This window comes from Pseudopipra pipra, chromosome 2 (genome assembly GCF_036250125.1).
Source record: "Pseudopipra pipra isolate bDixPip1 chromosome 2, bDixPip1.hap1, whole genome shotgun sequence".
In the NCBI taxonomy this organism is placed as follows: domain Eukaryota; kingdom Metazoa; phylum Chordata; class Aves; order Passeriformes; family Pipridae; genus Pseudopipra; species Pseudopipra pipra.
The window spans coordinates 111,419,585-111,559,957 of record NC_087550.1 but is presented as its reverse complement, the minus strand read 5'-3'; the positions used below and the strand labels follow the sequence as shown (position 1 = coordinate 111,559,957).

The window sequence follows — 140,373 nt, the reverse complement described above, 5'->3', positions numbered from 1 at the left end:
AAAGGAAAGGTGAAAAAAGCAAATAAGACTATTTCCTTCCAGGGGAAGGAAAAAAAAATGCATGCCAAAAAAAACCCCCTGCATGTGTGGGTCTGCCAGCACTATTCGTAAATATTCTCCAAGCCTGAAGCTTTTTCCTTCCTTCTTTTCAATAAGAAAAAATGTGGGGAGGGATTTTGCCTTGTTCACTTGAAGAACTGAGCTGCTCCATTGCAGATGGGGGGGGGAGCATTGCCCTGCTAACCCACCTTCTGGCACAAAAAAAAACAAGTGACAAAATAATGACCCTAAACTGAAATGTTGAGATGGCACAGTTTCCAAAGGTTTGGATGTATGTAAAACGAAAGAAACATTGATTAGGGTGATGTATTTCTTTTCTGTTGCCAATATCAGCAGAAATGTGAGGAAGCAGGGGTGCAAAGAGCATCTGTGGGGTGCTGCTCTCTGTCCTGCCTTGTGCAGTCTGCCTGGTCTGAAGAGCTTCAGGTCTGAGAGCTGTACATGGGGAAGAACTATAGACATGCCTGTGGCCAAAATAACATTGCCCTAGAGCCTTAACTCTTGCATTTCCTGGCTTAAAGTTTGCAAGTTAATAGTGTAAGCTAAGGACTCCATGGACATCCTGTTTTAGCTGGGCAGGGTAAGACAAGGAAGGGGAGGGGAGGGGAGGGAAAGGAAAAAGAGGAGGAGGAGGACAGAGGAGGAAAAAGGCTTTAATGAATGGTGAGAGCAACCAGACTTTATTGCAAAAGGATATGAAAGCCCCCTTCTACACAGAAAGCCAAGGTATGGAGTGCTTTTGAAACCAGTCTTGCCCTAAAACTCCCAAAACCCTGGGAATGTGGCAGCACAGCCAGGAAGGCAGGACTCCTCTGATGTGTGGCCATGGCACACTGGCAGCACTGTGGGGCTGGTGTCCTTAGCAGTGACCACTGCAGTGGAGAGGCTACCAGTGAGATTGCAGTGAGGTTGGCTACCAGTGAGTTCTCTCATTTACGACAAATCTGACCTTTGTATTCTGCACCAGTGCCTGACCCTCATCCTCCATTTGCCACAACACCCCGCTCCTGTAGCCTAAAGCCAAGTATGCCAAGACAATACCTGTAAGGCAGGAGATGCTGAGCCAAAATTTGCTGAGGCTGAGCAAATATTTCCAAGTGTGGGATCGCTGCATGCGTGTCCTGCACCTGTAATCCTCCCTGTGCAGATGTGCCCAGCTGCTGATGGAGACAAGACAGTGGGTTAGAATGGAACAGAATAGAACAGTATATTTCAGTTGGAAGGGACCTGCAATGATCATCTAGTCCAACTGCCTGACCAATTCAGATGGATCTCTGATAAGACCTGACACAATGGGTTTCATTTTCTAATATGTTATCTGTCAAACCTAGTTCCTCACTGCTTAGGTATATTACAGTATACAAGCTGTGCCTGCCCAGTGCTCTTTAAATGCATTGGAAAGCTGTGAAATTTCCTAAATTCCTATCTGGGAAAAGCACAGTGATGGTACTGCTGCTGCCCCATATGCCAGGTGCCTGCCTGCGTGGCTGTGCCAGTGGTTGGTATCAGGAACTTGGTCTTCACACCAGGCTGCAGATCCTGGAAGCAAGGCTGGGGAAGAGGAGGTCTGGAGCCTTTGAAGGCAGCATGATATCAGTGTAGAAGATGTGTGAGAGCTGAGGGTGGATCAATAGTGAATTCGGGCTTTGCTGGTGATTGCAAAATGTTGAAGGATTGCCGTGATAAGAAAGGTGTTTCTGTAAGCAGGAACAGATTGGATTTTTTTTCTTTAAATAATTGGGCTTTCCTGGCTTGAGCATATACGTCAATCTTTCTGTGGTGTCAATTAGTCTTAGCTGGTGATTTAGACCCACCAAAGGCCCTGTGCCAAAACAGTGCAGCCAAGGTGCAGAGATTGCACAGTTTGGCATGGGTGGATGGGATGGAACGGCTGACTGGTCCTGGCACTGGGCTGGGCTGGAACATCAGAGAGGAGGGCTAGCACCAGTCCCATCAGGGCTTCTGCCTCACCTGTGATGCTGCATGATGCAGTGGTGAAACCCTAAATTTAGAAGTGTCTGCCCCAAAACCTGGCATCACCTAGTTGTCTCTGGCATAAGAGCAGCATCATCAAGGAGGGTGCAAGTCCCTTTTTGCCACTTGGCTACCAAACCGCGGCCCTCTTGTTAAAGAGTGTTCCCTTCCCACAAGGGCTGTGGGTGGTCGATTAGCCCAGCCAGCCTGGGCAGCACACACTGGCAGCTGCCCAGGGCCAACAGCCACCGGGGATGGAGCAGGGAGAGCTGAGGGCTGAGGCAACAAAACAACACCTCCTGGATTTCGTCATGCCAGCAGCACTCCCCCTCCCTGGCTGTGGGATTTGGGACTGCCCAGCAGCTTGTCTCACATGCCCCCGTGCTGGCCACGTACGTAATCCCAGGGCAGGAGCCGTGCTTGAACTGCATGTGAACCGTAAATCCCCGCGCCTAAAGCTGAGGGCAGTTCCCGCTGGCACGCCTGCTGTGGCGGCTCAGCCTGGTCCCCGGCACTGCCGCCCAGAGCAGCCGTCTCATTTAAATTGCTTTATAAATGGGCCAAAGAACTCTGGCTCCAGCCTTCATCTGAGTAATAAATACACAATAAAGCAGCCTCGGTGGCTGAGGGAGGCCAAGCAATCAACACTTCCAAAACAGGGAGGATGATCTTACTGAAAAGAGGCCGGCTTTTGTAATGTTTTAGCCCTTTTCTGCCCCTTTTAGGGATTCCTCCTGGAGGAGATGGAGTAGAGGCTATGTTTAGCCAGCTGTATGCCCAGATGGTCACGACACTCATGAACACCATCCCCTAGGAATAATTGCATTAAGTCTTCTTTGAATTTTATACTCTTGGCGTTCAAAAAAAAAAAAAAAAGATTCTCTAGAATTAGTGTTTTGGCACTTCTGCATTTGATTACTGCATTAAGAAAGCAGCCAGCGCCCAGCAGGTTTTTGTAGCCACCTCCAAACATGAGACATCACACAGGACTGTGACTTCTTAATGAAAAGCTGGAAAGTCTATAATTGAGGCTGAAGTGGGATGTGCTGACGTGTCAGAAAGGACAGTTGAACCCTGTTATACCAGTATGCCCACATGGGTTAAACTCCATACTCACACGAAGAGCTCTTCTTGCACAGACAAGAGGAGCCAGAGAACAGTTTTCAGCCTCCTGTTAAGCGGCACACATGGCAATGAATGTGTGCTCTATTTGGCTTGCAAATTTTACATCACCTATTGCGTTTCCACTCACTCCTTTCTTTGGGGAGAAAGAAAAGAAAGCAACCAGAGAAAAGAAAGCAATAAACAAGGGAAATCAATGAACCATGGCAGAGCACTCTGCTGCACACACACTTCACACCCGCCTTGGGAGAAGGCAGGGAAGGGTGGGGGGACAAGGGGATGAATGAAGGCAACACCACACAGTTCAGTTAAGGAATGTGCTGAGAGATGAGAGTGATGAAGGCGACATAAAAACTTTTCAGGGAGACCGTTTGGAAGGGTATGTAAGTCTTAAAAGCTAACATGCACTTCCCTGGTACATCCCAGTGGATCGTGAAGTGCTTGGCGAGCAACAGCACTGCCCTCGTTACCAAACTCCGACCTGATGACATACCCATTTTACAGGCAGGAACACTGAGGCACAGAGAAGTTATCCAGTTTCTGCAAGGAGAAATCAATTTACATTAGGGAAAGACAGATAAGACCTGTGTTTGCAGAGATCTAACCATGACGGCCAGGAGGTTCTTGCCCAAAGACTTACATTTCTACTTGTTATTGTAGTGTTGGAAAAGCCATGAATAGAGGTATAAAAAGGATCTGCAACACATCCACCCCACACACCAGGGTCACCAACACTTCCCTGCAACCCATCACAAGCTGCAGCCAGAAGTGCTATATTCCATGAAAAACAGCTGGAGGAGGCATGACTGGTGGTCTGGGTCCTTGTGATAGCAGGGAATGTACAAAATGACTGAACCAGAAATGAAGACTGACTATTGCTGCTGGTCCAGTGAGCTCTGAGTGTTTCAAGTAAATCTTACCAGAGGTGTCCTGCATGGAGAGCATGTAAAATTAAATCTGTGCTTCCAAAAAGCCATAGCAGCCCACAACACATCACACTACAGGAAAAACCAGCTGTTACTGGCCCAGGACACCCTAGCAGAACCCAGCTGTCTAGTGTCAGAGGAAAGGGAGCATTGCTCTTCACCTCATGTTTAGCAGCTGGCTTCTGAAAAGTGGCTGCTGCAGGACTGCTTGGGTTTGGATGCCACTGTCCCTTGGCCCTGAAAGGCTGCGCTGGAGGCTGGGAGTAACAAGACTGCAGCAGTGTCCTGGATATGGCCCATTAGTCCCTGCCATGGCCCTTGTTCCAGTGCTGTGGGGGAGTTTGGCAGATGTGATTTCTGCTCAGCTGATCCATTCCTCAAGACCCTGGTGAAATAGCTTTACCGCCCCTTCTCTATTCCTGCACCACTGCAGGGAGCTACAGCAAACCCAATAACTGGGGCTTCTGGCATTATCCTCCTACTACACACAGGATTCCTGTCTCTAAAACAGAGCAGGGATGAGATTAGCATCTTCTCCCTCTTTTGCTATGCCAGGTTTTGACAGACAGGGAGATGGGGGAGTAGAAAATGATGTAAAGATAGAGCTGTGAGTTTTGATAGAAATTGTCATCACCCTGATAGCAGTAAGGTCATGTGGGGACAAGGTGGTTCTGACCTGCTCCAAGCTACTGGCTGGAGGAAAGGGTGGCAGAGGAGCACAACACGGTGTGAAGAGGCTTTGCCTCAGCACAGACCACGGATTGAATGGGGGTAACAAACCTCTGCCTGTGCTGAAACCATAACCATGTAATGCACAAAACCCTGCAGACTCAAGTCACACGATTCATCCTACTGAAATCACTGCCAGCCCCCAGGATCAGGGATGTACCTTAAGCCTTTTTAATGTACCATTTCGGAATAAACCAGGTGGCTTTTACTTGTCTCTTAGAAGACACATTTTTTCATTATATATGCTCCAAGTCGAGGCTAAAGATCCAGAAACTACGGCTGTGGAGTTTTGGCGTTCCCTCTCATCAGTTTGGTTAATTACTCGTTTCATTTACTAGCTAGATTTTAACTTTCCTACGGATCACTTGGCTCTTGAAATTCCATAAGTACTGAAAGTCAGCAAATTTTGGAAAGTGTTCTCTGGAGGAAAGTCCTGGAACTCTTACAACAGGCATAATTTTCATTTGTGCAGGTTTAGTGCTCTCACAGAATAAATAAGCATTAACTATCCCACAACTGTGCCAAAATGCAGTCAGTTTGTAGCCTGTCGTGTGCTGCACTAGAAGCCTGAGCATTTTACCTTGCAGACTAAATGCCTCTGTGAACAGAAATTGCGATCATTACTCAGGAGATACCTTCCAGATGAAACCTCACTCAAAAATAGCTACGTCTGGATTTGATACATGTAATACCAAGACAGTGGTATTTGCATTTAAATGCTGACTTCGGTGCAAAAGGGAAATCATGAGGGAGAAAGGTACATTTTTGACTAACCCTTCTAGCCACTGGGTGCCACTAGTGACTTTGGGTTGAGGGAATAGCAGCTACCCTGCAACTTTAGGGGAACAACCCACCCCTAACCCCTCACAATACATTGTTAATACACAGGAAGTTCACCTTTAACCTATTCAATTTCCTTAAAAAGCATCCACTCTGCCTGTCTCTGATTTCCCTCTATTCTAATTCTCAGTGGCTGTATTTCAGTCCCAGGGTATTGTTTAAGGTGATGGTTTAGAAGCTGCATAACCAGCTCTTGGAAAGCTTGATGGAGCAAGCAAAGCACTCAAGCTTCTGCTTACATTTATGTCAACTGAGCAGTGCCTTTGCAATCAGTGAAACTGCTCATATGCTTACAGACAAGCACATGTTTGACTGGATTAGTGCATAAAAAGTGACTGAAACCAAAGGCACGGTCAGCAAAGAAACCTTTCAAGCTATTGCTTTTGCTGCTGGTTATCCTCCCCAAATTCATCCATTGCAATGCAGACACAACTCTATATCCTCACGTAAGGTACGTGTAACAGCTGCTATTAATTCCTAGCAGGGGACAGGATCACACTCCTGGGTTTAGTGGTCTGCTTTTCATCTCTGTAATCCCCATCCCATCTCTCATTCTGCTTTTGACTTCAAAATATCTTTGCCTGCCTCCCCCTCTTCCATTCCTATTGTTCTGATGTTCCCTACTATGATTTCTCCAAAGGCTGGGTGGTGAGGTGGTTCAGCCAGAACAGTCCATTTCCACAAATAGGCACATAGAGGTTGAAACATGTATATGAATTTATTCTACACCTGAAAACACACAGGGCAAAATAACCCCCTGGAACCTACTTGAACACTTTATCTACAGAGAGGTCTCCACTGTTTTCTTATCTGATTTAAACTAAAGTGATACAAATTCTCTGTGGGGACAAAACTTAACTAGCCAGTAATTAGCAGATGCACGTTCAACCCCTACAAACCAGGTCTCAGTTGAAATTGGGCCCTTGAATGAGAAATCCAAGAGAGGAACAGGTTTCTGAAGGGCAATCAGCTGCTGTATGTCAGCTACACTGGGGTAACTGGCTGGTTGCAAATGCCCTAACCAGTGGTACCTGCAGTGAATGGGACGCTCCTCGTGTCTGTGCCAGTCCTGCTCCACACATCTCCAGAGTGAGAGCAGGCACATGAGCATTGTATTAGACTGGCTGAAGTGTGATCCACACGTTGGTGAAGTGCTACAGACCCCAGTTAACCTTCTTCTTCCTTTCCTCCAGCGCCCAGGCATACCCAAAGCCAACCAATGGCTCCACTCGCCCTTCCTGTGGTCCCCCTCCCCTCCCTGCTGCTGCTCCAGCCGTAGGGGCTGGCTGCTCCCACGCTCCCATTTGTATGTCACTCACGCATCTCTCCCCACTTAGAGCTGTCTTCTGTTTCCTGCTGCCAAGAACCGTCTCTATTTGAGACTCCCTTTCAAAACCCATGATTACCAGAAGCCTTCCTCTCCTCTCCTCTCATCTCATCTCATCTCTCTTCAGCACTTCCTTACTATTCACTTCTTGGTCTGCATTTTATTTTGGTCTGTGAGTGCGTGCTCTGAGGCAGGGAAGCCCCACGTGTACTCACTGCCCAGCAGAAATGACGTGATGGAATGTTGTGCAGAAGTGCCCTGGGGAAAAGGCACCTTGTCGTCTGAACGCAGACAGGACAGTGTTGTGACGAATTTTTATCTATTATCCCTGATTCCACGGTCAGGAATACTCCTATGCCTTCTTCCTGCTGGTGAGGCAGCCTTTTGCATCAAGAGTGAGGGAGAAGAGGAGCAGAGGTGTCACACAGCTGCCCATGAGCCTCAGCTGCTCCACTCTCCTCTGGACCATCTTCTAGCACGGGTTGGAGACCATGCTCGGAGCAGTTTGGCGTGTCAGGCTACAGAGGAGCAGATTGATGGGAAGCTGTGCATGCAGACAGGCTGCACGACAGAGGAAAAAGGGTTAAACCAGAGTTTTGTTTTTCAATAGCTGTACTGGGTAAATAGGGCAAGGACACACGTAATGGGCATAGCTAAGGCCAAGTCCATGCACCATGTTCAACTGCTTGTACTCGCTAGGACTCCCTTTTTAATTAATAAAGATTTTTCTCCTTCAGACATTTTAAAAATTACTTAAATGTTTCCTTCGAGCTGCAGGTTTCATGTGAGACAAGGGTTGCAAGAAATCACCATTTAATTAAATAAACATATCTTTGAACAATGACTCTTCTCCAAACTTGGAACCTCCTTGCCACCGTTAGAGCCCCACATAAACTGTAGCAGCTAGCAGTCTGCTTCGGGATTACAGTGTTCCTAGCAAGAGAAATTGCTCCTGAGATCATTTAACCTCCCTGGGGAGATGACAGGAAGGAATTAATCTTCCGCTGCTAATCCGCCCTGTGCTGCTGGATCAAAAATTGGCATCGATGGGGGTGCCTGTGTAGGGGAGCCTGCGGTGGCATTTACCATCCATGCACGCTCCCTCCCACCTCCTCCTCGAGCGCAGCTGAGGAAACAGGGGGCAGCTATTTCAGGAAGTCTACGTAACATACTATTAAACCATTTGTGCTGGCTGGGAAGGAGGTTTGGTTTCCAGTGTAACCCTCCAGTCCTTGCTATGTCAGCAAGGTGAATGCTACAGAAGGGCTTTCATTTCAGTCCCAGGAATCAGTCTCTCCTCATTAGTTTTGCTGCTAGTTCCCATCTCTTTTATTTTATATTTATTTATTTTATATCATTATTGTTATCATATTTGTTACTCATTTATATGGATTAATCACCAGTGCCCAAGTACATCAGTTTTTTTATCTCCCAGAGTGCTTGTAGGAAATGAACTGTGCTGGCATGACCTGTGCCCGTGAGACCCTTTGCACTGAAAGCAACTCTGCATGGAAAGGAAACCTCCATTTTTTCTTGTTTTTTTTCTCTTCTTGGCGACTGAAATGGATCCAAGGAACAATTTGATATGTTTGTGGATAACCTGTGAGCAGAGAGAGGGTTCCAGTTTACAGTGCTAGAGGTGGGGCCGCTCCTGGAATAGGGACTATTCCTTGGGATAGATCACCCAACCATACAGCGAGAATAGCAAGCAGCAAATGTCCTTAGCAACTGGCTTGCAGAAAAAAATTAATTTGCTAAAGAGCATCGGTACTAAGTCTCCTTGAAGAGTTGTAAATCACAAGCCTGTACAAAGGGAAACTTGCTCCTGCCTAGTCTGTGAGCAGAGACCGACTATTACAATGGATCATAACTAATATGAACTTAATAGAAAGAGTTCAGAAAATACTAGGCTCATCCAAATTGAAGGCAAATCATCCTGCTGATGGTGAAAGATGCAGTGTGGGACCTGATGGGCAGTATTTCCATGGTAAGGGACAGCTGCCTGTTTCCTACTCCACAGCATTCAGGTTTTCAGCCTATGTCCAGCTGCCCCTGCCGAGACCTTGCGCTCCCACAGCTCCCACCTCAGCAGGAAGCAGGACCGAGGGATGGGAGCAGGGTGCCCAGCACAGGCTCTGTTCCTGGCACAGAAAGTGCTGTGGATAGGAAAGCCAAGCCCAGGGCAGGACAAAGGCTCTCACCAGCAGGAGGAAGGGACTGCGCAGTCTGGGAGCAAAATCAGCCCCTTCTGTTGCTAAAACCAGCCTTTTCTCCCCTGACTGATCCAAATACTTGCAAAAGACAGGTTTTCTTTTCAGTAGCAGCACACCACCAAATGGGATTTGCAACAAGGAGGTGTGAGGGATAACAGCCCATCCCTCAAACCTGACAGAGCCTGCAGGCTTCTTTTGCTGCTTTCAAGTTTCCCCTGCATTAATCCCCACAATAACACACGATCAACAGAAAAACCTTGGGAAATAGGGGGCAGGGGGATATGGGCACTTTTCAGAGAGAAAGGTATAAAAGGAAGAAAAGAACATTCACAATGGTAAAACGTAGGTCGTTTGCTCTTCCATTTTTCTGTCAAATGGTGATTAGAAGAGAAAATGTTCTTTCTGTACCAGTCAGGAATGGAAGAAACATGTTCCACTTCTCTCTCTCTCTCTAAAAAAAAAAAAAAAAAAAAAAAAAAAAAAAAAAAAAATCCAATGAGTGATACTGTTTCTCTAACTCAGAGAAGCAAAGCAGACTTGAGAGGTCTGTGAAGGTGTGTGAAGGTGCCCTTGCAGTTCTTGTGTTAAATACTGAAGAAAGCTTGTTTCTCAAATGTGTAGGGTGGCACCCAAACCTGCCTCCGGTGTCTCTCACCTGTGGTTTTGGGAAGTTTTCTGAAGGTGTCCTTCTGATTGCACCTCTCTGAAGCTGCTCCCCATCTCTCTGAAGATGTCATTAAGCCTCCTGGTGTGTCTTGCTCTCACTGTACCCTCCAGATGCTGACACTGGAGGAAAGCAAGGTTCCCTCTGAACAGATCTTTTGTCTTCTGTGTTCCACAATAGGAAGCTACAGGTAGGAGCTGGGATATGCAGAAATACACTTGTGGAGTACACAGACTTTTATGTTCTTTATTTCTGGTCTGGGATCATGGGTTATTGTATTCTAAAACAAATATTAGTTCAGATGACATAAACACATATTTCCGCTCAGCTAACAGGTACATTTCTAGTTCATCTCTTTCCCTCAGCATTTCTGCATTGTGATGCTTCTCTTTTTTGTACAATGAGCGTTTTCATTTAAGCCAAAAATAATCTTTGGGTGTGTTTAGGAAAATCCTATTCTGCGTTTTGTTTCAAGGAGAGCACATCTACATCTTGCCAAAGCAAGTCCAAAGAGCCTACTAATGCATGAGCTGGGGTAAAATGAGCACCATAAAACTTAAGCTTGTCACTGCACTCAAATGGCAGCAGGCAGGCAAAGACTGGACCTGCTTGGTCCATGTGCAGCAATGAATGGGGTCAGGATTCCTGATGGCCATGTCACCCTTGCAGGCTCTGGCACCACACTTCAGCAAGTCCCAGTGCCCAGGTTTTGTGGGTGCTTTATTTTTGTGGGTGCTGTTGCCGTGCACCAAGCACAGTATGGTCTGATCTAATACCACTTCACACCACGAGTCATTCAGTGTAGCAGCTGTAAAAGACTTACATTCAACGTGGCCCTTTGACAGTCAATTCCTGTTCCCCATCTAACACAATATGGTTAAAAACAAACAACCAACTCAGTATAAAACATAAATAGCTGCAGTAGAATATATATTTCATTTTTACATTAAAAACTACTTACGGTGATAGATGATAGCGCAGTACAATCCTGAAACCAGCTGCCTATATTATGCATTATATCAATATTTATTTTAATCCTAAAGAACGGTAGTTTGGGGACTTTTACTAAAATAGATACTGCAAATGGTATCGTGATGGATTATGCTTCGCTCCAAAGTAACTCTACTTGGACATCTCTGAATTCTGTTTGTCACTTGCTCTTCTCTCAGTTTTCCAGCATGCTGAAAAAGGAAATGATAGAACAAAAATAGAGCTGTGTATCTGAGGTGAGAATTATCTTCCCTGGCAATGGAGCGCAATTGGTCTCCAGTTGTAATTACTGCCTTCCTTACGCTCTAACAATAGACCTGAAATTGTGTTTTGGGGATAGAGGGCTTTCCCTCACCGAGCCGTTGCCGTGCGATTCTCTGTGTTAAGTGGCCGTGCTTTTTCCCCTCCCCCACTTAAACCTTTCCCAGCGCTAGTAACATACTGCCTGAGCAAATACCACGCACACGCGGCATATTGCTGCATGCAGAACGTATCGCCTCAGCACACAACCCGAGCTGAGGCTCTGCCAGCGCTGCTGACGGTGCGAACTCCGCTGGGAGCAAAGGGAGCCCGGGCAGCGGCGAGCACGGCCGGCAGCAGCCAGAGCCCTGTGAGAGCAGGAGCTTGTGCTGCCTCAGAGTGACACGGTGGCAGCAGTTCTCTGAGACTCCCTCAAGAGTCAGGGGCTCAACATTCGCAAGCCTCAAAGACCATAAACAGGGGCACTTTGCTATAGCACTAATCCGAGAGATTTTTTCTACTGCTCTTCCCTTGCAGAACCAGAGGTGAGGTACTGTAGAAAACACAATTTGGGAGTTATTAAAAAAGGGAACAAGGACAATTTTCATTACTTGAAAATGTGTTTCTATTTTTGTGCCACCTTCAATACATAGTTGCCCTTTTCGGTGGGCACCATGGCTAAAATTTAGCATTTGTGTCTATTAGAAGTTGGAAATAGTGAGCTATTTCTTTTGTCCAGCCCTGTTTATTTGCAAATGATTGATACTTAGAATGCAGGAGGGATCAAATGAGATGAAACAATTTCTTTTCCTCCAGCTTCAACTGTTTTTCTGGAAGCACTTTAACCCCAGAGCACTTTCTCTCAGCACTTTTTCAGTCCTATTACAGGTGGTGCTGTGCTTACTGGTTGTTTGCTGACTTTCCTGAAGGTGTCCATGTGGTTTCTCTTACTTATCATACATAAAAGCATCCTCTTCTACCTATTTCCATAGCTACCCATTTCAGTTTAATCAATCTCTTAAATGAAAGATGGTGGTTACACATTTCATTTTCCATATAACTGAATCAGCCACGTTAATGATAATATTTAAGACACAGCACTGTGTTGGGGATATTCAAATCAGTGATCATGGCTTTGTAATTCCTGTTACCACAGTGATCCAGAATCACAGGATCACAAAATCACAGAATGTGTCAGGTTGGAAGGGACCACAGCGGGTCATCTGGTCCAACCTCCCTGCTCAAGCAGGATCATCCCAGAGCACATGGCACAGGATTGTGTCCAGATGGTTCTGAAATATCTCCAGTGAGGAAGACTCCACACCCTCTCTGGCCAATCTGTTCCAGTGAACGGTAAAGAAGTTCTTTGTCATGTTCAGGTAGAACTTCCTGGGCATCAGTTTCTGCTCATTGCCTCTTGTCCTGTTGCTTGGCACCACCAAGCAGAGCCTGGTCCATCCTCTGACATCCTCCCTTCAAATACTTGTATACATTGATAAGGTCCCCTCTCAGCTGTCTCTTCTTGAGACTGAAGAGGCCCAGCTCTCTGAGCCTTTCCTCATAAGAGAGATGCTCCAGTCCTTCAATCATCTTTGTCACCCTCCACTATACCTACTCCACGAGCTCCATGTCTCTCTTGTCCTGAGTAGCCCAGAACTGGACACAGCACTCCAGATGATCCTCACTAGGGCTGAGCAGAGGGGCAGGATCACCTCCCTCAACCTGCTGGCAATGCTCTTCCTAATGCACCCAAATCATTCAGCCCAAATCCTTTTGGGACACTGCTTCAGAGGGAAGCAGCCACTGCCATATGCTTTACCCAGTCTATGCCCCTCTCTCTTCTCCAGATGGCTCCCATACACAGTATAGTACCAACATCCTGTTCCTTGCTGAAGTCTGAGCCCTTAGGCTGTCTCTCCATGGGGAGCTAGGGCAGGACTGGAATGTCATCTCTCTCCCCAGCTCCAGAGAAGGAAGAGCCCACCATGACAATGGCTGCATTACCAGGAGATCCCAAGTGCCTCTGTTGCAGGGATTAACTCTGAGGCAGATGCCTGTGGTGGGACACAATTTTATCTTGGTTAGTTTGCAGCAGGCCCAGAACAAGCTCAGCCCCAGAACAAAAGCTTTCATCACCTTCAGACTGCGGGCTCCAATGATGAGTGTTTCTAAAACTCAGGGGTTGAAAAGGTGTCTGATCTCCCAGCAAATCTAAGCAAATCAATCCCACCTCAAAAGCAAGTTTACAAAATGTTATGCTGCTTTTATTCACATTAAGCTGCAGCAAATTCTACTAGGAGATGCTCAGTAGTGACAAGGCTTTTTCCGCACTTGCATTATTTAAAGGTTAAAAGTAGAAGGATATATTACTTAAGATATAGGACAACACATATATGTAAGGTTAATGATTCTTCAAACAGTGAGCCCTGAAAAGGGCTGTGTAGGTGTAGCCTAAGGAACAACATAAACATCAACCAATTATTTTTACATTTTTTCTTTCTTAGTGTAAGCTTCAGCAGCTGGGTCCCATATGAATATGTCATGACAGATGACAGTGATATGAGCAGATGAACCCCAAGGCAACCCGCTATCCTGTCAAGGAGAGGGCAGAGCTAGGTCCCCTAAATATGCATAGGCTGTGTCACTGACAGCAATTTACCATTGTGGTCAGGCGCCTGGAGTCTATATTCTTCCTCAAGAAACAAGTTTTAAAATATTTTTAGACTTGAATAACATTAAAGTTTCTCTTCAGTAAGAATCACTGACAAAGGAGAGGCCAATCTTCCACAACCTGGCAAAATTTCACTTTTTTTTTTCAATCTGGCATTTAAAACGATGCTTAAATAAGCCCTGCCAGCTGCCTTACCTGCCTTACCTAGCAATATTAAGCTGTAGGAAGAGGAAAAGAGGTTACTGGAATGATTTGTCATAAATGTTTACATTTTTATAAATAGGCTTACACCTGTGTTTTGTCTGGCTCTGACCATGTGGTTCAAAACATTGAAGATGAGGGCAAAGGCACAGTTTCTTCTTTTAAGGTGAAGCATTAGCATCAGTAGGGTGCGAAAAGAGCGGCCAATGCATTACCTCGATTAGGAGTTGTATAAACAAAGCAGGCACCCTGTGATGGTGATAACATACAGCTTGTGGCTCAAAAGCTTGGATCAGTTCCTCTTCTGGCTTGCACCACCAAAAAAAAGCACAGTTACTATTTTGCAGAATGTGTGTGACAATGCAAAGCAAGGGCTGAATCTTGCTCCTGGTGCCTCTGTAATGGGAGGAATTCAGGGCCTTGTTTAGATATTACATCTTTCCTTTTCCATGCCCCATTTTCAGATGTGATCTCTCTTCTCTCTGCTCTCGAGCAGCGACCAAAAGCTTTTCATGGCATTTTGAAGGGATGTTAGTGATTTCTTATGGCAGGGATTCGTATTAAGGGAAGCTGGTGTGCATACTGATAAAATAAACTGCTCAATCAAATAAAAGGGAGGATGTCAGTGTTGAGGTCACAGTTAAAGCTAGTTTTGAATTTGAAGCAAAAGGAGGAATCAAATCCCTTTGTATCAAACTTTCCTGATCAAGTTTAATCTCCAGATTTTAAAGACTAGCTCTTACATAAAGCAGGGAGGGGTTAACAATGTTTTCTGGCATATCTACTCATTTCTAAATGATGTTCATTTTCTTTTTCATTTAATTTAAATAATCGTAAATACCAGACTTTACAGATGGAAGATCTGATGGCACCTTAAGGTTTCTGTTGCTTTGTACCTTGGGAATTTCAGGCACCACAAATCATTCCTCCTGCTCCAGGTGGCAGATCCGAATTATGCTGAGTTTAGCCAACGGGACAGATTGGGTTTGCCAGCAACGTGAGTTTAAAAGCCTTCCACCTCTTGCATTGCTCACTTGATAATAGAAATTACGGAGGTGGATTTTCAAGGTAACAGGGGAGTGAGATGTGTGGGATACGTGTGAGTGTGCAAATGATGTGACGAGCAAGCGACAGCACTGGATGTAAGTGGTTAAGCCCCACTAAGCCCCAAGTGCTTCAGTGTCTCTGCAGTAGAGGAGGAATGGACTAAGTCCCAGGCCCTGAGGTGCTGCAGCAGATCAGCAGTGCTTGGGCAGCTCTCCTTGCAGAAGTCTCACCCCTCTCACCTTCTACTCTTCTATGCTCAGCTCGTGCCTCCGTGCTGATGCGCACCAGCACTGACTGCACCACAGAGGTGAGGCAAGAGCGAGGGTCTCCTTCTGAGGGCTGACCCCATGGGGGTACAGACTGCTGGGCTTTTACCCCCCCAGGAACCCAGCCCTGCTTTTCCTCCCTCAGGCCCTCCCCCTGGCATATTGTTTAGCTGCACCAGGGGCAGCTCAGCTGGCAGGGGCAGAGGGGATGCAGGCAGCTGCAGCAGTAGGATGGTGTGGGACAGCATGGAAGGGGAGGGAGAGGTTACATGAGAGATGTTCAGGGTAGAGGGGCTGCACAGGCTTTGTCAGCTTACAATTCCTCTGTTTCTCCCTGCTTGGGTCCAGATTGGCTATAGAGCCAATTTTCTCACATCTCCCTCCTCCTTGGAGCTTGTCAGTCCTGCAAACCCACAGAGCTCATTACAAACAAGCCCCCACCTACACTTCAATATCTTTACCACCTCTTCTCATGCTGCCCTCCTTACTGTCCCACACATATCCCCTTTCTCCTACTCTTCTCCCTTGCCATCTTAATTTTTTTCTCTGTACCTGTAATATATCTACTCATATGGCTATCTCTACTAATTCTGTATAAATGAGCAGTGAAAGAGCTGACTGAGGACTCAGAAAACGGGAGAAAAAGGTTAATCTGGGCTCTAGGAACAGCTGAATACAGAATTAATCCAGGACATGGTTCAGAAAAGGTGACAGAAAAGTGGAGTCAAGTAAAGAGGTCATACAGAAAGTGAGGTGATATGTGAAGATTCAGGGCTTTGCAAGACACTATGGGAGGAATAGAGATGAAAATACATGAGCTACCCATGCCATCTGTCAATGTTTGCATAGAAATCCCACCAAACCAAAAATATTGTTTAAAATCCGTTAAAGTTGTTCATGGCACATCCCACCAACAAAAACATCAGAAAGCCATGAAGTCCCTAGCCAAACCTTCACTCGGGTTTTGAAACCCTTAACCGCAGTTTCGCCTTCGGCACATCACCCCACCAACTTCTAGAACTCACGGGCTTTCTCCCTCCCTTCCCACTTGAAACCTTTAACCTGAATCCTGCACACAAACCCCTCCTGCAGAGAATACAAAATGCAATCTCGTACTTCCTCAGTGCACCACCTAACTCACACACCAGCACAGGGAGTAGGTGAGAACTTCTCAAAACCATGGACTCTCCCACAATAGACTCCCACTTACAGGCAAACAAAACACTTGCATCATCTTACAAAGCTCCCTTCCACCAGCTGCTGAGACCATATACCCTGAACTCCCACTGCTTCCCAGGGTACCTCTGATCCATAGAATTGCTCCTCTTGCAAACTATGCTGCGCAGTTTGAGCTTACAGTTCTGCAGCCTCTGTGGGGACAGAGGGAGGAGGTGTGTGGGTTGTGGGTGGTGGATGTGGCTGATGTAACGTGGAAAAGGTGAAATTGTGCTCGCAGATTGCAAGGGCTGGCAGAAGGCTACACTGGCAAGTTCACTGTTTATTTCTATGGCTCTGGAAGTGCATGGTATAGGTAAGACACTCCTCTTTTTTTTTTCTCTTTTCAGTAAATTTTGAGATAGGATGATAGTGGCAGTAAGGAGTAACCACTAAAACATAACAAAATAATAAGTTGTCATTCTTTCAAATTTGTTGTTTTGTTTACACATTGAGGTCACAACTATTGGCTTCACTCTCAACTTCTCTCCCCATGTTGGTGTGAATACATGAGTGCTTTTCTGTGTTGGCTTGGACATGGCCCTTGCGCCTCATGGAGCTCCAGGCTGCTGCAGGATTGGGTAGGAGGAGCAGATGGCCTGAGATGGCAGTCATTGGTTAAAAAAAAGAAATCAACTGTACTTAGCAAAGGCAGTAAAGTCAATTATTCTAAAATGGATAATCTCATGGTACAGAAACAGTAGAAAATATCTTAAAGCTCACCGTCTGCTCACAGTTTTCACCATCCTCCAACATTACTGCACCTGCATGTCTTAGCATTTTTACCCACTTTTGGCCAAATAGAATTAAGCTAGAATTTTTTTTTTAATAGTTGCTGATTGCGAGCATGCCCACTTTTGCATATGGGCTACAGCTGAGTGCCCAGAAATTAAGGTCTTTGTAATCAGTGGCGGTTTCTGAAAGTGCCTCCCATGAAATACCTATCCAGTGCACTGGACTCTGTCTTCAGAGTACTTACAACACAGGGAGGGAGCAAGAGCATCTTTTTTCTCCTGATTCAGTATCTATAATGAGCATTGAAACTTGTTTTAAACTAAACAATGGGAGGTTATAACATAGCATTCTATGACTGGGGAGATCTGGATCCTCTTTGCACTACTATAAAAGACTCAAATACGACATATCACTATTTAGTAGGGTACAGTCTTAAATTGTTGGCAGCAACTAGAGTGGGAAAGAGGAGAGTTTGTTTAGACAGAAAGAGCAAAAGCCCCTGCTGAAACCTGGCAGCTCTGCTCTTTGCAGGACGGGCTGGCCAGGAGCTCTCCTCTGGCAGCCAGATCGATGCTTCCAGCCAGACCCTGTGTTCAGAGGAGCACTTCCCAGCAGCGCAAAAGGCTCATGAAATGCTTGGGGATTTCTGCCAAGGTTTCCCCAAAAGATACCAGCTGTGATTACACTCAGTCCCCAGTTCAACTTAGCTCATTTAACAGAAACCACAAGTTTAAAAAAACTTTAACTTAACCATGGATATGAACTTAGCAGTGTACAGGTTAGAAATTGCCCTGTGTAAGAGCTGATTTGATGACCTCTGAGAGCTGATATAAATCTTTCCATCAACCGAGACAGATTTCTGGGAGACTTTGGATCAAGCCAAGAAATCCTACATCTGCTAAAAGGTTACTCACAATGTGCCAAATACTGCGTTGGTGTTACCTGGGCTGGATCATTACCCACAGCACAGGAAGGGTCCACTGTTTTGAAGCTGGTGTTTGACCCAGCCTCCCAGTTGCACCAGTGGCCAGACATGATGGTGATAGAGAAGAGCATTAGAACCAAGTGACTGGTATGGTTGTTAGTGCAGAGACCACTGACAATTAAAATAAAATAAAATAAAATAAAATAAAATAAAATAAAATAAAATAAAATAAAATAAAATAAAATAAAATAAAATAAAATAAAATAAAATAAAATAAAATAAAATAAAATAAAATAAAATAAAATAAAATAAAATAAAATAAAATAAAATAAAACTATGACATAGTATAGCATAAAGCCATGTAACACAAAATAAAATAATAGAATGAAATCTCTCGCAGGCTGTGAGGGTTTCCCATCCGGCAGGAAATCATTTCTCCAATAGGAGGAGCTCTTTGCTTTGGTGAGACGATATCAAAGGCGTGGCCACAGTTTTACTCCAGACCCCCTCCTCCTCCTTCCCCTCCCGCCCCCGTTTTATACGAGAGCGGCAGCTTAATTGATTTGATAACAAAATAAACAGCAGCCGAGGGCTGCCCGCGGGAGATGGCAGAGGAAGGTGATGGATGCCCGTCGTACGACTTTCCCCGGCCGCCACTCTCCGGCCCCGCCGGGGAGAAGGGTGCGAGATGTCCCTGTACATCCCAATACCCGCTTCCCCACGCCTGGCACGTCGCAGGGGCTCAACTTGCTCCTGGCTCCGCTCGATTCGCAGCCCTCCCGGCGGGCTGTAGCTGTGCGGAGCGAGTAACAAGGCTTTCCCTGCCGTTTCCCCGAAGGAGGAGCAGGGGAACGCCGCGCAAAGGGGATGGAAGACGCGGGATCAAGTCGTGCCCTGGGGCTCCTGAGCGGAGCGAAGGGTCAGCGCCTGGGCTTTCTCCCGGCGCCACGTACGGGTGATGTTTCAGTGCGCTGGCGTCCTCTTGCTGGGGGGAAACTTCGGGGATAATAACAGGCAGCACGTCTTATTAGTCTGGGAGCGGGTGTCCAACCTGAGTTTGCAGGGTAACTCCTGCCTTCAGGGCGGACGCTGCCGTCGCCTTAAACCACCCAAACTCGCCGCGGGGAGAAGGTGCCTCCTGCCCGCGGTTCGCCTCGCTAAGCCTCGACCCCCCTAACCATGAGCACTGTGGGGATCGCAGCCGGCCTCGCACCTCTCACCTCGTTTCCCACTCGTGAACCACCCCCTTCACTCCCCAGCCTCCTCAAAAGACAGCGGTTAACTTTGCAGCACAAATGAATGTGCTGGATCTGCTTGCCGTCAAGGCACTTCACTATATTTCTGGGAACTAACGCGCCGAGAGCCCGCATAAAGGTTGCCACGAAGGGAAACCGCCGTAGGGGCTGAGCTTGCCCGCGGGGCATGTTGTGACGGGGAAAAGTGGTTCCCGAGCAGCCGCAGCAGCAGAAGGAAAAGCCGCCGAAAGAGCTGCGCTAAGCGGCGCTCAGCCACAGCCGTGGCCTCCCGCGGGGGCTGCCCGCGACCCTCGCCTTCCGCGGGCACCCGTGGGCTGCGCTCGCCCTCCCGGGAAAGATGCCCACTCTGGCCCTCGGGACCCTGTCCCTCCTGCAGAAGGGTCACTGCGCCTGTCCCTTCCACACCCTCTGCTGTCCCTTGGGCAACAGCAGAGCTTCTCGGAGCCCCGACCTCGGCCGGGGGCTGGCAGGATCCCCCGCGGCTTCCCACGCGTGTGCGGGCGGCCGGGCGCGGACTCAGAGGGCAGAGCGGTGGGCAAGGCATCCATCCACTCTCGCCTTCTGGGACTAGCGCAGCCACGAGCAGCAGCAGCGTGGAGTTTCCAGCGCCTTGTCCGCAGTTTCAGCTTGTTTTTCTTCCTAATTATTTTTGAAAGACTCGATGACTTCTCTGTGTGGGTTGTGCTTTTTTGGTTGGTTGGGGTTTTTTGTTGATTTTTTTTTTAGTTGGTTGGTTGCCGGTTTTTTTTTCCCTCTGGTTTTGTCTGCTTTGCACTGCAATGGGGATTTTGAGCTGTAGAACCCGAAACCAGGAACCGTGACTAATTTAGGGGTGTATTTCTTCAGTGCATTCATTTTAAGACAGTAAAACTTAAAAGATGGAGTGGAGGGGCTATGAAAGGGGGAGAGGCGGGGGAGCACTGCTGGGGCTCTGCGTGAAGTTTAATACACCGAGACATGCACAGTGCAGTCGTGTGGGGCTGGGGGCGCGGGGGGGGGGGGACACTCAGCCGGTAACGAGCAGATTGCCGTATGATTTAGAGCGATGATGAGGTTTATCATTTGAACACTGATGAATTCAGGGAACGTGAGAGCTGCAATTGACATTCCTAAAAACAATTAAATCGGTGGGGAGTACTGCTGGAAAATCGATACGGCCCAATGTAATACGGTTTGACTATAAACAGATTCCTCCCGTAGCAATAAACCACGAAGTGAGTGTGAAGTACCGCGATTCCCTGGCTGAAAAGAAGTCTTTTCCCTTCAGCGTCCCAGAACACATCCCCTCTCACCATCGGCAATGGTCCCCGGCTCCCGCGGTGCGTCCTGGGGAGACGGGGAGACGGTACTGAATACCTTTGTGAAATTCTCCAGCAGCAAACTTTCATAACCCCGAGGGGAGGTCGGGGGAGGTATTTAAATAGCTTCCCGAATAAGTAGCGAGCGCCTTTGGTCTAGGACGAAAATAAACTGGGAGTTAAGCTTTAAATATCCAAGCTTGATTTAAGAGCAAGATGCACTCGGCTGAGCGCGCTCTCGGGTTGGCACCCGAGGGGGGGCCGGGGAAAGGAAGGGGAAAGGGAACTGTGAAGGGAAAGGAGGAAAAGGGGGAAGGATGAGAAATGGAAGGGAAAGGAGGGACCCGGGCCTTGCTCGGGCTGTGCTGTCCACGCTGCTCGGAGCTGAGTGCGGAGGCGACGTTTCCTGCCTTCCTTTGGTCGAAATGGTGGGATGTGGGGGATCCCGCTGCTGCCGCGGCCCCGCACCGCGCGAAGCTTTCCAACAGAGGGCGAGGGAAGCCCGGCTGGGGCTCCGCGGCGGCGCAGGGGTCACCACGGGGGCCCGGGGGGGGCAGCTCGTTCCCTCGGGGGCCCCCCCCCGCACCACTGGCTGCTCCCACCGGAGAGAGGGCCACCCTTCCCCGGTGGCCGCGGGAAGAGGAAAAGGGGAAACCGACGACAGGCAAACCCCGGGGGGCGTTCGCAGAGCTGGCTTTCATTCCGACTTTGGCTGGCGAGCGGAGCGCTCGGGGCCGCAGAGCCCCGCTGTGCCCGCGGCTTGGCACGGGCGGGCAGCGCCGGCTGCCAGCGCCGCCCTCCGCGGGCCGCGATCGTGCGGTTTGCAAAGCAGCGGCTGCACGCTGGGGGCCCCCGCCCGCGGGTGGCGGCCAAGCCCCGCCGGGGACGCCTGGCAGGGCCCGGGGGCCGCCGCCGTGCGCCGGGCGGGGGCGGAAAGCTCCCGCTTCCCCCGGGGCCGCAGCTCCGCGCCGGCTGCTCGGGAAACAGGATCCCGCTGCCGCGCGCTGCACGGGAGCCTGTTCCTGGCAGCCGCCGGCTTCCCGGTGCCTCCAAGGAAGAGGATACAAGTTGAATATTGTTTGTGCGGTCGCGACAAAATATCCAAGGCTGGCGCGGAGGGGGAGGGGGGGAAGGATTGTGTTCGTCCGCCCGTGATGAATAATCCAGGCCGGCCTCCCGGCTGCGGCGGCCAAATCGCTCTTGGATCTGCCAAGAGATCAGCCGCTACCTCTGCCCGCGCCTCGGGCGCCGTTGGCCTTTCCCCGGCTGGTTCTGGCAGCCTGCACATCGCAGCAGCCGAGCGCACGGCGCTGCCTCCGCCGGGGCCACCCGCTCGGGGCAGGGCCGCAGCTTCAGCCTCAGCCTGGGACGGGGGATGGGGGTCAGGAGAGGGATATAAAGGGTGGCAGCGAAGTTTGGAGCGGAGTGGGTGTTTCCCCGGGTCGGGAATACCCGGCGGCAGGTGGAGGCTCGCCGCTGCCCTCCGCAGCCCGGGGCGGGGGGCACGGCACGGGGGGGCGCGGAGCCCCCGGGCTGCGCGGTGCGGGACCTGCTGACCCTTCCTCCCCCCCCCCCCGCCCGCTCGGCCGTCTGGTGGGAACAAACACAAGCTGTTCCGGACTGGAGCCGCGCATCTGGCCCGGCGGTGGCGGCGGAGCGCTGCCAAAGGGGCCGCAGGGAAGGTCTTCGGGTTTCCCGCAAGCGCACACACGCGGCCGCCCGGGCGCGGCGCTGGGACCGCTCCCAGCGGGGGCCCTGCGTGTGTGTGCGCGGGTGTGTGTGTGGGTGAGTGGGTGGTGACGTGCCCGGAGAGCAGCCGGGGACGGCAGCAGGCTCCGTGTGTAGAAATCCGCGGCGGCGAGTGCCTGCGAGACGATGCGCGTGGGGGGATCGGGAGCAGGATGCGGGGGAGGCGGCGCGCGTGTCCCTGCGTGGGAAACCCTGAGCGTGTGCGATCGCGTGTGCGGGTCAGCGTGAGTGTGTGTGGCTGTGACAGAGCCCGAGTGTGAGAAAGGGAGTGTGTCTGGCTGCGTGCGAGCTCCTCGGCGTGTGTCCCGGCTGAGAGAGGCGGCGAACGCGTGAGAGGCTGCTGTGCTTCCCCGCAGGATGCAGTGCCCGTGCGAGAGGGGCAGCCGATTGTGCGTGGGAATCAATGTGTGTGTGACACAGAACGTGTGCGTGACACGGCCCGATCGAGAAGAGGCAGTGTGTGTGTGCCACACGCAGCGTCTGCGTGACACGGTGTGCGAGAGGCAGCGCGCCCGTGTGACTCAGCCCGCGACCGTGTGAGTGCACGCGTGGGCGAGCGCCTCCGAGCCGCGCGGGGGGCGGATGCGCTGCGGGGACGAGGACGCCGGGCAGAAACTCTGCACCGCCGCCATGCCGGCGCCCTGCCCGGGCGGCCCCCGCTCCCGGGACTGCCTGCGGTGGCTCCTTCCCGCCGGCGGTCGCATCCCCTTCTCCGGACGGAGCCCCCCGGGCCCCTCCGCCTCCGCGCAGCGCAGCGCGGCCGGCGCCCGCCGGAGGAGGGAGCTCCCGGGGCAAGAGCCGTGGCTGGGCGGGCAGCGGGCCATGGAGGAGGGACCCCACGCCCTTCCCCTCCCGCGCAGCGCCGAGGGCTGCTCTGCCCGTCCCCACCTTGTTTATGTGCAGCAGGAACTGGGATTTTCCATCTGCCTGCTCCGCTGGTCGTGACCTCCGAGCAGAGCTCGTAGGCACCGGGCCGTGAGATGGGCCGGGCTGCGGGGGCAGCGGGAGCTGCTGCTGCCTCCCCGGCGGAGGACGTTGATCCTCACATAGGCTCCCAGTGTGAAAAGGGGACGATGGCAACGGCGGGGGGAAGGGATGGAGCTGGCGGTGGGAGGCCCTGGAGATCTGCCTTACCCGGGGAACCCTGCCAATCTTGTCCTGCCTCTGCACGTCCAACCACTTCGGCACAAGTTTGCGCTTTCCCTGCCCCGGCCCTATCCCTCCTGCCAGGGACAGCATAGGCCCTTAAAGGGGTTTCGGGGGGAGGGAATCCCCAGCTTGCTTACACCACAGGGAGTAGGTGACCCCGCTGTGGCTGTTAAAGCGCTGCCGGGAGCAAAGACCTCGCTTCGGCACGATCCCAGAAACATCAGCAACCGCATGGGAAAGCTGCTCTGCCAGCACGGGCGCCCGTTCCCACTTGCGGCTGTGTGACCCTCGTTCGAAGGGGACGGGGGGGGGGTGTGAGGGGGTGGGACACGGGCACCGGTCCCACTTGCTCTGGCAGGGGGGGAGCTGGGGCGCCAAGGAGCCACTCAGCCCCAGCAGTGTCCAAATCTGGGATCCGCGGGTCCTCTCCCACGCCCGGATACGGGCGAGCGGGCACTGCCCCGCCGCTGGGCTCACCCCTGGAGGGGTGGGGGGTGCCCGCGGACTCCACATGGAGGTGGCATGGAAACAGCGCTGCGAGGGAGCCATGGTTCTCCTCCTCCTGCGCTATAGAGCAAAGCCTGGCTTTCTCTGAGCAGCCAGCAGTGATAAGAGCTGATTTACAGGTAGGGGTGAAACGTGCTCTGAAAACCTCGTGACACTTTCCTCCGGTGGATTCAAATAATATATAAAGACCGTGAGGTGGCGATCTCCCGGGTAGCTCCTAGGATGCGTGGCGTTGTTGTTAACACATGTTTCAATTTTGGATTGAGACTGTCAATTACCCGCTGAGCTGCGAGTCTTAGCCTGAGGCGGGCTGGGGAGAGGGGACGGGTGTATTTATTAACCTCTCAAGCCTGGTGAAGCTGCGCTTCCAGCCTCTCGCTCGGGCTTTCTCGCACCTTCCCTCCGTCCCAGCAGGTTCCACCCGGGCTGCCCCGGCGGCCTCTGCTGCCCTTGGCAGCCGTACTTTGCCTTCTCCGGCACCCGCAGAGGAGGCTCTCGGTCTCCTCGTCAGCACAGCACCGCGCTGAGCCCCACAGCTGCGGGGAGGACGGGAGGGACGAGGAGGCAGCTTGCCCCGGGCGAGCCCGGAGGTGGCTGTTTTGGCCAAAACGGCCCCGGACAGAGTAGGGAAATGAACGGGGAGTGTTTCACCTCACTTCCCAAACGCGCTCTCTCTCTCGGTCGGAAAAACAGGCCAGTTCTCCTTGGCATAGTCTTATGGGTTTAGGGTTTTGTTCCCCGAGCGGAAGAGACCCCCTGGTCCCCAGGAGCATAAGCAAACAGCATCGAGAGCCCGCTCCAGAGGCAGAAGCGGAAAGGCTGACAATTAACATTTCCTCTGGCAGCAGAGATCTGCAGGCAGATCGCTCGGGAAGCGCATCGCCCCCTCCCGCGGCGTGCCCTCGCCGCATCGCACGGTGCCTGCTAAGCACTGAGTGCCGTTCGCAGAGGTTTCTGTCTGGAAGAGCCCGCCCGCTGCCCCCGACCCTGCCTCGCACCGCCCCGGGGACGCTCCGCCAGAGCAGCCCTGGGAGGCCCCCAGCACCGCGGTCTGCCCTATTTGCTTCTCCGCCGCTTCCCTTGCAGTCCCCTGAAAACAAGCCATCCTAACTCGCTCAACGCGGCGCCTCTGCTGCTTGCTTTTCTTTTCCCTTTCCCTGTGTCTCGCCGCCCTGACCTCCCAAACTTCGCTGGTCGGGGCCGAGCCGAGCCCGGCGACCCCCGCACGGCCCCATACGCCTCTCTGTGCCGGGAGCCGCGAGTGCGCCTCTCCGCACCAAGCCTCCGTGACGAGAAAGGCATCGTAGGCAGCCTATAAATAATTTCCATTATGTTCAGCTGACAGCGCGAGGCGATTAATTTTAATAGCTGTATATTTGCCTGTTTCTCCTAATGCTCTGTAATGAGATGAGAAGCCATCCAACCCCAGATGGCTCCAGCCGCCTCGTTATTTATTTATTTTGTGTGTGCGTGTGTGCAAAAGAGGGGTGAAGGGGAGGAGGGGTAGCGGTTCCTGCGGGACCGGCAGCACCCCCCCTCCGGATCTGCCCGCGTCCCCGCCGTTCCCGGTATCGCCCCCGGTGATGCTCGTGGGCCGTGGGAGCCATCATGACACTGCACATTCAGCCGCCGGGGACCGGTCACTCGTTCGTGGGGCAGGGCCGAGGGCCGCCACTGGCCTCAGTGTTCCGGGGGTATTTATTTATTCTCTCCGGTCGTGCCGAGCGTGACTGCGGGAGCGCCGAGGGCCGATCGGCGCTGGAGTAAATGCAGTGGATCGATGTCGTTCGGGGTGAGGGGCGGGCGAAGGGGACCACGGATCAAAGCCCATCCTATTAACCTAAATTTCGGCTCTGCGTGGCCTGCGGTCCGGGGGCCGGCGGGAGGGGAGCGCTTTGTGGGAGCCGGGAAAGCGAACACGCCGCCCGCTGCCGGCACCAGCCAGCGACGTGGTGGTGTGTGTGTGTGGCGGTGTGACAAAGCCTCGCCGCGCTGAGCAAGCTGTCCCTCAGCCCAGGCGGCGGGCGGGGGAAGGGGAGGGTGACGGGAGGTTTCGACATGTAGGAACGGCGGAGTAAGTCCTAGATTTGGGGACTCCAGAGGTGGGGGTGGGGAGGGGGCATTCCCTGGTAGGACGAGAATGCTTAACCAGGTGGAACAGCACCGAGGCGAGCACCTGTGTCTTTTTCTAAAAGGCGTGTACTGATAATTACGAGAGTTAATTGCATTGCTTTGAAGGTCATTTGAAGTTATGGGGCTGTGTTTTCTTTTCAGGCTAGCAGACAATGCCTGTGCACTGTTTTAAATGTAAATCAGAGGGTATCCGCATAAACCTGTATTGTAGGATCGAGGCGTAATGGATTCACTCCGGCTGTGCCTGAGCTCGCCACAATACAGCTGAGCAGCCGAGCTGGGAGCGCGCCGGGGTTTCTCTGCGGAAACGCAGTTGCCGAAGAACATGAAAAGCATTAAATCGTGACGGGAAGGGGGCGGCGGCGAGGGGGGGGGGCAATGCGTTTACGCCTGGGGGGGAGATCTCGGGACCGAGGGATGCGTTGCGGCGGCGTAGCCACCCGTCGCTGGCAGCCAGGAAGTTTCTCACCCCGAAGAGACACGGGGCTGGCGTGTCACGCACCGTGGCACAGGCGAGGACGGCCCTGGCATCGCTCCTCCCGCGGGCGTGGGGGGGCATCCTCCCTTGTACCCCTCTGTGTCCCACCTCGGAAACGGCTGTTCCCAAAGGCTGCTTGTTCGTGTGAAGGGCCAGGGAAGAAGGGCGGCTCCCTCACAGGCTCGGTGGACCTTGTCCTGGCCCCCTCCTCCCAGGGGAGGGGCAAGTCCGGGCCCGATCCGATCCGGAGGAATGTGGCATAAGGGAGACCGGCCCGCAGCCCATCCCCGCTGCCTGAGCCTGCATTAATCGCACCGCCCGGGGCCGCGGCGTACCGCCGAGCTGGCCTGCCATGCGATTAGCCTGACGCCCCAGGGTACGGCTCTTCCTGGCGGCGCTGACAGCCAGCCTGGCCCCCGCTGCCCCCGCTCCGGCACCTTCGAGCAGCTCCGCCGGAGGCGAGGACGTGCGGCAGTGATCCCGTAGAGAGCCTTCCTTCTCTATCCTTTTCCCCTTTCCCTAACACCAAGGCATCGCTCAGTAGACGGTCGCGCCGCACGCCCTCACTGATTTCCACCGCCGGGCTGTGGAGAGACGCGAGGCGCCCGGGCAGCCGTGCCGCGCTCCCGGCCCCGCAACGGTGGGGGCACAAACCGGGGAGGGACCCGACGGCATCCCAGACCGGAGGGTATGCGCACGTCTCAGGGGCCGCCTGTGGGGAGGACATTCCTCTCCCCAAGGATGTGCCCGTGACTGGGGGCCGCCTCCCGGACGGGCGGAGGGGCCGCGAGGCGAGCGGCGGCCGCGGCAGATGCGGTCTGTCCCTCCCCGCGATACCGGGCCACCCTCATGCTGATCGCGCCGTGTCACCTCCCTGATGGCAACCACCACCCGCCTCTCCAGAAAAGTCGTCAGCCCGGTACCGCCGCTTCCCCCGTTGTCCACGGCAACCGGCGTATCTGATTGAACCTCGTTGTAGGCAGTGACACCCGCGTAATGGATCATCCTGTCAGTGCTTTTTTATCACAGGCATTTATTTTGGTCACGGCTGGTGATAACTTTGGTGTTTATCCCTTGTGTCGTTACGGGCCCTGCCGCGATCTCCCTTCCGCCCCCCATCGGGCGTGCTGGGGGAACGGGCTACTCCAGGACGGCGGGGACGGCGGCTCCCCCCCGCCCGTCTGGGCGCCGCTGCGAGGGGCGCCCCGATATTCCCCCCGCTCCCACCCCGGGCTCCCGCGGCCCCGGCTGGGGACAGATCGATCTGTTTGGTTTGGTTAAGCGCCCTCCCCCGCTCGCCCCGGCCTCCCCGGGGCCGGGTTATCTTGGGTCACGCTGGCGTGGAGCGCCGGGTGCGGTAAGAGGCTCCGGCGGAGCCCTGGTGCAGGAGGGAGCCGGGGGAAGAAAGTGCCGTCCGCAGTTCTCCATCAATCCAGACACTTCAAAAGTAAATAAAGCAGGGCAGGGAAGGGCCTCCAGGGAGGGGAGAGAAGAGGCCTCTGACAGGCGATTGTCCAGGGCGGAGCCAGGGCTATTTCCAGCCCGGGAATAACAACACTTGGGCTGCGGTGGCTCCGACCCGCGTGTCCAGGAAAGACCGGATCGGGGTGTTTGTTTTGCTTTTAATTATTATTTTGACGGCGGGCTGGCGCAGCGCTGGCAAACAATAACCCCAAGCCGTCCGAGAGAGGCACCGGAGGGGCAGCGCCCCAGCCCGGGGGGAAAAGAGCCCAGAGAGGGGGCGGGCCAGGCTCGCTGCCTCCCGCGGAGGTCGGGGCCGGAGCCATGGGGCCGGGAGGAACCCGCTGGGGCTGAGGCGGCGGGCCGGGGGCGGCCCCGCAAGGAGGCAGCGGGAGACGGCGCGGCGGGTGGGGAGGGCTGCTGAGAAGCCGGACCGGGGGCCCCGGCGCGCTTGCGGGCGGGAGTGTGGGGGAGAGGTCGCCGCGCTTATCTGGGTCACTGGGGTTAGAGGGAGCAGCTGATAGAAAGAGAGGAGCTGAGCTCCCGCTGCTGCAGAGATAGAGCCGCGATATGGGCCAGGCAGGCACCGAGCTGGAGGAAGGGCGGGAGGGAGGGAGGGAAAGAGGGAGGAGGAGGCGGCGGCTCGTTCCGGCTCCCGAGCCGAGCCCAGGTGCGCTGTGGTTTCCCTGCGCTCAGCGCTGTGCTCAGCGGCCCCCCTTCCCTCACTCCCCATCCCCCGTCCTCCTCCCGTCTCCCTCCAACGTTTAACCCTTTCCCACCTCCGCGGGGCTGGAGGCTGAGGCGTGCGTTGGCCCGGCCGCGTCCCCCGCGGTTCCCCACTCCCTCCGTGGCAGAGACTGATCGTGGTAGGGGAGAAGCGGGGGGGCAAGGGGGGCTGGCCTTGTGCTGCCGAGCACCGCCCTCGGGCAGCTCCCGGGACCCGGCTTTGTACACACACGCACACTCACGCACACGCACACACACACACAAACCCAGCTGCGCTGAGCCGAGCCAGCCCCGGAGCCAGCCCCCGCCTGCCGCCGCCGCCGCTAGCGCGGCCGATCTCGGTTACAGCCAGCCACCCAGCAGGGTTTGCTGCTGCAGCCACCGCCTTCCTCCTCCTTCCCGGTCCCCGCCGCCCTTTTCCTTCCTGCTCGGGTTGAGCTGCCCCCGGAGCTCCCCTGGCTCGCCGGCGGCGGCCAGTCCCCGCTCCCGGGCCGCTGCCGGCGGGGAGGCGGAGGCGGATGAGGAGCGACCGGGTAGGGGAAGGGCTCTCCGAGCGCCCCCATCGTGCGCCCAGCCCTTTAATCAATTTCACCCTATTAATTATTAATTTTACGCCAGTCAAGCTTGCCCAGGAGGAGCGAGGAGGGGGAGGGGAGGCTGATGTCAGTCGGAGGCGGCGGCGGCGGGGCCGTGTGCCAGGATCCCCGCTCAGCCCCGGCCCAGCAACTTTCGGCTCCGCTGGCTCGGGCAGCTCCGCTCGCCGAGAACAGGGGGAGGCGGCGATTCCCATTCCGGTGAATGATGCGGTCCCCCCCCACCTCGCACACACATCCACACACGGTCTCCCTCTCTCTTTTCTGCTCCCTCCCCTTCTCTCCCCACCCGCCCCCCTTGTAGACACATCCATACAAGGGCCCATTGCATCGTAGCGATGATGGATCGTGCCTAGCGGGGGTGATTTGGTGTTGATCGCATATTATCACGGGCAGGTTGGACTGGTTGCTGATGGACGGCTTTCTAGCAAGCCGCTCCTTCCGACGCTCGGGGAAGCAGCTCGATCGAAAAAGCAGCTTGCTTTTAACTCCTTCTCTCACCAGCACGCGTAGGGCAAAGCTTAGCATCTGTCACAACAGCTCTCCGGATAGCACTTTTCCCTCCTCCCGCTCCATTTTCGCCGCGGCAGCCCCGGCGCCGGCTGGTTCTCCCCGGCACCGGGCGAGCACCGGGCAGGGCTGTGGGGACTCCTGGGCGAGGGCTACCCAGGGTTTTCCGAGGGCGAGCTGCCTGCAGGGCGTCGCGGTGCTCCGGCTGAGGGAGGTGCCCGTGGGGGTCCCTATACCTGCCCGGAGAGAGCCTCCGGCCCACCGCCCCGACTCGCTCCTCGGCTGGGGAGAGCTGCTCTCTCTCCCTCGCCTCCTTCTCGCCTATTTTTTGTGTAAGTTCCTGTAGATACAAAGGCGGTTTCGTAATGCCTCCCGTCTGCGAGGAGCGGGGACCTTGTCTAACCTTTCGAAAAACTGATCACAAGTGCCTGGTAGTAGCCCGCTCTAACTGCACAGGGCACCAGGGGAGGGTCAGCGTCTCGGTGACAGGCGCCGAGGTAGCCATGGATCCACTGTGAAAGGCCTGCTCGCAGCCTGCCTCCCCAGAAACGCTTCGTGAGAGCGCTTATTCTCTGGCGAGAGAGGAGGGCGGTGGAGGGGAGGCTTAACCCTTTCGCTCCGCGCCTCCAGCCGCCTCCCAGCCGCTCCGAGACGCGCCGGCCAGGCCGGGGCTCGGAGTAGCGCCCGCCAGGTCAGGCGCTGCCCCGGACAAACTGCCTCTTCTCCATGTGATGGTGCACGACGGGGAGCCACGAATTACATTTTTATTTATTTATTTTTATTGTTATTTATTTTAATTTTATGTTCTTTCTTTTTTTTTTCTTTTTTTTTAAACATAGGACTCGAACGCGATGGTGCAGGGAGCTGCCTCCTCATCTCGCTCGTCGCTATCAGTTTAACTCCTTCCGCCAGCCCCAGCACAGGTTCCTTGGGCCGGGGATTGTTTTCTGTTTGGAAACCGGAGAAGGGGGGAGGCTATCGGCAGGGAAGCAATAGCTCGCTCTCTCTGGAGAGCTGCTCTCCAACAGGCAGCGCCTTGAAATCTATTTAAAGAGAGGGAAAGGCGGGGGGGGGGGGGGGGGGGGAAGAACAAAGGGGGAGGAGGAGGAGGGGGCCGAACCAGAGCCAGCGAGAGAGGGAGAAAGCGATGGATCAGCCGGTTTGCAGTGTACATCAAGCTATCACATCTGTATATGCTCCGATCGATGAAAAGGATGGATAATATTTGTCAGCTGCAGACCTTTTTCTTCTCACTTCTCAAGGAAAGGAGGGGGGTGGGGGGAAGAAAGGTAATAGGGTGCTTCAAGGCCAGAGGCACTTCCTGGTACAGCCAAATAGAAAATAAAGGCTGGGGATTATTATTAATTATTTTTATTATTCTACAGCAGTCAAAGGGGCGATCAGGGGACCATGCAGCCCTCTCTGCCCACTTCTTCACGCTCTCACTCCTTCCCACCACCCCCCTTCTTTTTTCTTTCTTTTTTTCTTTTCTTTTCTATTTTTTTTTCCCCTGAAACTCAGCTTCCTAGCAGGGCTCCAAAGATTTAACCCTTTGCTTGAGGCTTGAGGTGAGTGAGCACAAAAGCAGATCACGAAAGCCTTGGACTGGAAAAAAAAAAAACCAACCCCAACACAAGCCCAGTGAGAAGTCAGTAAAACGCACCGTTACACACAGCGACGTGGTTTGGCTTTAGGGAAGACGGGGGGGGGGGAAGCAAGAAAGAGACGTAGCCTCTCTCTCCACCGCCCCCCGGCTCTGCCAGCCCCTTGCCTGGTGCCTGCAGTTTGCACTCTGAGTAAATAGTTCCCACACATGGTCCACATTTTGCACAGCAGCAGCGTGTTTCCTCTCGGTCTCTCGTTGCTGCTCTCCGAGCAAAGGGAGGGGGGGGAAAGAGAGAGAGAGGTTTAGAGGAAGTTAAAAATCAGACGAGCTGAGAAAAGACTCTGTGTTACACACATCCTGAATGAAAGTGAAAGCGCAGCGTTTCGGCTCTCTGAATGCCAAGCTCTCACCTCCTTAGTAATGTCACTAACATACATGTTGGACATACCACAGTAATTGCTTACACCCGGCGAGACGGGCTCTCGGGCGCTCACAATAGCCGGGCTGGCTGCGGAGCCCGCCGGGGGAGGCCGGGCTGCAGCTGCACGGAGGGAGCGCCCCGGGCGAGCCGGGCTCCTTCCTCGCCGCCGGGGGATTCCTCCTCCCTGGAGATGGGGGTGCCCGCCAGCCAAGCCGTGCGTGCAGAAATGGCCATGTCCTACACCCACCCGGCGTTTACTTTACCAGGGCACCGAGTATCCCTGGAGGGGCAGCAGGACACGGGGAGTGGGGATGCAGGGTGTGCCCCAGCTCTAGGTGGGTCGCGATCATTTCTCTGCGCTCGGTCCACCCCGGGCCTGGGAACTGCTGGTCGCTCCATGCCTTGGAGAGCTGGAAGGCAGAGTGCCCAAGTGGTGTGTGCCGCTGGGAAACAATTATCCTGCGTCCTCCTTTTCTTCTTCTTCCAGGCCCCGGCTCCGTCCCCACCCGCCCCTGAGCCAGGATCAGCCAGATGATCCTCAGGCCCTCGGCTGAGTGGCAGCCGTTTCGTGGGTAGCATTAGGGCTCGGCCACTCCGCGCTCCCGTGACCCCGCCATGTCTCTCTCCCTCCATCGCGGCCTCTCCGAAGCCCAGTGCCCCATCAGCTCTCGCTGTGTGATATTTAAAAGAAGGGTTGCATTCTCCCCAATAGAAGCCCACTCGTTTCCTTGTTGCCAGGAACAAAGCGTACATTCAGAGGGGTGGCTGTTGACGGCTCCCTCTGTATAGCACTGGAAAGCGGGTGGCCTTTGGTTACTGGCAAGGAAAATTCTAATCAGGGTGCTTGTAAGCGGGGCTTTATAGAAGCTTAGTTACAAAAGGCTTACACCAGAGTAATGCAATAACTATAATAACAGCCAGGGAGCCCTAAAGAGGGTGGAATGTGCTTGTGTCTGGATGATTTTCCCCGCTCGCACAGAGAGGGACTGTTTACCGCGAGTGCCATTAAGTATCGCTGGAAACTCACCAACCGCAGACCTATTCCAGTATACTTTATTGTTGCATCTGCTGTAAAAGCAGCTGGCTTCGGACGACTTTTAGATCGTCCTAGAGGAGAAGGGGAGAGAGGCCGCCCTCGGGTATCGGAAGAGGCTCCGAGCGGAGGGGTAGTGCCAAGGATGAGGGAGCTGCGAGCCGGGGCCCAGCCGAGCGAGCTGGCCGGAGCACGTCCCGGCGGGCAGGGCCGCCTCAGAACAAAGCGGCGAGTCGAAAAGGCCCCCCCGCGCCCAACCGCCCAACCGCACAAAGCCCTCGGGCTGCTGTCCCCGGGGGTGGGTGCGTCCCCTCCATCACCCTTCTCAGCTGACCCGTCCGACAAGGGCAGGGTGAGGGGACCCGGAGGCGGACATCAGGAGGAGGGGGCAAGCATCGCCCTCCCGCCACTCGGGCCGGCACCCCGAGGCGCCCCTGGCAGCGGTGACCCCGCTGTTCCGGCTCAACCGCTCCGGCTCGACGCGGCTAATGGGATCAGCCACTGCCCTCCGCCACCGCTGCGGCGTGTTGATTTTTCCAACCTCTCCGCCCGGCCCCGCTGCCCGCCGTCCCCCAGCCAGACCCAGCTACCGCTTGGCCGCCGGCGAGAGGCCGCGGCTTCGGAGGGCAGGAAATGGCTTGGCCGGGGAGCCGGGGCGGTCACCCCGCCCCGCCGCGATCCCGGGGCACGGCGACGGCCGGCGCGGGCTGCGCCGGGAGGCGCCCAGGGGACCGCGGCGACCCCGGGCGGGACGCGTGAGGTGGGCAGAGCTCCACCGCCACCCCCGTTGCCATCCTCCCCCGGCACCCCCGAGCAGACTTTGCAGAGCTTTATTTTAACGGAACAACGGAGCGCGGCGAGCAAACTGCTGTTCCGCGCAGGGCAAGAAAAATGGGTTTTTAATAGGCAAGGTCGGCGTGCTTGGCAGCCGGCCATCGCGGCCGGGGAAATAAACAAACAGAGGAGCTGCGACTTCAGGTCGGAGCAGAAGTTGCGCTCCCGACGAGATGAACCCGCGGCGTGGTCCGCAGAGCGAGCGTGTAGCCGCGTACGGAGCCACTACGGCGAGCATCTCCGGCCCCCCAGCCCCCCAGTTTGCCCCGGCTCCGGGGGCGGCGCGCCGGGGTCCCGCGGTACCGGAACAAGAGGGGGGCCGGCTCAAGCTGCGCCCCTGCGCTGCCGGACGCGGTGCTGGCGAGCTGGCAGTGGGCGGAGGGCAGCTGGCCACCCTTGTTTACCGCGTTCCGGCGGTGCTGCACGCCCAGCCGCTGCTGTGCGGCACGGCCTGCCCTGGGGAGGGAGGAAGGGAGAGGTGGAGGGAGTGGGAGCGGAGCCTCCCGATCGCGAAGCGGCAAGGCGGCCGTGTGCCGGAGGGTTTCCAGCGATGCCCACGGGGCTCCCGCCCCGGGGCTCGGCGGTGCCGGCCCCTCTGGCCGCACCGCGGGGGCGCCGCGCTCCCGCTCTCGCGGCGCGTTCCAGGCTCGGTGCCGAGCCCTCCCGGCTGCCGCGCATCAGCCTCCCCGCTGCCTCCTGCCGCTGCCTCGCTCACTCGCGGCTCTGCAGGCGGCAGGGCAGAGCTGATCCCGCAGTGTCCCCAGTGGCGCTGGCCCCTGCCTGGCGTTTACGTCTTGCCGCCGCTCGACGAAGAGCCCGAGGAAGGGGTGGGGGGACGGGGACCCGCTCCTCCACTCGCCCTTCCCGAGCCTCTCTGCAGCGTCGGCTGCCGCAGGCCCACACGGGGCGAAAGGCGGCCCCCCGTCCGAGCAGGGGCTGTGCAGACCCTCTGCTCGCGGAGTGCTCGGCGGGGACATCGCTTTAGCACCCAGCCACTAACAGGGTCGGAGAAGCCCCGACGCTCCCGGGGTGAGGGAGGAACTACCCCTACGTGCCCTCGGCAGAGGAGGGCGAAGGGAGCTGTGTCAAGAGAGCCAAGAGCGAAGTCCAAGCCTGGGGCAGCTGGACGAGAGCTCGGGAAGAGGCCGGCAGCACTCGCTCCGGCGGTCACAGACCCTTCCCTCTCGCCGCTGCCATGGCTCCCACGGAGCACAGCCCGAGCTGGGGCCCCGATTCGCTGGGAGGAGGCTCGGGGACGAGCCGAGCCCCCCGAGTTCCCACGGAGCCGCGGCCTGGGGTCCCAGCGCTGCTACACCGTCACCATCACCTCTCGGCCACATCGCGGCAGAGGGGAGAACCATTCCCCGTCCCGTCTCTCCCGCGCCGCTCCTTGCAGCTGGACACGGAGACAACGGGGGCTGCGACCGGGACGGGCGCCGGGCAGGGCGGCGGCCGCTGTCAGCGGCGCTGCTGCTCCTCGCCGCCCTGGCAGCTGCCAGGGTTTTGGCAGATCGCTCTGCAGACGGCTCCCAAGGACTCCTGCAAGGGCTGAGACTGGTCACGGGGAATAGCTGAATAGTGCGAGAGGCCGGGCTAAAGGAGGGCAGAATCGAGCCAGGGAGAGCGGGGACCGGTCAGGGTGGAAAAAAGGGAAAGAAGCAAAGAGCCGGGGGGAACGACAGGCAAAGCCGCCGGCCTGCAAAATGCCGAGTTGTCAGCATTGCCAAGAAGCTGGGGAGCACTTCAGCCCCGACAGCCAGGGAAAGGGGCGATGAAGAAGCAGCCTTAACAGGGCAACGACTGTCTCTTACAGACCTGGTGTGACCTACGGTTTAAAAAATCTGGCTTCCCCTTCTAGTGCCAAGGTGTACCTGCAGGGTAGTCTCTGCCTTTCTGTCTCTCGTCCCATTATTCCACTACAATCTAATCCTTCTGTTGTGACCTACAGCAGAGCTCTGATTTATTTTTAATGCGTTCCGATTCCTGTTCCGTTGTCAAGAGATGCATTGAGATTCATTTTCCAACCCCTGCTTTTCATACTTCTGTTCTGCTGGAGGGACCCGCCAATAGAGTTTAATTCGATTTGATATGATTTAATGAACACCTTTATCTTTTGTTTTTAGCAGAAGGATAAAGAATACAACTGCATTCAGCTTTTGCTAAATCAGACATGTTTCCCACCGAAATCCTATCTGGTGACACACACTCACTGTAACATTTCATTAACAACCCCCTTGATATATTGATTTTTAATATTTGTATTAAATGTTGTGTAAAATTGAACTCAGGCGTTAGAAGAGATTGTGCAAGTCACAAGACATGACTCCTACTTAATTGTTATTTTTTTTTCAGTCCTGGAACAACAGTTGGAAAGAGGCCAGCAGGAGGGAAAAAAATTAAAAATAAATTCTCCGGGGGGGCGAGGGAAATAAAGGGCAGTGCCTGGGAGAATGCGGAGGAGATGAGGAGAAAGCGCAGCCCGGGTGGGTAGCAGGGCCTGGCCGATGCCCCGCCGAGACCCCTAGCCTCTACAGGCCCCTCTGGGGACACCCCCGCCCGCCCCAGTGCTCTGGGCCGAGGCGGCCACCCAGCTCCCCGCTGCTTTCCCTGTTCTCCCGGCTCGCTCGCTCCGTGTCGCCTCCCTCCCTCCTGCTCCATATGGTTTCTCCCCTCCTCCTCCTCGTCTTCTTCTCCCCCCTCCATGTTGTCTCCGTGACTCTCCCCGCTCCACGTTGCGTCTCCGTTCCCCGGGGGAGTGTTTCCCCACCGCGGCGTGGAGGGGCCCCGCAGAGCGGCCCGGCCCGGCCGCATGTCTGAGGGGTACAACTGGGCCAGCACGCAGCTCAGAGGGGCGAGAGGGGGACACTGGGGGTCAGGAGAGGGCCACGAGGAGGGGTGCCAGCCAAATCTCCCGACCAGAGGGAGTTTCCCGGGTGTGCGGAAGAAAAGCTTGAAGAAGTTGATCTCCTCCACGCTCCCCCCCCTTCTTGTGTTCTTTCTCTCTCCTCCCGATCTTCTCCGCACCTCCCTCCCCCCCCAGGAATACGAGGCATTCAGAGATCAACATAATTCACCTGCATCAAAAAAAACCTCGCGAGCTATAAACTAGCGGCTGATCCTCCGCTTAGACTAGTGTTTAGCCGTTCATGCATCATGAGTGTCAAATAAATGCCTGATTGAGGCCCTCAGCGGAGGAATTAGCTTTCCTTGTGCTGGAAATGCATAATAGAGAAAGTGCTGAGGCATCCTCCACGGAGTTAGCTCGGGCTCCGCTCCCTGCTCTCCTCGTTTCGGGAGTTTTTCCCCTCTCATTCCGGCTCCGTTCCCCTGACCCCCCCCTCCCTGCCTATCACCCGCCCTTATCAGCATGCCCAGCTGGCCAGGGACAAGGGAAGCTCTCCGGTGTGTCCCGGACTGAGGGGGGCCGGCTGAGGGCTGAAGGGAGCAGCCGAGCATCTCTGCCGCTGCCCCAGCGGCGCTGCGGGGGCACCGCGGGGAGCGCTGCCTCTGTCGCCCGGGGCCGGGCGGGGGCGGAGGGAGCGGCGGGGGGGCCCCCTGAGCGAGCTCCTTGTCGCTTGGCCGCCCTTCCGCGCCGGGGGCCTCATCCTGCCGGCGGGTACGACCCAGCCCCGGAGTTTAGTAGCCAAGAGGGGCGGGGTGGGGGGTGGAAGGCTGGTGCAGCGCTCGGTTCCGCCGTCCGGTCGCCCTCCGCTGTTCCGCGCCCGGCTCGCTGCCCGGGCGGGTCCGAAGTCCTCCCGGGCAGGGGACGCCGCCGGAGCTGGCGGCCGAGGCACACAGGGGTTAACCGGGAGGAGCAGTAAAAGTGCACGGGCTGCAGATGCTTTTCAGGCCTCGGTGTCTACCGTTTTAAATTAAAAAAATGCACCCGGCCCGACCATGCACCAGTGACCTGCAATTTCCCCTTCTTTTCAAACTGAAATACGGCCAAACTATCTTCAAGTTAACTTAAGGGCTGGGGACGGGGGCGGGGGAGGTGGGGAGAGGGGGGGGAGGAGGAAATCGCTCTGGGTTGAGATCTCTGTGTCAAGTTTCATCCCCTCCTGACATGTCTGGCTCCGTGCCAAAGTCCTGAAAATGGAAAATTGGGGAAGGGCGGGCTGCGGGGGGGTGGGTGGAGGAGGGGGGGGGGAGCGGGCCAGAGCTCTCGGCGGAGCAGCAGTAGCGAGAGGCTCCGGCCAAGAGGGATGCATGAGCGAGCCCGTGTGAGCGGAGCGCGGCGGCATCTTCCGCCATCCATTCCGCCGCCCAGGCGCGTGGAAAGCCGCCGGCCGCTGCCATTGTTACCGGCGGGCGATGCGGGGACCGGAGCCGCCGCTCCGGCGAGAGATAAATAGCCCCTGACAGCGTCTCTTCGCACCCACAGCTCGGCAGATTGGATTCGGCGGACGGCCGCAGGTCTGTGTCGCTCCCTTTCGCGGGAGTCCCTTTAAATCACCACTCCACTCCTCCCCCTCCGCCACCTCTCCCGGGGGATGTTTCCAACCGTCCCCCACACAGCAGCCCTGCCGCCCTCCCGTGCTCTCTCCTCCTCCCGCAACCGCTTGTGGCCCTGCTGCCACGGCTCAGCCCGGCTTAGCACGGCTCGGCGCCACCGGCCCGGCGCGGAGCCCCGCCGGGGGAGGGGGAAAAGTCTCCACTGAAATACTTTCGGCAGGCTGCGACTTTGCCAGGAGAGGTCTTAGCGTCGGATCTTTTGTGTTGGGGCCTTCGGCTGCGTGCGCCGGGGTGCCTGGCGGCTCTCCCGGGAAAAGCCTCCGGAGAAAGCGCTGGGGAGTCCCAGGTTGTGCCGCGGGCAGCAGCGCCCCTGCCCCCGCTGCCAGCGCCCGGCAGGCACTTCTGCAGGCTCGCCCGCCTTCTGGCCCCCCTCTCCCGCCGCAGCAGCTGAGGGGTTCGGGCTGAGCCCTGCCCTCCGGAGCCCCGTCCTGCCCACGCCTCCCCTTAGAGTGGGAGAGCGTGACAGTGGCCCCGCAGGGGGGTGGGGAAAGCGTGTGTCCCTCGCCACCCGCGGTGCTCGCCTGCACCGGCCATCCTGGAAAGAGGACCAGGGGACAACTCCGGTAGCCAGGGCGCTACTTTCCAGCTGACCCCCCCTCCCCATGCCCAGTGGCCACGTGCGTTCCGGAGCCGCCTGGCACTTCTTGGGGTTGCTTTCCCCCGTGACACCGGGCAGTGCCACATCCTTCTCGGGCTCCTGCGAGCGGCTCGGCGTGAGGCGAGCCTGCACTTTGTTTTTTTTTTTTTTCATCATCCCTTTCCTCACCCCCCGCCCCAGCCGGGGCCGAGCCGGTGTGCGTGTGTGCGAGACGAGGTTATTGCCAGCCCGAGTCATTATTTCCAGGCCGGCTGCCGCGGGAGTCTCTCCCAGGTGGAGTCGGTGCGGGAGGCCAGTACCCGGGGAGACAAAGGCGGGAGCCGGGGCTGCTACCGGAGCCTTGCGGCGCGGGCAAGTGCGTGCTCGACCGGTCCCGGCTCGGCCCCCCGGCCAGCAGCGGTGCTCTGCGGGGTCGCGGGGCACTGCCGCCGCCCCGGGGAGCCCGGGCTAGGCTTTCCGAGTTACATTCGTTACATTTCCGAGTTATATTTTCAGTTATACTGAATCTACTTTTAGGCGATTGTTTTCCCTTTCCACTTGTTTGTTTCCTGCTAGCCTCGTAAACTGCCTCATGATTTATTACCTAGGCTAAGTGCTTAATTTGTGAATATGAAACAGATTAAAAGGAGATCGGTGTATTTTAGCAGGCAGGCCAGAGCAAAGCCCAGCAGCTGTTTCGAGTTTGTAGGCATCTCCAACCTCGCGTTAAGCAGCCCAGCCTGCTAGTGATCAAGGGGGTATCCCCTGGCTCTCTCCGACAGGCCCACCGCCGCCGGCTCCCCGTGCTCACGGCTGGCGCGGAGACCGGCCACGGGATGGCCGCTCTGGGCTTTTTGGAGGGGGTGACAACCACAGGACTGATGCCGTCCGTCAAAGCGACACCCGCGGTTCTGGGATTTAGGATCCGCTGCGTCCCCGCCGCAGGCGGGCTCTGCCGGCGGAGGGCCCAGCAGGCACGCAGGGGGTTAACGACGACTCTGCCCTCTCCTTCAAAGGACTCACTCGAGATAGAGTAAATACGGTCGGGGCGGGGGGGATGTGTGTGTGTGTATGTGCCGCTCAGGCCACATGATGCAAAAGTAAGACAAGCACACTCCGGAGAACAAAGGCTTCCTACCCCTTTCCTCCCCCTCCCCCCAAAATCTGTCTTAATTCTGGAAGTAAACTTGAGCAGCTATAAAACAAAGGCGAACGATGAAAGTTATAGCCAAGGGACAATCAAAATAAATACCTTTGATGCAGTCCAAGCACGCACTTCGTATTTTTAGGAGCTCCCTGCTACCCTCAGCCAGGCACAACATCACAGGCTCTCCCCAGGACAGGGGTGCTCTTCACCCCTGGGGTTGTGGATCAGGCTGATGTAGGCCACCTTCCACGGCCCGGGAAACACCCGCTGCCCGGGGCCAGCACCATTTCGTAGCCCTGGGGGAGGCGGGTAGGGCCAGACTGGGCAGCACCTTCGGGTCTGGGGCCGGGGGCTGCAGCACCGGGACACGGGTTCTCTGGGTGTCCCACGGGGTTAGCTCGCCGAGAGACATCCCTGTGAGACGTGCCCGAGGCCCTGCAGCGTGGGGCCGGGAGTGTGTTCTGGCTCCACCGTGAGCTGTGCCCTTGCCCTGCGGGAGCCCGACAGGAGCCAGCCAGGGTGGTTTGCCCCCTGACCCGGTGATGGTCCCGGTCCCAGGTCATGCAAGTGACATCTCCAGCCCGTGCCCCCTGCTCCTGGCTGCCCTGCGTTTGCAGAGCAGACCAGCTACTTTCATGCTTGTCACCAGCACCCCCGGAGCAATTCCCAGCCCCAGTGTCCCACAGAGCCTACCTTCTCCCCCTGCCACCCCCTCCCTTGGCCCTTGGAGGACATTTTAACGCATCAGGGACAGCAGAGGAAACGAAGGGGCACAGCAGCAAAACAGCTGCCTGTGCAGCCTGGCAGACAGCGAGGCCTGACGAGTACAAAGTATTGCTGCTAAGCTCAAAAGTCAGAGAGAGGCAAAAATCTATAACCTGCCCTGTACCTCTGAGCACCACTTAAGAAGCAGGAGCAAGAGCAGTTTGCCACTCCTGCTGGAGCACAGCAGAGGGCTGGCTAGGAGGTAAATGATTCATGTGCCCTTGTTGCACCAGCGCATTTGCTCTGGTGTTGCAGACGTGGCTGGTGTTGGCACAGCGGAAGGAGCAGGAGATGGGGGCAGACTCTGGGCAGAGCATGGGGACAAGGTGTGATGTGGCACGTGTCTGGGCAGGCTGAGCCCTGGTCTGCCTGGGAGCAGCAGAGCAAAAGACCATGCACGTGGCATTCAGAAAGATCCCTCTGTGTATGTGTGTGTGAAGATGTCAGAGTAAATTGTCTGGAGAAAACTCAAACTGTGGTTGGGAGGCAGTCCTGTAGGTACATGTGAGTAAGGGCTCGGGAGCACCCCCTCCCATGACAAGAAAGCATCTGAAGGAAGAGTGCAAGAAAGAGATAACAGCGGATATCTGTGTGTCAACTGCTTCAGGCTGGCTTGAGACAAGGTCCTTCTGTATTTGGGGCAAAGTTTGTGACAAACTAATACTAGAACTCATCTCCCAGGGGCCTCATGGGGTTTAGGTGTAGTTGATTGGTCCCTGCCTTGTCACGGGAAAGGTATTGCATGGGTATTACATACCACCCCTGTTTCTAAGCCCTGGTCCTTATTGTTCATTGTCTAAAGGTGAGACTGAAACTTTTGAGTAACCTGAAGAGTAGTAGGCAAAAATGGCCCCAGAGTCTCCACATCTCTCTGTAGGTCCTGCACAGAGCTGTTCTCTGACTAGGTATGTCCAGCATTTTAAAAGAGAGAGAAAAACACAGGATTGTGTCATGATGATTACATACATCACTTTTCAAGCACTATGCATGAAAAGAAGCTGGAAAACAAGACATTAGCAATGGAAAAGGAAAGCAATCCTTTCCAACTCGTTGGCTTGGCCTTTGCAGTCATCCCTACCTCAGGGAGGGCCATGGTCACAGTGTTAAGCCTTGGTTATGCTGCTGAAATTCACCGTGCTAAAAGTCACCTGGTCCCTTGAGCGCCCTCGTAAAGCACTCCAAGGCCCCATAGAAAATGGTTTGCGTGTACTTAAAACTATGTGGATTTGCTTCCAACTGTTCATAATGCCAATTTCAGCCTGATCGTGTCTGGCGTTCACTGAATTAATGCCTGGATGGATCTAAGTCCCAATGTCTCAGACCAAAGTAGTTCAGATAGTCCTCCTGCTGCTGTCCCTCGATGTCCCAAAGGCATTTTAAAATCTCCTTGGAAGTGCCATTATGTGGTGATGGCTAAGCCTCAGAAACAAAGCAGTGGAGAACACCATTACAGCAGAATGGGCAAACCCTGATGGCTTGGAGCAGTTGGCTGGGTCACCAGAAGGTGTGAAAGCTCCTTCAGTTTGAGCACAGGTGCACCCCAGGCCCCTCTTCTAACCCCAGCCCTTTGCTGCCAGCAATAGTAGGCTGTAGGCACCCCCTCCCCACCAGCCTGCAGCCCTTCTTGCAGCTGGGCTTACATCTTTGACAGTTTGTCAAGTCACAGCGTTTCTCTTTTTCACTGTTTCCTAACATCTCACCACCTTCAGAACACTCCTGAGATGCAGAAAAGCAATTTCAAAAGTCCTGTCACCGAAAATTCTTAAAGACCAATACATGACCACTTAAATGATACCTTCATATTCTTATAAACTGTTTCTGCTGCCTGTCTAGACTCTGTTTTATTTGTAAGGTCTTCAGGGTAGACTCTGCCTTGCATCATCTCATGTACTGCTCCTATCATCTAAACAGAAGTTTTAGACTAGGGTAAGGCTTAAGACGTTGAGATAAACAGGGGGATCAACATATGCTAAATTTCAGTGGTATTTTATCTTTCCAGGTTCACAAATATTGTGTTACCTGCCAGCAGCTTTAGTGTGCTGGGCACTCTGTAGGCACAGAAGGCAGATTGCTCCTGTCTGCCCAAAAAATGGAAGCAAAAGTGTAAAATCTACAGAAGTAGATGACCACAAGAGCAATGCCAGTGGTACAGGGAGGCAGGTGAGCTCCTGGACTTAGTCATGGGCTCCTTTGCTGTAGCTTTCTAAGGCCACCACTCCCAAAGTCTGCAGTTGGAAGAGAACAGTGTGTGTTTGTATGTGTGTGTTCATGTGAATGTAATTGCGTTTCTACATAATGTGGATTACCTTTCTTTTGGCAGCAAATCTGTTCAGGGGGTTTAGAGAGAAAGATAAATCCTGCAGCCATTCCCTTCCTGGGAAAGGGCATATCTTCTGTCACTTTCTCTGCTCCTTTTTCCAAGTGGTCCCAAACATGCTTTTTCCCAGCTCAGCATCTGATATCACCTTGAGAGCCTGCTCACTCTCTGCATGACACACTCCCACATGGGGAACGGGGGGAAAATGCAGGGAATAAGGCACAGCAGGTGAGGTGTTGCTCAGATGAATGGGAGGAGAAAGGAACTGGGGTGTATGGCATAGAAGCAGCCCCAACAGCACTGCCCCAAACGGTGCTAATGTGATGGTTACAAATCCACTGTTTCCCAGGAATCCCTCCTGGCAGGGAGGTCAGGTGTGCCATAGGTGCAGGACACCTAATGGGCTCCCTTATTCTGAACCCTGGTAGAGCTGCTTGGCTTTACAAAGTGTGAAGGCAACCTTGTCGGGAAAGGGAGCTCCATTGATTTAAATGCAAAATTACCCTCCTGCAGTTCTAATTTCCCAGGCGAGGGCTGTGCAGGCTCTGAAAACATGAAAGTTGTTGATGTATTGGTTCAATTAATTTTTAAAATAAGTTTGAATGCCATTTGTTTCAAATTTGATGGGAAAGCGCTCTGGATTTTTGCAAGTAAAGGCTGAGGTGAGCGCGGATAGAGTGTGTGTTTCGCAGAGCCTTGAAAAGAGGGGTTAAACATTGCATTCATTTAGTACCAGGCCTCTGTGCAGGGATGAGTGAGATCCATTGGTGAAAGAAAAAGACCTGAATGTCTGTATTTGCTAAGTGGCACCCAGCAGCAGTCAGCCAGCTCACAGAGAAGAGCAGACATGCGGGTGTGAGGCCCAGTAGAGACTGCTGAGTCCCTGGTGCTTTTAAAAGGAAATAATAGCTTGTGGGGGAACCCTTTCTGGTGGCCTTGGCTCCCGTGACCCCCCTCTGATGTATGATATTTAAACAAGGAAATGTCAATATTGGTTTTCCACATACAGCCTCGTTCTGCTCTCCATGAAAACTAACGACAAACCCCTTAGAGGGTTGGAGGAGAGCAGACCCCAAAACAGTCGCTCAGACCCAAATACTGTTTGCTGCAACAGCCTGGAAGGAAGGAAGTGCAGTTGTCATGAGCGGCTGGGCGATGTGTGCTTGCAGGTAAATTAGACAGAAGAGAAGCAATCCCATCCTGCCTCGAAGCTGCAGGTCTGATGGTTTGAATGATTATTGCTTTTTAAAATTATAAATTGCATTTTCGTACAGCGAGTGAGGATAATGTGCTGCTTACTAGAATTAAGTGCAACTCAAGGGTGTTTTGTTATAACAAAGGTGACTTCTCTGTGCTCGCTTTTTCATGGTCAGGTCTAACGGGGAATTTGATTTGAACCTGCTGGCTATCTAGCAGTGGTTTTGGAAAGGAGTAATGCCCATCGTACGAGAAGATATCCATAAACTGGGCCATGAGATGTGTCTGCTGATATATGTGTCCTCTGAGGTAGGAAAGTGTAAGTCATAGGAAGAGAGGGCAAATGTGTCTGACTCATAGTAAAACGAGGGCATGTGGAAAGTATAAACGAAGGGAGGGCTGCTACTAGTAGGACATAAAGGCTGTGCTATGTGTCACAGGGAAAGTAACTTAAGCTCGTGGATAATTTAGGCTTAAAGGGGCAGTTGTGCAACTGCATGGTGGAGAACATGAGGTGGGGCATAAGCATAAAAGAAACTTCACGCTTGATCCTGTGCTGCCCCTGTCTTGGTGCTGGTTTATGCAGGCTGGGCCTCGACAGGTGTTGGAGTAGCAGCTTCAAGGTCCTCTAACATAATGTGAACTTCATCACTGTTCACTCCAGGGTAAAAAGTGTAGTTACAGAAGCTTTATGCTCTAGCATCACCTCCCCAGAGGCAGTAGCAGCATAAGTGGTATGCAAGTCCCTTAAGCAGCTCTGTGCAAATGGAGAATCACTCCTATATGGGGACCAGCTTTTCTGCTTTCCCACTGTCCATGGTGCAGGCTCACCAAGCTCACCAGGTCTCCAGCATATGCCATAACCTCTGTTAGGGCAGAGATCTCAGCAGGAACAACCTGGGGAACTGAGCGAGCTAGAAGATGCTGTGTGCCAGTCTAATTGGCTTTGGCAGGAAAAGCACCTTTGGTTCTGATGCATGACCATGACTAACATGAATTTCCAACTGGGATTATGAAAAAAGACCTATTATTTGGGAGGAAAATAAATAAAGGAGTGTTGTTCAGGTATGACTCCTGCTAGGAAGCACAGAGTTCATGTATGAAGCTGAGGCTCATCCATTTCCAAGAATGTGTCTGTCCTATATGATTTTCTGCTTTTGAGAATACAAATGATATGGAGAGAGATTGTTGGATTGCAGACTGTTTCATCCTTGCTGTACAAGGCCCAACACAATGCAGTCCTAGCTACAGCTGAGGCTTTTGGGAGACAGCGCACTTTGGCTTCAGCTCAGGCCACCTCTCACGCAGAACAGAGTCAGGCTTGCACTGCATGCAATGATTCCTGGTGTAGCCTGAGAAGATCAGAGATTGGGAAGGTACCAGAGCAGTGCAGTTAATCCCTCTATGACACCTCAGTCCTCTGAGATTCCTGCCGTTTCACGCTGCACAGCAAGGCTATCTCAGCCTTGAGACAGACTGAAAAATGGATGGGCATCATCAGGATGGGCAGAGGAAGGACAATTCCTATTTCTTTATCAGAGGACGTTTCATCTGGTATCTAGCAGGACAGACAGGTATCTACCCTGCTTAATGTCCATCTTTTGGAGCAGACATTCATGAGAAGGTGAATGGGGAATGGGCTTGGGTGTGAGAGTAGACCCTTTGATGTGGCTGGAGAAGCCCTCAAAAGCTCTCTGTGAGCTGTCAGGAGAAGAATGTCTCAAAACTGAGCCCCACCGCTGTCACTGACAGGACTGAACCACCCTGAGTCTTGTGGGAACTTAACTAGGGCTTTGGCATTGCAAGAGAGGAAAAGGAGGGAATGGTGTAGTGGAGATCTGTCTATGCACCTCTCTATTACTGCACAGCCAGGGCTCGTGCCAGTGAGAATATGCAGCAGTTGCTTCTTACAGACAAAAGAAAAAAATATGAAGCCCTACTGAAGGGTAGGGCTGATGGAGCACTGAAAAAGCCCCAGCTAGAAAAACTAAGCCAGCTCTGCATTTTGGTCAAGCAGTGCTTAGCATTGTGAATTTGATGAACAACACTAGTCCGCATGAAGACAGGTGACTTTTTAAATGGGATTTTAATAAAGTCAGTATTGCTAAGGCTATCTATAAAGGCAATCTGCATAGGGTTTTAAACAAGTAAACTTAATGATGCCATTAATGCTTCTGACATGAATGAGACCGCTACTGGAATACTGTGTCTGGCTCTGTTTTGGTGTTTGCATGTTAAAAGTGAATTGGCAAATTAATATGGGATCAGAAGAGAGCTAGAAGAGTGATTCAAAGTCTGGGAATCGCATCTTATTGCAAAAGACTAAAGAAATCCCATCTATTAATTTATCCAAGAGGAGGCTATGACTTGGTTTGATCATAGTCTTTAAGTGCCCTAAGTGTCTCTATGGGGAGATTTCTGATAGTCAAGATCTCTTTAATGTGGCAGACAAAGGCATAATGAGATCCTATGTTGGAAAATGAAGCTCTATGAATTCTGAGCAGAAATAGGTGCTTTTTTTTTTTTTTTTTAAACCAGTGAGGGGACATAACCACTGGAACAACTGAGGCAAGCAGTGGTTTTTCCTGTTACTTAAAAGTCTTCAGAGCAAGATTGGATGCCAGGTTAAAAGCTCAGGCAGAATTTATGAGTCTGATACAAGAACGTCTGGCTGAAATTCACTGGCCCATGATATGTAGCAGGTCAGACCAGCTGATCATAACAGTCCGTTCTTGGTTTAAAAAAATCTATGAATTAGGTATTTCAAGTCCCCTGAGCCTCGATATTACTGGAGGTCTTGAGGGAATGCATTATAAGCTGTCATCATTTAATTGTAAGCAACCAGGGGCATTGCCTTTTTCCTTTTTTTTTGTTAATACACTTCTTTTCCAAAGCTTGTTAGACACCAGGGTTGAGCAGCTGTTAGCAAACATGACAACATTTTAGAAACGGTTCAAATAATTCTCCTTCTCCCATTTGCTCAGCTTTGTTTCGCAGCAGCACAATTTCATTCATGCCGCATCTACCAGTGCTTCTCCAGACAAAATAGCAAATTCCAGCAAAATGAAAAAAGCAACCTCTGTACTTAGGGTAGGCTCCTTATACTATGTCTTCTCCCATGTACATCCCTTAATCTCACAGATACATTACAGGCTTTCTCTCAGCACCGTGCATGAACAGAGCAGAGAAGGAGTCCATCCATTTTTTAGCGCAGGCCCCTCAGATAGGTAGGAATCCATTGTCTGTCACAGGAGTGCTTGGCCTACAGAGCTCCTGGTTTGTTTGAATAAATGGCAGAGAAGGAGAAAAAGGTATTAAGGAGACACCTGGTACTCCTGAAATTATTCAAGCTATTAACCTCCTTGAGGTTTCATAAAATGGCCTCCAGCGAATGGTCAGAATGTTTTTCTTACACTGGAGGAGTAGTTTCCAAGACAGCATAAACTTTCTTAATATCTCTTCAAAGGAGAAAAAAAAAAAAGAGAGAGAGAGAAAATAAGATAGCAGAAAATTCCAGCCATGGCTCTCGGGAGTCTTGAAAATCATATCCACGGTTGCGTAGACATTCTAAACCTCTGATACATTCAGTGCCTCGTTAGCCTCAGTTATCAAAACTGAAACAAGAGGTGGTAAGGGAGCGCAGCAAAAGATGGAGTTTAAAGTCGCTCGAGGACTGCACTCCCGTCGGCGGGAGTCCTCAACCCCTCCCTCCGCCTGCGCTCCGAACCCCCGCGGCGTTTGATATGCAGGCAGTGAGTCAGAGGGACGAGGCTCCGCGGGCTCGGCGGGGCGGGGGGCGCCGCTGCCTCCCCGAGGCGCGGGCGGGGAGGTCGGCGGGGATCCGAGCAGCGGGGGGAAAGGTGAACCCGGAGCCGAGCGGGGCACAAACCCATTAGTCGCACATAACTTGGGAAGACGCTTGGCCTCGCCATGACAACCGGCGGCCCGGGCTGCTCCCACGTCCCGCCGCCTCCCCCGGGAGCCCCTTTCCGTCCCCTTTCCCGGCGCTTGGGGAATGCGGGGCTGGAGAGGCGAGCCCGGTGCGGGTAACAAAAGGGGATGAAAGGAGCTCTGTAGCTCACTTTACACGTCCGAGAGGCATTTTCATACCCCGTAATGAGAAGGGATCATTCCGAGGAAGTTCAGATCAAAGGGGAGAGCATCCTGGGCATTTGCATAATTGCCGGATTTCGGAGCACAGGCTGCAACCTGGGCACCGCACCGGGGGCTGCCCCTCGCTCGTTCAGGGGCTCTGAGGAGGCCCGGAAAGAGGGGAGGCTGTAGATCATGCTCCCGCGGGGAGAGATGCGAGGCCTGCCCCGCGAACAGGATACGGAGGCCGCGGGGCCCCGGGCAGGCTGCTGGGGCACGGCTGCGGTGCCCGACGGTAGGGAGCCCCCGGAGACTCCGAGGGGCGCGAACCCCCCGGTGCGCGGCCAAGCCGTGCCCGGGTCCCCGGGGGCTGCCGCTGTTGTGGAGGTGGTGCCGCTGGGGATCAGCTCCCTGCTCCCAACCCGGCGACATCTGCGGCGCCGAGCCAGCACGTCGCCTCCCCGGCGGCTGGCGGGTGGCTCCCGGCCCGCCGGCTCGCACCGCCACCAGCGAGCGGGGATAAAGGGATTAAACGGCACGCTCGTTCCGCCGGGGGGGAGAGGGAAGAGGGGGGGCACTTGGCCGGCTCCAGCCTCCCGCTCCCCCCGAGCTCCTCCCCCGCCGCCCGCACCCCCGGCCCCGCGGCGCTGCCCCCGGCCGGCACCGGCAGCGGGGAGGCACCGGGCGCACCCGCGGTGGCTCATTGTTTCCGCAACCAGCCGGGACTGCCGCCGGCGGCCGCGGTGCTCGAGGCGACGAGGTTCTCCGCCGCCGCTGCTGCTACTGGGAAGGGGATGCCCGGGGACACCCTTTTCAGCCATTTTAAGGAAGCAATGCTGGCGTCTCGCCGCGGGTGCCCCGATCCCCCCCTCCTCTTTGGAGCCTGTTCCATGCCCAGACGACCCTGACGGAGATGCGGGGGTTCCCCGAAGCCGGCACCACGCGCACACACCCCGCACCTGCGGTCCCCTGGCGAAACTCCACCCTGCGGGAACACCGCGCTCTCCCTGAGTCCTGTCCTGGGCGTGCGGCCAGCCCTGGCCCCTGCTCCTGCTCCCGCTCCGGTGCAGCCATCTCCCGCTCTAGCCCCAAGGCGCGATGCAGTCGGACCCTGCCCATGCCCTGGCTTGGGCTGCTGCCAGCCCCAGGTGGAGTGTAATGTCCTCACGGGAGCCACGGCTTTTCCCCGCACGGCCGGGCCCGGGCGGGCTGGCCGGGCGCCAGGGAGATGAGATTGGTCTCGGAGCTGGCTGGCGGATGGCATGTTATTGTGAAAAGCGAGCGAGGAAGGCAAATAGGAGCATGGCACCGTATAGGCTCGCCACGTGACCGAAATGTGTTTATCTCGCCCCGGAGAAGCCCGGGCTGCCTGCGGAGGCCAACCCTGCCTTCACGGCATAAGCACAAGTCCCGTGGCCGCGGACGGGGCTGGGCCCTGCGAGAGACCACTTCTGTTTGCTTTTGCTGTCGCTTCGGCTCTTATCATTTGCCTTGTCATTCATCGTCAACCTCTCCCGGGCTCCCTCCCCCTTGCTTTCCCCCTCCGCCTCCCCCAGGGTCAGTCGGGAAAAGACTAGGAATCCATCTGAGGAGTGAGACGTGGGAAGGAGGGTCGGATGATGATGTGGCTGGGGGGGGGCAGAGGGGTGTGTGTGCGTGTAAAAGCAGCTGCACGAAGAACAAAGGTGCTGGAGGGTGGCTTTTGGTAGTGGAGCAGAACCTCGTAAATGGGATATTTCCGTTCACAAGACTCCGCTTGCAACAGTTTCTGTCCTGCCCTTGAACTGACAAGTGAATATCTGCATTGCAACCAGAAAGTAAATCACACCGAGCCTGGCTCGGGGAGGGCGCACACGACTCCTGAGTCGGTTGCTAAGTGCGAAAAAGTGGAAGATTTCAGCTTCCCAGCGCAGCCCTGCTCCTCCGACACAGTATTTACTTTGGGAGCCCAGCGAAACAGGCTTAATGTTTATTACGGAGAGTGCCGGGGCAAGCTCGCATTTGCGTGATTAGGAGCAAGCGGAGGAGCGGCCGTGGCGCGGAATATCAAAGCGAGACCGCCTTGGCAGGGCTCCCAGGCAGGGCTTTACTGGCACCCGCGGGATTCCGCGGGGCAGGGCGAGCGCGGCCCGGGCGGCGGCGGCTGCCGCTCCCCGCTCGCCACCGCCGGGCACGGGGGGAGCCGGCGGCCCTTCGCGGGAGGCCGAAAGCAAACATCGTCCCTGCCGTGGGCTCTGCGCTAACGAGGCGCAGCGGCTGGGCCGGGCCGGGCCGGGCCGGGCTCTGCCCCGCTGGCTCGGCGTTCCCCAGCCCCAGCCGCGGCCAGCCGGCCGGTAATCTCATTAGTGCCGTCGCGTTTGGGGAGCAAAGCGCCCGCCGTCCCCGCCTGGCCTCGGGAGAGCAGACAAAGGTCTGCGAGGCAAGGCCCCGCGGCCGTGCCACGCCGCGTCGGTCCTGTTAATGTTCAATCGGGAGCCGGGGAGCCGTGCCGCTCCTCCCGGCCCCGTGCCCGGGGGGCACCGACCCCCGCCCGCCGCTGCCGGGCAGCCCCGAGACGGGGCCGATCCACTGCAGCACGCCTCGCCACCTTGCCCCGCCGGGATATTTTCTCCCTGGAAGTTATTCTAAAATAACATTTGTGTGCACGTTAATGATTTATTTATGTGGCTAATAACGCTTACATTCTCGCTGATATTTGTCTAGGCGAAAGACCAGCTGCGAAATGCCCCGCAGCTGTAGCCAGTGCTAGAACAGAGTGCCTTGGAACCAGAAATCAATGCTCCTGAAATGAACAAGTGGACAACTTATTAGGCTCAGTCACTCCACATGCCGTCCCCTGATAACAAATAGATGAAGTAGGCGCTGTAGAAGGGACATGCCCGGGAAGGCCACACATGCCCACTTCTTCGCAGTGAGGCTGGGTAACACCGCAGGGCACAACCGGCTGCACGGACGTCCCCGGGCAGGGCAGGGGCCGCGACACGGCATTAGCGGACTGCCAGGGGTTAGATGGCGATAAATACAGCAAACGCCCAGGAGAACAGCTCCGGGAGTCATTGATAAAGGTGTCCGGTTTCCCTGCTGCTCCAGAAAGCACAACCGACAGGTTCAGCGAGATCACGTAACCGTGGCTTCTCTGCCTAGAAACAGTCACGCTAATTTTGCATTTTTACCATCCATGGGGAGGAAAAATACCTGTCGTCCCGCAATGCAAATCCTTAGGCAAATAGATCTGCAGGCACAGAGGGAGCTGCTGCCAGCCTGACCTACCAGCTGAGAGTCACTGGCCCCGAGTTCAGAGGTGCTGGCCGGCAGCAGCACGGCCCGAAAACACACGGGATTTTGCGGACTCTCTGTCAGTCCCTCGGCACTCGCTGCTGCCTCAGAAAAGTCAGAGAGCCTGCGGGTAATCTCCGAGGCCTTCATGCATCCCTGGCGAGCAGCGCCCCAGCGCTAAGTGCAATTAACATAACAGACACTAAAATAGGAGAGCGGCGCTGAATTTAATTTGCAGGCTTTAAAAAAAAAAAAAAGAAAAAGAAAAAGAAAAAAAAGCCCAACTTAGCACTTGGAGCGGTCTGGTGATGAACGCAAGGAGTGATGTGGAAGGCGGCAGAGTTGCCCTCCTGCCTCGGAGAGGGACCGCAAACCCTCTCCGGGCGCTGGGACCACCTTAGTGCGCGCAGCACCGTAAAATATTTCTAGACAGGTAAACTCCTCCGACGGGGATGCCTCCCGTCGAATCGCTCCAGCGCAGCTCCCCCCGCTCCCCCCTTCCCGGCGAGTGCTCCCGTGGCGGCGGGGCAACCGCAGCGCGACCAGGTCGCCGGCGCGGGCAGGCACCTCCCTGAGCCTCCTTGCTGCCCGCCCCGACACGCACACACCTAGATCCGGCTCACTTTCCTGCCCCCACTGCCTCGGGGAAGAGGGAGGAAATGGAAGGGGGGGAGAAGCGGCGGGGTAACCCCCTCCCCTCTTTTCCTTCCCCTCCTCCCCCCGGCCTCCTGCAAACTGCCGCTGAAGTTCACAAAAGAGCGAGACATAAAGAGATCGAGGTTTACGAGAAAAGGGAGAGACGAAAATAGCGAGGTAAAGATAAAATTTAAAAAAAAAAAAAAAGGAAAGAAATTGTCGCAACAGAGGGACCCACCGAACGGCTGGGAAGCTGGTGGTATCCGGCCGGGGGAGAGGGGGGGAAGGAAGGAGCGAAGAGGGCTTTAAAAAACTGGAAGGCAAAAGCTGTTGGGGAGGAAGTGTAAACCGAGAGGGAGGCTGGGGGAGGGGAGAGAGCGCCATCTTTTCATGTCACAGTCACAGAGACAGCGCTGGGTTCGGCCACAGTGTCTCGGTTTCTTTTTAACAGCGGAAAACGTGCGATTAGCAGGCAGACGGGCGGAGACTACCAGCCCTGCGCGCACACACAGCCCGCAGCTCTGTCTCAGCACCGTGTAATCCCAGCGCTCAGCCCTTCTGCACCCCCTCATTAAAAACCCGGAGATTTCCTCCTCCTCCGCTCTCCGAGGAAAACAACGCCTGCCACTGCCTGAACCCGGGCAGCGCCGCCCGCCCGGAGGCCGCCCAGGGGCCCCGCGCTCCCCGCCGCCCTGCACGGCGAACTGCGCGGTCCCCGTCGCTCGGCCCCTGCTTCCCCTCGGGAGGCTGATGCTCATCCCCCCCCCAATCCCAAAGGGCCGCCCCCGAGGGGACGCAGGGCGGGGACTGGGGGGGGAAAGCTGGCTACAGACCTCCCGTCTCCCGTCCCCAGGGGCTGCTGTTCCCCCGCTGCCAGGGCGGCTGCTCGCTTCCCCCCCCCCCCCCCCCCCGCACCCTCCCTTTATCCATCCCGAGGGCGAGGGTGGGGTGCGCTGAGCCGGAGCTCCCCGCACTGGGGGCCAGCAGCGGGGAGCAGCGCCGGGATCTCCCGGGAGCTGGCGATCCGGCGGCGGAGCCGGGCACCGCCGCCCACGGCCCCATGAACAGCGTTTTATTCCGCAGCGCTGAAACCCCTCATTGTGTTTGGCAGAATCACCTGCCTCCTCCGGAGCCGGGCGATTAATTTAATGCGATACAGAGTGCGCTCCCTCCCGGCCCCTCCTCAGCGGGGAGATCTCCGGCGGGCGCTCCGCGCCGCGGAGGAGGGGCACGGCACGGCACGGCAAGGCGGGCTGACATCCTCCGAGCACCGGCTCTCCCGGCGGCGCTCGGGGAAACCTTCCCCGCCCGGTAGCGGTGGAGCGGCAGCTCCGATCGGAGTCGCACATAAGCATCCGCCGCGCAGACCTGCTCGGTGCCCGGGGCGGGGGGGGGCTGCGAGGCGGGCGGGGGCCGAGCCAAGCCTGGCGAGGGGATTTGCTGGGTCGTTGGCTGCGCCTGGGGAAAAGCGGGCGGGGGGGGGCGGTTGGCTGCGCCTAGCGATGGGGGATTTGAGAGAGAAGGGGAGGGGGTTGCTGGGCTCGGTGGAGGGGGGTGCTCACCGCCGCGACTGCTGGGGACGGCGGCTGTTATTATTATTATTATTACTGTTATTGTTATTTTTAGGGGGCGGCGGTGGTGGGAGCGGGGGGGGGGGGGGGCGGTCTGCGCTCGGCGGGGGGCGACGTGGAAGGGGGAGCCGCCGGCTGCTCCCGCGAAGGGGGCATGAGGTGAGGGAGGTGGGAGAACCGTCTACTCTGTTTCTAATAAAGGAAACGACTTTTATTGAACGATAAATGCAGGGGAACGAAAGTCGTGTGGGTGCGCCTGGTGGGGGCGATTGATTTGGAAGGGGAGGGGTGGCGGCTGCCCGTGCCGGTGCGGGCTGTTTGGGGCGGGAGGGGCCGGCTGCCCTCGGTTGCTCCTGCCCGGGAGGGATCACGAGGAGGGGGCGTCGGCCGCCCCAGTGGAAGGGGACGAGGGCTGCCCCTGTTCATGGGGGGGCTGGAGACGGGGAGCGCGGGATGCTCGCGGTGGGGGGTCCGGCGGGAGGGGGGACGTAGGCCATGGGGTGGTGCCGCCTGCCCCTCTCGGGCAGGGGAGGCTGAGGGGGAGGTGTCGGCTGCGCCTTGCCAGTTGGGATTTGATAGGGGCGGTAGGAGACACGTCTCCTGTTTCTAATAAAGGAATCGGCTTTTATTGAAGGATAAATGCAGAGAACCAAAGTCGTGTGGGCTGCAGCCGCCGAGCTTCGTTAGCTGCCGATGTGACTGTGAAGATAAAACGCTGCACAATAATTCGAGCGCGAACAGCGCCGGGGATGGGGACGCGCACTCCCCGCTGCTCCTGGCCCCCGGCCCCCTCGGCCCCGGCCCCGCGGCGGAAGGTGCCCGGGGAGCCTCAGACCGTGTTAACGGCTCGGCCTTGGGACTTCGCCAAGTTTCTCTGACTTAGGGGAACTCTGGGGATGAGTAATCGCGCCAGGCTAGGGTTTGGGAGGGAGTTGTTTTTTTTTTTTTTTCTCTCGCTCGCTCTCTTCTTTTTTTCCCCTTGTCATCAGCTGCTGACCCACTCAGTTCGAGAGCATGGCACCTACGGGTTTCTGAGAAGGGCGACGGGAGGAGACGGGGGATGTGGCAAGCCAGGGGAAGCCCCCCCACCGTCTCGGCTCCCCGGCCGAGCCACGCCGGCTCCGCTCCGGCCCTGAGCACGTCGGGGCAGCGCGGGGTCGCTGCTATCACATCTCCCGTGCGGTGCCCTCGATGTGTCTTTGCCGGGGGAACAGGGGACGCATACACACCCACGCCACACGCATTCTGCTGCCTCGCGTGGAGGCCCGTGTGGAGATTTCCCATGGCAGCGAGGACACGGCGCTGCCGCGCCTTGCCCTCGGGGGAGGTGTCGGGAAGTCTTTCTACTCGACATCTCGGTTTTATCACAGGTGGCGACGGTTCAAGGACGGGAGGGGGAAACTCCGGGCCCGAGGGGAGGCCCCCGGGGACGGGGAAGAAGCGTGTAGCCCCGGCCATGGCAGGCGCGGGCGCGCCGGGCCAGGAAGGATGGCGCCCGCATCCTGCCCGCGGGCCCCGGGGCGGGCGCGGCGGGGCCTTGCCCGGTGCCGCGGAGGGCAGGGCCGCCGCCGTGTGCTTCGGGTGCCGTGCCCGCACTCGGCCTCTGCCTGCGCCTGCTGGGCAGCGGGGTGCAGGGGCGACCGAGGGGTAGGAAGTGGCCGAGAGGCTCAAGAGCAGAACCCACTCGATACCGAGCGTGGCCGCCCACAGCAGATCCTGCAGCTTGGCTGGGGACAGGCCGGGGGGTGGGGAGTGTTGCCGTCGGGGGTGCTGCAGCTAAACGAACTGGAAAAGGCATCCTGGCTCTCGCTTTGCCTCACCCGCCGCCGCGTGTGGGGCCGGCGCAGGGCTCTCCCTTAGCGCAGCTCCCTGCCCGCTCCACGGGCAGCGAGGGGCCGCGTCCCCTGCCTGCCACGGGGACGGCGAGCGGGCATGGCCAGGGAGCGGCGGGGAGCTGCTAATCTCGGCGCCTGTCAGGTTTCGGTCCTCTGATTACTTGCGTGATTTGGCTTCCGAGAGGAGCGCTGTGAAGCGGCTGCTGCCCTTGTTTGGGTACTGTGGTGGCGGGGGGGTGAACGACGACGTACGGAGATGAAGTGAGGACGGGGTTTTAAATGGCACTTCTGATCGGAAAATACTTTTATTTTCCCTTGGTTTTTTGAAGCTGCTTTCGAAATGAACATTTTCTGCGATAAGAGGTGACCGATCAGAATCGCTGGGGGGAGGTTGTAAGCAGACGTTTTGCCCCAGCTTACTGTTATCTTATCTTTCACACTTGCAGGGCGAAAAAGTGGCTTATCTTTATACCCACCCCCCTCTCGCCTTAATTGCTAAAAACACTGTGAAGTGTTAAGTACAGGGCTAAAGAATCTCTCCGCGTGTCTGCCATGCGAGTGAAGGGGCGGGGGGCCCTCCGACTTGAAAAATTAGGGGCTTTTTTCTGGAAAGGTACACACGTGTACACACCGAGAGCCCCTCCCTGCCCCCGCTCTGCTGCTGCTTTGATGTTGCAGGCTCTCATTTCATATGTATGCACCCCGGCGAGCCACCCGCCGCTGCCGGGCTTCCAGCCGGGGCGCAGATCCCGCTCGGCACGCCGGCGAGCCCGGGGGCTGTGCCGCGGGCTGCGGGCGCAGAGGGCGGCGGGGGCCTCCGCTGTCACCTCTGGGGCGGAGTGAATAACCCCAGTGTTTATGAACCCCGGCGCGGAATTGGTATTCAGCGCCGAGCCACGGCATCGTCTCTTCGCTTTCTCTCTCTCCCCACCCCCTTCGAAACAAAACACAACACAAAAACAAAACCAAAAGGAGGACGGAGGTGATTCATCGACTGTATCCAATTATTAACATACAAGCTGTAGTCTGCACAAACACACCTTCAAACCATGGCGGTTCCCCCGGCCGCCGTATTACATTTAAACTCGGGAGCATGGTGGCTTCCGAGCCTCTGCCGAGCTGCCGCTCGCTGCCGCTCCTCCCCAGGCCGCCGAGGGATGGGGACGGGCCGCAACCCGCGTCCCCCGGGGCTGAGGGACCTCCACCGGGAAAAGGGGTTGTAGCCTCCAGCTCCCGCGCATCGCCTTCAAAGGCGAAGGCTCAACCTCGCCCGCGTCGGTCTCCGGCCGGGCCGGGGGTTTTGTCTGCCTCCGGCTCCTGTTCTCCCCTTGCGCCCTCCACGCCGCCCTCCCGCCGAGCCCCACCGCGCCTCCCGCTGTCCCCCGCCGGGCTCGGGGGAGGCGAGGAGAGCGACAACCTCGCCGGCGCTATTTTTACTCCTCTCCAGACTTGTGCGGCGCACGCCCCCTCCCCTGCAGGGCCTTGCCTAGCGGCTGCATCTCTCCGCTCGCAGGAGCGGCCGAGGCCGCCGGCCGCCCGCCTTTCACCTCTGCCCGCCCCCGCCGGCCCCACTGCCGGCCCGGCCCGGCCCCCGCGCCCGGGGCAGCGCCCACAGCAGCCCGAGGGGACAGGGCGGGGGTGGGGGACACACACACGGGCGCGCCGCAAGCAGACAAAATGGCCGTGGTATGCAAGGGGGAGAGGTGGAGGGGGCAGCTCGCAGCCAGCCTGCCCTCCTTCTGCAGGGGGGCTGCCACCCCGTTCCCCAGACTGGGGCCCGGTGGCCTCGGCGCTGCGCTCCCTGCACCGAGCTCTGCCCGGGCCCAGCCAGCGCTTCCCCAGCAGCGGGCGGCAGGCCGAGCTCCCCGGCTGGGGGCAGGCCGATAGTGCATGTGTTTGTCCGCTTGTCCCTCCCGGGCTGTCCGCTCCGGGCGGCCAACGGGGCCCCGGGGACCGCGAGCATCTCCGCTGTTTCGTGGAACAGGGAAGGGGTGTGGAGCGAAGCAAACACAACAGGAACGGTTTATCAATTTGCCTTCGTAAAAAGAAGGTAGTGGCGCTTAGTCCGTGAACCGATCGCATCTCAGACTCTTCTGGGGAGACGGAGGGAAAATTATGGATCTCCTGTCAACGGAGTAGCCCTGAACTACGAAGTGAAATTATAGTACTTCTGCTATGCAAAACCCCTTTGACTGCACGGGGAGTTGCATGGCGATGTAACAATATGCTGACGCTGTGTCAGGTCTGAAAGCGCTGCAGACCCTGTATAACGCCAATTGAGGCTTGTCTTGTTTTGTTATTCAGATTTCTACACTTCCATTAAAAACAGCCTTACAATAACCAATGATAAAGGTCTGATTTAAGACACACTCAAGCAGGGCAATTCAGAGCTTAGGACAGTGATCTGTTATTTATAGGCCTTTCCTAGCACTCATCACCAGGCTGTCTGAACACCTCGCTTGCATTAATTCATTTTACCTTCGCAGCGCCCATCTCCCCTCGGTCTCATTTCCCGTGACCGGAGGACCTGTGTGCTCCGGTTGCCTTTGGGTGGGCACGGGAGCGGGGCGTGGAGGGGGCCATGCCTTGCCGCTCATATGGTTTAACCCCCAACTTTCTGAGGTGTGCGGGCCTGGGACGCGAGGAGGATGGGGAAGCTTCCAATTAGAGGCGGCGCTGGAGGTAAATGAGAGCCGGCATAAAGCCATCCCACTTGGAAGCCTCCTGCGAGAAGCCCATTCTGCCATTAACAATGGATTTGTCTTTACGAGGAGGTTAAGTACTTAGCATTATCGGAGCAGCCGTTTTTGCGAGCGCATCCTTCGCCGGGCTCCTTGGCGGCCGCAGCGGCAGCGTGGAACCCCCCCTCCACTCCCGGGGAGAGCAGTGTGCAGCGGCCTGACCCGGGGGTCAGCTCCCTCCGGGGCGTGTGGGAGGGGGGGAGACCGCCCGGTAATCCGCAAGGCAAGAGCATGCTCTGAATTTTCCGGGGTTAGCTCGACGGTGCCCGCCGGACCCTCGCAGCCGGGCCGGGGCAGGCCCCAAGAGGAGCGAACTGAAGCCCCAATGTCTTCGCCGGGAGCCGCCAGCCTCCCGCTGCAAAGCTCGGGGACCCAGGGAACAAAAAAGGCACAGAGGCGAACAAGCACCGATCTGTTCTTCCCCGCCATGAAGGAAACTGCGTTCACAAAGAAAGAAAGTTTATGGTTAAAAATAAAAGCGGAGCAAGTTTTCCCCGAGATAACTTTAAGTCATTAGTGAAAACCAAAAAAAACCCCAACCATCCCAGCCCCACGCTGTAGGCACACACATGTGATCCGTAGTTCGCAGCTCGGGGGAAGGGAAGAGGGCGACTTTTGTGATGCAAGTGCGGGCCGCTGGCACCGCGGATCCAGACTTGCGGAGAGAGACAAAGCCCAGATCAATGCAGCCGGGAAGCCGCGGCTGCGGCCACCTCGCCAGGAAACGCGCTAGTTCTGCTTTCCTATGGAAAGAAGCAATTTTAATGAGGTTTTCCTAGGAAAAGGAAAAAAAATCCAACAGAGGCCTCCCCTCCAGCTGTGTGCCTGTAACTCACGTGCGTTCAGTCTAATAACTTTTAATGTCTAGCCCTAAAACATCTTTATAAAAAATAGCTTTACAGCGTAATAGGCCAGGTGTCCTTCTGCTTGTTATCAGAGATTAAAAAAATGTGTGGGAGCCTTTTCAGATGCGTGGCCTGGCACGCCAGGACCAAACCCAGCCGCTGCCCGGGGCCGTGTTCCCCGTTGGTCAGCACGGTGGGACCGCAGCCTGGTCGCTGTACTCGGCGGTTCCCCGGGCTCCCCTGTGAGGAAGCTGAGCGGTGCCGCTGGAGTTTCGAGTTTCACATGGTGGATATTTCACTTCTCTTTTAAGATGGAAGAGTTTTTAAAGAGAGACGTAGCGAAACTCTGGGGCCTGTGATGGCAGTTTCATGAAATGCCAACCCTCTGGCCGTGACCCGGGTGGATGTGTGTGTGTGTGTGTGTGTGTGTGCTTGCACTTTGTGTCCCCTTCCCGAGCATCGGCCGACCACCACGTTTGTTTTTTTTCCAGACGTGGTGTAGATTCTCGATTAAAAACTTTTGTATTTGGGAGGGGGAAAGCTTCGTAAGGAGAACCTTGGAGAACTGTTACTTTTCCATCTTCAGAGATAAGCAGCAGTGGCGGAGAGCAGGCAGGCAGCCCCGGCCGTCCTGCTCTCGCGCTGCATTCTCATCGTCCTTCTTGCTGCTCCGGTGCTCTCGGCGAGGGAAGCTTTCGCAGCTCGTAGCGTCACCGCAGCCTTTTCGCGCAGGATCCTGAACGAGGCGATTAAAAATCCCCCCCGGGGCGAACTGTCCGCGTTAATCGCCTGGCGTTTGGCTGGCAGTCGCTCCCACACCGAGCGGCGGCGAGAAGGGCTCGATGCGGCGCCGGCGGCGCTGAGGTGGCAGAACTCCCGCTTCCCCGGGAAGGCGCCGGGAGGTGCGGAGGAGCAGTGGGACCGAGAGCCCGCCTGGCCCTGAGGCCGGGGCCGCCCCGGGAGCCTCCGCGCCGCGGGCTCTGCGGGACTATACCTGGGAGTATCGGCGGGGAATGGGCGTTATGAACGTGAAATTTACGAGTCGAGCTCGCCGAGCCAAAAGTTGCCTTGCCAAAGTAAATAGATGCAGCCGATAACTACCAACCCGGAGATTAAAGGGCTCCACGTTCCGGGCAGGAATCTTAAAGCAGTCGTAGAAATGCCAGGGAGGGAAACGGCGCTTCAGTCGTCACCCTACCCCGGGTTGCCACACCGCTCACACCCGGTAAAAAGCGCGTTAAGGGCTGCCAAAGCCGGATCAGGCGAAAACGCGCTTTAATAAGGTCCCCCTCGGCCCCCCCCGCCCCCTGCAATGCAGACGTTGACAAACCAGTGGCTTTTTTTCCATCCCGATTCAGAGCTCGGAGACGAGGACCGGGGGGAAGCGCGGAAATCAGCGCGGCCGAGCCGCGTACCACGCGAAGCTGGGGGCGGCGGGTGGGACCAGAGAGGGGCCCCGGGGTCGGGGGGCGACACACACAGCCCTCCACGGGTGTGGGAGGCTGCGGACGAAAGGGTCCGTGCGTTAGTGTGACCCCCTGAGGGGGGTTACGACGGCTGCGAGCCCTCGGCAGGTCCTGGGGGAGCGGGGATGCCTTTGCGCGACGGGGGGAACCCGGAGCCGGCGGGTCTGGTTGAGGGGCGCGGGCTGCACCGCCGGGGGGGATTCCGTGCACCGCGGTGCTGCGGAGAGCGCGGGGGAGAGCGGGGCAGGAGGGTCGGGGGCGCCCAGTGGAGCGGCCGGGGGCGAGCAGGGTGGCAGGGGGTGGCAGGGCGGCGCGACCCGCCGCGGAGGCTCGCAGCGATGTCTGGCAGCGCCGCCGCCGCCGGGGTTTTGACAGCTTGGAGGAGCGGAGTGAGCGGAGCTTTATGGTAATTGCGGTTCTCCACTGGCCTTCTGGGTAGCGAGAGAGGGGAGTATCGGCGGGGCGGGGGGGCGGCTTTCCCCTCCTGCCGGCCGGGGATCGCGGGAGCGCGGAGTCCTCCCCGGGGCGCCGCAGCTTGGCAGCGACCTGTGCCAGCCGGGGGGAGCGGGCGAGGCGAGGGGCTGGCGGCGCGGCAAGGGGGGGCAAATCAATTAGTCAGGGCAAGAGGGGGGGAAGCGGGCGGGCGGCCGGGCGATCCCTGCCTGGGCAGGGAAACGCAGCCAGAGGAGGGGGAAACTTGCTGAGGGAAAAAGCGGTGGCGGCGCTGCTGCTGCCGCTGCTGCTGGCGGCGGCTCCCTCGGTGCAGCGCCTGCCCGGGGGGAGGGGAAGGGAGGGGAGGCGGCGGCTAGAGGAGGAGGAGGAGGAGGAAGAGAGGGAGGGGGGATGCGAGGGGAGCGCAGCGTGCAGCAGACGGAGCCCGGTCTCCCAGCGGCAAGGTGAGGAAGAGCGGCTTTCCCGGCGGACTAAAGAGGGGAGGGGGGGGGGAAGAGGAAGAAAAAGAGAGAGAGAGAGGAGGAGAAGAGGAGGAGGAGAATTAAATCCCCAGCCACACACACACAAAGCCGCGGCGGCCAGGGCACGGGAGACGGCGGCGCGGGCGAGATGTGGGGAGAGCCGCGCTCGCCAGCGCAGGAACTTCGCCCGGAGCAAGCCAGCAACATGGCGCTGCCAAACCAGAGCCGGCAGCCGGAATGAGCATCGCGGGCTGCCGCTCCCACTCCCGCTGCTGAGCCCCGCCGAGCCGAGGAGCAAAGCCCTTCCCGTGGGCACCTGCCCCGTCGGCGCAAAAGGCGGCCGCGCTCCGGCGCCCCGCAGCTCCCTGCTCTTTTCGCACCCCTTCCCCGACCCGCCCGCGCCGGGGCAAGCCGCGGAACACGCACCCACAAGAGAGGGAGAGTGGGATCGTGAAACTTTTCTCTCCTCTTCCTCCCACTCCTTCCAGGGAGAGAGCAGCAGGGCCAGGCGACGGTGCGGGGACCCGCGGCGCGGAAGGAAGGTCAGTGCTCCGCTCCGCGAACAGCTCCCGTGCGGAAGAGCCGCCGCCGCCGCCGCCGAGTCCCGCGGTGACGGGGCGGTCGCGGGGCTCCCCCCGACCCGCCGCGGGAAAGGGAAGGCAGAGCAGCGGCAGCGGCGGCGGCGGCGCCGCAGAAAGTTACGGCGCGGGGCAGCGGGGCTCGGGCGGGAGCGGCGGGGTCAGAGGGGTCTGCCGGTGCGCCTCCGGGGCTGCGGCGGCGCAGGGGAAGTTTGGAGGCAGTTGCTGGTAAAGATGCCTGTTTGGGGCAGCGGAGGCGGATGGGGAAGCACCCCGGTCGCGTTGTTGGCTCCGGTGCGTCCGTGTGGGGAGTGGTGGCGGTGTTCTCGCTGTCTCACACTTTTGTGATTGGGAAGGCGCCGGAGCGGGGGGCTCCCGTGGGACGGGGCAAGCGAGGAGCGGCGCTGCCGACTCGCGGAGCGGGGACGGCCCCCGCACCGGGAGGGCTGGGTTCCGCGCTCCCCGCCGGGAGCAGAGCGCGGTCCCGCGGCGCCGGGCAGGTGAGCGGCGGGGAGAACCCGCTGCCGGCTGCCGTTCCCCTCGCCGGGAGAGCCCGGGGCGCTGCTCCCCCCTGTCCCTCCGCCCCGGCGGGGCGGGCGCCGCGGCGCACGTGGGGTAGGGCGGCCCGGGGTTTTCCCGTACGCGGAGCTCTGCTGGCGTGAGGTCCGGCGTGACACGGAAGTTTAGTCAGCCCGAAAATGTAGTTTGGAGTTGGGAGAGCGAGCCAGAGGGAGGCTCGGGGCTTGCCATCAAAGGGCCGGTCGGAGGGGGACGGCCAGGCGGGGAGGCAGCGGAGGCTGCTTTGTGAAGCCGGGGCCAAGTGGGGCGGCTCTGCGCAGCATATGAGGCATGCATTTGATGTTCGCGGAGCGAGTCCGGGGGCGAGGGCTGCGGAACGTTCACGTTCCTCTTTCTCGATGTGTGTGTGTGTTGGGTGGTTGTTTTTTTTTTTTTTTTCCCTCCTCCTTCCTCCCCCTCTCGTTTCCGCGATGTCTGTCGGATCCCGGGTTTGTTGATCGTAGAGGGGGCGAGGGGGAGGCGAAAAGAACCTCCCCCATCTACCCCGACAAGAAAAAAAAAAAAGCCCCCACCATAGTGAGCGGTGCAAAACTGACAAATATGGGGACTGGCTTTAATGGTATCGCCTCGGAGCTCCTCGCGGCATTAATTCCCACTAATGAATCTTTTCCAGAAACTCTGTTCATTGCTTTCATCTGCTCTTTGGAGCCCGCAGCTTTTGTATTCGTGTTTGTATTAAAAGGGGGGGGGGGGTGGAGGGCGGGGGGAGTCCAACCCGCACCATGTAGCCAAGCCTGGATTTTCCAAAGGTTTCTATTAACTTTTTTTTTCCCGCCCCCTCCCCGTGGCCCTACCGCGGGGGGCGGCCAGGAAGAGCAATGCCCCGCCAGAGCCGCTTGGGAACAAAGCTGGGGGCGAGAGCGGGCGGGCGGTGCTGGTCTCGGTCCCCCGGGCAGCGTCCGCATCCCCTGCCGGTGACTCTGCCGCTCCCGGGTCGCCGCTCCTCCCGCAGCTCCGTGCGGGCCGCTGCCCAACCGAACCCGGCGTTCCCCTTCCTCTAGCCGCCTCTCTCGCCGACTTTCGTCCCCGAGACGCTGGTGCATGCCTGTCTGTCTGGAGCCCGGTGCTGTCGCCCTTGCGACACACCGATTCATTTCCTTTCGGTTCTGCTGTCGGAGCCGCTGGGTGGGTTTTTTTTTCCTTTTTTTTTTTTTTTTTTTCTTCTTCCCGAGAGGTAGCCAGCGCAGCGCTCACTCTAATTGCTTTTAGGAGGATTAGGAGCAAATTCCTCCCCCAGCCCCCCACCCTCCACCGCCTCTTCCCTCTCTCCGCCCCCCCCCCGCCGGGTTGCCTTCGCGCGCCGGGGTTACAGTTTATCCCTGGTGCGGTTCTTTGAATTGCTGTCACAAATAGGTGACTCAGAGTTAATTAGGAAGTATGCACCGGATCAATGGGCTGCACAGCTCATTAGTTATTCCCTAGCCTTTTGCAGCGTTGGACCTCCGGCTCCTCGCCCCGTATACCTCTTTAATACGCAACCTGGAGGGCTGGCAGGGACCAGGGAGCACTTCGGGTGAGGGGGGCTGGGTGCGAAGGGGCGTGATGAATACGGACATTGAAGTTTCCAGGTTGGGAGGTTACGTACGGACGAGTGACCGGGACCCCCACTGCTCCCCCCCGAGCCCCTCCCTCCCCGACTGTCAAACCTGCCGCCTCTTACGGGCGTGGTGGGCCGTTGCCCACCCTGAGGTCGGCGGGACGAGCCCCGAATGTTACCAAAAACAAACAGGCACCAAAAAAAAAAAAAAAAAGTGTGTGTGTTTATTGGAGCGTACGCTCAGAGAGCAGACAAAATCTCATTTGTCAGGCATGAAGGTGGGCTGTGTGGAAGGCTATAAATATACCGGGGAGGATTGTATCGCGGTCACTTTTCTGTTCTTCGCCATTTCTAAGGTGAGTGGCGGAGGCTGAGGGACCGGGCAGGGGCTTCTCCTGGTATTGTTTGTCCGTCTGTGATAGATCGGTCTAGACAGCCGCTCAGGCTCCCTGCGAGCTCAAGAACCAGAGCCTGAAAGGGAGAGTGGGGGAGACGGAGAGGAAAAGGTCACAGCGATATTTTTTCTTTCTTTTTTTTTTTTCCCCCCTCTTTTCTTCCTTTCTTTCTTTTTTTTTTTTTTCTTTTTTTTTTTTTTTTGGTGGAGATGGTTGTTAACCCTTAAGGCCGAGAGGAGATCGGGGCTGGCTGCTCTGGACTGGAAAGCTGCGATAGCAGCAGCGATCGCAGGGATGCTGTCGGAGCCGGGGGTCGGGACGAGGCAGCGCTGCCCGGTCCATCTAATGGCTTTATAAGAGATGTTTCCCACAACAGGAAAAGAGTTCATGAGGCAAGCGCTAGATGATTTTGTTCCCAGGAGTTTCCTCTCTCTGGAAACTCCGAGGAGCGCTTGGAGCTGGGGTCTGGCCGCCGCAGGGCCGGGGCAACTGCCGCAGCCCCTCGGGCTTGGGGGAATCGGGGCCCGCCATCGGGGCGTCCCTGGTGCTCTCCGCCTTCCGCGGGCCTGCCCTGCCCCCCCTCCCCTTCCTGCGGGCTGCAGTGGAAACCCCACGATGGATGTTCCCGGCCCCACGCGGGGAGTGAGTTTCTGTGGCCACCTTCAGGTCCCGTCAACTTGTCCCCCGGCAGCTCGGCGTCCTCTGCCCCACGGGGCCGCGTGTGTGCTCACAGCGTGGGGCAGCCCTCGGCTCGTTATCTGTGCAGGCAGGAGCCGGGCGTACCTGCCTCGGGGTGTTTGGAAGCCCACGGGAGCACACATACCTCGTGGAGTGTAAGGGCAGGTGGAGAGCAGGGTCTGCGTTGAGGCTCGGGTGGGTTGGGGGTTATTTGCAGCTCCTGCGTGCATGTGTGTGCTTCCTTTTGTGCTTGAGACGTCCTCGGTGGATGAGATGAGATCCTGGCGTGCAAGCCTGGGCGGTACAGATTAAAAGCAGTTAAGGCTTTAGAGCGATAGATAAAAGCTGGTTTTGTTGGATTCGCCTGCAGCGCAGACCATTCCCATCCCTCTTTGTCTGAGCCCTGGTTCCGGGCGCTACAGCCTTATTGGAAATGCTCCCGAGCAGTCCGCGCAGCCAGGGCAGCAGGCAGCTCAGCGCTTATTTACACGTCACATCTAAATACATCTCTAATTAGATAGAAGCAATGCCGGAAATGGCAGATTTGTTGCATATCTAATAGAGACCAGTGCAAACAGACTCAGCAGGGTTTCTCTCCCTTCTCCCCCACCCTCCCAAAAAAACCCCCACCATCAAGACCAAGGCAGTAATCTGAGAGTGAACAGAAATGACTTCTCCCATTTGAGCGCATTATGAACCACACATTGGCGAATGTCTCTAATATTTAGAGCAATACTTAGGATGTGTGAGCTGAATGCCCAAATATGGACTGGGTCTTGAAACAATACTGGTGCCTTGGCTTTATTCCTGTGCTGGTGGACAATCTAGGCTCCGTGTCACACGCTGTATCTGCCTTTACCAGGATATGCCAAGAGCTGCAGCTTCTCAGGCAGTTCAAAATTGTCATCCCTTTTCCCTCCTCTTCCTCCACTCCATGATAATTCACTTTTTTAAAAACTGATGAAGCAGCCAAGGTCCCCTAACAGCAATTAAGCTTCAGGGGCTCCTGTACAGTCTGTGCAAGCAAACTTTCTGGATCTGTGCAGCTGCGAGACCGCATGAAGTTGTTGACATGCTTTTGTGTCTCCGTTTGTGGAGAAAATGGATGCAGGCCACCACAGCCCAAAATAATGAGTGCTGCACATACCAAAGTAGTCCTGGCAATCTGTGGCTGTCGTTTACAAGGTCTCTCAACTTTGACCTATGAGTGGCCCCTGCAAAGATGGGCAAAAGGCCTGCTCCAGTTCAGGTCATAGCTGTAGCAGCCACGTTGCCCTCGGAGTAAATATGGCTTGGAGTATATCGATGATTGGTATGGAGGACAGGTGATCTCTGATTTCTGCATGTCTTGACAGAGGTCTGGACTCTTGCTGGGACCCTGCAGCATAGTTGGGTTGCACAGGTGATGTGTGATTCACACACCACAATAGATCACGTTTTAGTGCGGGCTTAGAAAGAGCAGCATGAAGCCGAGTTTAATACTTCCTCCTTAGGCTGGTGTTGCTTTAGAAATAATTGATGGTCAGACCGGGCCTGCTCCCCTCTTTCTTGGTGTCGCAATAACCTGAGTGGTGATGTGGAGAGCTGGGCTCACCCCTTTTAGCTCTGCTGAGCAGCGCTCGCTGGCTGCATCGCGTGTGTGTGCCGGAGGCAGCGCAGAGGCCCGGGCTGCAGGCAGGGGGAGTTCCCCTGGCCGTGAGCAGATCCCGTTAATCCTCTGGCCTTTCAGGGAACCGGCTTAGAGCAACCGCTGCTCCGGAGCGACCTTTCCCTCCAACCCGACCCGCTCAGGTCCCCAGGCTGCGGCGGGCAGGGACGTCTCTGCCAGGGGAGTGTGTCTTTCGTGGGGGTTTCTCTGGAGCAGGCTGCCAAAGCTCCTTTGAATGGCTGAGCAGACGAGGTGGGGATGGAAAGGAGGCCAAGAACTCCTTGCTAATGTGGCTTTAGGAAAGTTCTGCTGATTTCCAGCAGGGAATTAATTTTTTCATGTTTGCTGGACAACAGTTCTTGGCTGAGTGGGGATTTTTTTTCCTCTCATCTCTTCCACCGCTGGAAAAGTTAGCGAGTGAGAGCACGCCTCTGTACCTGCCTGCCTGTTTTCTGAAACTATTGTCTGAATTATTTGGGACTCTCCCTTTGCTCTTTGCACCCCAAACCTACCTCATGAGCTGACAGATTTGGTGCTGTGTGATTAGACGTGCAAGGAAGTCCGCTTGGAGAAGATCCTGACAGCATGAAATATAATTTGTGATCTGAAAGACAGTTTTCAGTATAATCTCATTATGCACCACAGACTCCGGTGTTATTTTGTAGAAGGCGGACAATGATCAATTTACATTGACCTAGGGCTGGGCAAGCTTTTAGATGGTAATTGCCATATTGATTTGCATGCAAAAAGAAGACCTGCTAAAATTAAAGACCGGAAGCTAAATTAAACTAAATTTATTGTCTAGGTGCAAACTAAAAGACTTGTTAAAGTCTAAGGTAGACTTGGAAAGCTATGAAATTGAGAGAAACATGATTCTCATCCCGATCTCTCCGGAAAATGAATCTACATGACGGAGACTGGGGCTGCAAAGACCCCATTGTGAGCGGAGGCACACAAGCCAGGGCTGTTCCTTGTAAGCCCTGACTCCCTAAACAATCGGAGAATAAAATATCTCCTCTGTCCAATGAAAATCTCGGCCTGAATGTTGGGATTGTCGTGCTAAGGAAAACAAAGCTTTATTTGGATAAGACAATTAAAGTGGAAAGTGCAGAATCCACCAGCCACACTGGGAACAGCTCGTATAAAGAGCCGAGTGTGTTCAGTAGAGCACAGGGGAAAGGGGGAGGTTCGGGGCCACGCTGCGCGGCCAAGCCCACACTGGGAAAGCCTGGCATTGTGCTTCCTCTGCCTGCTCCCCAGCCAGGAGAGATGAGAATGCTCCCAGCAAACATGCTCTCCTTTCCATGGCTCCTGCTGCCCTCGGAGCAATCTCCCACATCCAGGAGCTTCACTGGCACAGTGCTGTGGCAGGGTCATTCCCCACACACCTCTAGACGGCCCGCAGTGGGTTGCAGTCTGCCAGTCAGCCTGTTCTTTCTCAGAGTGTATTTTGCTTTTAGTTTTCAGCTGGAGTAGCTCTTGCTCTTACCTCAAGTGCTCATTTAAGGCTTGGGAATACCTCAACTGGACGTTTTGTATGTCTTTCAGTATTTGCATATTACAAAACATTTGGGCCCATATCCTCTGTTATAAAAGTCAGAATTCCAACTTCATGGGAGTTTTGGAGTAGCCAGTACTTGGCACAGTTGATAGAAGAGAGAAATACACCTGTACTTGCACAGAGAGCAGACTCCATGCTTGGGACAGCCTAACGAGTGTCCTTGTGCTTGTGTGGACCAGGTGCTGTGGGGCTGCCTGTCCCTCACCCACTGCTGTGTTTCCCCTGCGTTCCCTGGGAGTGGGGTGGCATTGTAGCTGGGAGTCTCCTGGAGGGGGGTGAGAGAGCTTCGTGGGGCTTGTTTACTTAGGGCTTGAGTATGGCATTTGCCTATGATGACAGGTAGGGGCAGAGAAGTGAAATCAAAGCTGTAGGGGCATATTCTCAACTCTCCTTGAAATTAGCAGAGAAATTGTTAATGGCATGGGAAGGGGTGGGCTGAGCTCCTCTAAGTGTAAATTCACTCCCTGAGCCAAACTTTCTCTGTGTGAAAGCTCCCAGCTATGGAGAGATCCTACAGGGATCTCTGATCCCCAGGCAATCCCCTTTGCTCCCACGCCCCGGTGTGCTGTGTTGTGCTTTAAGCCTCTTCGGCTTGCCCACAGCAGTAGGAGGCTGACCTGGGTGTTGGGGAAAGTCCTTCCCACAGTCTTTGGTCCCCCAGGCTCACCTTGCTCTGGCCTGGTCGTGCTCCCCATGCAGTGTGTTTCAGTAGTCAAGCACAAAGTGGATTAGCAAAGCCCCGTGCAGAATTAAGCAGCCCGGTGTGAAGTTATGCGGAGCTCCGCCTGGAGGACTGGCCTGCCTTTCCCCGCAGACCTCCTCTGCTGTGCCATGCTGTGCTTTGCCGTGCCAGGGCAGCCCAGGGCCAACAAGCAGGGATGGAGACTGTGGGGTCTCCACACCGCACTGGGTGAGGAGAGAAATAGCTCTGGCTAAAGTTGGGAGCAGCAGGGGAAGCCGGAACAATACTTGCAAGCAGGAAGTGATCTCCCAGGGTAAACGTTTTAATGGAAGTGTAACCTGGCATTGCACAAAAAACCCAACCCAGGGCGGCTGCTGCCAGCTGGGGAGGATGCAGGGCTCGAGGAGATGCGTGGGAGGCTGTGCTGTGCAGTGCCAGGGGCGCCCACAGCGGAGCCATGCGTGTGGAGCTGGAGGCGGCTGTGGTGCGGCCTGCCCTGAGCAGGTGGCTGAAGGTTGTCTTATTTTAGCTACAGAAATATCTCTCTAGATCCATTACTGCAAGATCTCGTTTGCAATAAACTGTATTGGCTCCCCTCTTTATACAAATTGCTGGTATGAAAGAAAACCCAGCCTATATGCATGGAGGCAGGCATGAGCTAGTGAGATCAGGTTTCCTACTGAGCTCCCGGAGGAGAAGTCAGCATTTGATTGAAGCTACACTTGGTTCTTGGTTCCCAGGGGACAGCAGCCCTGAAACACGAGAGCCCTCCCTCCTTTTTTTCCCCCTTCTCTCTCTTCTTCCTCTAAAAGCCTTTGTGCTGAAAGAGCCTCAGTAGGCACGAATCGCCCGTCTCTCACAAGACTCTGTTGCAGCCTTTGCTGACATTGTTCTGTTAGCAGTGGTTTTTACCAGGCCAGCAGATTTCTAGCTACGTATAGGCAATGAAGAGTCGATGATACTGACCTGCGAGTACATACTGGCATCTTTGGTCAGTGAATCAGATTCAGAAGTCGATTGGAGACTTATCACGTTGGTGTGAAGCACCTCACCTGCCTAGGGAGTGCTGCCCTTTGGCAGGAGTCAGGCCCAGATGGAGACGTGCTTCCAATAAAATCAGCTATTTTTCCTTTCTGGTGCCGGCTCTCGAACTGCATATAGGTACCTAGAAAGTGTTACTCCATCTCCTATAGCCTCTTCAAGAGTTTGTGTGGGACACAAATTTCAGAGGAAGTTGCTGTGTCTTGGATTTCCCTTAAGAGACTCATAATTTGGGTAATGCCAGGAGTCAGACTGGGCACAGAAAGGTTTCCTCGAACAGATTTATTTTTCCCTTGCTTCCGTAAAGTAAATTCCACCTCTTCTCTAGCTTTGCTGCTGATGTAAAAACAAGTAAGGGCAGGGAAGGAGGTACGAGGATTTACACTCAAATTCCAGCTGTGCCCAACAGAAGGCCCACTGAGAGTGTGCAGTGCACTCCTTTGCTGCCAGGTGGTTGTATGGTGAGCGAAGCTGGAGTCGTGCTTCAGGTTATTGGCATCTTTTTTTCCTTGCCTTACGATGGAAAGGGAGGAAGGTGGAAGTGCCTCTCAGCCGACCGGCTGCGCGGAGGGGCCGGGGCCGCCGCGGGTTGCGGGGTCACCGCCCAGGGCAGGGGCGGCGGAGGGGCCCCTCGGCTGTAGGTTCGCTGCCCCAGCAGGTCGGACCGGCGGCCCGGGGCGAGGCGGCCGGGCAGGGACTGTGAATAACCCGACTTTCCCGGGGAAGGGCTGCTCGGGGACGCGCCGCGGGGGCGAGCTCGCCGTGTGCCGCGGGGCGCCGCGCAGCTGCAGGCGCGGCTTTCCCCGCTACAGCGGGGTTCCCCCTCGCCCTTCCCAAAAGCCAGACCGAGAGCGGAGCTCAACTTCTGACTGAAGGCGTTTCGTCGGGCGTGAGTGCTGACTGGAAACCCCTCTCCGCTGTGGGGAGTAGCCCCGCGGCGCTCGGGACCCCGCCGGCATCGCGTTGGCAGAGCAGCACCCCCCAGCCCCGGCCCGCAGAATCCCCCCGGAGCAGCGCGGCTCCGCCTGGCCAACCGCCGGGAACAAGCACGTTTCTGGCCCCTGGGCGGGGGAGGTGGGTAGAGGGTGTTCCTTGTTTCGAGTAAACCAGCTGCAGTAGTTGATGGTAAAGCAATGAAGGCAGACACAATGCTGCTGTTGTTGGTTTGATCTCTAACTGGGGATTGTTAGTCTGGGTTTAACTCTGTGGCAAGGCGGGGTGTGGGGGGGGAAGGCGAAGGCTGTTTACAGCCAGTGCAAATAATGTGACAGCTGTTGGAGCGCGAAAAGCCCGCGCCTCGCCGGCACTCGCACACAAAAGCTCTCGCTGCGGCCGGAGCGGCCCCGGGGCCGCTCCGCCGCTCCCGGAGGCACCCCCGGCGCTGCGGGGCCCGGCGGGACGGCCGCGGGGCTCTGCGGAGCATCTCGGGCGGCGGAGGGGCGCCCAGCATCGTCCCCCGGCCGCCCGCCGGGGAGTCGCTTAAGCAAACGCCACTGGGCGGGGAGAAGCGTCCCCCCCCCACCTCCCCCGACCCCCCTTTCCTCCTCCGCTTGATTTACAAGCGCAGAGAGGCAGCGGGAGGAGCGGCCGGCTCCGTGCCCGGCCCCGGCGCTGGGAAATCCCCCCCGGCGGCAGGTTTGCGCCGGCCCTGGTGACTTCGCGGGAGCAGCGGGAGAGGCGTCCCGGCAGCCCCGTGGGAGGAGGGGGCAGCCCCGCTCCGAGCCGCTGCTGGCCTCGGGCGTAGGGCGGTGCGGGGGCTGGCAGCCCGTCTCCTTCCCAAACACGTGTTGGCAGAGGAGAAGTTGTTATCGCTTGAGATGGCAGCATGCGACCCCCGATAACCTGGACGCGCAGGGACCCCTGGAGTAGGTCTTCAGTGTAAAACTCCTCGTGCATAAATTGCTCGAGTGGCTATTTTCTGCTCAAAGCCTCTGCATCTAAGCCCCTCGGTTTGCCATCTGAGCATAGGATATAAAATGCGGTCTGTTCTTGAAGTTTGCTCCGGTATCCAGAGTGATCTCCCGGCCCTTTCAGAAGAGCCTCTGGAAAGTCAAGGGAACTTGGAGAACTGGGTTCCGGCCTATATTTGTACCTGACATAATTTTGCTACCTACGAGAATCGCTGTGTTTTATATAGTAAGTGACCTCCACATACTACTGTCTTTTTGACGACGCGGCCCTGGGGTGGAAAGCAGGTGGTAAGGGGAGATGTTTATTTCCTCCCCCACCCCCCTGTGTTAGTAATTTTGGTCGATGGGTTGTCTTTATCTATTTCTCTCCAGTCAATCTATTTTTTTTCCTCTTTTTGGCCTTGACTGTCCCCTTGGTCCTTTATGGATTACACTGTGCTATTAGTGGCAAAAGTACACCAGTAGTCATTCAACAATTTTAGCATCAATTCCTATAAACCGGTGTTTTATATGACATGTGCCATTTTTCTGCAAGAATACTGCTTGTGAAACTAGTTTCGCCTTGGAGCAAAGGCGGAAAGATAAACAAGCCTGCATAGCCAAAACACTTGCATAGCCAAAACACTGGCAATCGCTGCCTCCTTCCAAATCTTTTAAAGTCACGGAGCAATATTTTCAGGATTATGCTGCTGCCTCTGAGGAGGGAATGTCGCCGGCGTTAAAAAAAAAAAAAAGCTAATGCAAATTAGAGAAAAATAATTTTCTTTCAGCGATATGCAATGTATTAGTCACTTGTTATCATGCTTAGAGGCAGACCTCATTTGCGCGTCTGCCAACTCGTTCACATCTGCTCAGAGCTGTTCAGGGCATTTTAACCTTGGCGGTGTCGTGTCGTAGTCCCACGGATCAAGAACGAGTAATTAAAGCTCTAAGCAGCAGCAAAAAATTCATAGCCGCCCATCTGCATCGCAGTTGATTCGCTGCTTTGTTTCGGTGCGGAGCGCCGGGATGGGAAGGCAGGGCCGGCGGCGGCCTCCGTGTTGCCCTCTTCTCCGCCGGGGCACCGCCGCCACCGGCAACTTTATGTCCTTTTTTTCCCCCCTTCATTTTCTTACCTTTTTTTAAAAATTATTTTTATTTTACAATTTTTCACGGAAAAACCGAGCGTTGTTGTTGGGATTCCTTTTCTCTTTCCCCGGTGTTTTCCGCACGCCGAGGCGGGCGGTGGTTGGCGCTGGCTGTGCCCACCCTGGACGTTTGCCTCTAAAGGTCTGGAGAAGGTTGATGTGAGGTCGGGACACGGAGTTGCAGCGACGTTTAGTCGAGGTGCTCGTAATGCAGCTTTCGTAAGCGAGGGCTCGCCAGCGCTTTCCAGAAGTGCTCGGGAAAGCGTTTCCCGTTAAAGAGAAACGTTAGCGCCATAAACCCGACATAAACTTTGGGGCGAGGCTAATTTTTATGCATTGTTCAGCAGAAACCGAGCTGTTTGTTTGTTGTTGGGAGGAGGAGGGAATAAAAGAAAAAAAAAAAAAAAAAAGAGGAAAAAGCCCCAACTTCCCAAGCACTTTTTCTTACATGTGGCCGGCGAAGGTCCCCGTGCCCTGGCCCCGGCCCCGCCGTGGCTGTGCAGACAAAGCCCTGCGGGGAGGGAGAGGCTCCCAGGCCGGCCTCGCTAGGTAGAACGACAGACGGAGGCACCTAAGTTTAATATTTCCCTGTTGTGCGCCGGCCATTTGCTGCATGAGGTGCGGGAGCCGCCGTCCCCCGGCGGGGCTGCGGGGCTGCCGCTGCGGGAAGGGAGGGAGGGCCCTGGGGGGAAGCGGAGGGAGCAGCTTCCCCATCCCTCAGCTCCGCGAAGCTGTTGCTCCGTAAATGAGGGAACCGCAGGCCCTGTCAGCCGCAGTTATGCAAAATGAAGTCGTCCGTGATCAATATCTCCCAACGTCCCCGACGGATGCGTGGGGGGGCCGCCCCCGCCCAGCGTGCGGCGGCGGCTCCGCGCCGGGGAGCGGTGTGCCGGGGTGGCCGGAGGGAAACCAAGGGCGTACGTCCCATTAATCACTCCAACCCCCCCTCCCCGGGGGTGCGGCGGGGGCTGGGGGAAGGAAACGGGGGGCCGTGCTCCGGTATTTCTGCAAGGATAACGTTGCGGAAGTCAGCGCAGGCCTTCGCCCAACTCTCTCGCAGGAGCGCTGGGACTTTTGTATTCGCTGGGGGGGGCTTCCCCCCTTCCTCTCGCCTTATAAGTTTCCCGAGCTATTGGGGGCGGGGGGGGCTCGGCGGAGCCCGGCTAATGGCGAGCCCGTGGCGCTGCGCTCGCCCAGCCTCCCGCGGCCGAACAATGGGGGACGAGCGGGGGGAAGGGGCTGGCTTGGTGGTATTTTTCTTTTTTCTTTTTTTTTTTTCCCCTCCCCTCTCTCTTATTCTTTCTATCCCCCTCCTGGAAAGCAAAAGCTATACGGAATAAAGGCAACAATGAAGGGCTCCCGGGAAGCCGAGTGCGCGGCGGGTTAATGGGCTTGGGGGGGGGGGGTCGCGCAGGCCTGCGATTTTCCTTCCCCGCTCCGTGAATGCGGCCTTAAATTACCTGAAATGCACATTTCTGCCTGGCCCGCGGTGCGTGGGTGTGTGTGCTTGCATGTGTGTGTGTCCCTCTCCTACTGCTGCCGCTGCTCCTCCTGCGCAGCCCGGGCTCGGCTGCTGCCTGTTGTCTCTGGCAGCAGCAGCAGCGGAAACCTCGCTCCCGTGCGTGTGTGTGTGCGAGTGAGTGAGTGAGTGTGTGTGTCTAAAATGGCGCGGACGGCCTGGGTAGGGAGATGCCGCGGCGGGTGGGCGAAGGAGGGAGCCCGGGCTCTCGCCGGGGGGCCCCGTCTGCGCGGGAGCCCGGGAGGTTCCTGCGACTGAGCCGGTTTGCGGCTCCCTCCCTCCCTCCTCCGCCACCGCCTCCTCCGGCAGCCTTGTTCCCGGCACGGCCAGAGCGGCGGCAGGAATCCCCCGGCCCCCCGGGGGGAGCATCCCGCCCGCCGCCGCGGTGTGCGCTGGCGGGGGACGGAGATATCGTCCGCGCCGGGGGGGGCGGCTCGGGGGCGGACGCCGTAGCGGCGGTGCAGGGCTGCCAGTGCGGCGGACGGGGTCGGTGTTTCCCGCGAATCTCTGGGAAATCCTTCATGCAGTGATGCCTCAAGTTGGGTACCAGCTGCCTCACCTCTCCCCGCTGTGTGCGTGGGAGCCTTTGCAATCTCTCCGTCGCGCCCCCTCGATGTGTTTTTAACCGAAGGGAGGGAAGGGGGGGATGGGAGCGGGTGCCCCCGCCATGCAAAAATGTCCCGTAACCTTCAGGTGTGGGCATCGCCGTGTGCCGAGGCAGCTTTGCTCCCCCGAGGCAGCCTTGGCCCCCAGGGCGCCCCGACGAGGTGTGTGTGGGGGTCTGGATCTTCCCCTGGGGCTCCACGGCGGGCACTGCTGTGCAGGCTCCGGGGAAGGCAGCCAGGGTTATTTGAAGGATCGCCAGCCATTTTAACTTTCCCTCATTGGCCTCCTCCCCCGCCCCCTTCCCCAGTTCCTAGGCTTATCATTAATTGAAAACTTTCCCCCCCTCTCTCTTTTTGGCTGCCGCCGGCGCTGAGAGCGATGCAATGATTCGCCTCGCAGCATATGGGAGAGGGGGAACGCGCCGCTGCCGCTACGGCTCTGCGACTGTCTGTGCAGGGTCCAAGGCGTGACAGGCGGCGCGGGGGGAGCGCGGGGGCCGCCGCTCCCTCGGGCCGCCTGTGCCGGAGGGGCCGCCCCCGCCGGAGCCCCCTGCGGGCGGGGGTGTCTCCGTGGGGCCGGAGCCAAGCGCAGCCCGGCGTGGCGGTGCCCGGGGCGGGGAGGATGCCCCGCTGGTGCTGGTGCGGGTGTTGGCTCTGGCTTGGCGGCCCCGGGTGCCCTCGGTCGGCTCCGCCGCGCCGTGTTTACACGGCAGAAAGTCCCGGTCGCTGTTCGACACGTGACGGTGTGGGAGCCGCGGTGAGGGGGGGACATGGGGACGACGGGGGTGGCTGCGGCAGGAGGCTTAAAAATAGACGCCGACCCCCTTGCGCTGCCTGCACGCTGCCTAAACCGAGATGCACTACTGTCGTGCATGACTCAATATGTATTTTAAATCGGTTTAGCGATCTCGCTGGCGCATTGTGCTTAGCTTTATGGTTAAATGAAATGCCACACGTCCCGGGTAAAGGTCAAACTTCTTCTCTAATCCGCGGATCCGTGCGGCGGCTACTTAGTCTGCAGCTTCCTCCTCTGGTTTACAAAACGTGTCACTAGCGGTGATGCCGTGTGGAGGTTGCAAAAAATAACCCACAGTATTTCTTATTTTTTTATATATATATGTATAAAAAGCGCAACCAAGCCTGTTCTTTAAACACTTGTCTAATATTAGATCGCTGGCTGCTTCCAGAGCTTTATACGGCGCATTGTAAACGGTGCAGCAATACGGTGTCTCTGAAGTCTCCTTTCTAGCAGTGGCACAGGTCGTTGTTTTTGTAACTCGTAAATATGTAAGTCGGAGGCATAAGATAAACGAGGTACCTAAACACATTCATAAGCATCAGCTCTGTATTTAAGCTTATAAATACCGTGCGAGTGCTGCCCTTTAAATCAAGCTCCAGATGAACGGGGCTGAGGGCTAATCGAAGTGGATCGCTACGAGTCCCCGATTGCTTTTCACTTCTCTCTCAGGGATTTTCACAAATCTAGGAATGATCCTTCCACTGGCCTGGAACCGGGCGGCGGCGGGGCGGAGTGGGGGGGAAGTGGTGGTGATGTGGGGGAGGGATCAGAGCCGCGTAATTTATTACATCGTTTTTGATATCCGAAAGGCCAGGTTGTTTGCCTGCCGCTCCGTCGGTGCCATCGGCGCTCGCAGAAGTCTTTTTTTATACCCCTCGCAGCCCTCCCCGCCGGCTGCCGCTGCGCTGCCGCTGCTGCTGCCGGCTCCGTGGCTTGTGCAGTGGAAACTGGCGGGCTGCCAGGAGGAGCTCGGAGGTGGAAAAGAGTAAAGGCGCCAAAAGGGAACTCGTGCGCCGCTGCAATTCTCCTCCCGCCCCGCTTCCTGGCTCGCTGCAGCCGCCGGCCCCACCGGGCTTCCTCCAACCCCCCCAGCCCCCAACCCCCCAGCCCCCGCCCCCCCTACCTCCCTCCCCGCTGAGACTTTCACCTCCCAAACTCGGCGCTGGGCACCCCGGGGTCATGGGGGGGGCTGGGAAGGGAGGGGGCAAGAGAAGGCTGTTTTGGCCCGAGTGGTGATGCCATCCCCTCCTCTTTCCCCCGGAGGCGCGGAGAAGTGGAGGCTTCCACCTCCTCCTTCTCCCCCCTCCCCGCGGGCATCGGGTTTTTCTCGTTTCCACGCCAGGAGCGTGTTAACAAAACTTTGCTGCTGCTGGCGTCAATGGCTGCCAAAAGTCTGTTGACGTTGCGAGGGAGACCCAAACGTTTCCCTTTTTAATCAGCGCGGTGTGTGTCTGTGCCTGCCTCTGCGGCGCGGGGCCGGCGGGGCGCGGGCTGCGCGGGCCGGTGGGTGTTCCCGGCAGGGCTCGGCTCGGCTCAGCACGGCACGGCACGGCTCGGCACGCCGGGGCCTCGCTCGGCAGCACGCCGGGAGGCAGGTTAGTGCTTGCAGGCGCTTTTCACAACTGGTTTCGCACGGCGGCATCGCTGCGGAACCGCGTGTGCGTTGCGCGTCTCACTCCCGCCCCCCTCCCCCCCCTCCCCGCGCCTCCCTCCCTCCCGCCCTCCTCCGTGCATCACCGTCTATATTTAGCCGCAAATGGCTTTATCGGCCAGACACCTCCCGGAGGAAATGCCGTGCGCGCTCCGGCTGCCGAGCCCCGATCCGCGCCCCGCCGCGCAGCGCGGCGGGGGCAGCCGGGGGGGCTGCGGCGCCCCGAGACGCGCCGACGGTGGCCCGGTGGGTGACGGGCGGGGAGGACGAGGACGAGGAGGAGGGAGGGAGGAAAAGAGAGACGTGTCCTCGGTTTCCTCCGTGCGCTGGGGCGCTCAGCCTGCCGTCGAGGTTGCATAACGGGACCGGCTGCGCCCTCCCCCGCGGAAGCTGAGTATAAATAGGTGCGGTGCCCCCCACGCCCCCGTCGCCGTCGCTGCAGCGCGGAGGGCTCGAGGAGCTGCCGGCGTTTGGCCGAGCCGCTGAAGTCCCCTGCAAGTCCTCTGCGAGCCAGCATCCCCGACGAGCTGCTGCCTGCGGGGAAAAAGAGGGGCGAGAGGGATGGGGTGTGCGAAGAGTTAAGAGTCTGCTGCTTGTTACAATGAAATTATGGCTGGCAGTGGCGCCGCTTCTCGTTCAGGAGACCTCCACTTTTAAACAGTTCACAAGAAGTTCATCAGGGCGGCGATGATTATAACTGCACACATGCGCACCCAGGGCGGGCAGTGACAAGGGGTGGCTTTGGGGAAGGGACTGGCAGCCGTCGAGGGCACGGGCTCTGACGTGCCCAGTGGCCCCCGGGGCATCCCACCACCTCCCTGCGACCTGATGGGCTTTGCCCTTGCTTGGGTGGTGGGACACGGAGCCTCCAGATTACCCGCTGTGGCTGGGGAAGCTCTCGGCCCCCTGTGCAACTTCAGCCTTTCGCTATCTGCACGTGTCAGGGGATTGATGGGCTCTAATTCAGGCACTGCGCCTTATCTTAATGATACACTTCCACCGAGGAAACCAGGCCGGGCACAGGCGGGGGCACAGGGAGCAGGGCCATGTGCCACCAAGGCCCTTCTCCGAGCTGGTGTCCGTCCCTCACAGATAAGGCAGCACATGGGGTGGCTACTAACCTTACGTAAAACCCTAAATCACTCTCTCCATGCTGCTGCTGCCTCTATTGAAAACATTACGAGCGGCGCATCTGGAAACCAGTAAATCTGTCCAGAAAACGTCTTTCCAGTGAAATAGCTCCTTTTGAATGATAGTGCGCTATCTAACCTCCACGGGTTTTTGTTTCCTCACAGCAATTTGTGCGGACTTCATTAGGGAAAGCTAACCGTTGTGGAGAGAGGAGGGTCAACATGCCGTTTCATTAATATACATTTGTTCCAGACGTGGAGTTTTGCACAAAAGGCCTCTCTAAAGAGAGAAAAAAGTGTTGGGGAACAAGGCTTTCCTACCGTTTCAGTTCTTAAACCCCTCTGAACGTGTGTGAAGTATTGTGTTAAAGGCCCAATCTGGGTTTCTTCCCCATTAAATGCCAAAGTGATCATTTGCATATTTTGTAGTCTGACAAAGGATATGAGTTTGCTGGGGAAGCATGGATGCTTTGGGAGACGTTAAGCATTAAACTCCCAGTGGTCAATCGCCCGTTACTGGTTTGTGTGTGTGTGTGTAAAAGGAGTATCATGCCTCCTGCTTAAAGGCTTCTATTTTTGTGAGAGAGGAAGAGCTGAGGGATATCCTGTGCATTAAAGGCTCCCCCTACTTATTAACCCAGCATTTAGCAGCAGGATGCAGGCTGAAGCTCAGTCAAAAGAAACGACTCAACCTCCGAAGAGCAATTAAAATCTTGCACTGGAATAAATCATGCGCCGCGATAATCCTGTTAATAAAACGCAGCTTGTCCTGACACTTCGCTCATGCAGCAAACTAGAATTTAATGTGAGCGGAGGTGGCATTAGGCAAGGTAGAGGGGAGGAAAAGCCTTTCCCTCTCTGCTGCTGGATGCGAAAATGTGGTTACGTTTCACCTGCCTCTCCGGCTGCACACGGTGCCGATCCTCTTGGACTGCTAATACTTCTCCAGTGAGCCCGCTAATGATTTCTTTCCCTGGAGTGAGCAGGCATCATTGAATTACTGAAAGCACTCGCAGCAGCAGCAGCAGCAGCAGCAGCAGCAGCAGCAGCAGCAGCAGCAACTCCAATGCAGAAGCCACCAGGGCTCCGCACTTAATCAAATCAAGGGATGGGGAGCTTGCCAACCCACTTACTATTTTTAACCCCTTTCTCCAAGTTAGTCATGTGCAGATGCTAAAGGGGAGGTTTTTATTTAGATCCCTTCTGTAGCAATGTCTCTTCAGTTTTAAGTCCTTGCGTAAAGGCCTTATCAGCGATCAGCGTAGTGAATACATGGGGTATGTGGTTGTTCTTGCCATGCTCTCCTGCTCCTGTGTGTTCCTTATACAGGGCTTTGGTGACCACCTGTGGGTAGTTCATATATTCCCCCAGGCCCATGGGGTCTCCCTCCTTGGTTCAGTCGGTGTAAGATGAGGATTTGGGGGCTGGTGTGTACTTGACCAGCTGAGTCATTTCTCGTGGAAATGAAAGGCTGCGGAGAAACTTTTATTTGTCGATAGCCTGGAATGATTCTTAATTTTCTGGATGTGCGCTGGGGAGAAGATCCATCTCCTCTGACCTATAAATGCCCTCAATTTGCTCCTTTATTGCCGGGTATCTCCCTTAGCGGTTAACGTAGGCAGCTCACTCCCTGCACCAATCCTGCATTCATTATTAATTACCCGGAGGGAGGCTGGCTGCTCCGCCGTGGTGTTTGCACTTCCTCCTAGACAAATCTGCTCAACTTTTTTTTCTTTTCTTTTCTTTTTTTTTTTTTTCTAATAGAATATAAAACCGTGAAGAAAAGCGGTGATTTTTAAGAAGACGTCATGCTTTCTGCAACTCCCCTGTATGGCAACGTTCATAGTTGGATGAGCAATGAAAGGGTCCGCATGTGTGGAATTAATGAAGACAGGTAAATATTTAAGCTTCTGGCAAGTTAAACCACACTGTAATTCTGCAGAGTGACGTTCTTGGAGTTTGCTCGCTTCCCTAGTAGTGGAGCAGATAGCTGCCACCTTGCATCGAGATCAGCCCAGCTTGGAGGGAGGGCAAGGGGAGAGAAACAAGACGTGCCCGAGAGCAGCAGAGCAGATGCTGGTTTACTATTTAACAGGCAACCTGGGTCAGTGAAGTGGGGACACCCTTTAAAGGGATTACTCCCCAAAGCAACCCTTAAAGGTGCTTTTACAATTAATTTATTACTTTGTATTTATGAAAGGGATTTAAACCAAATAGTGCATGTGTTCTTGTGGGGACTCTTTGTGGCAGAGGGGCTCCTGCCTCTAACTCCTGCCTCATGCCTGTGACTTTTGCATTCCCTGCCTTTGGACCAACAGCTTATCCTGTGAAAGAGGATCAGTAGTGGCCTTTCCATCTCCCACATGTGAATTTTTCCTCCCCTCTACCTTTTTTCCTCTTGAGTATAATTCAGTCGATGATTAAAATTAGTCTTTAATAGTTTTCCTTGGGGTGGCACAGTCACTGGCTGGTGTCCTTTTCCTTTAAATCCCAGCTTTCTAAAAAGCAGAATGATGCTGAGCAGAACTGCTGCAGATACACCTGCATTTCTCTGTGTCGATTTTGTGTGGTTTTAGTGTTTTTCTGTCTTCTCAGCCCTTGTTCTCACTGTTGTGTGAAAAACCTTCAAGAAACTGGGGAAACTTTTTGGTCTTTGCGGGGAATACTATTTGCAAACATGAGCTAAAGGAAAACGGCCAAGTGTCTCACTTTGCTTTCTCACCCTTCCTCCTCAATTTCCTTACAGTTATTGAGGGATAATAATTTTACATGTTATTTGCAGGAAAGGCGAATCTTTTTAAAAACAAATGCATTGAAATCGTATTTCTGCTCTATGGTGATGGTGTGCCTTTAAACACTTTGATTGAAAGAAGTTCTTTTGGGTAATGCTGAAACTTTCCTTCTGCTGCATGTCAGCAATTTTTATCCCTGGGATTTGAAATTTGGCGCTAAGGTATATTCTTTGTTGGTGATTTCTGTGATAACAAGCCCCAGTGCTGCAACACTGGTATAGCACAGATGTGCAGCTCCCTCTTTAGCATGGAAGAGCTGACGTTCATGTGATATTGGCATGTGTGTTTTAATTCTTTTCCTCAGCAGTGTTTATGGGTGGTACATGAACAGGGTATGTTTAAAATGGGATATTCTCCCCTTGGAAAAAGAAAAGGGCAAGGGGCAAAAGAGAAGACCTTGATGAAAACCACTTGCTTTGGAAGAGGCCGCTCTGAGATGTGCCTGGTGTGTTCTTGGCGTCGAAACCCTTTATGCTTATTTTCAAATGGTCCTTGCTTTTCAAAGTAGTCTCTGTGCATGGGGACAGAGGAGGACAAATACGTTATCTCATGGTACATCTTGAGGGGGATCAAAATATGGAGGTGATATGATCTTGTACTGATCCAAGATGCGCAGAGTGTTTTCAAATAGTAAGTTTCTGTTTTTTAATAGGAAAATTCCAGTTAATGATGGCGATGCACCGAAAAGCAGACTGGAGTTGAGGGAAGAAAATCACCTGAATCACAGTGTGGTAAGAAGTTAAAAGCTTCATGCTGCAGATGAATCTGTGCCTGTCCTCACCACCCCAACTCCTGCCCCTGGATATTATTATGTGATCCATTTGGAGAAATGATGAAAACAGGTTTCTGTTGCAGCTCTAGCAGGCTTGGGGACATGAGTGAAGCTGGGGGTTTATTTGTTTATCTTGTTAATCTTTTGATGCTGGCTTTGTGGTGTTTGTTGTTGTATGATGTCAGATACTTAATTTTGCTGTTACAAATAATGTCATGCAGAATACTGGCACGTAACAAAAATAGTTCATGTAAGCATTAAGTGCATCAATATTTCAGCAAAGTTGGTGGGTTTTTTCTTTCTCTGAGTGTACATGGGGAGTAGGAAGTGGGAAAGAAATTCCATGGCGGACCTTTCTTCATGCTGCATCCTCAGAAGTCTCACCCTGTGAAATGTGGTGGTGAGTCCTGGAGCAGAGCTGTGGCAGAGGGAGAGATCCTGGAGGAGGAGGAGGAGGAAGAGGAGGAGGAGGAGGAGGAGAGGCACTCCATCCTTCTCTTTCTGGTATCCATGCCACAGCCCACATGCACTTGCTCTTGCAGGGCTGGGGCTGAGAAGCCTGTTGTCACACAGAAGTGGTGCCACTGAGCATCGTCTCTGGACCACTTCTGGCTGCTTGGGTCTTCACACCTTTGTTTCTGGCTGTTGAATTTTGGATATGGAGAGATTGGTGCTGATGTTACTCCCTAGGTTCCTGTTCTCCCATTTTCAAGTGTGACCAGCCTCTGTACATTTTCAGAACAAATACCATGTTTCTGTTGTTACTGTTTATCTTCTGAAATGCTGATCTATCTGTAGCTTGAGTGGCAGTCGTGTTAGTTAGATGTGAAAGTAACATACTTCTTGTTCTGTAAAGGTGGATGCGACTACAGCACATCGCATTGACAGTCTCGCAGCTCTGAGTATGGACAGGTCTGGCCTCATGCGAGAAGGACTCAGAGTCCCCAGTATCTATTCCAGCTTGTGCGGACTTGGCTCGGAAAAATCACGGGATGCTACGAGTTCGATAGCCGGCCTCGGATTTACTCCTGAAAGAAATCCAGAGATACAGTTTAAGTCTAATCCTCCCGAAGCGGTAGAAAGCGCAGCTGTCTCTGGAAAAGCCCCGAATGGCTTCAGCGCTATTTACAAAACGCCACCTGGAATACAAAAAAACTCTGTCCCGACGGGGGAGACGCTGGGTTTGGACCGAGCTGCAGGTGACAGGCAGAGTCCTCTCGGTGTCAATGGTGCTAGTTACCTAAGGCTCCCCTGGGTAAACCCCTATATGGAGGGCGCAACGCCTGCCATATACCCTTTCCTTGACTCACCAAATAAGTATTCGTTGAACATGTACAAGGCATTGCTACCTCAGCAGTCCACCTACAGCTTGCCACAGCACCTGGCTTACTCACCTGTATGTACGAACGGTGAACGTTTTTTATACCTGCCTCCCTCCCACTACGTTGCTCCTCACATCCCTTCGTCGCTGGCGTCGCCCATGAGGCTCTCGACTGCTTCGGCTTCACCGGCAATCCCACCTCTGGTGCACTGTCCGGATAAGAGCTTGTCGTGGAAGATGGGTGTGAGCCCAGGCACCCCTGTCGACACGCACGCCTACCCCCACATCCAGAGCAGCAAGCAGTCCCGTGTCCCCGCTGCCAAGCCGGCCCCTGCCAACATGCCGGCAGATCCCGCGCTCCTGCTGCCGCACTCGCCCCGGCCGTCTCCCCGCCTCCCTCTGCCCGCCCAGGTGGGGGATGCCTACACGGATTTCCACAAACACTTCCCCAGGATCACCACCTCTCCCTCCTCCGCTGTTACTCTCCCAAAGCCCTACGTGAACGTTGGTGGTGAATTTCCACCCTCTCGCCTCTCCAATGGGAAGCTTCCCAAAGGCAGCGATGCTGGTGAGGCACCCCCACCATCTGCTCCCCATGCACGGAAAGCTGGCCACGACCGGAAAGACGGCAGGTCTCCCCCACTCCTGGAAAAGCAGACCCCAACTAAAGATGTCACCGACAAACCCCTGGACTTGTCGGCGAAAGTGGTTGATGCAGAAACTGCTGGCAAGTTGGATCATGGTAAGAAAATTATGCCAACAGTGCTGGTACATGGAAGAGCAGGAGGGGGGACACACTTGCCTGGCAGTGACATCATTCAGAAAGAAACCATTTCTCCTGGGAACAGCTGCCCCATCTACAGGCCTGAAATTATCAGCACGGCACCATCCTCCTGGATTGTTCCTGGTCCCAGCCCCAGCGAGGAGGCTGGGAAGAATGTCCAACTGAAAAACAAGGCACTGGACTGGGTTATCCCACAGCCGCGGAGCTCCTCCTGCCCCAGGATGGGTGGCACGGAGGCAGTCGTGGGCAGTGTTTCGGGGACGGTGTCAGTGGGAGGGCGGCCAGCGTCAGCATCACCAGCTCCCAACGCCAACGCGGACTGTCCCAAGGTGGCCCGGAGCTCTGCAGAGAGCACTGCCTCAGTTATCCAGCACGTCGGGCAGCCTGTCGCCACCCCTGTGAAACAGAGCAATAAGGTGGCCAAATCCTGTGGCCAGGAAGCCAACTTCAAGGCGAGTGAGACTGCCCTGGCCTCCAGCCCCATCTTTCTGCCACCCAACGAGGCGTTTCGCTCTCCACCTCTGCCCTACCCCAGGAGTTACCTCCCGTACCCGGTGCCGGAAGGGATAGCCATCAGCCCTCTCACCCTCCATGGGAAAGGACATGTGTATCCACATCCTGTCTTGCTGCCCAACGGCAGCCTCTACCCCACCCACCTTGCTCCCAAACCTGGCCTCCCCTACAGCCTGCCAGCAGGGCGGGGGGAGTTCATGACCTACCAGAACGCACTGGAAATGGGGATGGTGCACCCCATGCTGCTGCAGCATTCAGCTCTGGAGATCAGTAAGGAGGAGAAGCCAGAAAGGAGGTCACGTTCTCACGAGAGGGTCCGATATGAGGACCCGTCTCTGCGGGGCCGGTTGCCAGAGCTCCTGGAGAGTGGCGGGAAGATGCATTTCGAAATGCCCGGTGACAAGAGCATGAAATTGCACCAGAGCTCTGGCCATAATAAAAACTCGGCAAAAAGCGACAAACACCTCTTCCCGGATCTTCTCCGAGACGAGCAAGAGGCTAAAAGTGAAGCAAACGTAACAAAAGCCAACTTTGCCACGGAAAGCAGTAATCAGACTAATGACCCTACAAAGCACAAGGTAGAGCAGGCGCCGCAGCACAGAGATTTTATTGTAATGAGAGAGGAGTTTGGAAGAAATAACGATCTTCATGAAACCTATAATTTCAAGCAGGCCCAGAGTTCATCAGTGTTCGGCTTAAGGAAAGAAGATTTGTCTGTGAGCCAGCCTAAAGAGAGAGTGGCGGTCCAGCCTTCGCCCGTTTTCTTGGAAAGCGCTCACGAGAGTGATGCTCCAGCTCTGGCTTTTGGCAAGGTGCAGGAGGACGCGAAGCCATTCTGCATGGGGACCGCGCCGCCGAGCATCGACACCAACCAGACCTATACCAAAGACGGAGCCGATGATGCGGAATCTGCCGATGGCAAAATACTGAAGCCCAAGCCGTCTAAGTTGGCCAAGAGGATCGCAAACTCTGCCGGTTATGTAGGTGATCGATTCAAGTGCGTGACGACTGAACTGTACGCCGACTCCAGCCAGCTCAGCCGGGAGCAGCGGGCGTTGCAGGTGAGTCCGCGTGGTCCTACAACTGCCGCGCTTTTTGTCGTTATTTCTCTGTTGCGAGTCACAGTTGAGTTTTAAAGTTGAGAGAAGCAATGCAGGTGGGAGAAAAACAAAAGTTTTTTTTCGTTAGGAGCATACTCTCCAGAAACGGTTTTAAATAGCAAAGTAAGTCTGTTAATGAGAGTGAGGCGATGTAAAGAATAGTACGTGTGGCTTTTAGGTATGTACGGGCTAATAAGCTTTTAAGGGCTTTTACTGAGATCTGATAAAAATGTTAATGCACGTTAATGAAATGTTTGTGCAGTTACGAGGGGAGTCAGACAGGCATGCATGTTACCTTGGCGCTAGCAATGGCTGTAATTTCTCAGCTGGCCTGTAGTGCCAGCTAGCAAAGCATACCCAGAAGTTGTGATTAGTATGCCAAATGTGCCATTTGATGGAGAGGAGTCGCAGTCGTGTATTAGCGGGTCTCAGGCAACTTTTGCGCCAAGTGAACGCGTAGGAAAGAGTAGGAGCGGTATTGAGGTTGATACTGAGGGATGATAGACAGATATTGTGTAGGAATATTCTTAGGGTGTTTTACTTTTAATGAAGGGATGAGTTAAGCCAAATTGTTTTGCATTGTTAAGAAAAGAATTGGTTTATGCTTATAAAAATGGATGAAATTATCTAAATGATCCATTGAGTGCCCATTTTAATTACATAGATGGAAGGATTACAAGAGGACAGTATTTTATGTCTACCTGCTGCTTACTGTGAGGTCAGTTCTTCAAATTTTTATTACTAGACTCTTACATAAACCTTTGAGTTAAATTTCATTTCCAAATACACAAAGGGAAGTTTGTGGGCCATGGTCGTCTTTATTCATTGTACAGTTTTGTGTTGTTGTTTTTTTATTTTATTTTATTTCTTTTTGTTTTCGTCTCTTTTTACCTCCAAAATGGAATGTTTTTGTTTTATATACAATATACATTTATATATAATCTTTTATATATATATATACTTATATATGAAAGAATTGTGTGGCTATTTGCTTATAAGATGCTAGAACACTGTTTTATGAGTCAGGTGTGTTAAACTCCTACCCTTAGCTATCTATCTGAAACCTTTGGTTTTGAGTCAGTTTTTCTTTGGAAATGCTTTCATGTAAGGTAAGGTAAATGAAGTAGTTTTTATTGCAAGACTTTTTTTTTCATATCAATTCTCTTTCTAGCGTGCAATGATGCGCTTCTCAGAGTTGGAGATGAAAGAGAGAGAAGGCCAAACAGCTACCAAAGACTCAGAGGTCTGCAGATTCAGCCAGGCAGACTGGGAAAACTTGAAAGGAAACAGTGAAAAGAAGCCAAAGTCTGTCGCTCTGGAAGATGCCATTGCTGACCAAAATGACAATGACAGATGTAAGCGAATTTAGATGGCTTTCTGAAGCGTGTATGTGTCTCTGTGCCGTGGCAGCTTGCAGGAAAGCAAGCAAATCTGTGTGTTCTCATGGTGTTGCTGGTTAAAGTCACTGGCCTTGGCCTCAGCAGGTGCACAGCTGCCACAGATGGTGCCTTCTGTGCTTTGTTTTGGGGTTTGCAAGTTACTGGTTACCGCTGTACCTGCGTTTCAGGAGATAGTTAAACTAAGTTACTGCCGTAAAGAGATCCTCCTTTTAACTGGTGTGTTACCACATCAGCCAGTGAAAGCAGAGGTCCAAGGTTATATTTTAAATACAGAAAGGAGATGGGGGAAGAGAGGGAGGCAAGAAGGAGAGTTCAGCTTTCTGAAGTTGCAGCAACACTGGGAAATGCCAATACTGTAGCTTTCAGGAAAATCAAGGATGGAGGACAGAAGAGTGATGGGGAGTGGGAAAGGACATTATCTGCTAGGCTGGCTTATCCATGAAAGCTGATGGTAACAATCTCGAATGATAAGAAACTAGTTTGCCTGGGTGTTTTCTTGCTGCAGTGGCTGGGGAGGTGCATGTGGCACAGGTTCTTGCAGGCAGGCAGAATCTGTGAAATTCCCCATGGGGCTGGCAGTTCTCTCTAGGCTGCGGAAGGATGTCAGAGGACTATGGAAAGTGCAACATCCTAAAAGTAAGATAAACTCAAATAAATAAATAAATAAATAAATAAATGGTATTAGGGGATTTTTTACTGTATGCAGGAAAAATCACTTCTATTTTGTTTGAACTCTCGGTGACCATGTGGCTTCCATCAGTTTCTACAATTTTTTTTGCTTTACCTGTATATTTAAGGAATGGATCAGTCCCTCCTGTTGCTACTTTGTTTTGAACAACTAAAAAAAAAAAAATCTATGCTGAAAGCATTTCAAAACAAGAGGAAACACACTGGAGACTGCACCGTGTGTGTGTGTGTGCACTGTGTAACTCAGTGGTTAAGTGTGCTCTTCCGTAGGTGGAGATTCATGAGTAGGGCTAGTAGAAAATTCTGTTCAGGCAATTTAATAACTTTGAATTATTTTTCTGGTCTTTGGTTAATGCTTTTGGCGGAGAGCATGCTGGTCAATCGTACTTGCTCAGTTGCTTACCTAAATCAAGTTACTGTGGTGTTGCTGTCTCTGGAATAACAACCTCAACAGAAATCAGCCTGGCAAAATAGCAAGGGAAAGTTTTCATTGTGGAACTGGAGAGGGTACCAGGGTGGGGAGGGGCAGACTGAGCCCCTGGAGAAGCTGAGTGGCCTTTCCCTTCTCCAAGCAGTACCAAGGGAGCCTTGGAGAGGAAGGCACAGCTGCCTTTGTAGTCCTCATGTTAAAGCTGAGAGCTGGGCAGGCTGCTGTGCTAGCTTCCCCCCTCACCACAGTCTTCCTTGCCCCTCAGAGGACTTGGGATGCCCTGGTGATGTCCTCTGTTAAATTCCACCCTGGGTGTACTGGAAAGCTAGAAGAGCAGCAGCAGCAGCAGTCTTGTCTTGCTGGCTAATTCTGGCTGCAGGGCAGGATGGGTTCAGCAAAGAGGGGGATGGTGGGCTGAAGGGTTGAGGGATGGATGCAGGGGACTAACAGAGAGAGGGAAGGCTTGCTCAGGGGCATGGATGTGCTGCTTGGGACATGGGGAGGTCAGTGGGGGGCTGTGGAGAGGAAGAGCATTAGAGCATCATTGTGTGCCAAAACACCATCCCCCCATTCTTGCAAAAGGCTGATGATATGGTTTGTCTGTAAATTCATTTATTGAGGTCTCCGGCACTTGAATCTGCTGGCTAAAATGTGTTTGAGACTGTTAAATAACTGTTGGAAGCAGGGAAAGTATGTTCAGTCTTAGGTTAGTTCATTCCTCTCCTCTGTTAATTAGCTCTGACTTAACAGGCTATTTCAGAGTTTGGCCGAATGTCTGAACTCCTAAAAGCACAGATCTGTTCTGCTGAGGGAGCTCCTTCTCTGTATGCCTGCCTGGGCAGCAGCAAATACTTCCCAGTACAGATTCAGGTCTCAGTAAAAGTTTTTTTATCGTGGTGGTTCACCTCCTGCCCCTCAGGGACAGCAGCTGATAAATCAGGAAGCCGAGTTTCACACCTCTTGAATGCCTCTACTGTGGTGGCTTGTGCTCTCCGTTGGGGCTTGAGCCACCAGCAGTCTTAATGCATCTCTCACTGAGCAACCGGTGAAGGGGCGATGAGTTCTGCCTGCTCTTCCCCAGCAAGAGCCAGGGCTACTTACCTCTTGCCTTCTCTTTGCTTTCAATTTCTAACCACACTGTTGATGCCTTTGGCTCTAAAGCTCCTGAACTGGAACGAGCTGATGGTTTGCAGCCTCATCTGTTCTCCTTTCTGCCTCCTCCTGCAAGCGATCTTGCTGCTCGAAAAGTTGTTACAGCTTGTTTTGTGTAGCGTTTGTCGGGCGCTATCTTAAAGTGAAGCACTGTGCCTTTGCCTGTGTGAGCAGGGAATTTAGGAGTGAAACTGGTGAGCTGTTAGGTGTGACCCCCACTGTGCCAGCACTTCACCTGCCCGATGCCGGCAGGGAATTAGGAAACTGCAGCCAAAACTGTGCTTGTGGCATGGAGCCAGCTCACAGGGCTCCCCCGCTGCTGCCTCGGCACAGTCGCAGCCGTGCTTGGCTTGGAGCACTGGAGCCGATCGGGGCCCTGGCAGCTGCTCGGCCCCTTGGCTCCTCTAAATCTACCAGTGCCACAAAGGGCTAAATAACACAGGCAGGTGATGCTTACAGAGGCATCTGATGGGATGGAAACTGCTTTTTTTCCCCTAGCTGTACTGCACATGTACAGACTTCCTTGGAAGCAAATGAAGGCTCAATACCCGATGCCTTAAACTTTTCCTCTGACTTGGCAGTGCATGGCTTTGCTGTACTAAGAATCTTCTTAAGCTTCATCATGCCTTCTGGAGAAAGGTGAAAGAGGTGAGCTTTTGTTTTTTTTTTAGTTTTTTTTTCTGGTTTGCCTTTTTTTTTCTTTTTTTTTTTTAAGGCCCAAAGTAAGGGAGGTAGCCATGTTAGCTAATTAATGAGCAATTAAAGCCAAACAGTAAAGTAGAAGTGCTTCAGCTCTCTCCCATCTCGTTTAGGTTTTGCCGGGCATCTGAGACCGGGCATCTGAGAGCAGCTGTGAAGCTGCTTTGTTGCCAAGGTGACTTGTAAATGTTGCTGAGGCAATGCTGCTCTGGTGCATTTTCATAGCACAAACATGATAAATTATGGGATGCATATGTCATGAGTCATAGGATTGTTCAGAGATCAAGTGATTTAAGCTATTGGCACGGAGACACGCATCAATACGGGCATGTGATGATCGCATGTTGGTTCGTAACAAAGCTCTCCTAGAATTGAAAATCATACTCGAGTGTGAAAGATTGAATAAATTCTACAAGCTGTGAATTTCTTTACTGGGCAGCATGGTTTTGCCTGTTCATTTAGTTTTCTAGGTGGAAGACACTGCCTGTTTAAGCCTTATCTGGGAAAAAATTACCCCAATATGTTAGAAGCCTGATCTTAAGGCATGAGGTCATGAGGAAGAAGTTAAAGCAGTGTCTATGTGTGAAGGTAAATGGTGTGATGTGCCAAAGCACATTACGCTATTGATCTTCAGTGCTGGAGAGGTGTTGGTGTCCCTTTGCATGGTAATTCCTTGCTTTGCTTTACTCTTGCTGGGCTGTGTGTATACTGGAACAAATGAAAGCTGGAGACAGTAAACATGTCCTTTGCTCTGGTCAGTTATTACCTTCCTGCCACGGGACCTAGTGCAATAAAAAGAGAAGAAACAGAAAAGTCTGTGCATTGAGCTGGTGGTTGCTTGTTTGTGCAGTGTGGTAGTCTTGGGCAGAATGAAACAAATGCTGAAAGCTCCCAAACAGAGGTACTTGGAGGGAAAAATGAAATCAGCTGGGTTCCCTCTGCCCCACGGGATACTCAAAATTGAATACTGAAGATGTCTTAGGGAATTTCTTATGGTTGTGATGTCTGTGCTGAATACTGGGTTTTAGCACTTGGATAGTCATTACCATTCTTGGATGAATAAAGGGTGCCTTGCATAAGTGAGCGCAATGAGAGGTTGCTCCTGGGAAGAGGAAAGGCTGTTTTTAGCTGCCATGTTATTTGAACAAAAGAATCGCAGCTTAAACACTAAGATGTGTTTCCTTGTTTGCATTGCATGGGAGGGCTTGGTCTGAAGCAGCTGACAGCAACAGGAAGATGGAAAAATGAAAGTAAGTTTTTTTTGGGTGGTGTGTTTGTGCGTATGTGTAACCATTTCTTGTTAGATTGTAACCCATGTGCTAAGGAGGTACAGCTTCAGGCCGAAACCAGATGTTTCTAGTTTGGTATGAGGGTGAGAAATGGTTTGGGTTCTTGATGCTAGTTCTCACAGCTGGTGTGAGACTGGCAAATGCTGGAGGCTTGAGGAAGGAACACAGTTTAAGAGTTTAATCTCCTTACTCATAGAGGTGTGTTCCTATGAGAACTCAGCATTTATCCTGTGTTTCTGGCTACCTCATCACTGTTTGAATAATGATGATACGAAAACTCCCAAGTATTTTGTTGTTGTTTTCTTCCTCGGGTGGAGAAAAGGATGTTGTAGATACATGGCATGGGAAGGGGTTGGTGGGAACAAAAGCACGTAAATTCTCTTCATCCTTGTCGGGCATGCACGTTATGCTTTTGTTGCTGTGCCTCTTGTTGACATTTATATCTTAATTTGGGGAGACATCGTGTCTGATCCGGGTTGCTTGCAAAACAGTTTGAGGATAGAGTGGAATCTGGTGGTAAAATATTAATAGAGCCTGTGCTCCGTGAGGCGGTCACTGCTGTGCCAAAGGGAAGAACCTCTGGGCACGTGATGTGTCCATGCAGGCTGCGCAGAGAGCCTGACAGCCTGTGGGTTACGCCGTGTCCCGAACAGTGGCTGACCTTTGTCCTTTGGTATTGAAAATCTGGCTGTGGGAGAGGTGGGGAGCATCGGCGTCAGAGCAGAGAGGCAAGGACGCGTCCTGCGCGGCTTCCTGGCCGCGCTGCCGGTGTCCTCCCGTGTTGCTGCAGGATGATTACACAACCGGGATTAGTGTGCGGAGATGCCGCTTCTCTAATGGTCTTAACTGCATCTAGCGGGACGGATTTCAGAGGCGCGTGTGCCGCGGGCGGTCCTTGAGAGGGATTTCTGGCTTGGCAGCCAAGGAGATGTAGCTCTGATCCCCTGAGGGGTCCCTCTCGGATGTGACCGGGGCGCAGAGGCCAAGGTGTCACAGAGCTGCTGGCAGCGACGGCCTTTTGGATGAACCTCAGTAGGTGTGTGCTGTTCTCCTCAGCACGTGAAGCCCTGGAGAAACGCTGACAGTGACAAGCTGTTAGTGAGATCTCTCTCCTCTTTATTTTTTTAGCACAGTCTGAGCGAGCAGCGCTGGCATCCCTGTGCCAAGTTCTCTTGCAGATAGAGAAGGAATTAATCTGCAGCAGGTCGCGTTCGGTGGTGGCAGGCTGGAATTAGCTTGCTGTTTCCTGCAAGCTGTAAAGATTAAGACCATCACCCCCCCTCCCTACACCCTGCTACTTCCTCTGACCCTGCAAGAGCTTCTCTGGGAATTGGTCAGGATGTGCCTGCCTTTTCTCAGGCCAGACAGTGTTAGGAGCAGGAAAGTTATCCCGACATAGAGACTCTCAGCATGAACCATGGCATGTAGCTGCTGGTACTGCTGGAGATAAGAAGGCTCTAAACAACAGGAGTGTGGCTGAGAGTGCCCTTACCTGATCTGTTCAGGGAAACTGACCACAGGAGTATAATGTTCCCTTATGAAAGGAGGAAAATAGCAGATTGCATTAAAAATGTAAAATGAAATCTGATACAAGCATTTATTTCTAAAGTGATACTTAAAACGTGGCTGGTCCAGCTTCTTTTATGCTGTGTGAAACAGGACTGCTGGTGCTGTTGGTGTGGTTGTAGGGTAAAGCTGTGGGGTAGCATCTTCACACCAGATGTGCAAACATAGGGTGTTGCCAGGTTCATCCTGGTTTGGGGGGACATAGCATTTTAGAGGCATAGTCATAGTAAGCTGAGATACCTGTTTTCTGGAACGTCAGCACTGTTGACTGGAAGAAGTGTGACGAAGTGTGTTTTAAAATCTTGAAGGGAGCATGTGTTGGCCAGACAGCCTCTTGGAGAGGAGCATCACCACATAGCAGAACAGCCCGAGCGTCCTGCTTGCCTGCAAAAAGTCAACTTGTGTTTTGATTTTTCTTGGCCAATATCTTCTGTTGTTTTATAAGCAACAACAGCTTCCCAAGCAGCATAAAAATGATGTGGGGTGTCTTCTGGTGCCTGCAAACATCTCCAGAGCCCTTGGTGCTATTTGGAGCCATTTCCAAATTGCAGTGAAGAGAAATTTCATCCGAGGAGTTTTTTCCCCCCTCCCCCCTCAGCCTTCCATTGCTGACAACAGGTATTTCAAGGACAGTCACGAAATCAGAAGGTGTTGTCAGAGCTGTAGGAGGGTGCTCTCAAGATAAGGTGGGATAGAGTTGGGCTGCATCCAGAGGCTGCCAGTGCCTGGATGCTGCTGTGGTGGGGCTGCAGGGAAGCAGTGTTTGCCCTGGTGAAGGGGAAGAGCAGAAGTTGAAGGCCAGGCTGAGGGGAAGGAGACTGAGTAAGGTCAGGGAAGATTGAGGGAGGGAAGGACAACAGAGGTGTCAGGAGTCCAGGTAGGAAACCAGCAGATGTGTTTGCAGGAAGGCAAATGGGAGATGGAGGAAGGGCAAGAAGGGGGAATAGGAAAAGGGACAGTGAACCATGGAGGAGTAGGATGGAGCATAGTTTGCCAAACAGCAGCAGTGATGCAGAAAGAGTATTTGGTCAACCAGGAGAGGAGGGCTAAAATGCATGGGAAAACCAACTTATTTGTGAGAACTGTAAATAGGAAGCTGATTATCTGTGTTGCATGTCTGCCTAACCATGCCTCGGCTAGTTTGGTTAAACCCAAGAAAAAACACCTTTTCAAGATGATGATAAAGTGTAATTTTAAGTCAAGCATCCATTTAAAATTGCTTAAGCTGTCTCTGAATTTGGGTAAACAATAGTGGAGAGAAGCTGAAGTTCAGGCAGGCAAGGCAACATGGGTGTTTTTGTGGCTAATTTGTCAGGCTAGTTTCTAGTAAGATTTTCAGAGCTCACCCGCTTGCTGTTGCTGGAAATATTCCCTGAAAAAAGTGAGGTCTATTTTAAAAGGAGGTGACAAAGATAATATGAGGTACAGTGACTGGCTGGTTACTTGGGGCGAGGAAGCCTTTTTATAACCTTGGATTCAAGTAGCGCTTTTTGCAAAATATCACAGCTATTCTTAGTGGTATTGCTGTGTCTGTGTCTGTGTGTGTTCCGTATCCAATTTATATCTCCAGAAGAAGGGACCAATGCTTTTAAGTCAGACTCTGCAATTCAATGGGAGAAGTTAGCAAAAGATAAGGATTATCATCAGAAGATATTTTTGAAAACAAAGTTGCAAAGTGGGGCTTGGATTGTTACTTGCCGAGGTTTTGGGGGGTGAGGATGCTTTCTGAAAAGAATCTGTTTTCAGTATCTAAAGATGTTTCTTTATTTAAAAAAAGTGTATTGTGATGTTTCTATGGATACAAGTATTGTGAAAATTGTGCTTCTTAAATTAATGTAAAAACAACACAAAGTAGTGTGCTTTTGAGGATTTTGTGCTTAACTGTTGAGAAAACTGCTGCCTTAGGATGACCAGAGGAGACTTGTTCCAAAGTACAGTTTTGTGTTTATTTGCATGTCTCATGAGCCATCAGTCATGGCGGAGATGACACTGAAGAGATAAGAGAGCAAAGCTTTCTCACAATGAATTGTATTGTATTTATTAGGTCTTGTAGAGTTTGTTTCTTTTTTTTTTTTATTATTTTTAGGTAACTTTACTAGTACAGAAAACACCCGGGGTCATTTTCTTGAAACTCCAGAGGAAAAAGATCTCTCAAGTGAGAAATGTTATTTAGAGAGACATTCTGTATATGAAAAAGCGGAAGACCAGCCAACAGAAGATATTGGCCAACATTCATGTCCACGTCTGGACAGGAAGCGTAAACACTCTGGTGAGAGAGTGCAAAATGATGGCAGCCAAAATGAAAGCTTTGTGGATGAACAGCAGGATGAAGTTATATCAAAAGCAAAAAAGAAGAAGAACTCCAAAGGTAAGACAGCATTTTGCTTTGGTCTCTCTTCAAGGAATGTCTTGTGAAAGGAATGTCCCTTTGGCTTAATGTGTTTCCATTTTTGAACTTGCTAGTTACTAATGTGAGCACTGTCATTTCACTTTAAATTATATATATGTATATATATGTATGTATATATATGTGTATATATATATGTATATATAAAAAGCTTGGTATATAAGGATAAAGCACTAGTCATTGGACACTGTAGCCACAGCAGTGCAAGTTACTGTAGTGCATGTAACCCTTAATGAGCGAACCTTTAAAATGCATAGTGTGGTGGTAAAGCTGAGACTATATGCCCCGAAAGTGAAATGTAGCTTTTGTTTTAAGTTGAGGGGGCTTTTTGATTAATTTTTAGTTATTTTTCCATTAGATGACTGGCCTGAGAGGGAAATGACAAACAATTCCTCTAACCACTTAGAAGAGCCCAATTGTAATGAGGTGACCAACCTGAAGGTGTGCATTGAATTAACAGGGCTCCATCCCAAAAAGCAGCGTCACCTGCAGCATCTTAGGGAACTATGGGAGCAGCAGGTGTCACCAGAGAGATCCCCGTCCGGCAAGTTGGGCCGGCAAAGCAGGAAAGATTTAGCTGAGGCTGTTCAGCCAGAGGCCACTGCAAAGGTCAAAGACTTCACAGAAGAAAGGCACACCAAGAAAAGGTCAGAGGCCAAAAGCAATAGAAGTTGGTCTGAAGAGTCCCTCAAAACAAGTGACAATGAACAAGGTATGCAGAGACTACTAGGGAAACCAGCCGGCTTTAGCCTTTACAGTGACGCATGCTGCCACCGATGTTAAGGAATTGTTGAGAGCTTTTTTTGTTTCTTTTCTTTTTAAGTTTTATATATATATTTCTGTAGCTGTCCATTTGTTTAAGGACTGACACCTCCTCTTTAAGAATTGCGCTGTAGCTGATATTTGTCAGACAAGAAAATGTGTTTGTGTGTGTAACTATGTGTTTGTGTGTGTGTGTGTTTTGGCTTTAAATACTTTAATAGATGATGCAAAGATGAAGTTTATGTTTCTAGAGGAGAGTGGGGGGGGCATAAAATGCAGGCATGCTTTTGGGTGAGGGAGGGAGGGAGCAAACAGGCTGCTAGTTCATGTAAGGATGTTTAACCACACGTAGGATTTGAGGGGCTGTGAGCCTCTGAAAAAGCGTCAGCACAGATAGCAATTCTTGATCTTGTGGAACCCAACACCTCCAGCACCCTTGGCACTGCTGGGTTTCCCTGCATTTCCCAGGCCATATGCTCAGGAGCAGAGCTCATCCTCCTCCCAACGAGGATGCTTTGCTGGTTCATCCTGACTGTGTTCTGTAAACTCCTGTCACCCCACTTCCTGGCTCCTTGGCAGAGATCTTCCCAGCAGCTCTCTCCTAAGGGGTTGCTTCCTCAAAGCACATCAGCTTTCCTTGATTTGTTCCTGGCTGCTTCTTTCCCCCTAACTCCACTTTTTCCTTTTCCCCATCCTTTCTCCCATTTCTGCCAGTTCCCTGTCCCGGGGGAGTGGAAACTGTGGAGACGATCTGTCAAATTTTCATTGGGATGGACAGGTCACTCTCCTGTCTCTACTCTCCTCAGCCCCTAAGCACCTTTTCTGCTCTGATGCTTTTCTCCTTCCCTGCTACATTTTGCCGCTTAGTTGGAGAACTGGTGGGGAACAGCATCAGGCAGGCCACATGGCAAATCCCCTCATGCATCCCCTGTACCTGATTGTGAATCCCTGTCTCCTCTGGGCACAGCAGAAAGCCTTTGTCTCCTCTTTTCACTTGTCAGGTGAAAGGTTGCAAATACTCTTTCCTTCTTCCTCTTGCCTCTTACGTCCTCTACTTGTTTTTGAGGAAAGGCTGTTTCTGGGAGGGGGAGCTCTGAATTGGATGTTTGGGCTCCCTCTTCCTTGACAAACCTGGGACCTTCATCAAACTTGGAAGACACACACACTCCAGTTGGCCTAACCTGTAGTTTAGCTGAGATCCCCTTAAAAGAGAGAAGCATGAAGAGAGTGGATTCTCTTATCCCATATCATGGAAAGGACTGAGTCCAGATGATCCTGTGCCAGTGAGGGTTTTCCTGGGTAGCGTCTCCAAAACAGTCACAGGCAAAAGTATCAGCTTGTCTTCGGCCCTAAGGCTCCTCATATGTCCTTCCCCTTGGTAGGATTATCTGAGGGCAGAAAACCTCGAACTTTGATGCTTATTGATGGGGAAGGTTCTCCAAAAGGATTTGCGGAGCGGGAGATCAAAACTTGGTTTAAAAGAAGCTTTGACTCTTAGTTCCTTGCTTTATGTGCTGCCTTGGCGAGCATGGTATCGGCTCACACACCCCTGCCCATCACCTGCCCCTCTTTGTACTTTCAGAGAGAGATACCTTGTAGAGATTAAACGAGGGTCACTAACAAGAAGCTGCATTGTATAAGGACGCTCTCACGTCCCTGCGATGCCTCCCATGGCAGTGACAGGCTTTCTCTAGCGCATGACCTAAGGGAAGAAAAAGAGGTGACTCCCGATTTATGCACCGTTTCCAATGGTTCAGTCACCCTATGGCTATGAAAAACCTCTTGGTTTTGGAAACTGCTGTAAAATCGTAAACTTTACTAAATTACACCTTCCTATTCATTGTACAGGGGCAGTGGAGATCGTTCAGATCGTTTTGCTGATGCTCCAGCAGCTCTGTTGAAGTGTAAATCTTTGAGTCTCCTTGTTTTTAGTTCACGAGGATGAGGACATTTTTCTCTGTTGTATGACAGCATCCTCTGTGTGATAGTTGCATTGAGATAGAGACTTCCAGCTTGTCTGTCTTGCCTGGGACCAGTCCTCAAACTTTTCTTAAACAAGCAGATATTGTCAATGTGAGAATACACACTGTCGTTTGTAGCTTTCTTTTTTTAATCTGGAGCTGGGAACAGCTGTTTCCTGTGCCCAAGCACTGCATGCAGATGTGGTAGTCTCTGCTTGTGGGAAGCTGGTTGTATCCCAAGCAGCGAGCCGTAGCACGACATTGAGGTCTGCCTCTATGCCTGTGAAGCCTTAGTCTAACAGCAGGATGATTTGCTGCCTGTGCCTGCAAATCTCTTGGAACACGGAGGGTTCTGACTTCTGTGCTTGTTGCGCCAGTCATGTTGAGCCTGGGATTTTAGTGTGGGAGGAGTCACGTGTTGCACTGTAAGCTGCCACCGTGCTGTCACCCCTTTGTTCCGCGGTCAGTGCCAGAACCATGAGAGCTGGCATGTGACTTGCCCAAAATAATTTCAGGGGAGGATGGATTGAGAGCAGCCCTGCGGAGAAGGACTTGGGGATGTTTGGGGAGGAGAAGCTCAACATGACCTGGTAATGTGCACAGGCAGCCCAGAAAGCCAAATGTGTCCTGGGCTGCATCCAAAGCAGTGTGAGCAGCAGGTCGGGGGGGGGGGAATTCTGCCCCTCTACTTTGCTGTCATGAGACCCCACTTGGAGTGCTGTATCCAGCTCCTGGGCCCCCACAATAGGAAGGACGTGGACCTGTTGGAGCAAGTTCAGAGGAGGCTGCAAAGATAGTCAGAGGGCTGGATCACCTCTTCAATGAGGACAGGCTGTGAGAGGTCAGGGATTATTCAGCCTGGAGAAGACACTGGGGAGACCTTCTAGCACCTTCTAGTACCTAAAGGGGACTTACAGGAAAGCTGGTGAGGGACTTTTAACAAGGGCATGTAGTGATAGGACAAGGAGGTAATGGATTTAAGCTGACAGAGGGCAGGCTTAGATTAGGTTTTAGGGAGAAATTCTTGACTGTGAGGGTGGTGAGACACTGGAACATGTTGCTGGGAGAAGTTGTGGATGCCTCGTGTCTGAAGTGTTCAGGGCCAGGTTGGATGGGGCTGTGAGCAGGCTGACCTAGTGGAAACTGTCCTTGCCCATGACAGGAAGATTAGAACTAGGTGACCTTTAAACTGTCTTCCAACCCAATTCATTTTATAATTCTGTGATCCTGCTTGCAAAGTGATGTTGCTGCACAGAGTCTCTAGGACATGGCAGGTCTGTGAGTGTGGGGATGCCTGCAACCTCAGGGCATCATGCTGCTTCCCCAGACTCATGACCAAGGTGAAAGCCACAGTCTCTGCTGGGGTCCCAGCTGAGCTATAACCTCGTGCTGCTGGGGGTGCAGTAGCCAGCTCTTCGCATGGTCCCCCAGGGAGCTGCAGCTGCTCACCCAGTGCGAGAAGAAATCCCAAGCTGCGTGGAACCAAAAACCCTGAGGAGAGGAACCAGGAGGATCTTGCCTACCAGGAAGCCTCTGCCAGCCCCTCAGAGCTGCCTCGGGTTACAGGCAGTGTGGCAACCACTGGCTTGGCAGGCAGGAGGAGGCAGCTGCTGGGATGGGAGCTGAACAAGCGAGCATTCAGGTGACATGGCAGCAGCTGCTTTTCCATGTGGACCTCTCTGAATCCCACTGCTGTGGGAAGGGAGACAGGTCCTGCTCTAAGTCAGACTTGCCACAACATACATTAGTCAGAGGTCTGGGGTTTTGGGGGTTTTTGCTTTGGCTTTTTTTTTTTTTTCCCCATGGATATTTGGGGACATTCCTGCTCACCCTTGTTTTTCTTCTCCCTTCACGTGGTCAGAACAATGGGGTGAGATTCGAGGTTTAATCACTTGCCTCTTTTCTGCCAGTGTTGTCTTGCATTTCCCAGGCTGATGCTTGTCTTGTTCTGTGTGGTGCTGGCCTCTTGCAATGTTATTGATCCTGAAGCTCCTGGGCATAGTGTAGCTACTCTCCATCTCTTAGCTCTGGCGCACATTTAGCCTGGTGCCTGCTGTCACCACCCCAGTGGAGGGTCAGAGTGGAGCACAGTTTACATGGAGCTTGCAGGTGGGAATACACATTTTCTTCTGGTTATTAGACTTCTGCTTTCAATGCCTCGGCATCTCTGCATGGGAAAGCCTGCAGTTCTTTGAGATAGGCTTCTCTTCCTGTGCTTTTCTTCTCCATCCTTTCAGTATTCTGTCCTTCTCCGGACCTGGGAGTTTTTCATTCTCTTCTAGTTTTTCTGTGTGCAACAGTTTGTTCTGTTTGCACTCACCAGAGCTCATCACTGCTGCTTGCCAGCTTTTCTTTTTTAATTTTTTTTCAGTAAGTGATTAAGTAGGTAATGATGATACTTCTGTATTGGAATTGGGCTTTTTATGTACTACTTCAGTTAGGTTGGTTGGGATTAAACAGGAGAATTAAACACTCCTTACTTCATGCTGTCTACTGAGTTGGAAAGACAGCCTTGCATCCATAGGCTCAGCCTACGACTGGGCGCCTTCCTTCAGGATTGCAAAGCCTGAAAAATTTACAGGATTTTTGCTGAACAATCTGCACATCCTGTGTCCCATAAATTCCCTGACATCTGCTTGGCAAGCCACAGTATGCGTCTTTCTCTAGAAAGTGTCTCGAAAGAACTGAGGGATTTCTGTTTTCATCTCTAATCTAGAAAGCCTTCTGTGAGTTGCTTTCGCAGATCTATTTAAAGGAAGACAAAAGTGTGAAACTGCCCACCAAGAGGATTCTAGATTTTATTTTCTTTTTTACCAGCTGGCTCTGGATCTCTTTAAATAAAGGTGTCTCTTCTGTGAGCACCTGCTTATTTGCTCCTGCCATCTCTTCTGTTCTGAAAGTAGCATCACTTCAGAGACTTTGGAGCAAAGGAGCCTCTTTCAAGTACTCAGGGTTTTTTCTGCACCTTCCCTCAGTGGTGTGGCATTGTTTGGCCGAAGTGTCCCTTCCTTTCCAGCAACCTTTAATTTTTCTGCGGAGGAGTTGGTTCTGAGGTCACCTCAATTCTCTTCCCAAGGGAAATTCAGACTATAAAAAGTCAACTTTACTGTCCTTGTTTTGTTGTAAACCTACTTGCACTCTGAAAAAAACCCAAAACTTAACCATGCTTTTTGCATGTGGCCCAGATTGTGAGATCTGGCTTGTTGGAGCTATGACCCCTGGAGAAAACCCAGCCTTGCCAATATCCTGCCACGGGCAGCAGAGCACTGACCTCACTGCCCCGATGTCCCAGAAAGAGTCAGTTCTGGATGGAGTTCTTGGGAAAACACATGCGATTGCTTTTCCTGCAAAATCCCCGCACTTTCTGATAGAGCTTGCACAGAGCTGCTGTAGGGATGGCTCCTTGAGTAATCTTTCTTCTCTTGGCTTGTTTTTGAAGTCAAAATGCTGCTGAGGAGATGTTCCCTGTCTTATGGCTATCTTTGGGCTAAGCTCAACGTTTCCTCTGCTGTCCCATTCATACCTGATCCACGCTCCCACCTCTCTTCCTTTCCCCTCTTCCCTTGCCACCCTTGTATCTGCCCTTGCACCCCACTGAGTCAAGGGCAGACAAGCCCAGCTGGGCCCAGGCTGCCGGAGGAGTTGGTTCCCCTTCAGATAAAGCAGTTCCCAGGTAAGGAGGCGAGTTTTTCTCCAGCGGCGTTCCGCTCTGCCCGTGGTGGCCGGGCTGCGGCACTGCCGAGCTGGCATGGCACTGCCACCACCCGGCCCCGGCGCTGCCCCGGCACCTGGCGCGGGGCACTTCATTCAGGGATTTTTATTAGGGCCTGATAAACTGTTAACGTAACGTCAACTGGTGAGACGCTATTTACAGTTGGGATGTGGAATGCTTAAAATATTAATGATTTGAAAATGTAATTGTAGATCTCTTAAGCAGTCGAGGAGCTTGTGTTAAGTGCTAGCAATGCATTTTCCTTTTAACGCACCATGCGATGTGTAATGCCTTTCCTTCCCATTTAGGCTTGCCTGTATTCCCGGTGTCTCCGCACATGAAGAGCCTTTCATCCACCAATGCAAACAGCAAAAGGCAGGCTCAGCCAAGCTGTACTCCAGCCTCGAGGTTGGCTGCCAAACAGCAGAAAATTAAAGAAAGCCGGAAGACAGATGGGCTGTACACAGACGAAGAGGAGGATTTCCAACATGCATCTCTGCTGCAGAAATACAGCGAGTGTGAGAAGCCATCAGGGAAACGTCAGTGTAAAACAAAACACTTGGCACTGCAGGAGAGGAGAAGGAGGTCATCTCTGACAGGGGATGACACCACAGATATTGAAAATGCTGAAGATAAGGTATCTTTATTTAGACTTAATTGTCTGCTGGCCTCTGAAAAGGCAGAGCCAGCCTGCTTAAAACTAATGCGCTGTCGTGCATGCAGGGTAGCAGGAATTGCATTCAGATTCGTCTGTGGATGCTTTGCACATTTTGTATTTGTTTTTCTTAAGCTGAGCTAAAGGCACTATTGCAGGGGGTGAGGCATCTTGTGTTAAAAAGCTCTAGCGGGTCTTTCTTAAAAAATTAAATATGAGTGGAAAAGTGTAATTCTTTGCTGACAAAATATAGTCCCACTGCTGTACTGTAAAAACAAGGATAAAAAAAAAAAACCAACACCGTAATGGTTTTGACAGGTAACGGTAACGAGGAAAGTCAGGAAGCGACCGGAGCCTACTTCAGACTGCGACTCCTCGCCAGCCAAGCCGTACGAGCAGAAGCCGTATGATCGCCTGCAGCAGACTCCCTCATTACTACCCGTCTCACAGCCCTCGCAGCTGCCGATTGCCAGCCCCCCTCAGGAGACCACCCCGAGCCGGCCGATGCCGCCCGAAGCGCGGAGGCTCATTGTCAACAAGAACGCAGGGGAGACGCTGCTGCAGCGGGCGGCGCGCCTGGGGTACGAGGTAAGGCTCCCTGGGCGCCCCGCGGGACGACGATGGTTTGGGTTTCTTTATTTCAAAAGTTAAAATCCTCTTTCCAGTTTTATCGGTGGAAATTCTGCGAAGTAGCAGCTTTCAGTGTGCTGAAAATTTTCAGTTGAATTTGCTGCCCCCCCCTTCCCCTGCTGAGTTCCCTTCCCTGGCATACGGGGTTCAGAGGCAGGTTGCTGCGGGAGTGAGTCCCCACTGCAGTTGGGTCAGCTGGCAGGGACACAGGGTGAGCAACATCCTGTGGGAGTGAGCAAATGGTAAAGTTTTATTGGTAACCCTCACTTCCCTTTAAATATAACCATCTGCAAACAGAACGAATGCCTTTTTTTTTCTTTTTTTTTTCAAGTAATCTTTATGGTGATCTTTAATGAACTGTATGTTTTCTGCTTTTGTTGTTAGTGAAGAGCGTGTAGTTTAGGAGAAGGGTTTTATTTTATATTCTTTTCTCCAAGGAGTATCTGGTATGTGACACAGGATGTAGCGCTTGGAGTGTCCTCTTGCATGATCAGACGCATCATAGGAGCACTCTGCCTGCTTTATACTTGGAGTCTGGAGCTGCTTGGCGTAGCTGGAACAATGTTGTCTAATGAAACGGGCCCCCTGTTGCTACAAAAATCAGAAACCGATGAATCCTTCAGCTCTGCCGTTTTAAAAGCACGCTTTTATTGGGGAAATATGGGCATGAGCGCTGTTGTTGCTCGATGTCACATCTTGCACAGAGGTGTTTCATTGCACAGAACAACTGCTGCTTTCGGCAGAGCTGCAGGGTTTGCCTTGGTGGTAAGAGGGCTGCCTGGACCTCAGAGCTGGGCTTGAGCCCCACATGGGAAGGTGGCATCCGCCCAGGTCCAGGTGGGGCTGTCCCAGCCTTGGGAATTTGTTGAAACCTTGAAATGCCCTTTGTATAGCTGGAGACCTTTGTGTGGAGAGAGGCCTTGTCCAGCTCTGGAAGGCAGGGTTTGTTGGAAAGGTTTTGTTTACCCTAGACAAAGGCTTCTTCTAACCCAGGGCACTTCAGCTCTAGCTGGGAGGAGAAACCGTTGTTACAACATTGCTGTGGTATTCTCCGTAATTTAAATGGTTTAATTTTCTGTGTATCCAAAATCAAAATATGTTGTAGGATGCACTCCAAGCTATCGCTGTGTATTTTCTTCCTGCGCAGGGTCTGTCAGGGTGAATATGCTTGGACACTTCACTTCCTGTGCCCAGCATACTCCACTGGGCACAGCTTAATGCGAGCAGCTCTGAAACTTAGTGTTGGGATGATGTCCTGCTCGAGCAGGGGCCCAGGGCTCTCCATTCCTTTGATAGCAGGAGCTCTCTGCAGCATTGGCTGGTTGCAGAAAGCTGGGGATTCCCAGACTTGCCAAGGTGGGGGGTAACCTTGTGTGCCACCCATGCCTTCCCATGATTAGCTGATGGGGGATTTTGATTTTCTGACTTGAATTCACCCAAAAGTTCAAGTGAACACCCGTGTTTTAAATAGGCTTAAATATTCAGATCATTTGATTTGGTTGCTCAGCTGGTGCTGGCAGCAGTTGGTTTCTGTTGTTGGGGGAGAGAGGAACAGGAGAGCTGAGTGGGGGCAGGGAAAGAGGCTGGTCTGTGCACCTGATATCTGGGATCTGACATTGTCTGTGTCTTTCAAGGCTCAGAGTGGTGGGTGGCTGTACCATCCTGTTGGGGCTTCATTTGGCCTGTGGTGAGCTGTGATGGTTTTTAGGCCAAAGAGACTGGTCAGGGCAATGAGGCTGGTGAAAGGTCTGGAGCACAAGTCCGATGAGGAGCAGCTGAGGGAGTTGTTTAGCCTGGAGAAGAGGAGGTTCAGGGAGACCTTATTGCTCACTATAACTACCTGAAAGAAGGTTGTAGACAGCTGGGGGTTGATCTCTTCTCCCAGGCAACCAGCAATAGGACAAGAGGACACAGTCTTAAGTTGCCTCCCCTTAAGGGGAGGTTTAGGTTGGTCATTAGGAAGAAGTTCTTCACAGAAAGAGTGATTGAAAAGGGCTGCCCAAGGAGGTAGTGGAGTCACCATCCCTGAAGCTGTTTAAGGAAAGACTGGATGTGGCACTAGTGCCATGGTCTAGTTGACAAGGTGGTGTTAGATCAAAGGTTGGACTCGATGATCTCAGAGGTCTTTTCCAACCTAGCTGATTCTGTTATCAGTTGTGGAAACTCTGTAGGTGAGGAGTTTTTCTTGCTAGTGACGAGACTACAGCAGGCAGAAAAACTGAATTTCCTCTGTCTCCAGAAAACATGAGAATGGTCAAGAAGTTACAAATTCCTTTATTAAAAATAAAGAGGAGAAATCTGGATGAGTCAAGGTAACATGCTGGTCTGTGAGCTGTGGCAACTGCGCATGTCTGTTTTCTGCCACCCTGGTTAGTAGGGCAACAACCTTTGGTGGGCACACAAGGGCTTCCCATATCTGCTGCGAAGGCAGCGGGCAGCCCCGTGGCCACGTGCCAGCTCAGTGGCAGGGGAGGCAGACGAGTTTGCATTGTCAGGGCTACAGCTCGCAAAGGGGCGCCGGTTGCTGATTCAGGACTCAGAGCTGCAAGTGGCTGGCACCGCAGGGCACCACGGAGCCCTGGCAGTGGCAGGAATGCTGTATTGCCCTGAGACCGGATGAGCTCGTGCCTGCCCTTGGCAGCCTGCCCGCCTGCCTTTGCAGCAAGGGATGCCCTGAGGCCGTGCAGGGTTCCCACTCCAAACCCAGAGGCGGTGCTGGCACCTTCAGCAGGCAAAGGTGCTGGCAAGCTGTAAATGCCACTCCCAGACCCATGGGGAGCCCAAATGCTGCCAGGTCATGTGCCTCTGCCCTGCTCTCGGTCCCACAGCACAGATGTGCCCCAGATCATTGCGGGGAGCACGACACAAGCGGTTACAGTTTTGCGTGCAAAAGCTGACGCGAGAGTGAAATGTCGAAGGACAGATGCAGCTTGTGTCTGGTCAGATAAACTGCAGGGCTGCAGCCAACAAGGCTACTTAAAGACAGTGCAGCAAATGGTCTTTGGCTCTGGAAATCCCTGCTGAAGCTTTGCCTTTTCTTCACTAGGCTTCTGCTCCAGGCCTTGCTTTGACAGGGTGTTAGCAACCCATCCCAGTGTGTGGGCACTCTCCAATCCATTCTGTTTTCCCCGTTTGAAACAAATGACTTGAGATAATGGTAGTCTTAAAACTGTAATTTACTTTTTGTGAAGAGGGAATTACAGGGAGAGTAGAGTCTTTTGGGGGGAAAAAAATTACAAAAAGGCTTGCATAATGAATTTGATGTGAGAGGAAACACTGGCTGTCTTTGTGCCACTTTTTGGTGTGTGTCTGGTTGTGGTGGTGTTGGCTGGGGTAATTTTCTTCACAGTGGCTGGTATGGGGCTGTGTTTTGGGTTTCTGATGAACCCAGTGATGATAATATAGAGATGATTTTGTTATTGCTGAGCAGTGCTTACACAGAACCAAGGCCTTTTCTGCTTTTTGTACTGCCACGCTGGTGTGAGGAGGCTGGGGTGCGTGGGAAACCTGGAGGAGACACAGTTGGGACAGCTGACCCCAGCTGACCAAAGGGATAGTCCATACCATATGACATCATGCTCGGTATATAAAGTGGGGGAAGGAAGGAGGCGGGGAACGTTTTGGGGTCATGGCATTTGTCTTCCCAAGTCACCGTTACGCGTGATGGGGCCCTGCTCTCCTGGAGATGGCTGAACCTGCCCATGGGAAGCAGTGAATTAATTCCTTGTTTTGCTTTGCTTGCATGCACAGCTTTTGCTTTCCCTGTTAGACTGTCTTTATCTCAACCCATGAGTTTTCCAACTTTTACCCTTCTGGTTCTCTCCCTGATCCCACCGGTGGGGGAGTGAGTGAGCAGCTGCGTGACGCTTGGCTACTGACTGGGGTTAAACCACGACAGTGGCTCGCAAAGTTCTCTGGTCAGTTTGGTATTAAATCCTTCCTGCGAAGGCAGTGAAATTAGAGGAATGTGTGGTGTATGATAAGGGGGTGGGGGAGAGAGGATATTTGTTTCCACGGGGTTTAAACACACATGAAGGTAGGGCTTATCCAGGCATGGGGAAAGGGTTTGCCCTGGGAATATGCCTCATATTCCAGGATCTGGCCCTGAATCTCCCGTGTCACTGCCACAGGAGCTTCTGAGCATCATCCTGCCCTTGCAGTGCTCCCCTAGGGCTCCTGCACCCTGCACGGAAATGGGCATCACTCCTGGGGTTTGGTGTGGTGCTGTGGGGAAGTATTAAGGCTCAGCATAGAATACTGCCCAAGGGCAGTATTTTGAGGTCTGATGGAGGGGAGTAGTGCCTCTTGGTGGCAACAGGCGTGCCTGGGGCATGGGGGATGTGCAGAGGGATGCTGACCTCTTCCCTTGGGAAAGGAGTGGGACTTGCTGCAGGGTACAGGCTGGGTGGGAGACTGATGCAAAGGGCACATCTTTTGATGGAGTACGCATATTTGCATATTTTAACGCTGCTGTTTGCAATTTGGCTAACAACCTGCAAGGCAGTGGCAGTGACTGTGGCACATACCTTGGCTGGTGAGGTGCTAGTTTGACTCTTTGGATTAACTGCTAGTGATTTTCAGATTGCTGATTTAAATAGAGCACCTGAGCAGACATTTAAATTGCCCTGTGCCTTTCTCATAGCCTTTCTTGAATGTTAGTGAGAAATGCTTGTGAAACCAAAAGTGTGTTTGTGGCACCACATGTTCCTGTATTCGGCAATGATGGCTAATTTTTTTGTAAATTGAATAAATCATGTTAAAAAAAAGTTAATGAGGCATTTAATTAATTAACAATGTAGAGTTTTATGGTCTTTATAGTTACATTTTGTGGTTAATGACATTCTTCTTATAGCCTCTTAACACAGAATTGCCCGACAAAATTAGCCTTTTTGTCCAGTAGTAGGTATTCCACCCTAGGACAGCCTTTGCTTTTTACAAAAATAGATGAAAGGTCTTTTATTTTGAGTTGCAGAATCTATTTTAAATGATAACTGCGTGCTAAAAGCAGAGCTGAATACGGCAGCTGCTTCTGCTACCTATATCCATCTGCTAATTTGCCTGGCAGAGTGGTCTGGTTTTGAAGGAAAATTCATACCTCCAGAGTATAATTTTGCACAGCCCTTTTTTCTGGGCTTGAGCATGTGCAGGGTAAAAAACATCCATTCTGGACCAATTTTTGGCCTTTGGGCTGGTTAGCAGGAACATTAAAAACCCCTGTTCTCTTTGGTGAGAAGGGGGGACTGTGGGGGTCCCAGGTTAAACCAGTGGGTGAATCAGGTGTAGGTGGGTGCATCACTGGTGGCAGGTGCAGGGGATGCTCTGGTGCCTGGGACAGGCAGCTCATTAGCTCCTGGCTTTAGCCTGGTTAGTGAGGGCCTGCTAAAAGAGCAGCTTCATGCTGTATCCTGGATACCGGCTCTCGAGTCAGGTATACCCAGAGCACAGATTATTGTGGGCTTTCCGGTAGATTCTGAAACGGGAGGAATAAATGCATCGCCCCTGATGTTGTTTTCTTCTCTTGTTTTGGCAAAGCAAACGCTCACCCCCTCCATGCTGTACCTGGCTTTGCAAGGGTGTCACTCAGCCTTGGAGAGGAGCAAATGCCAAATTAATGATTTACCACTAATCTGGGAACATGTGGGCTATTTTATACATTGAGCATCTCTTAGAAACGTGTTTTGTTTTGCTTTCTTTTGCATCTGACACAAGTCGAGGAAGATTCGCGCCATCCTGAATTTTTAGTTGAGTGATGGAGCAGTCATTGTTTCAAGGCTGCAGGACAGCGAAGAGCTGAGTCTGGCCTAGGCTCTCGAGCGTGGTATATTTGACTGCAAGATGAATCGTGTTAAATTCACATGGCTTCCTGCGGTGCAGGGCTCGTTACTGGGACCTGGCGCCTGGCTTTAGTTCTGCATGCAGAAACCGGGGTGGATGAAAACGGGATTTCCCCGATCTTGATAGAGCCGGGCTGGTTTTTGTTTGCCGATAGCAAACCATCCTTTGTGTGTCTTAAATGTGTTTTTGTTTCGGGTCACGCACTTTTTCTTTTTAAAATCGAACCGACTGTGTCGGCTGTGCTGCTGTTGCGCTTGCAGAATTTTCTGCTGAAAAATGTAGATGTAAGAGTAAAAACCTTCCAACTAGCTTTACGTGTGGAAGTTTTGAGAAGTGGAAGGTTATGGGTTTTATCTGCAAAGTTTGCACATTCCCCCTCTGTGATGATTCCTGAGGTTGTGTGTTTCGGGAAGGTCCCTGTGGGGTGCAGAGCTCTCGGTGTCGCTTTGCCCAAACTAGTCTGCTCAGGGAAGTCGTGGTCTCTGCTGTGTTTCCTGAATAAACAGGACTTTCAAGAGCTCTCCCTTTTATTTTCCCTTTGACTGACCCATCTCAAAGAGGGCATATCACAGGGATTTTGTCTTTTGCCCTTCTCCCCCCCCCCCTTTTTTCCTTCAAATAGAGAAACCTGTGCATTCACGCACCGAGAAATAACTCTGATGCATCTGTTTTTCCTCCTGTTTCCAGGAAGTGGTTCTGTATTGTTTGGAAAACAAGGCGTGTGATGTGAATCATCGTGACAACGCGGGTTACTGTGCCCTGCACGAGGCCTGTGCCAGAGGCTGGCTGAGCATCGTGCGGCATCTCCTCGAGTACGGCGCCGATGTCAACTGCAGCGCTCAGGATGGAACCAGGTTAGCAGCACCTCTGGCCCCAGCATCGGGTGGTCACCATCACCGGACCCCTTCCCTCTGTGACTTCTCCATTATCCTCCCCTTGTCCAGCCCTCCCCATCCTCGAAGCTACCAAGGTCCTCCTTGTTGCTGGTTGTTGGGCAGGTGCATGCAGTTAATAAAGCAGTGGGGGCACACTTCTGTCGTGACTCGACTTCGGTGTAATTTAATTTTTTTTCTTCTGGGAATTTTCATATGTTGTGCCTTGGTTGTTTTTTGGTGATTTTTTTTTTTAGAGTTAGTGAAATTGCCAGCTGCAGGGCAGGAAAGAGGGATGCTTGAGCTGCAGCCCTGCTTGCTCGCCCTCCAGTTCCTTTGAGTTGTGCCAAAAGAGTGGGTTTTGCCTTGTTAGCAGGGTTACTTTAAAGAGCACTTCAGGCTTTTGTGGCGATTGGGTGTGCAAGTCCTGTATATGCCGTATCAAAATGTTGTTTTGCTGAACGGTTAAACTATCTGCTCATTTGATATTTTGGATTTACTTTTTTTTAAAATCCTGAATTAGCCTTTTTTAGTTTCCTTCACAGAATGGTAGGGGTGCTTAGTTCCTGTGCTGGCAGAATAGATAGCAAGCTTTTCTTTTTTGCATTGTGGAGATAAAAATGCTGCTCCCACCTTTTTTCAAGCTTCTTGTGTATCTCCTAAAGTACCTCTTTGACCACCTCTGCGGGGCTGACCTTGGGATAACTTGTCCTCAGCATATGCGTTATTCAGTCTATGCATTTTGGAGACAGGTCGCTTTGTATTCTCTGAATCTCCTGCAGCTTGTTATCTTAAATGCTTTATCGCATTCCCTATCACCATCCAAATAGCCGGGGAGGTAAAATTAGCATAACTAAGAGCCCGCTTTTGTTTTTAAGCTCTTTATTTATTAACTCGAGAAGGGAGGAGTCAGGAAAACAAAAAGAGGGCTGGTTAGGATGGTCCATTAAAAGTTCATGATGGTCCATTGTTACCGGCCCATCACTGGCCCATCATGGCCCAAAGGAAGCCTTTTTGGAGAAACATTGAGATCCCGACTGGATTCCTCCTCTGTCAGCCCACTTCTTTGTAAGAATTCTGAGTTCTGTAGGCTGCCAAACAGCCTCGCATTTTCTGCTGCCTTCAGCTTTAATACATGACCTATGCAACAGCGGCGAGTTGCCATAAAAGGAAACCCAAATTATTTTTGTCTCACTTGCTGGAATAACCTATATAGAAAATTATCCCCAGGAAGTTTCTGATCAGTCTTAATCACCCGCCAGTTCGGAGTCCACCTTTGATTTCTATTCACAGATGGAGCTGATTTCCAAGAAAGAAACTTGGCTAGTGTACCCTGAGAAGTTGTTTTGGGGAAAATGCATTTTAGAAGTGAACATAATGATGATCTGATCATAGGCGGTAATGTCAGAACTCAGCTTGCTGTTACCTCTCTTTTCTGAGGACAGACTTCGTTTTCATTTGAAAAGCTGCCCAACAGACAGCGTGAATCCAAAACACATCTAATATACAGATGAAAGGTGGTCTGGATGCCCTGAGCTGGGCAGGACAGAGAGCAGAAGCTTCTGTAAAGAACTCTGGGTTGGTGTTATCGCTTTCCTTTTGGCAGGACCAGACTTCTCTGTCTCTATAGTCAATCAGGACATTCATAAGACAAATCCCATTTCTCTCTTGAAGTTTTTCTCCTTTAACTTTTAGGAGGAAAGAGTCATCAGTCTTCCTCAACTGTGCTGCTTTTAAAATTCAAATTCCTGAACATGTTCAACCCTTAGAAAAATACTAAAATCTTAAAAACAAACAAAAAACCCACCCTAAACAAACCCATCATCAAAGACTTGTCCCCTTCCCCTGCTTTTTTAACGACACTGAATATGCTTCTTATTGTCCCCTCTGCCACCTCACCTGGAAGCCTTCAAGTCTGCAGACATAACAGTGGATGTATGTAGTTCTGTTCAGCAGAGGAGTGATGTAACTGCATGTGCTTGTTGGTTAATGTGGCAGTCTGGGGTGTCACTTGGATCTCAGCTGCCTGAAGCTTTGGTCTGTGTTACTTGCTGCCTCTGCGATCAGCTTTTTGGAGGACACTCTGAAAAGTTGTGACAAGTGAGGATGTGTCTTTAATCTGTACAAAAAAAATGTCCACGTGAATGTGAAGGATGTAGTAAAGTTCTGCAGAGTCAGTGCATCTCTCCTTCCAGTCCTGCCTGAAGTGCAGCAGGTGCTCTGATCGGTGTGCTGGTTTTGCACGCGTGTGTTCTGGGAGCGAAGCAAATACCTGAGCCTCTTGCTTTGGTGTTGCCTTTTATGTAGCCACACAGCCAGTCTGCCTTAAGTTTAGTAGGTAAGGCAGGCTTTCAGCCTCTGGTTCCTAATACCATCAGATATCTTGGTGAAGCCAGAAACAAACAAAGCACCAGACTGTAGTGGCAGTGCAAGGAGGTGGCAGTGTTTGGGAGTGTAGGTGTGGTGCAGTCCTTCCCTTCACCATCAGCTAGGCGCCAGGGCTCTGCCTGCAGCGCAGGATGTCCCTCTCTGCCCTATTCACAGCTCATCTGGCCAGGCTAAATGTGGTAGGTTTTTGATGTTTTTCCCCTTAAACTCTGCTGATAGACCACATGCAGCGCCTGTAGACCCTGAATACACAAGCAGTCTGCTGCTCAATTAGTGCCTAATCAAAGATTATTGTAGAACCCGGAGATCTTTAAGACCTGTCTCCGAGGTGCCGCAGTCACTAAGGGCTCTTAATCGTCTTACCTATAAATAATAATAGACCGTGCTTAAGAGTTGAGCGCTTCCCTTCCCTTACAGGACCCCAGTAAGTGCAGTAGCTCATCAAGGGGCGTTCGACGACGGTGCCAGACATTAGCAAGGATGTTTGCCGAGTGTCTTTGGCCTTATCTCCTTGTTCTTCTCCTTTTACCTCTGCAGCGTGCCCTAGCTGAACCGGTGCCAGTATAGAAACAAAGCCACATGCCAGAAATACAGGCATCCCCTGCCTGTTAGCGAGGGCTCTACATTGCTCCAGAGTTTGTTCCCTGGATTTGCTCTCCGAAGCCAGTTTTGCTGTATCCTCCTTGCTGGCAGCTGATGAGCTCAGCCTTTTTTTATTTTTTTTCCCTGGGAAGACCATGCCAAGATGGCTCTCTTCCTGTGTCCTTTCATCTGGTCTTGGCAGAGCCATACCTTCCAGCAGCTAATTGCGTGTTAAAGAAGAGTCAGCCTGCGTAGCTGCCCTCTTGCAACTTGTGCCTTGCCTCTTCCGAGGGGCAGCGTTGTGTAACGGAGTGGATGGAAATAAAAATAAAACGCCAGAATATGGTATTGCTCGGTGAGTTACAAGACCTCTTACTGCAGTGAGGAAAATTCTGGTGGTGCCTGAAAGGCTGGGAGCAAACCCTGACTGGTGTAAATAGTTTATAATTTTGGTAGTGGAATGATAAACCCCCAGTGAAATGTTTTCTTAACTGTAGTGGTGGTAAAAATAGTAGGAAGAATTCGACAGTACACAAGAGAGGGTTGAGATGTGCGTCTTCTGTAGGATATTGCAGCTCTTGAATGTCCCCAGATCCTTCTGGGGCCTTTTGAAGGGTTTGTTTTAGAAACTAGCTGCACTACGTTAACTGTACCATTAGGGATAGAGAGTGTTTATTTCCACGATGCTCAGGGCGGAAAAGATTGTATGGGCAAATCCTCTCCAGGAGAGGACTCCCAGGGATCTATTTTTTTGACATCTGAAAAAGTTGCCTATTCCAATAGTCGCTTTTGCATCCTACAAAGAGGATGGTTAAACTCTGCCAAGACTGAAAAATACTCCCTCCTCTGCTGGCCCTGCTGGGAGAAGCAAACGAATAGCTCTGCCTTTGCATGGTCCCGCTTGTGAGCTTGCCAAGAAGCTGTTCTATCCAGTGAAAGAGTCTGTCAGTGCTCCGTTTTTGCCTTTTTTCCCCTGACTTATCTATAGGAATCTCCTATTCTCCTCCCTCCCTGCCAGTGTCTTCTTTCCTTCCTTCTATTTATTGTTCTTCCCTCTTCCGCACGGCTTTACTACGCCTTTCCTTCCCCATGCCTCTATAAAGTCCCCTCTCATGCCTGGGCAGCCTCCCTGTGCACTCTTAGACAACAAAGGTGGGTCTGCCTGTCCTGCTGCCTCTGCCTGTCTGCACCACCACACCGGGCTTGGTGACCTGTAGAAAGGGAGAGAGAGGTTCCATCACAGGGTTACAGCCCATGTGCTGCCATTTTTCCTTCCTGGGGAATGCCCAGGCACCCTTTAATAAACTCGTTTGAGTGTCGTTAAATCAATTGAAACACTGAGTGGTGATTTAGATGCTGTTTTTAATAAGTTAAGGGATCATCTTGAATTCATTACTGCTTCAAAAGCCACTTAGGTAAGTCAGTTTAAAAAGAAGAAAACCCCAAGCAACACAAACAAGTAAACCCACAAGCCAATAATCCCCCAACACTCTTCAACCCCCCTCCCCAAACCAGACAATCGTAATTCTGAAATTAAATTTAAAACTGTGTGAAATTAAAGACTCCAGTAAAGTGAAGGAGTGGGGGAGAAAAAAGCATGATTTGGCAGCAGCCGTAACTCTCGTCTGTTCCCGGTGTCTGTTGCCAGACTTGCAGCCAGGGATGCTTCATGCCCAGTGGGGGACAGAAGGGTTTGCAACAAGGCTGACCTTTCCTGCTGTAGATGCTCAGAGTGCCGTGACCCGGCAGCTCCGGCCTCAGACGCCTGCTGACAGCCAGAAACACCCGATACTCCTTCAACCTCTCTGTCGGCACCTCTGTTATTTGTTCCCTCTTGCCTTGTGTCGCCTGGGATGTTCAGCACTGATCCTGGATGCTCCGGCTGCCGCGTGGGTGTGTGGTGCTGCGGCAGTCCCTGTGCGGAAGCACTGAGTCAGGAGGTGGAGGTGGGAGGATGAGGCTTGTGGGGGATCCCAGGAATGCTGGCTTCTCCAGCACTGTTCTGTCTCAAAGGCATCATATAGTTTCAGTGTTATGTTAGAGATGTTCCCTCAGAAACTGAGAAGGGATATCCTGACCCCTTTGCAAGTGATCCTTGTGGACCTCTCCGGTCTTAAAATGTTAAAGTGGCTTTCCAAAGAACAGGATGTTGGGCTTTGAAGGCGTCCACATCTTGTGCTCTCTGCTACCAGGGCTCTGAGGGTTAGCACAAGCTGGATTGAGAACTGCGCTCAGCAGCTTGAGGATCACCTGCTTCTTCACTGATGGCAAGGGGTGTGCAGGAGGCAGGCAGCATGGGATAAGCCCTCTCTCCATAGGGAACGAGCCGCAAAGCCCCCAAGTGCACGTCCTCATGTCAATATATCATGCATATGTAAAGCCAAAATGGCATACAGCTCTCCAGCAAGATGGGGGCAAGCAAGAGTCCTTCACGTGTGACAGACATTAATCACCCTAAGTCATGCCATACTGAAAAGTACTTGGAGTAAACACATCTGGACCATCTTTTTGAGATGTGTCAGAGTCCCTCTCCTCCTTCTCCTCCCAGCAGTGCTGTGTGATAGATGGGAAAACGGTGGTGTGCCGTCCTCTTCTGACTGATTTGATCCTCCCCTCCTCTGCCCTGAGCTCGTGTGGGTACCAGTTCATGCCAAAAGAGTGGTGACACAGAGGGAACATTGCCACGTGAGGCAGAAGGAGTGGTTGGACGCGACCTCTTCTCAGGAGGGAGTTTAAGCCCTGGTTGTTAGCTGAGTGTTGCTTGGCAGATCAGTAGACAGAGCAGAGAGGTTTGCTTGGCTGTGCTTCCAGATGACTTCCCCTTGTAACATCATTCTGAAAGCTTTCCAGGAAGGCAGTATGTGATCCTAGTTAAAGTCCTTCCTTGCCTTTTTCATACAAGCTCTGTGAGAGCTTGAAAGCCTTGTTGGGGGGCAGTGGTGTTGGCAACCTAAAGGAGGAGTGCTGAGCTGAGTTGAACTGCCATGGTCACTGTCCATGCATTTGACTCCCCTTTCAGTTCCCTGCACTTGTCTAAGGAAAGGATGGGATTTTAACACATCTTCATTAGTCTGAAGGGTAATATGTTCTACTCCCAGACAACTCCCTGTTACGTATAATCAATTTTAAAGGCAAAAGTTAATGCGATTTATAATTAGCGATAAGGAATTCTAAACCTGGAATTGCAGGCATGTGTATTAATGAATAATCCTTCTGTAGGCTCACCAAATCTATGTCTGAGCTTGTATAGATTGCTCATGCCATGTTAAATATGTTAATTTCTGGGTGGACTACACTTAAAATAACATGTTTTTCTGTTCTCTGATTAGGAGGGTGGAATTGTGCTGCAAATATATTCACAAGTACTGTTTAAAGAGGATATTCTGCACGGAAGTTTAATTCCTAGCAAATTTTCATAACTTATTTCTGTGTACATAATTTAGGAGCTTTGGGTAACTGATTTCTGTGCTTGCCCAGAGGCAGCCTGAGCGAGCCTTACTCCACAACACGCTGTTAAATTGGCAGAGATTTGGAACGGTAGAGTGACTTGCAGCAAAATTATGTTTGTGAGGCTTCACACAAACTCCTGCTTTCTGTTACAGCGGTGTAATTATTTTACTGGCCCTCAAAATGTGTGCAGCAATGAATAGACGTAACAGAAATATCTGCCCTGAGCAGTCTGACTGTGAAGACGAGGGGAGGGGGTGATGTGCAAGTAAAACCGACAGTACGATGATTGGCAGCTGTATTAATAGTGTTACTTTCTATAAATAACTTTGATCTACAGTCAGAAGTTTCTTGTCAAACACATTTGCATAATACTGTTGAGTCAAAATGTAACGCCGTGATTCTTTTTTTTTTGTTTCTCCCTCCAGACCAATCCATGACGCCGTCGAAAACGACCACTTAGAAATCGTCCGCCTGTTGCTGTCTTATGGTGCTGATCCAACACTTGCAACCTACTCTGGGAGGACCATCGTGAAAATGACCCACAGTGAGCTCATGGAGACCTTCCTCACAGGTCAGTGCCCACATTGCCTGGGGGCTTTGCTGGTCGTGGCAAATGGGGGGTTTTGTTCCCTGGCCTCCCAAAGTCCCTCCTGCCTGGAAGGGATGGCTCCACGCCAAGAAACCTCAGGGTGAGCAGCAGCTCCCTCTCTGCCTGCAAAACCCCAGCAGCTGCAGGTGGGAAGCACAGCCATGCATGGGGGCTCCTTCTAATTGAAACTCTTAATAAGTCATAAGGATTATTCCACTGTCAGATTTGCTAGGTAGATGGGAGGTCAGCGGACTGTTTCCGTGCCTTCGGCTTTCTGTTTGAAATGAAAATAAGAAACTTGCCAAATCGTATTGTTGTTGGTTAAACATACTCATATTTTTCCGTGGTCTTGCTTTTTATCTTAAAGAGTTTTCCTTTTTGCGAGTTCTACCTTGTTTTATATCTGAAATGCTGTAAAACTACATTAAAGGCTCTTGTCTTTAAACATATCCATGTTGTAACATGGATTTAGGGTTTTTTTCCTCTTAGTGTTGGATGAAGACACTGCATTCCCTAATAACCTACCTCTGAAAGTGTTCACAGTCAATCAGTTTAAGAACTCATCCAGTTATCTCTTCAAATGGTGTAGTGTAGAAATCCCATAGGTCTATCAGGACTCCAGAAAAATTCAGTATCTTGGACTTCTTAGCATCCTGAATCACAGTATCTTTTCATCAACGCAGTTAGTAAATCTCCCAAATTATGTCTGTAGAAAAGAATTACATCTTAACATATCTGTGTGGAAAAACCTTTTTTATCAGTTTATTTGGGGCCACAGTTTCACCCCCAAGCTGGTGTCCAGAATAACTGGGAAGGCCAAAAGGTGTGATGCATCCTGTTTTCACAAAACTTAAGTGCTGCTCTCAGTTTCTGAAGCTTAGGGTTATGTCTGTCCCTGTTAGACTCTGGGTGATTGTTTGATGTGGTGGTTCATTATTTGATGTGAGAGAATGGTGTGTAGCATGTGCACCAGGAAAATAGTGTGGGATTTTTTGGTGAAAGGTATGGAGGATGCATATTGAGTCTGTATGACACGCGGTCTGCTAAACTTGCCAGCTTTTTGTTCTCATCAGTATGTTTTTGTTGTTGTTTTTTCCTCTCCAGAGTATTTAACTGACCTGCAAGGTCGAAATGTTGATGACCCTGGTTTGTACTGGGATTTCTATGGCAGCTCTGTGTGCGGTGAGCAAATGTTGCCCTTTATTTCTTTGTATGCGGAGACTTTAAAAACATGCGGCACGTGGGGGTGGGGGCTGTTTAGTTTTCATGGTGGAGGAAGCTAGGAAGGAAGCAAACTGATTTTATTTACAGATCACGTTATTGGAAGAAAAAGCAAGGCCTGCAACAGTCTTTTCAATGCTGACTTGGCACCTTTTATTCAATTTTATTCAGATCCGAAAGATGAATCTGGATTTGACGTCTTGGCAAATCCTCCTGGCCCAGGTGATGAAGATGAAGATGGCTTTAGCGATGTGTTTGAATTTGAATTTTCAGATGAGCCTCCCTTGCCGTGTTACAACATTCAAGTGTGTCTCTCTCAGGGGTAAGAAGAAATGCAGGTTTCGGGGTAAAAACAGCTGAGGCGATCAGCTTGGGCTGGTGGCAGTTTGTGTCTGTGGGGAAAAGCATTTGCATTTATGCAGTGTGAATGAAAGATCAATGCTGTGATTGCTGGGGTTTTTGGGAAATAAACTAATGGGAGGTGAGAGGGGGAAAGGCTGATTTGTCAGGGCTGAGTTTTGAGTGCCATACACTCAAGCGGCACAAGTGACGTTTGAACACAAGTTCCTTCCCTCATCCCAGACAGCACCTTCTTAAAACATCCCAAAATACCAGTGTTTCTGGCGCTTAATTTTGGATATCGTGTTTGTAAAGTGTTGTTAATTGTATTTTATGGGCTTTTTTGTTCTGCTGAGTGGACACGCTTTTGTAGATGACAAAATGACACCATTACTGCTTTTCTAGGCTTTGTAGCAAAACTGGTTTAAAGCTCCGAATTGGAACAAACAAATAAGCATGTTAGAGAAGATTCTATGATGTTTAATAATAAGCAAAGACCTGGAAAGTTGTATTATCTATTATGTTCAAGATATAAATTAGCTTTGTAAAAAGCTACTGTTTACCATTTGCACCAATTTTGATGACAGCTGTGAGAAAAATAGTTTTAAATATTGATCATGAAGGAGTGCAGGTTTTACCATGTTTTTTATTATTTGGGTGATAGATGTAACTTAAGTTCCCCACAGTGGACAAGATTAAATTTAAAATACCTGAGAAAAAAACCCAACTCACTGTTTACTTCTGTTTAATATCAGCATCTCTGGAAGTCAGAGATGCTGAATTTTGTGGTTATAACTATAAGCCATCTCCTAACTTGCTAAATGGGGGTTGGGCTCAGCCAGTGAACCAGCTGTACGAGCAGCTGTTGGGATGGCTGCTGGCCCACATGTGCACTCATGAGCCCAGGTTTTATAGGCTCCAGTGCCTCTCCATGCCTGGACCTCTCCTTCCTCAAAGCTGTGGGCAGCAGGACTCCAAATAAATACATACACTCCTGCACATCTGTTATTCGACCCCCTGGGTGACAGCCTTGATGTCAGAGAGGTTGTTTGTGAGGGTGTGGTCAGGGGGGGTTTGTCACACAGTGACACAATGACAAGTCAAGAAGCCCATGACTTAATGTCAGTTATTGGAGCCTCTTTCTCCTTTGCTTCCACAGACCACGAAACTGGCTTTTGCTCTCGGACGTGGTGAAGAGGCTAAAAATGTCGTCTCGCATCTTCCGCTGCAACTTCCCCAATCTGGAAGTCGTCACCATCACGGAGGCAGAGTTTTACAAACAGACTTCCCTCAGCCAGTTGTTCTCTTGTGCTACGGACCTTGAAGCATTTAACCCAGAGAGCAAAGAGCTGTTGGACTTGGTGGAGTTCACAAGCGAACTCAAGACTTTGCTCGGCTCCTCGCTTCACTGGTTGCATCCGCACGAGGACCCTCCCTTTGACATCCTCTGGTGAACCATCAGGCCATTTAATGTACAGTGCTCTATACAGTTACTTCTTTATTATGTATATGTGTTCAAATTAAATTGTTTCTGTAAAGAAAGGACACTATTAAATATGAAAATATCTTTTCCTTTATATAAGAGATCTGAATTCCAGTTGGATGGATTTTGGAAAAATTTTTTTTTAACTTCAATCAGTTTTTACAAAATTGTTATATAGTGTTTCTTTAAATGCACACAGGCTTTGGGATAAGTTTGTTATTACTCGGAACACACTTTATTTTTAAAGAACACACCCACACATTGACTTTGTTTCATACAAAGCACTGATTACACAGAACATACTTTTTCTAGGTTATGTGATCAAAGTCGTGTGGCTTGTTTGGGAGATAGAATTTGGTAAGGCACTTGGTTATATTATTTTTGTTTTTTTTGTTTACAGAATTACCTGCTTTGGCCAGGTAAGCACTATTGAATATAATTCAATAGTTTTAAATATAAATTAAACCATATCCATACGCATCAACTAATTGTAAGAACTTTTATATCCTAATTTAAAAGCTGTGAAATTTAGTTTTCACACATCAAACCGGATTGTTTATATATGTTTAAACATTTTATGCTCTTTATTTAAAGAAGACTTTGAACTATTTTTTCTGTACCTTGTAAAATATTGAAAAACTAACATATGTTGAAGTTGCTTGAAACTGTACATAAACTAAATTTTCTGAATTGTGTGTTTATGTTTGAGATCTGTGTTTTAACTTTGTAAGTAAATCTTCTGCCTTTGTATTTATATTTTACAAAAATTTTCTTAAAGGCAATAAAACTGTTGAGAAATGAAGAGGCTAAAGTGACTCCCGTTAATTCCATGCCTGGCTGTGACATGAGCTTTGCCTCATTAACGTTTATGAAAAGAGGCTCTGGGAGTAGTTTCCAAAGTGGAACAGGGCTGGCACAGGTGCTGGTGAGGTGCTGATGAAATCTGAGGTAGAATCTGTATCAACTTTCTAAATTCAAAGTTGCAAGAAAACATCAGGCAGGCGTACTTGGTGGGACAGAATTTTAAAAATGGTGTTCACTATACTTTCTGCATCACCTTTTAGTTAAAGAATTGTGAGTAGGCTCAATTATTTTCCCTTCTTTGAGTTGGCTGAGTTCTCCTTCCACCGGAGTCTGCAGAGAACAGCACCAGGGGAAATGCTTTAGTGTGGAGCATTAAAACTATGAGCACACCTGGGGGGGATCTAAAGGGACAGTGACCCAAATGTCACTTTTGCACAGCTCAGGAACTTGCATCTGAGAGTCTGGGCACTCTGGGCTTGGGCAGACCCTCTCTTCAGGATCTGGATCTGCCCTTCCCCTTGTGGAAAGAAGTTCTTGCTGTGAACTCAAACTCCTGAGTTTTACTTTGGGGCTGATCTTACCAGGAGTATGTCTTGTGTAGCCAGTTACCTCTGAGGTGTTTAAATCGTGGTGCTCTTCTGATGAGGGCCAGAACCCACATCAGAAGGGTCTCGAGCAGAGCACCTGGTCAATCTTGAGAAAAGCATTTGGGAAAAAGTTTCTCCATTGTCCTCAGGGTCTGGGAGAATGATGCCTCGTTTCTGAAGGTGCACTGGAGGGAGATACTCAGAGCTGGTGCTTCTCATGGCATGTTGCCATAGAGTGTTTTGCCAAACATTTTTACTGTGTGTCTTACAGTGGGGCTGTTTCTGTGGGTAAGGTGGTTTTGTAGCCAAGCCAAGAGGTGAGAGAGGGGTCCAAAATCTGTCGCTGCTGGCAGCTGAAGTTCCATTTCTGCACAGGACAGGGAATTTTTAGTTCTTACGCAACTACCGACATCTTGCTTCAGACTTTGGATAATGAGGATGGTGATCTCTCCTGCACGGGTTATACGGGCACGCTGGGAGAATGGAAACACAGACATTGCTACTACTCCCTGTTGCTGGCTGCTTTTACCCCCTGATTTTCCCAGGAAGAAGAGATGGGCCAGAAAATTAAGGCAAGGGAGAACATTAAAAGCAATTGTAACAGACTCCTTTTATCTGGTCAACTATGTGATGCTTGGATGGCTTGAGCTGAGTATAAATCAGCTTCGTGCTACTTCCAGGGGTGCGTGGCAAACACCTCTCTGAGCCCCTCAGGCAAACAGAAGATTGACATGGCTTCCTCTTTTTGCCCAGCTCCTCCTCAAATAATCCTGAGCACGTGCTCCCCAAGCATCTCTGCTTAGTCAGCTTTCCAGTATCTCCAGGAGTACAGTTGGGCCTTCTCCATGCTGGCGCTTGCATCCGTGCTCAGATACAGTAACAGCCTCATGCTGTTGTAATGCAAGTGTGTGCCTGCCCCGGGGCTGTCTGTGCTCTAAAAATAGGGTCATGGCGGGGAGCACCTGATCCCAGTGCTGTCCCTTGACATAACTGTAACTGTTTCATCTTTTAGGATGTACTTTTTTAAAAAAGATTTGCTTTGTGAGGGTGCTGGAGGGAGCATGGAGGGTTCAGTGAAGCAGGAGGGCAGCATCCCACACTGCTGGGTGCATGAGGCTGGCTTGGCTGACGCTGTGCTGGGTGGTTTGGGAGAGATTGTCACGGGAGAGGCAGGATGCATGAGTAGTTTTGCAGTAGGCAAGCCCAGGGGATAGTTGCCTTGGGGAGAGGAGAGGTGGCAGCATGCTGGCAGGGACTGAACTCAGTGACAGGAAGTGTAGGAAGGGAAGTTGGAATGCTGGCTGCCTTGCCAGCACTGGGATTGTCTAGATCCCGCACAGTGGAAAGCCAGGACTGGGGTAGCTCCAACCAGCAGGGCTGGGAGGAGGCTATGTTCAGCATTTCAGTTTCTGAATTCGTGCTGCTCTCCTTTAAAGCACTTTCCTGTGCATCCTCCTTGGGCCATGGATGCTTGCTTTGCACCACTGGCATTACTCCAGGTTAATAAAAAATAAGGAAACAGAAACACAGCCTTTGGGGATGGTAAAACCCTGCTGATCCTGTTTCTTGCCTTCTGCAGGGTGGAAGTGCAGTGTTGATGCTGCTGGAGCCAAAGCCAAGGTGTTTCTTTGAATTTCCCGTGCTTATCACTTGGATTTGCCTGGCTGTGAGCTTGTGCTGCCCCATGGAGGTGTTGGGAGAACCACTGGTGCTATAGGGAAAAACCCCATCTCCAGCTAGAGCAGGCAGGTGAGTCTCACTGAAGGGAGGTTCCTTTGTGAAATTTTTACTTGTTGCTAGCTGGGAAATCCCAGGAAATACCCAGCTCCAGGCTGGCTGCCTGGGGGGGTACAAGGGGAAGCCCTGGCATGGTTAGTGCTGAGAGGTTTCCCCTGAGATAAAGGTTGCTAATGAGTACACAAAGTACTAAACTCCTCCTTTGCCTTACCCAAGAGGACTGGGTTCTGCAGAGTGAGGTCAGCCCTGGGAGTTTCCCCTTTGGGTTATTTGTCCCTTCAGCCACTTCTCTCATTTCGTTGCTCTGGTGTCATAGCAGGAATCTTGTGCCAAAGACTGATACAGTGTGACAAGAAAGGGCCAGAGGAAGTGTTCAAAAAGATGTGTAGATGTGACTTAGGCACATGGCTTGGTGGTGGACTTGTCAGTGCTGGGTTAACAGTTGGACTTAATGATCTTAGAGGTCTTTTCCAACCTTAATGATTCTATGATTCTGGTTTGCAGGATCACAGGAGCAGAATGGAAATTGTTTTAAAAACTGCTCCCAGGGGCCAAGCTAACTCCATGAATAAAAAGAGTTTGAAGCTGACTCCTCCCTTCATTTCTGGGTGAAATAATAAAACTATAGATGAGGCCCATCATTTGTGCATTAATATGAACAAGGTGTCAGGGAATGGTAAGTGCAGACAGCTGCCATTCCCAGGCTCTGTGGGGCTGCTGGTAAACATTCAGCATAATTTCTTTAGTTCACACAGGAAAAAGGCACACATTACTATTTTAAACTTGTACAGATGCAAGGTAACAGGAAAAATAGTATATTATCTACTGAAAATTGTTTGTAGAACATCTTATATTAGTTTCAGTATGAGTCCAATGTTTGTAGGAGAGGTCTTGGCACCACTACACAGGACAGAAGAGTTGAATGCTGTAATTGTGAAGATACGTATTAGATGTTTTCTTAATGTGCTCATTCACCATTGCATTTCTGCTAGAAGGAGGAGTAGGAGAAGAAAGTGACTGGAATCCAACAAGTTTATCTTTCTGAGCTTGAAGCGACATCAGGGGCAAAAATCCCCAAACAGATCTGAAGCACATGAAATTCTATCTACACCATGATGTCCACCCACATCAGCCTTGCTAGTTCTGCATTTCACCCCTTAGTGTGCTTTGCATGGGTTTGCTGTGATTGCAGAGTGAAGGGACTGTTTTCCTGTGGGTTAAGTGTGATGGATCATTAGAAGCAACACTGCCTTCTGCCTTTGGGGTGAAGGCAGCACATTGATTGTTTCTGGTTTGCCAGTCCTGGAGCAAACCTTGTCCACACCATGTGCACATATCATCCAGCAGAATGACGTGACTGTAGATGGTTGCTCTCTTGAGCCAGGTATGAACCACAAATCTGTCACTAAATAGATTTTCCTTTTGTTGTCACATTAATTTGCAACTCATTAATAGTGACAGCAGTGAGGTACTGCACTGATGCAGATTTGCATATTCATGGTAACTTATTATTAAACAAATAAGATTTTCCTAGCTTAGGAAGCACCCAGAGTAATGCCACATTGTGCATTATAACAGCCTGAATGTTTTATTTTCTTTTTAATATGTTAATAGATGCAAGGGGTGCTCTTTTTTTTTAAGTAAATGTGCATCTATAAAATAGTGTGTAATTTAAAATATCACAATTGTTTAAACAGTAATCCATTAGCAAACCTGCCAATAATTGAGCACAAATACCTATTTAATGTATGAATCAATTAATCAATTCTAAATGCTGGCTTTGTCGCCTGATGACCGTAACACAGGCAGTACCAGCAAGGCACAAGCAAGTCACTGTACCAAGGAGGTGAGCCTGAGGCGTGGAGATGATCCTGTGTTTTATGGTTCGTTACAGCCAAATTGTTTGGTTTTCATAGTTGCTTATGTTTCTTTGCCCCAGAGGAGTGGTGGGGGAGAAAGCGAAGATTGAGCTTGGTGTGATACCTGCTGCCACCTTCTCATCTCAGCTCCACAGGTACCCCCCGTTCCCCCTCTTCTCTGCCAGCAGGCACTTCCCACAGGTACTGCCTGGTCACCGGCTGTGGCTGGGAAGGAGGAGGGCAGTGCCCTGGCCCTCAGCATGACAGGTGGGCAGTGAGCAGCATGCTCCCCTGGCACAGTGGGTTCCTTCCCCCTGTGCTGAAGAAACCATGGTGGAAAAGCCCTTGGAGTTCAACAGCCCCTCAAAATCTGCAGGTGGAAGGAATGGGAGATGTGAGGCCATCCAGCAGGCAGGGGTTTTAGTTCACTTGCTGGTAACAGTGAAGGTCCTTTGGCCGCAAAGCAGCACAACTTTTTTCTATTGGGCTGTTCAAGACCAGCCAGCATTCATAGCAAACCCCTCTTCAGATCCCTACTACCACATTTTCTGTATAGATCTTCTAACAATTTGTAGGGTACTGGGCATAATTACAGGTGTTGGAACCAGCTGGTTATTGCAGTTCCCCTCAGTCCTCAAGTTAGGTTTTTTCCTGAACTTGACTTTCCAGAGGCCTTTGACGGTGTTGCCTGACCACAAGGCCAAATGTGGTTCTTACCCCATCCTGCTGTTTCCTTGTGAGTCACAAGCCACCCCCTTTGAACCACTGGCTCGTGCTTCCAGACTCCACAGGCTCTGGAGCTCCTGTTTAATTGCAAAGGTTGTATGGCCCTGAGGAGACACAGCTAAAACCAAGGGTGGAGAAATGCAACCATAAGTCACCCCAAAGACAAGTGCAGAGCAGGGTGAGGCTGTTTTTAAAACTTCTAAACAGCAACCTCACAGTGCCCTTCTCCATCAGGGGTAATTTCATTTTCTGATGTGGGATCTGTCTTTATCTTCTTCTCCTTGCTCAGGTCTTTCCCTGGTACAATGAAGGGTGCCAGTGGGACTGTAGCCCGATTTCCACTGCTCTGTGGCTGCAGCCTTTTCCACACACTGAGGATGTAGAGGGTTAGGCAACACATGTGGCAGACACTCATGATGTCAGAGACAGTGTTTAGTATTTGTAGCTGTCGAAATTTCAAGGAAAAGGCTACCTAATGAAACCCCTTTTCCAATATGCCATAAAACTCCTGTTTAAGTAGAGCCTATGTGAAGACAAGTCCTGACAGGCCTCCTGAAATGAAAAGGGCAGATTATTTAACAGCTGATCAACACTAATAACCCTTGGCAAATACAGTATGCAAATTGAGCGCTGGAGCCAACATGTGCCGAAGGGACTCTTCTCTGACAGCATGGCCTGGCTGCTCTCAAACCACTGCTGTTAATCACAGAGCCCAGCACTGGGAGTGGGGAGACCTGGGCTGCCACTGCCACGTGTTGTGTCAGTGGTCTGTGGGTGCTTGTTTAGGAGAAGTTCCTCCACCACCACAGGAATCTAATGGGCGTTTGGTGTCTGACCACTCAGTGGGGCCGGTCTCAGGCTCCCTTGCTGAGGTGCTGGAACTGGTGGCACAAAGCACCGAGGGAACTGAAACAAATAGTTTGAAGCTGGGTATCTTATCTCCCCACTCCATGACATCTTAGGGTAAATAAAAGTATCTTTGACATGCCAGTCTACACAAAAATTATTCTCCTTTCTGCACTGGGCCAACCCACGGGCAGAGTTAAGCAAGAGATGGAGCTGGGTGCAGAGTGGAGTTCATCCTTCTGTCCCCTAGCCACATGTCACGAGGGTAGCTTTGTCCCTTGGCTTCCCCAGCCCAGAGACCCTACCTATGCTACTCACTGGCTGCTGTGAGCACCTGGGAATTTGGGACACCTCCCTGCAGGGCCAGCTCAGAACAGGGCAGTGATTGCAACAGCTACACAGTAGAGCACTGCCTGTCTCAGGAATTACTGGGTGGGGTGGACCCCTCTGGGAATGTCCCCACATGGGCTGGTTACTCTCATTAAACCAGAAGAAGCCAGAGCCAGAAGACCCTCAGGGTTGGGGGGTACCGGTTGGGAGATCACCCCAGTCCCCTGCAAGGGGAGGAGAGAGTGCTGCCTGGGCCTGGGAGAAGGGCAAGGGGTCAGGGACAGTCAAGGAAGTGTTGCCCCTTTTGGTGGCAGTGTGGCACTACCTGGGCTCAGAAAGATGGGTGAGCCTGTGCCTCCGGAACCTGGATGCTCTGCCCATCCACCAGCTGGTGCTCCCAACACAGCCCTTAATAGTCTAGTGACAAAAGAGTGCCTGGTCCCCAAGGGGTTACCTCTCCTGAAATGGCTGCCATGCCTGAAGAGCCAGAGTGCCTTTGAGTACTACTGTTTTCAAAAGCTCAGGAGTGAGCTTGATTAGCAAAGTCAACAAAGAGATGCAAATATGCTGCGGCAAAAAGGTGTTTTGTAAGTCTGGGAATCAAGGCCCCGGGTAGCGGGAAGCAGCAGCTCTGTCTGTTGGGAAACATTAGAGAAGGGAGGGTGTGTTATTCCGGAGAAACCAGCGGCTCAGAGCAGCGCTCGGCTCTGCGGACACAAAGTAGCGTCTCAGTCTTCAAGGTTATTTAATAGTAAACAACTGCTGTCAGGAGGTAAAGAACCCACTGCCGCCCAAGCACTCAGGCTGGGGCTATCTTGTGAGCTCAGCAGGAGATATGGCATGAGCTGTGCAGGTTGGAGAAACCCAGAAAGCCCCTTCCCAGGCTTATTCCTATAGCTGCAGATCACTTAAAAAAGTGCAGCCTCATGCTCAGCCCACGTTTGACTTTCCAGGGCTTCAAATGTCCCACAAGTTTCTTACAATGTTACAATCTTTCCTGCTCAGTGTTTGCTTAAACTTCACCTGCAGTAACTCTCAGTGCTGTGGGGCCCTGGGCTTTGCTTTAGAGGCAGAACAAGGTGAGTCAGCCCCATCCTTCACCCAGCCAGCGCTGGAGGAGGAGAATGAGGATGAGGATGTGGAGGAGGAGGAGGAGCACAGTGGGTCTGCTCGGCAGCTGGTGCCAAATCACAGCAAAACAACCCCAAGGACGGTCCCTCTTCTGCTGCTGGTGGCTCTCCAGCACGGAGGAATGCAGTATCCCAGGCAGAATGTTTGTGAAGGGGTGGGGCATTTTTTAAAACACACAACAGAGACTTCTGCAGGGCTTGGTCTTTTTGTAAAGTAAATGTATTTGACAGGTTTATTTCTTTATCAGGTATTTGTCTAACCCCGTGACACTGAGAGAGCCGATTTCCTGGTACAAACATTAAAGTGTAAACTCCCAGAGATGTGTACTGTCACAACTAGTGTCCAAAATATCCTCACCTCGGTTTCTCGTTAAGTGTCCTGGCGTGACAGCAGGAGACACCAGAGATGCTGGATAATCTATGCTGTGATCACACCGGGACACCATGATGTGCAAGAGCCAGGAAAAGAGACAGCCTCGGTTAGACGAAAGGAGACGGGCTTCTGTCCGGTCCTGTCTGAGTGGCTGGTGGACTCAGGGGTTAAAAACAAGCCTTTTGCAAGCGGTGCCTCCATCCAGCAGGATGGGGAGATTAGAAACACCTTAAGCGCCTGAAGGTTTTGCAGCACCGCTGACTGATCAAATAAAAAGACATGAATCATAAATCAGTGTAATTTAAAGCAGACTTATTTAGAGATTGAGATCGGGCACTAAGGGACTTATTCAAATCACTCTGGCTTGCCAGTAGCCACTCCCCCCACAGTGCATAACTCCCTTGGGGTAGGTGAGGTGGGGGTGCAGATGTGCTGCCTCCCGTTTAAATCAGACCCGGGCAGGGAGCTGGGACAGGGCGACTGGGAGGGTACTCAGGGTGAAGGAGGGACTCAGCTGCCTGCTCACCCCGGGCTGCTGCCTGGCGCTGACCACCGACAGATGACAGCCAGACGGCAGGAGCAGGCGTGCAGTGTGGCTGCGGGATGACATGAGGTCTCAACGCAGCCCAGTGAGTCAGGGACCACAGTTGGTCCCAGCAGAGACAGACGCTCTGGTGAGTCCCTTCCCTCGCTCACTTGGCTTAACAGGGGGCTTTTACTGTGCTTCTGCCATCTTTTGCCACCTCCCCTCCTCCGTATGCAGCAGCCCTGAGCATCTGAGGGGGGACACACCGAAGTTCCGCACATCGTGTGTGTGTGTCCGTGTGTCTCTGTGTGTGTGTGCATGTGCACGGGGTGCTGGCTGCTTGGTCCTAACCCCAGCTGTGCAGGAGATCTTATTACCCGACCCAGAGCAGGAGCCAGGAGGGGGAAGGTTGGCTCTCACTTCCCATCAAGCTTGCAGCCATCCTGCAAACACTTTAGTTTTCCTAAAAAGGCACTGGAGAGCTTGAACAGCAGTACCACCTTGGCATTTATTAATTTTTTAGCTTAGCTCTCCCCCCACCTCCACTGTGATTTGCATACCTGTTAATCCTCTCCCTGCTGCAATAATTCTGTGAAGGATAGGGAAATTATATCTGAGCAATAACTCCTTGACTCTGAAGCTGTGGAAGACCCTGCATGCCATCATGATCAGAGCAGAGACTTCCAGTTAGTAGAAGCAGGAGGTTTAACCTCCTAAGAGCTGCGTGTCACCTACCAGATCCAAGGAAAGCCATCCCTCTTGAGTATGTGAAACCCAGCCCTGCCAGTCTCAGATGGCTCTGGCTCCAGGAAAGCCCTTGCCCTTAGCAATATTTTGCCTTGACAAAATTGCTGTTCCCTACCAGCCATGTCCCCGCTGCAGCAAAGCTGCTTCCCGTGGGAGAGGGGAGGAAAGATCTGCACTCCGGAGGTTTCATCACTTCCCTCAGCCCTGCCTGGGGAGCTGGGAACACCACCCGCTTCCTGCACATGCTGGGACTGAGCATCCCATGGCAGGGCTGTGCTGCCAGGGTAGCTCTGACCCCGGCCCTTCAGATGGCTTACTATGAGTTCTGTGACAGTTTCAGCCAGTGAGGAGCTGCAGACCCTAGCAGCTTAATTCATCACTTTTCTTACTGCTCTCTTTATCCTCTTCCCCCCAGCTTTCTATTTCATTTGGGTTTGTGGATGAAAAACATCTCTTCCAGTAAAAATCCTAAAGATGAGTCAATCAGGTCCAGGTCCAGGTCCAGGGAGAGAGAACAAATTGCTCCAGAAATCCCTGGAAAAGCTGAGCCAGTTTGTCATGTCATCCTGCTTCCTCTGTGACCAGGAGGGGACAGGGTAAGTAGGCAGAGGAGGAAGGACAGCAGGGTGATGAGTAGGTGGTGGAGAGCTCTAGGGAGCTCACTGTCCTTATTTGGAGCCAGAAGTGTGGGTGGACAACAGAGGAAAGCACAGGAGAAGGGCAGGAAACTAAGTTTCAGGAGGCAACTTTTATCACATGATGATAAGTCCCCAAACAGCGAGCATCTCTCAGTGAGAGAGTGACTAAAACCCCAGTTTGCTTCAGCTCTGTTAAAACTGTGCTGTGCTCTGGCTCTGCTGGAGAAATAAATAATTTTTGAGGCCTGAAAACTGCATCTTTGAAGGCTCTGGCATCAGCACAGCATCCTTATGTGCTGTATGTGCCCTTACTTATACAGCTGTATAGACTCAGTGTGCAGTGGTGAGGGAGGTGAGAGAAGAGAGGTGATGCTCACCATCATCTCTGTCCTGTGTTCCTGAGAAATAGCCCCTATTTGTTTTTGGCAAGCACAGGCAGTGGCTGCTGGTTGGGGCATCAGAGGCATCTGGACAGCACACCCGGCACTCGAGCCAAGGTGAAGAAAGTCTTCACCAACGTCCTGTATGCCCACAAAGGGAGTGTCCTTGGGCTGCCTAGGGACAGGCCCTGAGCTCAGAGGCTCACGCCACAGGCAGGGGGAGCTGGGAAGGTGGGCAAGGCACACCAGGAGCAGGCAGGCTAACGCAGGCAGGCTGGGTGTTGATGCTCACACAGTGCACAGCCTTTCAGCACACGGGGACAGTCGTTCACCAGGCACATCGCCGCTATCGGCAGCGCTTGCTTCATCAGGCACTGGCAGCGAGGTCTGGGAGGTTCCTCTTTCTGGGCTATATTAAGGCACACACAACGGCTCGAGAGTGGGGTGAGAGGACAGCAAGAAGTTGTGAAAGAGCAGCACGCCGGAGCCTGTGAGTAACTAAGGCCTTTTGGCAGTGTTTCAGAAAATGGGGTGGTCCAGTTAGGGAGTTCAGGAAATTGTCTGAGTTAGATTAAACATTTTCTAAAACCTTCTGGGTGCTTGAGAGCTGACTTGAAAGTTGGCAAAGTTAAATAAAACAAAAGTTAACACATTCCCCTCAATTTATTTTGTTACAGGGCTAGTATAAAGTCAGCCTATTTTTCATTAGTTTCAACATCCCCTTCCATCTGAAGGCAGGCGTATCTGCACAGTAAAATCCCGGGATGCTTGCACAGCAGTGCAGGGGGCCACATGCGACATATAAGAGATTAGAATACATTCCAAAAACCATAAACCACACAACTTTCAGGCAGAAAACCAAATTTCTTTGGTTGAAGCCTGGGTGTAAAAGAGTTTCTGTGGGTCTGTGGATCACTGGAGTCTTCCTTCAGCACCAAACCCAGGGAGCACCCCATAGCATACAGCTTGCTCTGGACATGCTGCTTGTTCTCTAGTAGCCACATGTTGTCCCACAGGAGACAGGACTGCCACAGTCTGGGCAAGAGAAGCATCAGATCTCAGAGCCCTGCACAAAATCAGCAACAGAAACAACAGTGGTTTTTCTCTCTGGAGAGGACGGGGAGTACTGAAGTGCATGGTGTCTGAGCAAAGCAAGAGCCCCTCTGCCCTCGTGCCCAGTGTGGGCAGCCTGTGAGAGGGCTGACCTCAAGCTCTGTGTCTCCCCTTTCCTTCACAGGCCAAGTGATGTATGAGCTGCCCGGAGAAAAGGATTTCCACTGCTCGTGTAGACTGTGCCAGGAGTTGCAGAGCAAACCTTCACCCTGCACCTATCCATCTCCCTGGTGGAAAAGAAACAGAGCCCCTGATGCAAAAACCCCACCAGCCTGGGAAACTACCTGCTCCTGCCTCTTGGGAAATTTTCCACTGGTGGAATCGGAAGTGCTATCAGGCACAGAGCAGATGTTGGCAGCTTCCTCGCTCCATGGAAGTACGGAAGTAGGAAACCCATTTAGACAAACAGTTCCACATAAATCTTAGCCTGATGTTTCTTGCCTGTACAATCTCTGCAAAGGGTAAATTGAACTCTGCTTCATTGACGAAGCCCAGTGTTATTAGTTATACCTGTCTTTACAGCAGAGCTGCTTTGGGTGAGAAAAGAAAAGCAGTATGGCCCCAGGAGAGAGAAAGAAATCAGAACATAAATGCAGGTATCAAAGCAGAAAAATGCAGAGAGGGGTATTAGCCCAGGGTATGTTGGAGAAGAAAACAAACTCTTATCACAGCAAGAGTAGAGGAAGCCATCCCACTGAAGGGAGGAGACAAGCAGGACAGCTGACATCCTGCAGAGAGGGAATCTAAGGTTTGAGGGAGGGAGAGCACAACCCCAAAGGCATGGCATTGGGAGGGCATGCAGCTCTTAGACACACAGCTTCACTGAGTGCCTCTGCTGACAGGCAGTCAGAGAGAGCCAAAGGAGCAGTTCCCAGGCAGCCAGGGGGGTTGAGAGCAGGTCTGTGAGCACCCCTGTTTTCAAATGATGTTGTTTACAGGCTCCTTGCTATCCACAAAGTCCTAGGAGAAAGTGGGAGTCTAAACACCCACCTGGAATCTGGTCAGATGAAAATGAATTATAAAAGAAGCGAAGATTTATTGCCTTTAAAAATTTATTAACAGGACAAGGAGAACAACTTTCTGCAGGAGCAATGGTGGAAGGCAGCAGTAAGAAACGGAGTTTTGCCTTTGAAGGCGGTCATCTCTAGGGAGAAGCTGGTAGCCTGTTTCTGACCACATAGGGGCCAAAAGCTCCCACTCAGTGCCCAGTCCCTTCTGACAGATGCTGAGCATCCACAGGGCAATGCAGAGGGACCAAACAGAACCAGTAAGGACATATCTCCCTTCAGGGTGCAAACCTCACATCGCAAAGTGATGGGCACTTTGGCTAACCCCTGCAAAAGGCACAAAAGCCTGTTTGCTCCCCTTTTGGAAGGACCAATCGCTGATCCACCCTCAGGCACTGGATTTCCAAGATATCACTCTTTTTATAGCCAGGAATTGAGAAGCGATTCCTGTTCTGACCTCTAGCAGAGGAGGAGTGATGCTGTGGGGATGAGGGAAGGCGGAATGATCCAAGGGAGGATTCCCAGCAGTGAATCAGAGGGGAAAAAGACTGAGGTGGAACTGATAAAAATAGTTTAGGGAACAGGGACAAATCCTAAAAGAAAAGCGTCTTTGTGCAAAGAGGATAAAATAAAATCAGAAAGGACTGGAGCAGCACTAAAGAGATAGAGCTGAAACCGAAGACCAGGAAAAAAAGACAGGAAGGGAACACAGAGAGGTTCCGGTCAATCCTGGTGGTAACCTTTTAACACTATTGTAGCATTTCGTAACATTGGAACACAAAATACAACATTTTAACACCAGGGCTTATTGGAGGTCTTGCTATTTCTAGAAATCTGTGAGCGTTGTCTGCACTGACAGGTGGGGGTGAAGACACTTCCCCTCATGACTTCAGCTTCCAATTACGTTCTTCATGTCCGCAGGGGGGTACTTGAGGCAGAAAAGCTAAAGGAAACCCCTGTTCCTGTGTACAGATACACACAGCACACACAGACCCCCAACTCTAGCACATCTTACAGACGGCTGGGTAGAAGATGGAAGTTTACGAGTCAGGAGTTAACCTTCAGCAACCCTATCGCAAGAACATTTTCCCATTAATGCTGTTAGTGGGACTGTGATTGCATTGTTTAAGAAAGCCACAATCAGCTGACAAGCAGAGCTGAGCTCTGTATGTGCACTCTGTGTAAAAACATTTTGCTTCTTTTGCTGCCTGAAAAGGGGGTCTTGCTAGAAGAGGTGTTGAAGACAGTTCAGTGGTTTAGGATCTTGATCTTGCCCTGTCCAGTGACCAGAATTCACCTGTCAGTGTTCAGTTCCTTGGTGTGAGATTGACCAGCCAAGGACACACACACAGTGCTTTCTTGCAGGTGGAGTGGTGGGCCAGCGGTGTATGTTCAGAACCAACCTTAGTCAAGGGCATTCGTGTACATCTCTCCCTCCCAAACTCTCAGGTTGATAGTGCACAAGGTACTCGGCAGCACAGAGACATGTTTTCTAAACTGTAACCACTTTGTCAAGCTCTGATATTAGTCGTAGTCTCGTAAGTATTTTCTGGTGAGTCCACCTCATGTTGGAGATGGTGAGGACTAAAAATTCCTACTGGCGTCCCTACCCATGTGAAATACCACAATGCAGCAACTACCCTGACATTTTGGATTCCACTTGTTAGCACCCAGACCTATGGAAATAAATGTAGGCATTTGTCTTGTCACTTCCCCTTCTTCTTCAGGGGATGTTACATAAGCAAATTATAATTACAATGAAAGGGACAAATCCCAGCACGCTCTTGGACTTGCCACAGATCCATCCCTGCTCTTCACCTGCTCTCCATCTCTGGCCATTCACTTCTGTGGGCCCTGCTCTGCCTGCATCATGCATTTTCTTTTGAACTTTTATTTTTCCTGTCTGTGGTTGAACATCCTTCCATGCACATAACATTTAATTTATGTCCATCACAGTGACGTTTGCCACACCATTCTCAATGCAACAGAAGCCATTTGCTCGTGTCGATTTACTGTAAGGGCTGCTTTCATTTGTTGACTAAGACGTGAACTTTTGCTCATTCCTGTTGGAGTGCACAGAAATGTGTAACGATGTTACTACAGCTCAGAGCTGTGACCTAGGCCAGAGGAAAGCGTCTTGGAGCTCTGACAAAAGCTGCAAGGGAAGTCCCCCTCTGATCCCTGAGCTGTGGTTTACAAGCCAGATGGTAACTTTTATGTATGGACGGCCTTTAACCACACTAAGACACTTATTTGCAGAAGACCTGGCCTGCTGATAGAGGCTCTGTATTTGCAAACAAACAAACCTGTTGAGATAAAAAACAAAGTTCTACTTTAAAGTGTGTTTCACTGGAAACAATACCAAAACCAAGTCCAACCATTGTACTCCAAAGACTAGTAAACTCTCTCCCCAGGTCCCATATCTCAGAAATCCCATTATCTCAGGAACAAAAACTATCAGGGACCAAGCTCTTTGTCAGAGCTGTTCTCTAGAGCTAAGTCACACGGTGCCTGCATCAGGGTGCTTTGTAGGTGGGGGAATACCACTGTTCTGTACTGGCAAAGTGCTTCTACTGTGGATGCAGATGTAGCAGCAAAGCTACAAAATCAGCCCTGACAAAGAGCAAAGCTTCAGCAGCTGTCAAGCTAACTGAGACTGGTTAGCTTGATGTGAGTGTGCCTGCATGAGGCAGGATCACACCAATGCTCGCTCACAACTGGCTGTGGTGGACACACTTGGTGCAGAGCTGTCTACCTGATAAGAACTCTCATGTGTTATATTATTCCTTGCAATGGTGTGTACAAGAACTTATCTGTAAAGTAAGTTAAAATAACAAACCCTGTGGTGACTACTGCACACTTGATGTGAGAAGAGAAAATGGGATTTTTCTGCACTAAAAAAAAATAGGACAAGGTACCAACTTGTGAATATTCTTATTGTGCTAGTTAGCCTACCTCAGACAGGTACACAACAAGGCCAAGCAATTGTGGAGTGTGTTTGAGATGAGAAAGAAGAAAGGGAAAAAAGAAAAAGTTCTCTAAAGGAAAGTTCAGGTACATTTCAAAGCACTACAGCTCTAAAAACACCAAAGGAGTTTTATCGAACTTCCCAGCAAAACTTTCCTCTGAGAGGAAATAGGGCAAGCGAGATTTCAAAGGGAGACATCTGAAATGATGACTGAAAAAACCTCCAACTCTGAGCCTCCTGAATGTGCATTTGTCCTGAGCTGTACGTAGCATGGCTACTGTCAGGCTGTAATTAAGATGAGAATATACACTAAACTCATTGACTAAAGTTCTGGATTAATCTTGGCTATAGTCGAGACCTTGGATTTAACCAAAGCATCTGAGTTACCACAAAGGGGATTCACCAACCCTTAAAAAGAGTACAGCCTTTTTTTTTATTATTATTTTTTATTATTTAATTTCTCTTTTAATTAACAGCAGGTAGTGAATAGGAAAGTGTTTATCCTCCCCCCCCACCTCAGCTCACTACCCTGCTGTGTTATGACAGATGGAATGTTAATTAACGTGACCTGGCAGAGAATATTTAATTCGAGACAGAGTATCATGGAAACATCTGACTGCCTCAGGGCTGGTCACCTACCAGGTATGCCCTGAAAAACCCTCCTGTGCGCTGTCCCAGGGGCACCCACCGCTTTTAGTGGAGCTAATCCAGAAACAGGCTAAAGGCTGTAAAGGCTGTGCCATCACTGGGTTTTCTGGGGGATCTGGAGGGCCTGGAGCTGCACGTTGAGAGATTCCTCAGGGAGGAGAGGTTTATGGAGCTGCCTCAAGTCAGTCCCCGGGTGTCCCTGCTCCACTGCCTGTGTGCCTGGCCTCCTCCTCTCCCTGCTCGCAAGCCCAGGACTCCTTGTCCTTCATCAGGTGTTTCACTAAGTGATCGCTGCTTGCTCACCAGTGTGCCCAGTACACCCAGTGTGCCCAGATGCAGTCAGTTGGGAGCCAGAGGTCAGGACTCCATCTGGCCTCACGAGCTGCCAAGGGACGTGACCCTGAGCACAAGGCCTGGCCAGTGCAGATCGTCCCTCTGAGACAGACTGTCCCTCCAGCACATGCCTGAAGTCTCCCCAGACAGAAACTGCAGGGAGTATTTAAAGAGAAACCACACAGAGCATGGCTTTACAAAGCCTCGGGCTAATGCCAGTACATCCACGTGGTGGAAGAGTAAAGCAACAAACAAACAAACAGTCAGTGGAGGCTTTTTAAAGCTCCGTGTTGCTACAGAAGGATTTGAAAGGGGATTTGACTGAAAACTTGACGTGAAGAAAAGCATCTGACTCCACTATTTTCGCTCTGCTGTAGCCCTGTGAAGGCAAGGAGGAAGCAAGTGCTGAATTACAGGTTATCGTATTATTTTTGTAGTAGTTGGTGTGAGGTTATAAATAAAAGTAAGACAAGAAACTCGTTCCCTAGGCCTGATGGGAGCACCAGGACAACAGCTGCTTGAAGACTGAGGGGTGCTGAGGGCCTCTGTGTCCTCAATGTGTTTTGCTCAGCAGGAACTGTGTGTGCACAGCACCCTGCAAGTCACACGGTTCTTACACCAGTGTCAATATGTGAGCTCCTCAAAGTGAGGTGTTCAGTCTGAGCAACTCAGCTGTGATTTTAAATTGAGGGTATTCCTTTAAAATAGTGCCATTCATTTGCAAATACAGGAAGATACTGACATGGTGAAGAATCTTTGTCAAGCTGCACTCAGCCCCGTATGCGAAAGATCGAACTTTTTGTTATCCTTGAAAATACTAATTTAACAGATGAGTTACCAGATGCTATCTCTTAAGAGATTTGGGACAGTGATTTCTAATAACTTTTACAAATAGAAGCAGTATCATGCACACAGGCACACGCATGCACACACAAACACGTCTTGAAATGTAGGAATCAAAAAGCTTCTCTATCTGCAAAAAACTACATACTGTTATTGCCAGGAGCAGCCTTTCTGACCACAGATATCTAAAAGACAGAGTGGTCTTTGGGTACTATTTAGTTCCAAAGGGGCTATAAAAGGCAGATGGTCTCATTAGAAACAATTTATGCATATATATTTCTAGGAGTTGTACACTGCCAGAATAGGTTTAGCTCTTTCACCATACCGAGGAAAATATCACCACTTGCAAATGTTTCCAGTTTGCAAAATAATGACCTATCCAAAGTAGCTAAGCAACTAATTACTCAAATACTAGAAGGTTATATGCCAATATTATCACATTGTTGGTCTCCTGGGCAAACAACTTCACATTCCTCAAACTGCCATACAGTGTCATTAGATTGTGCAGGAAAGTCCTTTCTTAATAGTACAGCAGCAGCAGCCCCAGTGCCCCTATGCTTATGCCATCATTTCAACTATTATTTCCAATCTCCAAGTCAAATCATTTATTAATTAGAGAGGCAACTCTAGCAAACCCAATTACCTGCAGGCAGTTTCTTCCCAGATGTGAAGCCCTTCTTGGAGATGGACCATGATGCCAGTTGCTGGGGAATGTTTGTGATTTTTCTCTCCAACACAACAACTTTTACACTTAACTCTGGCAATACCTCTTCTGGCTGCTGCCTGTGACATGTCTGCCTGATGCATTCCTCCCCCAAGCTCCAAATCCCAGAGAATTGAGCCTATACAGCCTCAGGATGTGTAGAGACAGCCGTGTGCAGGCCTGTGTACTTTTAAGGCCTGTACTCAATGTCTTTGAATGTTTCTTGGGGGTAGAGCAGGCAGAGCACAAAGCAAGCAATGATGAATTGTGTAGAGAAGTGGGGTTGGCTCAGGAAATTGCAAAAGACAGCAGTCCGAAGACTGGGTTTCTGGATTCACTTAAAATAAACAAATACTTTTGATGATGGATTTTTCATCAAAAAAGCATAGAGAAGACCTGTTTTGGAAGGGGGAGGGGAGAGAGTGCTTCTGTGGAAGATGTGTGAGGAGCTGTGTGGAACACTGGGTTTGTGTGCCCTCATCTCCACTTTTTTGGATGTTTTGAAGACAGAGTTTTTAACAACAAACACAAACTATTCTTTCTTGTAGATTAATCACTAAAGGGGCCATCACACCTATCTAACAAGTACATTCCACATGCAAAGACTCCTTCTATGGGACTTGTGCATTTGACTTGTATGGTGGTTTTGGAAGATGGGATATGGTGCTTATAGTGAACCCATGGTGTGCTTTGTGTTGCATGTAGGGTAGCAAATAATGGGTCTGTCCTTCATAATAGTTGAGGAACTAATAAATACTTGGGTCAGTATAAAGGATGAGGAGATGAGGACAATGGAGAAAGAGACCAGGTAGGATGATTAGGAGGATGTCCCTGTTTCCTTGGATAATTTTCTTATTGTGTCTTCAGGATGGCTGAGTTCCAGTTCAGACACTCCCTCAGGAGACGGTCAGTGACACTAATTATGTCCATGCAGAACAGAAGTGTGCTTGAGACATGAGACTATAGAAAAATCTGTGTCAGCATGAGCAGTTGCAAATTATGGTCTAGATTCCTGAAAATAGCCTTGCCTTTACCAGGCACTTGTATGGTACCCATGCCCACAGCATCCAACAGCCTCAGTTTGTAGTACATGTCTACACCACCCCAGAACGGTAACAAAATATTTTGCCGTCCCCTTCTCTTCCTCACTCACTTCAGGTACTGTCCCAGTCATCTTCTGCCTACCCTGTGGCTGTGGGCCAGCAGCCTCCCTTGTAAAGAAGCCAGGGTTACCCAGCTGAGGCTGTGTGCCTTCATCTCACCTTACCCTGAGAGACAAGGTGATGCTATTTTGCAGTCTGTGAACTCAAGCACAGGGGATAGTGACCATATTCGAGGATATTTACACATCAGTGTCACATGGAAAACCTGCAGCAAGCAGAGACTCAAATCCATATCTCCTAAATCCAAGGTTAGTAGATTAATCATTTCCTTTCAGCCATCTGTCCAAC

The 140,373-nt window shown here is 52.4% G+C and overlaps 1 protein-coding gene and 2 long non-coding RNA genes across 10 annotated transcripts; 1 reads left to right on the top strand and 2 right to left on the bottom strand.

Moving 5' to 3' along the window:
* Positions 1 to 27,728: 27,728 nt before the first annotated feature.
* Positions 27,729 to 29,766, bottom strand: LOC135410297 (uncharacterized). Its single transcript, XR_010428606.1, has 2 exons — positions 28,956 to 29,766; positions 27,729 to 28,154 (listed from the first exon to the last, which is right to left on the bottom strand). It is a non-coding gene; the product is annotated as an uncharacterized LOC135410297 (long non-coding RNA).
* Positions 29,767 to 38,099: 8,333 nt separating this feature from the next.
* Positions 38,100 to 121,426, top strand: BCOR (BCL6 corepressor). Of its 8 annotated transcripts, XM_064646871.1 has the most exons (16): positions 61,727 to 61,775; positions 62,282 to 62,335; positions 80,998 to 81,127; positions 82,678 to 82,756; positions 83,654 to 86,476; positions 87,180 to 87,233; positions 87,687 to 87,870; positions 95,825 to 96,106; positions 96,504 to 96,857; positions 102,889 to 103,217; positions 103,554 to 103,823; positions 110,388 to 110,554; positions 117,418 to 117,563; positions 118,686 to 118,763; positions 118,974 to 119,124; positions 120,301 to 121,426. In XM_064646871.1, exons 3-16 carry the CDS (start codon positions 81,042 to 81,044, stop codon positions 120,593 to 120,595), a joined length of 5,298 nt encoding a protein of 1,765 aa, XP_064502941.1. In that variant the 5' UTR covers positions 61,727 to 61,775; positions 62,282 to 62,335; positions 80,998 to 81,041; the 3' UTR covers positions 120,596 to 121,426. The 8 variants fall into 8 exon arrangements, with proteins under 8 accessions (XP_064502943.1, XP_064502942.1, XP_064502947.1 ...); XM_064646873.1 differs by lacking the exons at positions 61,727 to 61,775; positions 62,282 to 62,335 and adding an exon at positions 38,100 to 38,315; XM_064646872.1 differs by lacking the exon at positions 62,282 to 62,335 and having other exon boundaries at positions 61,713 to 61,775.
* On the bottom strand, positions 73,148 to 75,293 carry LOC135410298 (uncharacterized). Its single transcript, XR_010428607.1, has 2 exons — positions 74,990 to 75,293; positions 73,148 to 74,534 (listed from the first exon to the last, which is right to left on the bottom strand). It is a non-coding gene; the product is annotated as an uncharacterized LOC135410298 (long non-coding RNA).
* Positions 121,427 to 140,373: the final 18,947 nt, after the last annotated feature.

Excerpts from the sequence above, each read along its gene's own strand:
- BCOR (XM_064646873.1), top strand. The coding sequence starts at position 81,042 with ATGCTTTCTGCAACTCCCCTGTATGGCAACGTTCATAGTTGGATGAGC. Across the intron at positions 81,128-82,677 it reads TGTGGAATTAATGAAGACAG|GAAAATTCCAGTTAATGATG; the intron begins GTAAATATTTAA and ends GTTTTTTAATAG. Across the intron at positions 117,564-118,685 it reads CATGGAGACCTTCCTCACAG|AGTATTTAACTGACCTGCAA; the intron begins GTCAGTGCCCAC and ends TTTCCTCTCCAG.